The sequence below is a fragment of the Mytilus galloprovincialis genome, chromosome 3 (assembly GCF_965363235.1).
Source record: "Mytilus galloprovincialis chromosome 3, xbMytGall1.hap1.1, whole genome shotgun sequence".
Classification (NCBI taxonomy): Eukaryota; Metazoa; Mollusca; class Bivalvia; order Mytilida; family Mytilidae; genus Mytilus; species Mytilus galloprovincialis.
In genome coordinates, this window is record NC_134840.1 from 85,190,343 (window position 1) to 85,320,707 (window position 130,365).

Here is a 130,365-nt window from a genome sequence, read left to right on the forward strand (position 1 = left end):
TGCTCAACCGATCCTTTTACTTTATGTTCGATACTCATTTGTTCCTTCTTTGATTTTTATACGTTCTACCTTTTAACTGCTTTATTTCCGTATGTTTGAAGATGGAACTTTGTTCGAAGCGATGAAATCACCGTGTTAGCGCTTGTATAAAAAAAGAAGATGTGGTATGATTGCCAATGAGACAACACCCCACAATAAACCAAAATGACACAGAAATTATCAACTATAGGTCACTGTACGGCTTTCAACAATGAGCATAGCCCAAACCGTGTAGTCACCTATAAAAGGTCCAGACATGACAATCTCAAACAATTCAAACAACAAAACTAACGGCCGTATTTCATATACAAAAAAATAAACGGAAAACAAATATGTAACACAAAAACAAACGATAACTACTTAATTTCAGGCTCTTGTCTAGGGACAGGCACATACTAACATAATGTGGTGGGGTTAAACATGTTAGCAGGGTGTACATCGTTTCGGAGCATGCTATTACCTTGTTTAATTCGTTCCATCACTCGCTTATAATTCGCTTATAATACGTGTATCATACGTTGCACCTTTTAAAACATGATTTTCAATTGTTTTGTTGTCTCTGGTGGTAGATTTGGGTTCTTAGAGGTGATATAACTCTATTATCGCGTATGTACCCCTTCCAGCGCTCGGATAATACCCTGTTACTTATTCGTTCCTTATTCGATTTTAATGCGCGGGGTATACGTTGCACCTTGAAATAAATCGTTTTTTAATTGTGTTCATGTCTCTGGTGGTAACAATGTGTTCTTAGAGATGAAATGACCCTTTAAGCGCGCATGTACCCGTTCCAGCGCTCGGTTAATACCCTGTTACCTATTCGTTACCTATTCACTTATCATACGTTTGTTGTATGTTGCACCTTTTAGAAAAGGATTTTCAATTGTGTCCATGTCTCTGGTGGTAACAATGTGTTCTTAGAGATGAAATGACCCTATTAGAGCGCATGTACCCGTTCCAGCGCTCGGTTAATACCCTGTTACCTATTCGTTACCTATTCACTTATCATACGTTTGTTGTACGTTGCACCTTTTAGAAAAGGATTTTCGATTGTGTCCATGTCTCTGGTGGTAACAATGTGTTCTTAGAGATGAAATGACCCTATTAGAGCGCATGTAACCGTTCCAGCGCTCGGTTAATACCCTGTTACCTATTCGTTACCTATTCGTTACCTATTCACTTATCATACGTTTGTTGTACGTTGCACCTTTTAGAAAAGGATTTTCGATTGTGTCCATGTCTCTGGTGGTAACAATGTGTTCTTAGAGATGAAATGACCCTATTAGAGCGCATGTAACCGTTCCAGCGCTCGGTTAATACCCTGTTACCTATTCGTTACCTATTCACTTATCAGACGTTTGTTGTACGTTGCACCTTTTAGAAAAGGATTTTCAATTGTGTCCATGTCTCTGGTGGTAACAATGTGTTCTTAGAGATGAAATGACCCTATTAGAGCGTATGTACCCGTTCCAGCGCTCGGTTAATACCCTGTTACCTATTCGTTACCTATTCACTTATCATACGTTTGTTGTACGTTGCACCTTTTAGAAAAAGATTTTCAATTGTGTCAATGTCTCTGGTGGTAATAATGTGTTCTTAGAGATGAAATAACCCTATTAGCGCGCACGTACCCGTTCCAGCGCTCGGTTAATACCCTGTTACCTATTCGTTACATATTCACTTATCATACGTTTATTGTATGTTGCACCTTTTAGAAAAGGATTTTCAATTGTGTCCATGTCTCTGGTGGTAACAATGTGTTCTTAGAGATGAAATGAACCTATAAGCGCATGTACCCGTTCCAGCGCTCGGTTAATACCCTGTTACCTATTCGTTACCTATTCACTTATAATACGTTTGTTGTACGTTGCACCTTTTAGAAAGGTATTTTCAATTGTGTCCATGTCTCTGGTGGTAACACTGTGTTCTTAGAAATGAAATGACCTTATTAGCGTGCATGTACCCGTTCCAGCGCTCGGTTAATACCCTGTTACCTATTCGTTACCTATTCACTTATAATACGTTTGTTGTACGTTGCACTTTTTAGAAAAGGATTTTCCATTGTGCCCATGTCTCTGGTGGTAACAATGTGTTCTAAGAGATGAATTGACCCTATAAGCGCGCAGGTACCCGTTCCTGCGCTCGGTTAATACCCTGTTACTTATTCGTTACCTATTCGTTACTTATTCCCTTTTAATACGTTTGTTGTACGTTGCACCTTTTAGAAAAGGATTTTCACTTAAGTGCATATCTCTGGTGGTTATAATGTGTTCTTATAGATGAAATACCACTGTTAGCGCGTATGTACCCGTTCCAGTGCTCGGATAATACCCGGTTACTTATTCGTTCCTTATTCGCTTTTAATGCGCAGGGTGTACGTTGCACCTTGAAATAAATTGTTTTTTAATTGTGTTCATGTCTCTGGTGGTAACAATGTGTTCTTAGAGATGAAATGACCCTTTAAGCGCGTAGGTACCCGTTCCAGCGTTCGGTTAATACCCTGTTACCTATTCGTTACCTATTCGTTACCTATTCACTTATAATACGTTTGTTGTACGTTGCACCTTTTTGAAAAAGGATTTTCAATTGTGTTCATGTCTCTTGTGGTAACAATGTGTTCTTAGAGATGAAATGACCCTATTAGCGCGTATGTACCCGTTCCAGCGCACGGATAATACCCTGTTACTTATTCGTTCCTTATTCGCTTTTAATGCGCGGGGTATACGTTGCACCTTAAAATAAATCGTTTTTTAATTCTGTGCATGTCTCTGGTGGTAACAATGTGTTCTTAGAGATGAATAACCCTATTAGCGTGTATGTACCCGTTCCAGCGCTCGGCTAATACCTTGCTTGTTACTTATTCTTATTTCAAGGTGCAACGCATAACACGCGTATTTAAAGCGAATAAGGAACGAATAAGTAACAGGGTATCAGTCGAGCGCTGAAACGGGTACATATGTTCGATTAGGGTTATTTCACCTCTAAGAACCGACAGTTATCACCAGAAACACAAACATATTTCTTTTTTTAAAGTGCAACGCATAACACACGTTTTATAAGCGAATAAGAAACGAATAAGTAACAAGGTATCAGTGTTGCGCTGAAACGAGTACATATACGCTAATAGGGTTTATTCACTTCAGAGAACACATTATTACCGCCAGAGACATGAAAGCAATAGATAATCGATTTATTCCAAGGTGCAGCGTATACCACGCGTATTAAAAGTGAATAAGGAACGAATAAGTAACAGGGTATCAGTCGAGTGCTGAAACGGGTACATATGTTCTATTAGGGTTATTTCAACTAAAAAAACCGACAGTTACCACCAGAGACACAAAAATATTTCTTTTTTAAAGTGCAACGCATAACACACGTCTTAAAAGCGAATAAGGAACGAATAAGTAACAGGGTATCACTGAGTCGAGCGCTGAAACGGAAAGATATGTTCTATTTGGGTTATTTCACCTCTAAGAACCGATAGTTACCACCAGAGACACAAACATATTTCTTTTTTTAAAGTGCAACGCATAACACACGTTTTATAAGCGAATAAGTAACGAATAAGTAACAGGGTATCAGTGTTGCGCTGAAACGGGTACATATGCGCTAATAGGGTTTTTTCACTTCAGAGAACACACAATTACCGCCAGAGACATGAAAGCAATAGATAATCGATTTAGTCCAAGGTGCAACGTATACCACGCGTATTAAAAGCGAATAAGGAACGAATAAGTAACAGGGTATCAGTCGAGCGCTGAAACGGGTACATATATTCTATTAGGGTAATTTCACCTCTAAGAACCGACAGTTACCACCAGAGACACAAAAATATTTCTTTTTTAAAGTGCAACGCATAACACACGTTTTATAAGCGAATAAGAAACGAATAAGTAACAGGGTATCAATGTTGCGCTGAAACGAGTATATATGCGCTAATAGGGTTTTTTCACTTCAGAGAACACATAATTACCACCAGAGACATGAAAGGAATAGATAATCGATTTATTCCAAGGTGCAACGTATGCCACGCGTATTTAAAGCGAATAAGGAACGAATAAGTAACAGGGTATCAGTCGGGCGCTGAAACGGGTACATATATTCTATTAGGGTTATTTCACCTCTAAGAACCGACAGTTACCACCAGAGACACAAAAATATTTCTTTCTTAAAGTGCAACGCATAACACACGTTTTAAAAGCGAATAAGGAACGAATAAGTAACAGGGTATCACTGAGTCGAGCGCTGAAACGGGAAGATATGTTCTATTAGGGTTATTTCACCTCTAAGAACCGACAGTTACCACCAGAGACACACACATATTTCTTTTTTTAAAGTGCAACGCATAACACACGTTTTATAAGCGAATAAAAAACTAATAAGTAACAGGGTATCAGTGTTGAGCTGAAACGGGTACATATGCGCTAATAGGGGTTTTTCACTTCAGAGAACACACAATTACCGCCAGAGACATGAAAGCAATAGATAATCGATTTAGTCCAAGGTGCAACGTATACCACGCGTATTAAAAGCGAATAAGGAACGAATAAGTAACAGGGTATCAGTCGGGCGCTGAAACGGGTTACATATGTTTTATTAGAGTTATTTCACCTCTAAGAACCGAGAGTTACCACCAGAGACACAAAAATATTTCTTTTTTAAAGTGCAACGCATAACACACGTCTTAAAAGCGAATAAGGAACGAATAAGTAACAGGGTATCAGTGTAGCGCTGGAACGGGTACATGCGCGCTAATAGGGTCATTTCATCTCTAAGAACACATTGCTACCACCAGAGATATGAACACAATTGAAAATCCTTTTCTAAAAGGTGCAACGTACAACAAACGTATGATAAGTGAATAGGTAACGAATAGATAACGAATAGGTAACGAATAGGTAACGAATAGGTAACAGGGTATTAACCGAGCGCTGGAACGGGTACATGCGCTCTAATAGGGTCATTTCTTCTCTAAGAACACATTGTTACCACCAGAGACATGGACACAATTGAAAATCCTTTTTTAAAAGGTGCAACGTACTACAACAAACGTATGATAAGTGAATAGGTAACGAATAGGTAACGAATAGGTAACAGGGTATTAACCGAGCGCTGGAACGGGTACTTGCGCTCTAATAGGGTCATTTCTTCTCTAAGAACACATTGTTACCACCAGAGACATGGACACAATTGAAAATCCTTTTTTAAAAGGTGCAACGTACTACAACAAACGTATGATAAGTGAATAGATAACGAATAGGTAACGAATAGGTAACAGGGTATTAACCGAGCGCTGGAACGGGTACTTGCGCTCTAATAGGGTCATTTCATCTCTAAGAACACATTGTTACCACCAGAGACATGGACACAATTGAAAATCCTTTTCTAAAAGTTGCAACATACAACAAACGTATGATAAGTGAATAGGTAACGAACAGGTAACGAATAGGTAACAGGGTATTAACCGAGCGCTGGAACGGATACATGCGCGCTAATAGGGTCATTTCATCTCTAAGAACACATTGTTACCACCAGAGACATGAACACAATTAAAAAACGATTTATTTCAAGGTGCAACGTATACCCCGCACATTAAAATCGAATAAGGAACGAATAAGTAACAGGGTATTATCTGAGCGCTGGAACGGGTACATACGCGATAATAGAGTTATATCACCTCTAAGAACCCAAATCTACCACCAGAGACAACAAAACAATTGAAAATCATGTTTTAAAAGGTGCAACGTATGATACACGTATTATAAGCGAATTATAAGCGAGTGATGGAACGAATTAAACAAGGTAATAGCATGCTCCGAAACGATGTACACCCTGCTAACATGTTTAACCCCACCACATTATGTTAGTATGTGCCTGTCCCTAGACAAGAGCCTGAAATTAAGTAGTTATCGTTTGTTTTTGTGTTACATATTTGTTTTCCGTTTATTTTTTTGTATATGAAATACGGCCGTTAGTTTTGTTGTTTGAATTGTTTGAGATTGTCATGTCTGGACCTTTTATAGGTGACTACACGGTTTGGGCTATGCTCATTGTTGAAAGCCGTACAGTGACCTATTGTTGATAATTTCTGTGTCATTTTGGTCTATTGTGGGGTGTTGTCTCATTGGCAATCATACCACATCTTCTTTTTTTATACAAGCGCTAACACGGTGATTTCATCGCTTCGAACCAAGATACATCTTCAAACATACGGACATAAAGCAGTTAAAAGGTAGAACGTATAAAAATCAAAGAAGGAACAAATGAGTATCGAACATAAAGTAAAAGGATCGGTTGAGCACAAACACATATAAATAGGTCATAAAAAGATCATTTTACCTCAACAAATTTAGAACTATTACCAGATATAAGAGTATAAACAATTAAAAAGGGGGAAGGATATTAAAAATCGAATAAGGAATAGGGAATAAGTAACGAATAGGTAACGATAGGGAATAGGGAATAAGTAACGAATAGGTAACGAATAGGGAATAGGGAATAGGTAACAAATAGGGAATAGGGAATAGGTAACGAATAGGTAACGAATAGGGAATAGGGAATAGGTAACGAATAGGGAATAGGGAATAGGTAACGAATAGGGAATAGGGAATAGGTAACGAATAGGGAATAGGGAATAAGTAACCAACTTGACGTCCATATCATTAAACTACTTGCATTAAATTGAAAGTAAAAAAAAACAAAACAATTTTATGTTACATTGGTTATGATAACAATCCTGTTTTTATTTCCTCTTTCATGTCACTATCAAAATGCAAACCATTGCTTAATTTTAAGCTCACCTGGCCCGAAGGTCCAAGTGATCTTTTCTCATCACTATGTGTCCGTCATCCGTCGTTGTTAACTTTTACAAAAATCTTCTCCTCTGAAACTACTGGGCCAAATTAAACCAAACTTGGCCACAATCATCATTGGGGTATCTAGTTTAAAAATTGTGTGGCGTGACCCGGCCAACCAACCAAGATGGCCGCCATGACTAAAAATAGAACATAGAGGTAAAATGTAGATTTTGACGTATAACTCTGAAACCAAAGCATTTAGAGCAAATTTCACTGGGTAAAATTGTTTATCAAGTGAAAATCTATTTGCCCTGAAATTTTCAAATGAATCAGACAACTGGTTGTTGGGTTGCTGCCCCTGAATTGGTAATTTTAAGAAAATTTTGCTGTTTTTGGTTATTACATTGAATATTATTATAGAGATGCTGCCCCTGAATACGTAATTTTGAGGAAATTTTGCTGTTTTTGGTTATTACCTTGAATATTATTATAGATAGAGATAAACTGTAAACAGCAATAAGTTTCAGCAAAGTAAGATCTACAAATAAGTCAACATGACCAAAATGGTCAGTTGACCCCTGAAGGAGTTATTGCCCTTTATAGTCATTTTTTACCAATTTTTCGTAAATTTTTGTTATCTTTTACAAAAATCTTCTCTGAAACTACTGGGCCAAACTTAACCAAACTTAGCCACAATCATTATTAGGGTATCTAGTTTAAAAAATGTGTCCGGTGACCTGGGCAGCCATGGATATAAATAGAACATCCAGGTAAAATGTAGATTTTGGCTTATAACTTTGAAACCAAAGCATTTAGAGCAAATCTGACACGGTGTTAAATTGTTTATCAAGTCAATATCTATCTGCCCTGAAATTTTCAGATGAATTTGTCAACTGGTTGTTGTGTTGCTGCACCCCAATTGGTAATTTTAAGGAAATTTTGCCGTTTTTGGTTATTATCTTGAATACTTTTATAGATAGAGATAAACTGTAAACTGCAATAATGTTCAGCAAAGTAAGATCTACAAATAAGTCAACATGACCAAAATGGTCAGTTGACCTCTTAAGGGGTTATTGCCCTATATAGTAAATTTTTAACAATTTTCATTAGTTTTTACAAAATATTTTCCTCTGGAACTAAAGGGCCAAGTTCATTATAGATAGACAAAATTGTAAATAGCAAGAATGTTCAGTAAAGCAATATCTCCAAACACACAATTTTGTCATGAATCCATCTGATGATCTGTTTTCTTTGTTTGATATGCATATAGACCAAGGTGAGCAACACAGGCTCTTAAGAGCCCCTAGTTTCTTGGCATAAGTAGCATAACAGGTTCTATTAGAAGATCATGAACTTATTACCTTTCAAGACAACTGAGTCAAACTCCTTGTTCTGCTGGGGTTTCAAGTATATCAATCTTAAGTTTCTGTCATTTGTTCCTGGATTTGATAATCTTTCTGTTATTTTTTGGTTGTGTCTTGAGGTTTTCAGTCTTTCCTGTGATTTCCTTTTTCTCTTTTTAAACATCTACCATCAGTTTTAACGTACAGTAAAAAATTGAATAATAAATAGTCTCTAAATATAACCCCCTTGTTCCTGTACATCTCCAAAAGTAGTGGTAGCCTAGGGGAATTATATTTTTCAGACCGTATGTCCCTCAGTCAGTTTATACATACCATCACAAGTTAAAGTTTAGATATAAGGTAGCTTACAAATGATATTATGATCAAATAAATTTGTAACTAGCCCTCATTTTCATTATGATGGAATTTTTTGTTCCTAAATATGCCAAATAAGGGTTTGCACTCAGATTTTGGGGTTCACAGATATTGATTATATAAATAGTATCTTTGATGATTTTTTTCTCTCTGAAAATCAAAATGTGATGGTGCAAATTTGGCATTGTGTCCAATGGAGTATGAACACATGTTCCTTCTATGCATATATTTTTTGTATAAAAGAGTGGGAATTTCAATAGGAAAAGATCTGCACAGCAACCTAAGATCACTCCCAGTTTTTGGTTGTTTAGTTCTTAGTATTCTATGTTGTGTTGTTTGTACTGTTGTTTGTACTGTTGTGTGTACTGTTGTGTGTATTGTTGTGTGTACTGTTGTTTGTACTGTTGTGTGTACTGTTGAGTGTACTTTTGTTTTTCTGTTGGTCTTTTTTTCTTTTTTAGCAATGACATAGTCAGTTTATTTTTGACTTATGGGTTTAAATGTCACTTTGGTATCTTTTGGCTCTCAGAACTATTTCTTTTTTTTCAATTTTACTTTCATCATGGACTGGGGGCTACTCTAATGTTGTCCATTGTTCACACTTATGGGAAACAAGTATTTTATAATGAGTAACTTAAATACAATAAATAACTCAACAAAAAATAAGATATTCTACTTTTTATCATCATCATCATCATCTTCATAAATAATTTGTATCAAAGACATAAAATTTGTTCATTTGCTTAGTGTTGTGTATTTGTTGGTTAAATGGCACCATATTAATTTCTGCATTTATATTGAAATACACACAACAATATATAACAACCATTATCAACATTCTTAACAAGATTTGTAATAATAAAATTTTGTAAGTTGGTATTAGAAACATTACATGATTAGGTTAGGTATATTGTTAACATTTCAGATATTGTCTTCCTATCTGTCATTCTTACAATTCACAAACAAGCCTTGGTTCATTGATATTTTGAAAGTATGAGACTTAACTACAACATCAGTATATTGGATTTCACAATAGCCAAATGAATATACAATCATAAGCTTAGCTTTACAGATATTTGCTTAGTAAATTCATTTATCTTAAATCGTTTTCTTTAAAGTAAGCTTGTATGAAAAACGTACTTTAGTAGTTTTTATAGTTGTCTACGGAAACAGATTAAAAAAACCATCATACAGACTTTCAAACATTACTCACTTATCTCTTATCAAACTTTTCTTTAAGTTACTCTCCAAAGTTCCATAAGATTCATTTGTAAAAATAAAAATTTAAATAATGAATTAAAAATCATATTGGCACTGCCTTAACCATTTTATAGTAAAAAAAATACAACATACAATAGAGAAATCATATCACAGAAGTTTTGGGTCATCCATCAAATATAAGTTACTTCCCTTTTATTGGATTCCTCTTTTTCAAAAAAATGAGTACAACACATTCCCATCACGAAATCTTAATCTTAAGATATTCAATTTTAATATTTTCAATCAAATTTTACAATGATGTGTTTTTCTTAAATTTGTTGTAATTCTATAAAATAGAATTTCATTTTCATTGTTAGAAAAGAGGAAGTACGAAAACAACTTAGTTCTTAAAAAAGTTTATAACATATCAATTTACCAGTTCAGAATTTAATGCATCTATGGGTTATATTTTCAAGAGCATAAACCTAAAAGGTTGTGATTTGCTAATAACATCCTAAATAATGAAATTTCAACCAATGGTGGGATAGTTTTGCATTCCCTGTTAGAACAATGTATGACACATAACTCTTTAGATTCTGAAATGGCAATTTATATTGTTATACTTTGAAATAAAAAAGGAAAACCTTGAATCGATGGATGACCCTCATAAAAATAATATCATTCATCTTTTATCACAAATAATCTTTTGAACACTCTTAACAACAGATAAAAGGTTTTCTATTGAAAAACTTGGTTTTTACAGTATGTGTTTTAATGCATTAGAATTTTTCAGAAGGGACAAATAATTGAGTTCTCTTTCAGCATAGTTTTTTCAAGATTCCTGATCATTTTTGGGGACATGTAGCACTATTAAGTATTTGCATTTTCAAATCCTTAAAAAAAAAGACAACATCTTTAGTCTTCAAAGATAAATTTACAAATTAAGAAAACATTTTCCTTTCAATTTGAAATAAACAGAGTACCTCTGGTATTTGGATTAAAATAAATATAATATAATTCATTTTATAAAATAGCTATTTTGAAATGATATAAATTTCCTGCTTTTTAAGAAATATTACAACAAAATTTGACTTTTTAAAAAGTTTTTATCCAATCTAAATTGAAAATTTTTGGAATATAACTTCAAACCATTAAAACATGGTCAGTAAATTCCAGTTAGATTGACTACTTGTGACCTTTAAAAGGAATCCATTAATAACCTTTGACCTTGAAATGTTACCTCTGACAACACAGAGCATTAGACAACACTTTTAATAAGTCTGGGACTTCAGCAGATATATTTGGCAGCATTAAAAGCACTGTTGGAATTCTACAACAATTTCTAATATCACAAAGCGCTTGTAAATATAATTAACAAAAAATCAGAAGAATTCCTCTGCACCACCGAGTTCTTCACAATCAGATTCAACAGATTCATCATCATGTCTTAATTTCCATGTGTCTTCTTTATTTGCTATAGGTTGGAATCCCGCTAATTCACTCCGTATTCTTTCTATTTCCTGTAAATATTCTTGTTTTTCTCTCCCTGACATTGCAGAATCTGATGGACTCACTTCTCCCGGGAATAAAACTCTATTTAAACCTGAAATTAGAAATATGACTTTTTCTTACTTGATTTTCATGTAACCCTGTAAATTCTAAAGATTAAATGTAAATTTCAAATGTTAATCTCACATTTAAGGATTATATTGCACAAATGCTTCCTATACTTTTTTACATTCACAATATAATCAGAGATCTCAAATATCAGCTTTCTTTACTGCAATACACAATTTCTCTTTTGATACTGTATAATATAGGAGCATAATTCTAGGGTAACAGTATACTACCACTTTATTAATGTGGGAGTATAAAAATGGTCTTAGGTCTGATATCTTTCATTGAATGGTTGATTTTATAAATCCTTATTTGAAATCTTACATCGTAAATGGTGTTCAATTTTCCGTAAATTACTAAGAATTCCTGCCAGTTCTTGATTTGCTGATTTCCAAGCTGGCATTTCACTGTTCATGGATTGATCTATGATGTCATCTATCGGTGAAGGAGAATTAACCAATAATCTATCTTCATCTCTGCAACAAAAAACAAATCATTAAAATTTTTATGGATATGTTTTCATAAAAACATCTAGTTTCAATTATTGTTATTAATTTGTTGACCTATTGATGTATACATTGTTTCATCTATCATCTTTTATTCATATTTATCATTGAGTCACATATGGTATATAAATGCATAATACATTATCCATATTTGCAATATATGTAGTCTCGATCATCCAGCCGCTTTATTTTTCAAAGTAGAGCGTCTGGATGACAAGTGATATAAAAATGGTAATTTATGACATTCGGAATAGTATCGGCTTTTTTAGCTTGTTTTTAAAGATAATGTCCAAGACGAATAACCAAGAAGTTGGTTATTGACTTCGGAAGAAATTATATTACGATAATACTATTGAAAAGCCCGAGTGTACCGATTGTTGTTTAAAGCTATTTATATTTTGTTTGTGACGACATACAAGTCGTGGAAAACACCAGACAGCATGGCTTCCATGACCGCGAAGGAAAATAACAGCACATCAAACCTTGGTAAGATGATATAACAACACAAACTATTACATAAATTAATTTTAATGCAAACTGAAACAGCGAGTAGTTATATATTCTTTCATGCATGTCCGTGCTACGTAAGCAAGTTACTAATTATACAATAGATGGCAATTTTTGTACTGATTGACTGGGACCACTCGAACAGTCGTGTGTACGCTATAAATACATTTTGGGGTTGTTAACTTTAAAAATACTTGATGGAAAAGTGATATGACGCCGAAATATGAACTTCATCCAAGATAAGTTTGTTGTATTTATATGTAGTGTATAAAGGAGTTTGCATTTTGATATGTGTAAAAAAAAGGGGGGGAGGAGAGATGCGCAATGTTGTACACATTTGAAGGAGGGAACGCAATTCAAAAACATAAGCAGACGAAAAACAAACAAAGTATATCTAGAAGATGCCACTGATTTTGTACATACACCAAACGGTCAAAATGATTTATGCTCGATTTGTTTAAAAACAAATGCATTTAGCTTATACAAACATATAAGAAGTGCGACACGTTGTTATGAAAAGTAATTTAAATATACTGTTAGTAAACAAAGTCTGGACTGGTCAACTTAAAAAAGAAAAATACTTTTTAGCACTTTTAAGAGGCATTTTTTTCACACTTAAAAAAGTCCATAAAAGAATACAAATGTTGTCAGTGAATATATACCAATTGGCTATGTAAACCTTGAAACAAAACCATGGCATGAGGAATACACTGTAAATTTGTTTTTATGCAAAACAAGACAGTAAAACAATAGATGCAGCATCAATGAAATGAGGTGTCAATGAGGCAGCAACCGGTGAACCCAATGACACATTACCAAAAGTAGACATCAACATGATTAAGAGGACATCTTGTTGACTTAAACAAAAATTGAGAATAAAAGTACCAAAAGGTCAACATTATACAAGTAAGAACATGCGTTATGAATACCAATGAGACAACTATCCACCCCAAGTTCAAAGGAGGTGGATGAGAGCAAGTATAGGCAACTGTATGGCCTTTAACAATGATAAAAATTCATGCATGATTTTGATAGAGAATACAGACAGGGAATGTGTCAAAGAGACATCAACCCAACAAAAGAGCAGGAAACAACCCAATGCCACCAATGGGTCGTGTCATCACCACAACGAGATAATCTCGCATCCCGTAGCGGAATTCAGCTTGCACCAAGACATTTCTAAATGTATATTTCTATATGATGTTTTTTTCCAAACATTTTGTTTTTCATATATGCTATGCTGGTGACCAAAAATTAATATGATTTTAACATTTACTTTATTTTGTAGACAAACCAATGATGATTTCGGGACACAGATGTTATGTGTAAAATGTGAAGAATTAAAAAAAATCTATATAAATATTCGAATTTTCATTGTATCATAAACAGCTTCAATTTTATAAGAAAAAAGATTCAAAGATTTTTTTTTAATTACTGAAGCAGCAATCATTATAAATAAATCACAGTATAAAAAATGTTGGGTTAACATTATTTTGACAGCAACCACAAAGCGAAAAAAGGTACACAGACATATATTAAGTAAATGAAACAAACATCAAGAAACAAGAATTGTTGTCAGATATGTCGGAGAATTTTAAAGATTTTTATTAACAAATTAAAAATCATATAAACAATTTAACAGTTTTCATGTTTGCGTTGTATCTCATTTACATGTCTGGCCCTTCTCAGTTTACTATATGGTATGGAGTTTTCTCATTATTGTAGGCCGAGCAGTGATTATATTTGCGAATATCCATGTCATTTGAACTCTGCTGGGTTGTTGCCTCATTAGCAATCATACCAATCTCCTTATTTTATATAAAGGTTCACATGTACAGGAGAATTCGAAGTTGTTGTTTTTGTGAAGCTGCTCTTTTATACAAAAGTCATGATGGATATTATAATAGTTTGTAGTAGGAGAATACACTTTTCAGTTATTTTTTGTATAAGTTAGCATGCAGTATGGGATAAATCCCATTCCATCTTTTCCATGTGATTGATTCAAACATGCATTCAAAGAGTATTGGGTTTCATGAATGACTGGTTATATATATAACTTCTGTATTTCTTCATAGACACGGAGACTGGCAAAGTGGTATTGTGTGAAGGTTGGTCCCCAAATGTTTTCTTCTCAAAAGGATTAGACGATATAGTTTATTGGTGAAACATTCAGACTATGCTGTCGTTAGCAATTTTTAGATCAGTTAATTTTATAAATAAAAATTGAGTTGACTCATTGTGTGATCTCACTGATCTGCCAGTGATAAATTGTTAAGCAGGGTTTTTTACATTGTAATCTTAGAGTTGTTTTTCTTTCCATAACGTAACTTGATGTGTGCTTTTCGAGTAAGGTAAGTGCGTCAGATATCTGAAAGATTATTATAAAAAGGAAAGCATAAGAATTTACAGAAATAAGAATGAGACAAAACTAAGAAAAATGGATAAAAATTAAAAATAAGGAATACAGACTAACGTGGCTACAATATACCGACTGTTGGTTGCTTAACGTCAAGTGGCAAATATTTCATGCATGTTCAGGACGATGTGATAATATAAAGAATAGAGAATATATATAGTGGTGTGCTATAATATGAAAATAGAGAAAAATGGTAGTTTATAGTATGAAGATAAGAGAATATTAAACGTGGTGTGTTAAAATATAAAAATAGATATTTTGGGTAGCTTGGTTATCGCCTTGTGGTAAATAATGGTAATGTTCAGGACGGAAAAAAATAACAATATAATCATAAAGATGAGGTCCTAAATTATAGCCCGTTGGGGATACATGTTCGAGAAATTATAACTCACCAGAAAATGAAGGTATATTGGATTGCTTTATGTACAACGGTCCACCTACGGATCCCTCTCTTAGCGCACAGAGAGCGTGGTATCCTCTATAAACGACCAGTGGCGGATCCAGAACTTGTTATAAGGAGTGCACTATACAGTAATGCTACAGTGTTTCCTTATATGATATAATCAACCAAATTTTTCCCACGAAAAAAAATCATGTCTTTAATTTTTTTTTTACATGTGACTAAAAATTCAGAAAAAAAGATCGCCGCTAATTACAGTTTTTATCGTTCTTTTAAAATTGCCCATCTGCAAGTTGGGCAACATAGGATCAGCTACAAGAATGTCAGTTTTAATAGTCACATATACATGTAACGTTACACTGTTTACTGTTGTTACTATTTTTTTTAAAAATATAATGGGGATAACGGAAGTGCTATTTATAGATATGTTCTATATTTAATTATTTGTTACGCCCCCTATAAATATCTGACCAGTCCGGTTAATCACCCCAGACGCTATATTTAAATATGCGTCTGGGTTATCGAGACTACAATATATGGTGATGGGTGTTAATAGTTATCTCCCTTGGTCAAGAGCAATTTTGTTAATGATTATTTCCCTTTGGTCAAGAGCAATTTTGTTAATGATTATTTCCCTTTAATCAAGATCAATCTTTTATAATTGCAGTGATGCATTTATCTTATATGTGCCTACATGTGTGTCAGACTTTTTTCTCATTAATTAATATACAATATGCCTTCTTTTCCATTTACAGCTAAACAACTCCAATGTGTTTTTCAAGCATAACATTTAACTTCACTAGTTGGATATAGGTGAACCATGATTATTTTAGCTATTGTAATTGAAGAGAAACAACAGGTTTCCAGTCACCCTTTTATTTACATTCCCATGATTTGGTTACTTAGTTAATAGTATTGTTACTCTTTCAGTATGTTGTAGACAAACATAATTTTAATTTCATGGTCTACCTAGCAAACAAGGAAACTCTATTTCTATAATGTTTTCCAGATTTTGTTTTTCTTCGTTTGAATTGTTTTACATTTTGTCTTGTCAAGACCTTTCATAGATTATTATACACAATGTGTTTTGCTCTTTGTTGATGGCCATTCGGTGACCTTTTTGTTGGTTGCATCAATGTCATTTGGCCTCTGGTGGATAGTTTCTCATTTGCAATAATACCACATCTTCTTTTTTTCCATATTACACTTACATCATTGTTATTTGAACAAACTCAAGTACTTTTGCTCTAAAGAAACTTTATACACATAATATCAAGGTTACTTTGATAATTGTTACATTCGTTTGAAAGGAGAAGTATTCATTATATAGCAGCCGAGTGTTAGTGTTTTCAGGCCACTCTTAAGTGCCATTTTAGGGCTTTTTTATTGGTAGAGGAAGCCAGAGTGCCCAGAGCAAACCACTGACCATCGATAGGAAAACTATAAATCCTAGTCAATTAAGATAGGAGTCCAGTGCACCTACGCAAGCAGGGTCTGAAGTCACAACCTCAGTGTTGACTCGCTAGTGATTACAGTAGTAGAATTGGCCACCGAGGCCCCCAGCTTTAGATGATTGTTGTGTCTACTAACCTTAATCTATGGACTACATGATTGGTCTTTGACTTGAGTTTATGTGACAGCTGGTATATAGAGGATACCAAAATGTTGTCATATGACTGAAATAGATAAACATGACAAATGAATTCTATGTCAACAGATACAATAGCTGTCGGTCAATTTGAATGACAAAGAATGTAGGTACATGGTATTGTAAGTGCACATTTTATAAACAGTGTTTGAAAGTGCATGCAACTTTGCATTATTTTTACACAATCTACTGTGCCTTATATCAACTATGTGCATTTCTAAAAGATCGTAACAAAACTTTATATATTTTGAAAATGTAAGCTGCATAATAGATTGAAACAAAGCAAATAACAATCAATGCAGTAACCTACAAATCTGATCATTTGAAAATGTAAAATTTGACGCCAAGAATTTTTTTTTTTATTAAACATAGGACATAAGTTTATAACAAACTGCATTTTTTGGGGTTGCCGTCACACTGATGTATACCTCCTATCTGCTATTTCTAATATGATTTAATGCATTCTCTTAACATCCATACAACTTTCACATATTTGATTTGTTGTTGGTCCTAAGGAACCACAAAATATGTTGACTTATCGGGCCTTTTATAGCTGACTATGCGGTATGGGCTTTGCTCATTGTTGAAGGCCATACCGTGACCTATAGTTGTTAATGTCTGTGTCATTTTGGTCTTTTGTGGATAGTTGTCTCATTGGCAATCATACCACATCTTCTTTTTTATATTGTTAACATTATTTATATTACTGGTAAACTAATTTCCTGTCCTTTTGCTTGTACCACACCAACCTTTGGCAAAAACTAATTAATTGAGGAAGTTTTTTCTAGTTTTTTGTGTTGTTGACTTAATGACATTCACAACATGTATGATACCCCAAAATTCATTAATTTATGTTTCAAAAATGAATCTATATTTTTTACAATTGCAAAGGAGAAGCATCAGTCTTATTTTTTTCTGTCAAAGTACATTGATAACCAAAATAGAAGGAAAAGTTGTAATAATGCCAATGACCTATATCATTAACGAAATAGTAATTGAACTTCTACAAGTTCTTTCCTCGAAGGTCAACCTTCGTTACACAGGACAATAACCTCAAAACATATTTTGTAAAAAGTTATACATGCATCAATTATGTACACCATCCATTCTTATTAATGTTATGTAAATATTATAATCGTCACTTTCAGGTATAAATATAAGTAATGTAAGTATTAATACATGTATAACTTCAAGGTATAAATTTGTTAGATTTACCAGATAATTTTCCAGAATTTTAATATTAACATAGGTCAATACATTAAAGCATGCAGGCCTCCTATCACCTTCTCTGGATATAGTATATATCTATTATATATAATAAGATAATAAAGATGTACATCTTGCCCCAGGCACTGTGTTTTATATATAATAATTGGCAATCATCAATGATCTTTGATGTTAAAATGATAAATGGAAATAGGAAGGTTTATATTAAATAGAAATTTTGCCTAGAAATTTTGAGTCGTTCCATTAAAAGGAATTTAATTCAAGAATATTTCAGTTTTATATATATATATACTTTGATCATTTCTGATTTCTATATAAAAAACATAGCAAATGTATACCAATGAAATAAAAGTGCTTCCTTTTTCAAATCTTTTAAAAGTTTTATTTCTTCTTAATCGGTTTAAAAATGTCCTCCTGATTAATTGAAAATGTAATAAATGTTACAAAATCTGATTGCTACAAAAAAACGAAACAATAACAGACAAAACATTTAGCATTTAGACAAATCTTAGCTGCAGTTATTCCCACCTTATCTAAATTTTCTTGTAATCATTCTAATGTTATTGAATTCAATAAAGGCTTTTTTCCAAAAAAATTCCGAAGTTCTTAAAATTGGTGGTGCAAAGGATTTGAACACCAAAATTTTTGTTAAAGACCAACAAAATTTGGCTATTTTGCTATTGAAAAAAATGTTGAGGACCAAAAAAACAACCACATTTTTAAGAACTCTGGAATACCGGTAGAAATGAAAACAGACCTTTGAGAATAAACTTCTAGATTTTTATCAGCAATTTCGAAGATAGCATCTATCTTTTCTAAAACTGCTTATATTGAAATGCAAATACATCTGAGAAATACAAGAATATATTGTAAGGATGGAGAATTCCTGTTCTAACCATGTCATTAAAATATATGTTGTTAAAAACATTAAGAGCTAAATTCCTTTCAGTTAACTTTTATGCACAAGTAAATTTTTTAAATGCTTTTCTTAACCCATCAATTAGAAAAGAACATGGCTTTATTTCCTTTAAAATAAAATTGTAACATATTTTTTAGTCAGCTTATAAAAGATTACTTATTTACAAAGTTAATTATATGTAAATTAAGATACATGACATGGTTATTTTTAGCAATTAAACATTATTCGTGTAGCCATCAGCAATTATATAGCCGAGCATGCAGTTACTCCCACCACAATGATATCAGCGACACGGAAGCACAAACCTGTGATAACACGTTATTATGATATTGTCTGATGATATCGGAAAACTCTGTCGTGTCTCCCGTGACAGAATGGCGTTTGTTGTAAAGAGAACGAGGTCGTGGTAAAGGAGAAGCAAGTTTAGGAGGTGGTGGTGTGAATGCTGACAAATGTGGTTTACTACCAAGTAAACACCGACTTAAATCCTAAAAATAAGAATTCAGTGGTGCAGAAAATAATACAATGAAACATAAATACATGAAAAAGAAATCTGCAACAAAAAATGTACACCTTTAGCACAAAATAAAACCACAAAGAAGTTTTACTCAACTGAAACAAAATGAAAAGTGAAGTGCAAGAAAGCTATTATACATTGAGGACCTTGTACTTGTACTTAATTTTTGTTAAGGCCACATGACATCTAAATTCTTCTTTGAACCATGATCAAGCTTACTTCAGAAAATAGCCCCCCCTTTTTTTTTTACATACTTGCCATGTATTTATTGTATGTTAAAACAATCATGATAGTTCTATTCATAATTACATACATGTAGAAAGAAAGCTGTAAAAATTTAAAAAGTTTGCTTGACCTAAACTACAAATTTAACTTTTAAAATTTAAACCCCATGTTTTTCCTAGCAATATACTAATGTTTCAAAATATTAGAAAACAACATAGATTCAAGAGTTATAAGTCTGTAGCTACCAGTTAATCATGTCAACAGATTGTGTTACCCATTGACTATTTAATCAATCCAAAAAATTAAAAGGACCAAATTATGTAAAAATAAAATACGAATAAACTTATAAAACTTGAGAAAACAAAACAAAACTTGACCCTAATTTCATCTAAAATTTCATGCAATTTTCACTGTATGTTTCATATTTGTCATGCATTATAAGAATCACAATATGCACAAGAATGTTATATATCATGCATACCTCAGAACATGATGCATCCTGGGACTAAAAAATTATAAGATAAATTATGTAACTTATTATTCTACTTGTCTTGTCTCAAAAGTCTGAGTCATTGACTAAAGTTCTAACATGTCTGGTATAAACTGTGTTACAGCTAAAAGGATCTGACTTTTGACACCAATCAATTTCCAATTTGCCTAATACTTATCAAATTAGCCATAATTATTGTAATTTCTTGTAATGGCTTATAAATTATCTTCCTTGCTTAACTCAAACTTCACTAAACAGATAATATGTGAAACAAAAATTTTAACCAATTACCTGTTTGTGTTTTGTATATTTTACTGGTATGATTTTATTTTCATGTGCAAGAATGGAAGCAAAAAAGACAAATGAGATTCTTTCATCACACAGTACATAAAAAACATACTAACGATTATCAAATAAAAAATACTAACCTGACCCGATTTTGCTACGAGACTTAACTCGTCATCTTCTGACGAGGTTTTATAGAGGTGACTAGACTGAGATCTTCCTGAATAAGGAATAAATCCTCTATGAGAGGAGGCTATACTACTGTCATCAAACGTGTCAGTTCCTTCCGCACTAGAAAGAGAGTCATTTTTGTCTTTACGATTTCGTCCAAGTTCGGAAGAGTTTGTGAAGGATGATGACCGAGTCATCCTTTTCATAGAAGTTAATGAAGATGATGTATTAGTACTTGTTTTTTCCTTAGATTTAGTTTTAGCTTCAGCAACTGCTCTACGAGGATCATATTCCTTTCTTCTTTTCCACGCTGCTTCTTCGGCAGACCTTGTTGCACTCGCACTTTGTGTTTGAGATTGACTTTTATTTCCTACTCCAGAAACACTTAATCCATATGACTGAGTTGTTTTTAATCTATTTTTGAATGATTTTAAATCTGATTTCCTAACATCTGAAGAAGAATTGTCTAAAGTACTAAGGGATTTATTAAGTTTCAAACTATGTCTACCAGTTTCTGTCCGTGCTAAATTTGAAGTACGAGCATTGTCTTCACCCTTACGTTGAATTTGAGCACCTAAACTAGCATCACTACGATCAGATACTTTCCCTGAACGTCCCTTTGAAACACCAGTTACAGTCAGATCTGTCCTTGACGATGATCCATGCCAGCTTTGACGAGACCCCACAGATTTTGAAAAGCTTAGTGAAGAGTAACTTGATACACCTGTAGGAGTCCTTGAGCCTAAGCCCCTCATACTAGTAGGGGTTTTAGAAGTCCTGGAAGAAGTTGTTGTAGGGGTTCTTGCATTTCTAGATGGTGGTTTTGATACACTTGTGAATGAGCTATCAGAAATATCAGAACCTGGAGTAGTTGGCACATCACCGTCTGCTCTCTGACGGCGTAATTGGAATGCGCGATTTGGCCTGGTCATAGAAATAGTTCCTTTACCTTTGGAACCTTTCCTATTTATCTCGGTATTGTTTTCTTCAAAAGTAGAAAGATCCAATGATAAATCGGCAGTAGAAGTGTCACTTTCACTTAAAACATCCGAAACAGCAGACTGATCGCCAGTGCTCATAGTCCGTTTTAAATTAGTCTCCTTGAACTTTTGAAGTCTTTGGGCAGAACTAGTTGAGTACACTCTAGTTAGTGGTTTCTTATTAGGGGTAGTTTTTGTTTTTGTACTTTTTGCCAAGTTTTCCCTTGGACTTCCGTAATCAGACGGCTTATCAAATTCGTCATCACCATTTATATAAGCTACCATGCTTTCAGAATCATGATAATCCCCATTCATGTGACTTTTGCCATTTGTAAGACTTTTGCCATTCATGTAAGAAAAATCATGTCCATTTTGTAAGGATTTAGAGGAAGGTTTCATGGATTTCTTATTTCCTACTGCAGCTACGACATCTGCCGTGTCCTGCAATAAAATATCTGTATCGATACTAGCCCCTGATGACCTTGAACTTTGTGGAGTTTTTTCAATATCAGATTCTATCCTTGTAAAGTTACTTTCAGAATCTGTCTCAAATTTAGTTTTTGATACCGTTTCTGTATCTGTGTCATCATATCTATTTATAACCTTGTCAGAAATTGTCACTTTCATTTTGGACTCATTAGGAGTTGACGGACATCGTGGACTATTTGTACATTCACTTAGTTTTGAGCTACGTTCACTCATCCTGGAGCTAGTTTCACTTCCTGATGGACTTCCTTTATCATTTGGAAGTCTTGGTAATTTTCTGCCAGTTCCTGGCCTCTTTTTAGATCCAGATGGTGGTTTTCTGGTGCCTTGCATTTCATCTGAAATTAAATAAGTTTAAATAGAAACATTAGGAGGTAGAAGAAAATGTTTTGCCTATATATTTTGTTTTGTCTGACATCTATGCCATTGATTTAATGAAACATCTGCTTGCACAAGTGTACACGTGTAAAAAAGTACATTAATGTATTCATGTATTGACTCAACCTTTCATAGAATACATTCGTAGACTTTGGAACTATGATTTTTTTTGTACGGACACATACATGACATATACATGAATATCTATTAGATGTTACAACAAGCAACATTCATTCAAGAAAATTTTATTTTTTGGGGTGTGTTTGAGTTTTTTTTAAATATCTACACACCTTTAAATTGGTATTGAAAATAACCAGTTTGTTTTATAGGAAAAATTGTAGACCTGTTTGATAAGTTATACATGCAATGTCAACTGGTACATGTCAATTGTATAATGCAACCTGAACTGTTTCTTTTTCTAACAAGCCAAAACATTTTCTGTTTTTGAATTTATATCCTTTAACCTAAATTGTTATTACATGTACTTAAAAACTTTAATATCATCTAATGATCAAACCAAAAACTGTGCCAGGTTTCAAAATCTCCTTAAAATATGCAAGTCAGCATAATAAAACTATAAATTTACCTAATTATTTATTTAAACCTTTTCAGATTTTTTAAATATAATTATCTTTAAATATAGCTTGTCAAAAACATGGACAGGTTCTTGTTACTGTTGGGCATATTACCCATTTCTGTGAAGCAAAACAAAACATTTACTGTATTAACCACACAGGAATGTTTGATGTTTATAAGACAAATGTAAGATATGTTATAAAGATATTATATTTGTGTTATGCTAAAAAAAAATCTTTCTGAACTGTAGATGGAAGGGTTATATAAATTTTGTACCAGATTTCAGCCAAATTTTCTGTTATGATATGTTTTGAGGTATTTTTGTTTGTTATTTAATCAGTATAATTTGATAAAGAAATGTGACTTTTGGTAAAATGATTATAAGACAATATAAACTACCCACACTTAGGCCAAAATTAGATAAATTCTTGTAGTTCAATTTTCCTGTTACAGCAACTTATAGATTGTTTTCAGACGGACAAGCAATTAAGGGGCTGATCCAGCCTTATATATCCACATTCAAAAGCATTGATCGTAAAAAAGGGGGGATTCCAACCATATGTCATCATTTTAAAAGCATTGATCTTCAATAAGGTGGGGCCCAATTTTCAATCACTGGAACCCCCACCCACTGGATTTGCCTTGACTTAAATAACTAATTTGCAAAAATGAAACTTTATTTAGTGCCAAGATTTACTTGTTCATAAGTTTGAATTAAAACTTGAGGAGCTCCAATACAGTTTGCTTATTTAAGATTTCCAGAAAACCAGGGGTTATTTAAAGAAATAGTTGCCGTCTAAACCAGTTGTGTTTACAAGACTCAAAACATTGGTTGGAAATTGGCATGTAGAAAGGTGATAGATGTACAATTCAGGATATGTACCTGTTTTCTACGAAATTAAACTTTAGGGAAATAAAGCTGTGAAAGTTGAAAATTTTGGTTGAATAGATATGGATTTTGAATTGATGGTCTGACACCGTCAACCCATTTTTCATGTCAACCCCTTTAGTGTACAACCTTGCACACTGTGTTTAACAAATATGAACACATAAAGAAAGAGATATGGGGTAAAAGTTAATGATATGACCTACAACCAACAAACAAGAGATGTAAAGAAAACATTTATGGCAATATTATGTACTATCAAGTAACATATTTACAATTCTTATCTTTATAGCAAGAATAAATTAAAACTTAAACAGAAGATGAAAGATTGAAAAAAGTGTTTCACAATGGTAGTCTTTTTCATAACCTGAGACACAGATCGAATTTTAAATTAAAATGTTGACAGACTGAATAAGAGTTATCATGCAAGACAATCAGTTTTCTCAAAATTTAAATTAGAAAATCCGTTTTTTTAGTAAATGGAAAATAGGATAGTTTGAAATATAAAAACAACATTTAAAAAATTATCTATGTTTTTAACCTATAATGGTTAACTTTTATAAATTGTTATTTGGATGGAGAGTTATCTCATTGGCACTCATACCACATCTTCCTATATCTATCTTCAGTATTTAGTTGCATGATGGAAAAATTATAAACCTAACATACAGCTACATCTTTAAGGTCTATGTTTTCATTTGATATATGGTCTTTAGATGAACCACTGTAGGACATTAAACACATGTCTTATGTACTTTTGACTGTAAATGCTGAATCATTAACAAGAGAAGACAATTGGCCCCATACTTTTTGACTCACTTTCCAATATCATTTTTAAAATGCCACTAACCCTTCACTATATAATGACATTATATGAAGAAAAAAGCTCTTGAGTTGAAGTTAACGATTTAAAAATCCAATGAGACAAAAGCAAAAGCAACCAGACTGTGTTTTTATGATGGATTTGTAGCTTATCCTTTGAATTAAGACTAAGGTATTTAATCTGACTTTTCTGCTAAACTGTTTTGCCAACTATCATCAAAATAACTACAACTGTTTTTGTTTTTCTTTAGAATTTTCATGTATAATTACATGAATAATTATGATCACTGTTTGCATTTAAGATTTGTATTTCATTCTTTTTAAGAGAGATTTTCATTAGATCTTACCAGGATTAGATCTTGGACTAGCCAAATCATTTGATGGTGACTTAGATTTACTGGTCAATGCTTCCAACTGAGACATCCATTTTGAATGCTCCCGGGATTTCATGTCATCCTGAAAAACAAGTAAAAAATGTTATCATCAGTACTCACTTTTAGGATGTGTTTATATGTTTATAAATAATCTTATACCTGTATCAATATACTGTGGATTCATTATTATTTGTTGGATACCAATTTTCATTGTTTTTGTGGTTACAGGTGACTCACAAATTCAATGTTCAACAAATTATAAATTTCAAAATACTTTATCTGCAAAAATTACGGTAACTAGACCACGAAATAAAATATCCACGAAAAATGCAAGTGTTTTTCAATCCATGAAAATTGGTACATGTACTCATGAAAATAAAGGAATCCTTAATAGACATAGAAACTATATACTTTGATTTAGCATCTTCAGGCCCGTAGCCAGGAATTTCCAAAAGGGGGGGGGGGGGGGTATTTGGACCCACAAACTTGACTTTAACAGTCACAAATAAAACAGAACGTTGACTTTAACCCCTCGAACCCCCCCTGGCTACGGGTATGATCTTAAAAGATTGAGAAACTTCTCACCTACCATGTCTCTAATTAAGTCTTAGAAAAATTTAAATCCATACACCAGTAGAAAAATGTACCTTTACATTGAACAAACTAAAAATAACAGCTGTATGACAACTAATAATAACTGTCAACAGAATATCCCATGTTGTTGATATTAGCTTTGGATACCTGTGAAAAGGATCTATCACACAACAGAATTATTGGTATTTCACAAAAATTTAAAACCGTTAACAATGAAACTTATGGATTTATAATGCTTGACTTAATTCTCCTTACATCAATTTCAAATAGAACACTTGAAATTGTAAAGTGTATTTACAATGTGGATTTGTCATAGTCTATAAAAAATGTCAAATAAATATGTCACACTACTTAACAAAAATATAGGACAGTATTTGTGAACATGACATTTTTTCTTTTGGTATAAAAATCATAACTTTGATAACAACATCTTTATCATTAAACAGTTGTACAGTATCTAGCGAAAAATTTATTACTTTACCTTTGGTCAGAACTCACAAATAGTATTAATGCTGAAAAACATCTACTTGTACCACTCACAACTGTTTTATACACTCCTAATTACTAAATGAATCATTTTTTATAATCCTACCAATTCAAGGAAGTAAAAATAATGTCCTTATGTTTAAAATAATCATCAATTTTGGACGGTGTGTAGCATCTCCAACTAAAATTTACCACACTTAGAACTTGAGCTATTTCCAGCAGTGTAAGGTTCAAAATGTCACATCTCTTCAAAACTTGTCTACATAACATTAAATTTTCCTTTCGTTAAACTGAGTTACATGAATTAGATCAAACTTGACGAAATTAAAGCGTAAATGGACATGATTTTATCGTCCATATATATTATCCCTCTAATGGTATTTTCCTTGCCACTTAATCTTGCCTCAGAACAAGTTTTAATTCATCACATGTCATTCAACCTTTCTATCCCAGCTGATACTTATTATAAAGATTTATATAACACAGTACAAAAGGTCTTACCATGTGATACATATGAAATATATTCCCTCGTACATTCTAATGTAGAAATGTTGATTTCGAATCATAACACAGCTGATAGGAATTCATTACAAAGTACAAGAAGAAAGAAACATATCAGTTTTATTCCTACATCTCTACTGAGGTTTATACATCACAGGTTATCAAAGTGACAATGCTTTGGCTCTATTATTTATTCACAAATTGCTGGTGTTTATATCAAGCCTAATCAAAGAATGAGTCAGTAACAACCAAATTCCTCCTTCCTGAGACTGATCAAAATCAATGATGATCCTTGAAAGTTGAAACAGATATTCTTTTTCTCAAACCTCACTAAACTGGGGTCACAAGAAGTTTAAATTGACCAACAGCTACACCAACCAGAACAACAATTCTCAAACACCATCTGAATATCTTATTTTACATGCAATTTTCGGTTCCCTTCGTCCATGATCACTTTACAGACAGCTTCAACGATTACAACCATAACCATGCACATTTTAACCCATTTTCTCCTAACATTACTGTAGTTCAATTCTTTTAATGTTTTTGAGGTTACTATAGATAAAGGGTGTTAAAAGTAAAACTTATCTTGTAAAAAGTAAGGTTGATTTCAAATGAAGTCATTTATATCAAGCTTTGCAACAACTTTAGTAGATCAAACACCCAACAATAATTAAAATAAGAAATAAAAACTTGAAAATCAGAAAAGAAACTAAATTTTGTAAGGTCAGTCGATACATGGGTAGGTTAAGCTGTATTGATTTGGTTTAAATCCCTAACAATTTCTCTTTAATCATAACATTTTTTTAAAAAGCTCTTGTTCAATAAATACAGAATTTACAATTCACAAAATAATTGGTTAGCACATGACTGATTTATGCCATAATAAACCCAAAGAAAAATACAATCATTAATTCATCATTCAAGGCACTAGGAAAAAGAAATTATTCATAGAGATGTTATGCAACAGCTATTTTATTTCCCTCCACCTATCACCTTTTTTCAACTGATGAGTCACAATCTAAACAAGACCTATCAACTTATCATCCTGAAATTTTTTAATGAGCCATTCACTTTCTATCTATTAATAATGGTTGCTTGTTTATGATCATGTTTTGGCTAAACTCCCAAGGTAGTATCATTAATAGGTGAAAAATATGTAATCGACAATTAATGAGTACCATAACAAATGTATGTTTTTGAATCAAAAGAAGAAATAACTAGAGGCTCTAAAGAGCCTGTGTCGCTCACCTTGGTCTATGTGAATATTAAACAAAGGAAGCAGATGGATTCATGACAAAATTGTGTTTTGGTGATGGTGATGTGTTTGTACGTCTTACTTTACTGAACATTCTTGCTGCTTACAGTTATCTCTATCTATAATGAACTTGGCCCAGTAGTTTCAGTGGAAAATGTTAGTAAAAATTTATAAATTTTATAAAAATTGTTAAAAATTGACTATAAAGGACAATAACTCCTTAGGACGTCAATTGACCATTTCAGTCATGTTCACTTATTTGTAAATCTTACTTTGCTGTACATTATTGCTGTTTAAAGTTTATCTCTATCTATAATAATATTCAAGATAATAACCCAAAACAGTAAAATTTCCTTAAAATTACCAATTTAGGGGCAGCTACCCAACAACGGGTTGTCCGATTCATCTGAAAATTTCAGGGCAGATAGATTTTAACCTGATAAACAAATTTATCCATGTCAGATTTGCTCTAAATGCTTTGGTTTTTGAGTTATAAGCCAAAAACTGCATTTTACCCCTATGTTCTACTTTTAGCCATGGCGGCCATCTTGGTTGGTTGGCCGGGTCACGCCACACATTTTTTAAACTAGATACCCCAATGATGATTGTGGCCAAGTTTAGTTTAATTTGGCCCAGTAGTTTCAGAGGAGAAGATTTTTGTAAAAGTAAACGACGACGGACGACGGATGACGGACGCCAAATGATGAGAAAAGCTTAAAAAAGCTTAACATATTTCTAGATTTATAAAAGTACATCGTATATATACTATAAGAAGATGTGGTATGAAGGTCAATGAGACAACTCTCCAACACAGACCCAATGCCATAGAGGTTAACAACCAGGTCTTTATACCACCTTCAACAATGAGCAAATCCCATACAGCATTACATAGAATAATATTCGACCCTTTTCAAATCAAAGTATATCAGGAACTACCATCTGTCGATATACTGAGTGCCACCTTGAGGTGTGACCCTGAAACCTTAACCCTGAAAGCACATTATGTTTTAGAATCCTATTTAAAAGAATTTTTACAAATCTTCATAGGGGGCTTGTATGTGATTTGTTGCTAAAAAATCCATTTTTCAAGTGACAGTGCTCTGCTCATATCCAAATTTAATTGTGATAGAACTACGCAAACTTTTCTAGTTTTAAAGATGCATACATAATGTACCTCTTAAAATTGAACAGATCAACTTGTATTATTGGGTTGCTGTCACAAGGATGTTTACTTCATTTAATCAACATTTACACATTAACAAAATGAACATTGCTATATAACATTCATTATTAAGGACCTTAACCAAACTGTTAAGTGTGTCCAGTAATTTGTAATTTTGCTCCAAAACACAGATTAAAAGATATTAACCACAATATAAATTTCTTTTTTCAACTCTTTTTACATTTGTGGATTATTATTTTTAAAGACTATATGTCTCCATGACTATAAGCGATAACCCAAGGCAAAAAAATATTATATTTCTATAGTGTGTAATACAAGTGTACATTTTAATTTAAATACACCAGTGAAATTATAGGCCGAGAACAGATCAATACATGCACGGACCTCACCACTATCCATAAAAAACATCAATATTGCAACAAAACTCACCTGAAAATTTCTACCTCCACGGAAAAAAGATTCCAGCACTATATTATTATCCATAGTTTAGGCACAAAATAATATTCCCTCTCTCAAGAACTGAACATGTTAAAGGTTTACAGTATGTTTGGTATGTCAATATGGGTTTAAAAGATCACTACTCGTAGTCACGACATGTATAAACTGTTGTCTGTCAAAACTAATCACTCAACCATGATATTAATTAGCGAAATTTACCTGTCAGGTAGATCATATAATTATACATCTATTTATCTAATAATAAAAAACACATTCAGGTGCGCCAAAAATGTGGATAATACAAATAAATCAGTATTATTTATTTTGCCAGTTTGTTTTCAGTTAGATTAGGATCCTTAGTGGTTGAAAAATGTAAAACTATCAAAGTTTTATATCCAGGTATTTAATGTTCCCTGCATACCCAAACCTACAGGTAAACAATTGATTAATACCTTGATAAATATTAATTATAATCTCATCTGTCAAATTCAAATAAAAAGGTGATTACTTAATTTATAGTAATATTTCATTTGATGGGTTTAGAACTTTTGAAGAGCTTAATAAAGAAAACAGTTATAGATTTATTAGATTAATCTTTTGGACCAAATATTGAATAATTACATTAGTACATGTAAGAAAGCATATTCAGCATAAACTAACAAATTAAAATTTAACTTTTACCAATAGTACTACATTTATTATTTAGGTTATGTGTGACCTACATTGTTTAACATGAACAGGTATTAATCAATGAGACAGCAATCCAATAACAGAAAGAAATTAGAAAAGACTAAGTCCATATCAATGTTCGGATCATATCATTGGACAGATATGACACTTACCCAAATACTTATACAAAAATACTCTTAGCAAGAGTATGTGTCCACCAGCCAATATTCTGTGAACTGTGAGATTAAGGTCAAAACCCTAATTTGGCAACAGTTCACGCCATGATGCAGATGTGTTCAAGGTTTCAAGTTGATGCACCCACAAGCATCTTTATCCAAAATTTTAATATAAAAAAGAAAATGTGGTATGATTGCCAATGAGACAACTATCCACAAAAGACCAAAATGACACAGACATTAACAACTATAGGTCACTATACGGCCTTCAACAATGAGCAAAGCCCATATTTAAGCTGATATGGTATAAAGGACTGACATATGTACATACCCACAAACAGGAAAACATAATGACTATCACAGGTTAGGCAATGGTATTCGTATAGAAATCAATTCGGTTATCTGTGTTTTCTTCTTTACATACAAAGAAAGGTTAAGGTGTACTGAAATGTTTACTACTTAAATGCATTTTAAAACAGATTAAACTTAAAACAGATTATACTTTTGGCCAAGGGGACTACAGTTATAGACTAATCTGAAGTTGTTTTTTACGAATGAGTTACAGTTGTTGACCGTAGGTCAATTGACATAAATGACATAGGAAATTGGACAAATTTTAAAGTCTTCTATCATATACCTTTCCCAAAATTCCAAAACAAACCTATTTTTGAATCATTACCTAAGAAAAAAACGCCAATGTGAACAAAAATATGACACCAGAAAACATTAATACCTACATGTCTTCAGGTCCCTGTGAAGACTGTAAAATCATCTAAAGTCACAATATTATAAAGGTCAAAGTAAATGTTAAAGTCGCAATATTTTACAGGTCAAAGTATATAAAGATTAATGTCACAATATTTTAAAGTTACGACTGATCACAATAATTTACAGGTCAAGGTTTAAAGACTATAAAATCAAATTTTTTGCAGGTCAAGGTAAAGACTAAAGCAGCAATATTTTATAGGTCAAAGTAAAGACTAATCAAGTCAAAATATTTTATAGGTCAAGGTGTAATGACTATAAAATCATATTTTTTACAGGTCAAGGTAAAGATTAAATTCACAAGATTTTACAGGTCAAGGTTTAATGACTATAAAGTCAAATTTTTTACAGGTCAAGGTAAAGACTAAAGTCATAATATTTTATAGGTCAAGGTGTAACGACTATAAATCATTTAAGGGTCAAGGTTAATGACTAAAGTCACAATATTTTTCAGGTCAAAGTAAAGATTAAAGTCACAATATTTTATAGGTCAAAGTAAAAACTATATCATTACAATATTTTACAGGTCAGACTCAAAGTTAAGACTAAAGTCAATATAGGTTAAAGGTTATTAATACAAAGTCTATTTCCCTGTCTGCAGTCCTAATATTACAACAATTACCTAGTAATGACAGAGTGATAATAATGAATTAACACTTAAGAGATGACTAATGTCCCCCTGTCATGTAGGTATGTTTTATAGCAATCAATCATTAGTTTGTAGGTCATCCATCACACATGTATACATGTATGTAAAAACAAATTCTGACACCAAATACACATAATAAGTAAATTCCAAATCTGTCCCAGGATAAAATATACAGATTTTGTGTTTACACTTTGTTATGTCTGCATCTGAAGTTTTTGCAGGCAAACATCTGGCATGAAATATTCAATTCGGTAACATCTGTCATTTATGTTTTTCTATAATTCCACATGCATGCACCGTTACTCATAATATTTTATAACAAATAAGTAATCCATATATAAATTTTTTTTCTAAATTAAATTTTCAACATTGAAGAAAACGCCTCTAAAACGTCAATAGAACTGTGGCTTAACTTTGCATTGAATCAATATCTATAAATTACAATTTAAATCAATTTCATTTCTGAAAGGGTTATGTAATACTCAATTTCTGAATATTTTCATTATCAAAATTAAAACTTTTACCTTATAAACCGTTGCTGATGCCTTTCCTAACATCGTATTATACTCCCCGAGGAATAATGTTGTTATTCACAGGTGACCTATCTTTACATTAAAAGTTGTTGTTACTGTACTTCCTATAACAAAGTTATTCAAGTGTTTTTCTCATCAAACTCGTTCACAAAAGCATCGAGATAAAATTACAATTGCAAGATATTAACCACTGTATCAAATCCACATGGTGTGCTACTTCTTTGTTATGGAAATACCAAGGTAGATTATAAAATATATATCTAAAACATATCCACGGTAAATCTGGTAAATCGAGTTAGCTGAGGTATAACTAATATGTCTGACTGTCTCTAAATATCTCAACGGTTCCCACACTTAATTCACATTTTGTCCTTGTGTCTCTTACACAAAAGAAATAAAGAAAATTTCAAACAAATTGAAAATCCAAAGTCTTTAATCTCAAATAATCTTCCTTAGTTCAATATAATGATTTAAAAACAATTAAATTTCACAACCAAGAGTTATCTTTCTTTCTTTATATATAAAATCTAATAAATTCTAATGTATCTTGCTTGATACATTATATACAATTGTTTATCTATTTAATCATCATTTATTAAAAAAAGAAAGTTTGCCAATAATTCGATACAAACATGTCAAACCTGAGAGAAAAATATGGTGATAATAAAAAATATCAAATATTCCTACAACAGCTGATATTGATCCTGTGCAACTCAGGAATGTATATACTATATAGACCAGATATATCTAGTAATGACCAATTTAGTACTACAACTTCCTTCCTCTTCAATTAGGCTGCACAGACTCTCTGTCCTCATAAAATACACTATAAAAATGTGCAATTGGTAAAGAAGAGACATTGTGTATTAACTTATAGCATAAAATTAGTACAAGCAATAGACACACCAACTCAAGAGCAAAGGAATGGAACGGCCCTTTTATGGCTATTCTTCATATTAAGTCACAATGAGTCCAGTATTCTTGATTATTTTTTTTTTTTTTTAAACATATACAGTAGTATTAAATTAAGCATTTTGGGAAGCAAAATTGTACATGACAAAGTAGAAAATTCGTAAGGGTTCCACGGAACCCAGTGTCTCGCCTACTTTTGCTGTTAATCGCAGACTCAACAAAAATGAGGAAAAACATCAATAAAAATTTCCCTCTCGATACTGTCTTTTGATTGAAAGAAGCTTCCAAGTTTGGTAAAAAAATCCAGGATAGTTTATGAATCTAATAAATGTTTTATAAACTTTAACTGCAGACTGTATGTAATAATAACTGGAAGAAAAACTAAGTCTATTTATCAGTAAAATACGGAAAAAGTGAATTAGTCCATTTATAAGTAAAATATGGAAAAGTGGAAATTTATATTTTTGCAAAATTTTCTTCTTGATACATGTACTATCTTATGATCTTATGATCATAAACAAGCTTCTGTTTAAGTTTGGTTCAAATCAAGGATATTTATGAAAGTTATTAAAATTTTAAAAACTTTAACCACAGAGTGAATGTAATGTTTCCTCGCAGAAAAACTAAGTCCATTTATAAGTAAAATACGGAAAAGTGGAAATTTATTTTTACAAAATTTTCTTCTTGATACTATCTAATGATCATAAACAAGCTTCTGTCCAAGTTTGGTACAAATCAAGGATAGTTTATGAAAGTTATTAAAATTTTAAAAACTTAAACCACAGAGTGAATGTAATGTTTCGTCACAGACAAACTAAGTCCATTTATAAGTAAAATACGGAAAAAACGGAATTTTTTTTTACAAATTTTACTTCTGGATACTTTCTTATGATCATAAACAAGCTTCTGTCCAAGTTTGGTAGAAATTCAGTATAGTTTAAGAAAGTTATTAAAATTTCAAAAACTTTAACCACAGAGTTTTGTGGACGCTGCCGACGACGACGGAATGTAGGATCGCTTAGTCTCGCTTTTTCGACTAAAGTCGAAGGCTCGACAAAAACCACACTTTTTGACATCAGCAGGAAAAGAAACAGTTAAATTTTCGTAAATGGCTCCTGACTGTAAAATCAAAGGTTTAAATCCCCAGTAAATATGTACCCATAAACATCAGTTTAAGCTGAATACACATCTTTTATATCACCCATATTGTTATAAACTCTTGTGTAGAATTTTATAGACTATAACCATACACCTGTAAATTGTACCATAATTGTCAGATATTTAAATATAAAAGATGACAAAAGAACAGGACTACACTTTAATGGCTACATAATAACAGTCCAGAGGGGGAATTGAGTGTGATAACAGGATATGATACGTGTTAAGATCCTATGATAATGTCATCAGGTTCCTTGGTTTTCAACACAGAAGTCTGCAAAGGCAACATCTGTCATGTGCAAAGAAATGTTATTTCAGTGACTAAGCTCATGAGCAAATCAAAAACAAAAGTTCTAATAATATGATCCCCCTTTACAACTGAAATTATGCATGTGTCAACCCATTACTTTGAAAAAAGCTCAATTTTATTATAAATGTACATTGAATTTTATCCAGTAATTGGCTATAAAAATATAAGGATGTAAACTAAAAAGAAAATTGCCTGGGTGAAAATTGGATAAATATATGGGTAAAACCTCATGAATGCCAACTATTTCATAAAAAACACAGTGATTTTATTACCTAACAACTACTTAAATAGCTCTTGATTCAATTCAAATTGACGTGAAAAATAACAAGAAAATAGGTTAACCCATGTAGGGTTTCAATTGACGTTATATGATTTTAAAACCTGTATTTAAGTAAATATTCACCATCTCATCCTTTTGATCTTTGGCAGATATTTGTCTTATTATATATAATATGTTTACATGGTATATATATTGTATAAGACTATTCAAACATACTTGACCTAAACTTTTAATGAACTAGCTAATAGTAGTTATAACAACCTACATCACAGGTCAAGTAGAGTTTGCTTTATTCATCTTTCACAGTAGGCACACAGTCAACCCTGATATCCACTCACATGCTTATTCTTTTATTAAAAGTATTGAACATAAAAGCTTATCTAAATACATGTAAGGATTGTTTTCTACAATTTTAATAGCCACATGTTTTCCTCCAAAGGGGAGACAAATTAAACAAGTTACATATTTTCTCTACACTATAACCACTTCCACAATGGAAAGGTTCGAAAAGCAAAGTCTACATGATCTGTGGTGAACTTATAAATGTTGTATATGGAGGCATAATGATTGTAGCCAGTGGAAGCTATCTAAGATTACTGAATATATATCAAATGTAGATACAATGTATATGGGGTACCAGTTAAATTGGTAGCTTATCAAAACTTGTGGTTTACCCCTGAATAGTTTAATAAACAATGTAACCTGCAAGCTATGGCAGTATAGAAGAAGGTAGTTTATTAAAGGGGTTAAATTTTATTCTTCAAGATTGCTTTGGTTTCTTAAGAAAAATTTAAAATCGTATCCTTTTTCTCATCAACGTAGTTATCATCTGAAAACATTAGATTTGAAGCTTCAACTAAAGACACTAGATTTTTGTTCTGAAAGGTGAATATGAACTTTTCTGGAATTTCATATCATTTTGGCATCAAGATGTGCAGTATTAGTTAATGAGACAGCAACCAAACACACCAACAGCAAACACCTACAGAGGTCAACATACAGTCAAGTGTCTATACCAAATGTCAAGTCTTATTCCATTTAGATTCAAACTCAAGGTGAAAAAGACTAAACATTTTCAAACATTCAAAACACCTATCTAAAATTTTAAAGCTACTAATTAAGTTGTTTAGTCTACAAATTTTCTATTGAAGAAAAAGTAATTTTTTTTATTTGGTTTCACACAAGGAACTACTTATGTAGGTACAAATCTACGAGTTTAATAAATCTTACTTTACAAATAAGTAAGAATTTTATCAAGTTTTATTGATAGTATTGATCAAGGCTGTACAATGAGACCAGTGATACTACAGATTTAAAGGTCTTTAAACATAGGGTTGCTAAGTACCTTTACTTAACCTGACGATACACATATTGATAGACTTCTAGGTCAAATATCACATTTTTTTTCTCTCACTTTAATATAAGTATAAGTTGACAACAAGGTGTATTTGAAAAGTAAAGTTCTGCTTTCTGCAGTAGGTGACAATTTTTTTTGGTCAGGTAAATGCTACTGGTCTTGGCAATAGGTGCTTCAGTCATTTCAAAGAATAACATTTTCTTAAGACAATGACTAAGGATTATTTTTTTCCTGCAAGTCTGTCACATTTATCTTCTACTGTGCTTCCAATTATCTCTTAAAGGTCCTAAAACAGGACTTTACTGTGCTTATATTTTCTTGTCATTGCCAATATATCTGTTTTCATAAATGGCAAATATTCTCTAGACTAACAACTAAGCTAACTAGACATTTTTTTACGCTGAGTGAGCTTAAGACTCTTTTTCTAATCTAAATTAAATTCATCAACTTAAAACCATAAATGTCATTCACAAAACAATTTGATTGACTACATGTACATGTAAATGTAATACACTTTACCCATATTTTTTATATATATATCAGATACTGATGGCTTGTATACATTAGTCTGACCTTATGTGACCTTTGATTAGTGTAAACATAAATCACTATCAAATATATAAAAAAATAAATCTTCACCAGAATAAAATGAACTAAAAATCCTTGGAAACCCTTTCCAAAAATTATATTTGGATGTAAAAACCTGTCCAAAACTAAATAAAACATGAAGGGATATTAAAATTTCTAAAAATAACAGAATAAGAAAGGAAAGAATCTAAAGAAATATATATAATACCTTCCATGATGTTGGCCTTTTGGCTCGCCTACGAATTCGGATCTTAAATATCAAAAACTTATTTTTAAGAAAATAATGATATCTATTTAAAGATGTGATAAAGTTACTAAATATACACATTGAGACCATTTGAGTTGAAGTTACGGGAGAGATTGTCTGAAATAACACTTTGATCTAGACAAATGACATACTTCTGTTTACTTAATGCATAAGGATATCTTCATTTTAAACTTAAAATGCCAGCTTCATGTAAAGTCCTTGTTGGATTTAAATAAAGACTTAAATGAACTTTTAACCAGATGCTCCGCAGGGCGTAGCTTTATACGACCGCAGAGGTTGAACCCTGAACGGTTGGGGCAAGTATGGACACAACATTCAAGCTGGATTCAGCTCTAAATTTGGATTGTAATTAAATAGTTGACACAGCATAGGTTTCTGACACAGAATGAATGTGTTCTAATGAACTTAAAATTTTTGTTTTCTCTTAGAGCAATCCACTATGCTGTTGAATATTAATCCTCTCAAAAAAATGTTTGAAGAAATTTTCTTTTTATTTATGAAATTTCAAATGAGAAAAATTGAACCCAATTTTTTAATCACATCCCCCTTTCCCTTATTCAAAAACTAATCTCAATTAAAATATTCTAATGGAGTTTGCAACAATAACTACTCATTTAAATACATCATATAATATTAAGATGTAAAAAAACTGCTTGTTATCACTGAATGGTAAAGATTATTTAAATTTATCAGTTGGTAGTAAAAAGTGAATATACAATAGATTGTGTATAACCAAGATTTAAGTTGATTCTGGACAAAGAAAGATAACTCCAATTAAAAAAAAATTCTTGCAATAAGATATTTCTTGCTTACTGTTCTGGACAAAGAAAGATAACTCTAATTAAAAAAAAAATTTGCTATTTCACAATATTCTGAAATTAGATATTTCTTGCCATTGCACAATACTGTGCAATTGAAAAGACTTGCTATTGCACAATACTTAATATAATAATTTTAGATCCTGATTTAAACCAACTTGAAAACTGGGCCCATAATCAAAAATCTAAGTACATGTTTAGATTCAGCATATCAAAGAGGCCCAAGAATTTAATTTTTGTTAAAATCAAACTTAGTTTAATTTGGACCCTTTGGACCTTAATGTAGGCCAATTTGAAAACGGGACCAAAAATGAAGAATCTACATATACAGTTAGATTTGGCATATCAAAGAACCCCATTTATTCAATTTTTGATGAAATCAAATAAAGTTTAATTTTGGACCCAGATTTGGACCAACTTGAAAACTGGGCCAATAATCAAGAATCTAAGTACATTTTTAGATTCAACATATCAAAGAACCCAACCGATTCATTTTTTGTCAAAATCAAACTAAGATTAATTTTGGACCCTTTGGACCTTAATGTAGACCAATTTGAAAACATGACCAAAAGTTAAGAATCTACATACACAGTTAGATTCGGCATATCAAAGAACCCCAATTATTCAATTTTGATGAAATCAAACAAAGTTTAATTTTGGACCCTTTGGGCCCCTAATTCCTAAACTGTTCGGACCAAAACTCCCAAAATCAATACCAACCTTCCTTTTATGGTCATAAACCTTGTGTTTAAATTTCATAGATATCTATTTACTTATACTAACGTTATGGTGCGAAAACCAAGAAAAATGATTATTTGGGTCCCTTTTTGGCCCCTAATTCCTAAACTGTTGGGACCTAAACTCCCAAAATCAATACAAATCTTCCTTTTGTGGTCATAAACATTGTGTTTAAATTTCATTGATTTCTATTAACTTAAACTAAAGTTATTGTGCAAAAACCAAGAATAATGCTTATTTGGGCCCTTTTTTGGCCCCTAATTCCTAAACTGTTGAAACCAAAACTCCCAAAATCAATCCCAACCTTTCTTTTGTGGTCATAAACCTTGTGTAAAAATTTCATAGATTTCTATTAACTTAAACTAAAGTTATAGTGCGAAAACCAAGAAAATGCTTATTTGGGCCCTTTTTGGCCCCTAATTCCTAAAATGTTGGGACCAAAACTCCCAAAATCAATACCAACCTTCCTTTTATGGTCATAAACCTTGTGTTAAAATTTCATAGATTTCTATTCACTTTTACTAAAGTTAGAGTGCGAAAACTAAAAGTATTCGGACGACGACGACGACGACGACGACGCCAACGTGATAGCAATATACGACGAAATTTTTTTCAAAATTTGCGGTCGTATAAAAATGCAGTGCAAAATTTGCCCTTATTTGTTTGTGAAGGATATTACAAACCTTTGACCTTTATAAAGGTAATTTGTTGTAGAAGCTTGATAGTGCAAATATGTTTACTTTGTGCAGTTATTTAAGGATTAAGCCACACAAATTTGAATTCTAGATATTCGTTCTTGTATAGAGGAAGGAGGATTTAATCCATCTTTTGTAGATTTTCACTTTAACTGAAAGTTTTATGAAATATTCAAAATTATTAAATTAAATTTGAAAATAGAGAAAAATATCCTTGTATAGAGCAGGTGAGATGAGAAAAATGGAGTGTGAATTAAATCCATTGTCAAATTATACTAACCCCATCTTCAACGATTTTGAGTTCTGTCAAAATATCACTGCCAACTTCAACATCAAGGCTTTCAGCCACTGGTCCACATGTCCTAACCTTCTCTAACTCATCAATCTGGTCTTCAATATCTTCTAATTTAACATCACCATTTTCTACAGTATCCTGATTTTTTATACCAGATTCATTACTGGTCTGAGACAGATAATTATCCGTAATACCGAATGCTTTGTCAATATCTTCCCTAGCCTTTTCCTCCTCTTCCTTTGGTTTAGCGTCAGCCTCAATAGTATATGTCCCTGATTCACTAACATTGTCTTCTTCAGGTTTTTTAGGGGCTTCAACAGGGATAATTTTAGCAGGAACAGGCTCCTCTTTTTCTGTCGGTATCTTTTTAAGAAGGGGCTGACGTGTGATTTTTTTAGGAGTACTGGTATCCTTGGCATTGTCTTTACCAAATTCATACAGTTTAGCTTCTCTATACAGAGCATGCTCGGTGAATCTATCACTTTTAGGCGATTTCAATGGTGATTTGGTTGTACCAGAAGAAAACATTTTATCTATTAAATATGAAGCACTTTCATTCACCTCAGGTTCAAGTTTAACTTCACTTTCTTTGGTTTTTAATGATTTTCCCCTTGTTAATCCTCCTGATGAAAGCTTTCTTTTCTGATTATCTGAAAAAAGAATACAGTTATAGTCAGTCCAAATGATATCAAGCATGGCTGAAGATCTAATAAAAAGTTTTTAAATATAATTTTACATGAAATACTAAAACATGAACTAGTTGCTACATTGTCAAACTGCTTTACCTTCATAAGTATGACCAGCATCTTTTAACATTTAGTCATAGCAATATTAAAGGACATCATCTAAAGGGCTCATGTCGTAAATATCTTTGTATTTCTAAACAAAATAATGGTTTTATTTTCTTAATGTTTTACACCTCCTTTTTGCTATGACCCAAAAGTCTAGAAAAATTTGCATGCATGTTTCCAATTTTAGTTATGTAAAATGTCCTTCAATTCTTTTATTCTGGTCTGAAAAGTAGATATTTGATAGTATCAGTTGAAATTTTTTCAAGTTCTCTTTATTGAGAACCATATCAAGCTTAACAAATAAAATAGGCAGCTACCTATTGTTGAAGACTATAGATTGATTTCTTGATGACTTTTTAGTTATGTAGTTGTGTAAGGTTGCTGTCAAATTAACATAAATCTCAAATTTTCCATTATCATCAAAAATATTAAATGACTAAACAGAATTTATATCTGTTAAAAGTAAACAAAATTTACTAGTAAATTTGAATGAAAATATCACCTTTTATTGTATGACTAGTTTTAGATTCCTCCCTATAATCACTAGCACCACTGGAATTCCGACGCATAGGTTTTCTGGCCTTGTCTGAAGACTCCCACAATTCATCTATCTTTTTCTGTCGAGCAGGCGATGATCCTCTTGATGAGCTCTTCCTTGTTGGTGAAGATCCTCTTGATGAACTTTTCTGTGAATAAAATTATATTTTCACAATCAAAGGGAAATAACTGTAAGTAATATTTTGAATATAATTTTGAATTCAAGTTTATTTTATGTTTATCCATGTTATCTATGTACCTTTGTTGGATGGTATTTAACATTCAATTTCTTAAAACTTTTTAACATTTTATAAAGTTGCAGGAATAAAAGTGCCATGTTAAACCATTGACCTTTAGCAAGTTAATGACAACTCCAATTACACAGATAGAGTATACTTGCCACTTTTGCAATAATATTATACTCGTAATATTTGTTAGAGCCTAACAATAATTTTTTTTTTTTTTTTTTTTTTTTTTTAAATAAACCCATTAAGACCAGTCTTCTGACAGAGCCATAAAAAACAGATGTTGTTCAATGTCCTTTGTTGATGAGGTTCATAAATGTTTCTTTGATTTTTATATATGATAGAGTTTTGGTTTTTTATGTTGTTTTACACAAGTCATTTTGTGGCCCTTTATAGCTTGCTGTTCAGTGTGAGCGAACACTTTGTGTTTCAATTCATTTGAAAATGTATAAATACGCTTCGTGATTTTTTTCACTAGTTTTATAGATCTACTAAAATACATACCTCTTCTTTAAAAGAGTCCTCTGATGATTTAGAAGCTCTCTTATCAGTACGACCTCTGAAACTTCTTCGTACTTTGGATGGCATGAAATCTTCTAGTTTTCCACTGATATTCATTTTAGGTGATTCTTCGTCAAATTCAACGGTAAAGGCCATACTAATGCTGCCATCTGCAGGTTTGGGTGCACAAGTTGAGACAGAATTTTTTTCGGGAGACTCAGGTGTGTCCATTTCACTGGTTTTTTGAGATATTAAACTGTCTTTTGATAAAATTGATGCTTTGCTATTGTCAATTTCACTAGGAGGACTACTTTCACTTATTCCTACATTGTTCTGAAGACTTAAATTGGATGGTTTTTCTGAATTAGAATCTGGAAATAAACCAAAGATAAAATGAATTACTTCATAAATTGTTATCAAATATATTGTGCTACAACAAGTCAAAATAAATTTCATTGCATAGTATTCATATTTTTTAAATATACTTTATGTTTCTAAATGAAAAGTCTTTTTTATCAGACAACAAGATGTAAAACAGTCTGTGGAAACTTGTTTTAAAAAGTTAGATAAACCAGTAATTATACTAGATGTTTTTTGCTTTAGTGTAATTCAGCCTTGAAAAGTTGCTCTCTGTCATATAAATTCAACCAGCATTCAATTTCCGGGAGAATATAATCCATATGTTATAACTGAAAACCAGAAAACATGGTTAACCTTCAATCATACAGACAAAACCTTGTTTACTTGTAATTGGCTGTTTGAAAATGACTGATTTAACTTGTCTCCCTACTTTCCCCAATAATCAGAAAAGACTTAATCAATAAGCAAAATTACTTTATTTGCTATATAATGGTCTACATCTTTTTTAGAAACATATTAACATTATTCTTTCACAAAAATTTGACTAGAAAAGCAGATAATCAGTTGTTCAAATAGACCACTTTCGAGTTATGTCCTTCACCAGAAAACTTCGTCAATTTTGTGCCCCTTTGTGATGTCATTTAGAGTCCCTGCTCTATTAAAGTTCATCAAGTGTCTTTGTGATCCACATTATGCAGGATAAACAAGAAATAATATTTGTTCGGTGAGAACTCAATCACAATTCTCTAATGACAGCAGTGCTAAATATCAAGTTTAAGAATTTAATTTGTTGAATCATAAGTGCAATTTAGGAAATCATAGTTTTTCAACCACTGGCTCAACATAGATATGGAAGTGAGGGTGCCTCTAGATGCACGAATGATGTTCAGTAAAATCAAAGTTTTTAACAGAAATGCAACAAACTTGAAAGTTGATGTTTTCTTTTATCTTCACTATTGAAGTCATATGATACTTCAAATAAAAAAAAAAATGAATATGTTTTGAATGCTTGAATGGCTACGTTTTACTATGGACTTTCTTGAAAAAGAAAATCCTTTATCTTATCAAAATTTTCAAAATGTACCTATATTGAATTACTGTCTACTCTTCCTACAATTTACTGATATCTTTCCTCAAACAGGGACCCTTAACTACGAGATCCTCGTTACAACTTTGGTCACTGCACAGCAAAAGTGTGATGAAATATGTCAACCTGATACTGGATGGACAAAAAAACAGACTAATGGACAAGCTAACTAACAGATGCATGAGCAAGAAGGAAAACATATAGCTTCCCTACATGCAGAATTGCTCATTTGGGTAGTATTTTCATGGCTTTTTTCAACACTTTTGTTTAGGTCACAATGTTGTCTATGTTTCTATGAGTAATGTCTTTTATTGCCCTTTTTTTTGGCTCAGATTTTAATACTTACTCCTGTCATAAGTCTCCTCCTCTCCCCACCAGTCTGGCTGTCCATACAGAGGAGTACACTTCTTAACAGTCTCTAATTCTGTAAAAGACAAAAAAAATTACCATAAGTTTGCCAGTACTTCATACAAGAAATAGACTTCAAAACATAAACAATATGTAAGTAATAAGTATATAACAAGTCTAGCATTCCATGAAGAAGAATACAATTCTTACTATTACATCTGTACTTCTAAAAGAAAACAGTAATTCATAATTGATTATTACATGTAATCCATCATTTTGGCTGTGTAAAGACTGCGCTAATCCAAATAGCAATCTGTATTTCTAAAAAAAATGAAAGTATCATTAAACATGTATACATATATCTATGAAAAATCTGAAACACTTTCCTGTATAATTTCCCCATATAACAAATTGAAATATTTGTTTACAGGAAACTAAAGAGCTAGTACTCAACAGTCATATACAGGAATTTTCACATTTTTATGTGAACTATGAACATTGGCAAAATTATTGACCTACTGGAGTCGTTCTGTTTTACATTCAAAACAAATACAAAACAAGGTATGCTAATTGAAAACAGGTTTTTCTTACCCAATTTCATATTCAGACCAGTATCTGAAATTCATTTCCATATATCTGTTTTAAAATTGAAATAATATCTGCCAGTGTTTATTTTTAAATCCTAAACAACCGTGTTTATTTTGAAATAATAGAGTATAAATGAATCCTATTATTCAAGTTTAAACTTCTAAAATTATCCCATATTATATATAATCTAACAGTTAGTAAGACTTGCTCCAATAACTTTCAACAGTAGTGAAAGGCTGTGAATGATTTTGAACAATAAAATTTGATCTTCATTTCGTCTTTTGTTGTTGTAATCAACACTTCAAAGCAATGAAATATACATCAAAAATACTAATTTAGTATATTCAAACAATTAATTAAGTGCTTGAAAACTACTTACAAAATATCAAATTTCATTTATAACACATTAAGTTTTTCAGTATATTTATAAGGTGAAAAATTTAATTAAGTTATTGAAAATTACATAAATATATACAAGCTTTTTTAATTTACTTATGGAGAAAAGTTTTAGACAATATGGCAATGTTACAGCAACCTAACAAAAGGAACAAAAGATATTTAAAAGGTCAACTTACATTATTTTACAAAATGTTAAGCTTTAAATATCCTCAAGTTAAAAAATGTTATGAATAAATTATCAGAAACTTTATAAGAACTAACATTTAAACTAAATTCCAGAAGAGACATAAAAATATAAAATATGATATGACAAATGAAAACTGTTGATAAGGTTCCCATTTTTATGACATGGCAATGTAGCAGGGTTAAGATAGTTGTTTTTAGATCTCAAAAACACATTGTGAATGTATTACTTCACTGATTTTCATGAAATATATACTATCTCCAAGAGAAGTTAGTTGAATCTTATGATAATTTCATAATTTTTTTTTACATCTTGGTTTTTTGAGAGATGTTCACTTATTTTCTTCAATTTCCTAGAAATTCCATTTTAGAATCTAAATATTCAAACATTTAATCGAACAAAAATTAAGACACCATGCACCACTTGCAATATTTATATGTGTTTTAATCAGTCTCTTGTAACTCTTTTTAGAGTGGCTTATGTTTATACATTTATATGTTTTAGATGTATGTACATAAGGTGAGACTTTTTAAATAAAGTATTTGTCTTGTTTTGTCTTGCAATATCACATATTCATGTTTGATGAGCAGCAACAACTGGGTCAAAGAGGTAATTTGGATTTTATTCTAAAAGTTCAATTCAAAATGGAGAAGTATATAGCTGCCTATAATTGCTTACATCCACTTCATTTGATCTCTGGTGGATACTTGTCTAATAAGCAATCATACGACATCTCCTTATTTTTATATCAAGTAAGTTTCACGTTGATGTGACTCATAGTACATTAAACCGAACTTTAACTTGAAAACATACTAAGACACAGATCAGAAAAAAAGCCCCTTTACTATTGTAGGTAGAGCCAAAGTGGCCAGATTGGTATTTGAGCTACTGTATCACTAGCATGTCAAAGCTGAGGTTGTGCATTCAACCCAAATCTTATTTGATTAGGAATGGCAGTTTTTTCTACCATAGGTCAGTGCTTCTCTCTGGCACTCTAGCTTCCTCCATAGAGAATACTGACCACAACAACATAGCGCAATAGTGATGGTAGTTGTGTTAAGCACCAACCAATCCTTCAATCAACTATTGAAGGCAGGGCATAAAAATATCAGTTGTTGAACTCAATTTCGATCAACATCTGATTAAACTGTATTGAATCTGAAGGGAAACCACCTAAAAGAAGATTTTTGACAACAACAACTTTTACTTTAATGCCTATTGATTCTTCAATAAATCAAATTGTACTGATCAGTTGATAGGAAAAATGTGCTACACATGTATGATTTAGGTTGTAGCAAAAATGTATTTATTCATGCTTGTTATCTTTTGATTTGGTTCTGTTTAACAGTACTTATCCGTTTCTAGTATTTTCTAATCCTTTCTTTACTATTTTTGTTGAAATAGATTGGAGATTCAGACTTTAACACTGCATATTCAAGAGTGCATGTCTTTTCTCTTTATGGTGAATCATCATTCATAATTTTCTCCCCAAACCTGTTTATTTACATACACTATTGATTTTTAAGATCACCTTTGAATGATAAAACTAAATATGAATAATATAGGCTATACCATTAGAATTTTGATATTATTGCTGTAACTGTGATTTACTTTCATGTATTATTTCCCCAATGTATTTATTGATTTTTACCGGAAATTGTATTTTACAACAATTTACAAAACTGTGCATGTTTACATTAAATATGTTGAAAGTGTCTATTCAATGTAATCCCTTTTGAATGATGACATACGTCTTACCGAAAATTTAGAAAATTATTCTCTGATTCAACCATTATCCAGGACACAAAGTTATCTTCCCGTATGTTTACCATGCCCTTGTCAATAACACTTTTTCCCACAAATGACATTTCCGATATATTATCTAAAACCACCATAACTTACCCTAATGAGTTAAAAATGGGCCATAATAATGCCTAATAGTAGTCCATTTTCTGTCAATAATTGCCCTCCTTATCACACATAATCCATTGTTATATATTTCTGTCCTTGATCAAAAATTATAGCAAATGTACAAGTAGTAGACTTACAATCAAGGTTGAGACCGTATGGAAGACCGCCAACTTGTCATAGGAAATACACAATAAGTATAAATAATAAGTCTAGGTCGAAATCTATTATAGATAGCGATTCTATTTAAATATCAATAATTCTTGTCAGATTTTAAAGTTCAAATGGCTTTTTATTGTTTATGCATGATCGGTCAGTTGTCTAGGTTTTAAGAAGGTTACAAATCAAAGTTTATATTCCCATAATCTTAAATGTATATTTCTCATCTTTCATATATATACAAATCAATTACAAAACTTAATGTGATTCATTGATAAAACTTATTGAAATTTTCTTCAAACGTAAAATATGAATGAAGTTTTACGTATATGTAAGTTTTATGATTGATTGAAACATAATAGACCCACAATTAACAAATCACATCAAATATAATTATCAAACATAAAATATAGTATTTAATTTCTTTTACTAACATGTTATGAATGATGTGATATTGTCGTAGGTTATTTGACCGTTCTATAGAGTGGTTACATTACACATTAGCAGGAGGCCCCCTTTTGTCAAGTGTTCAAGGAGCTATGATTAATAGACAAGAGCGATCCTGATCCTAAATTAAGTAGGTAACTAAAATATTTATCAATAGGCAGTTAATATATTATCAGGTGACTACTCAAATATCACATTCAATGTGTGTTCATTTCAGAATGAACGGTACCAATAATGGGACGTGATCGATTACGAAATTCAAACCTTTGACCCTGAAATTTTATCCTTTTAGATTAAGTACATATATAGTTGCCAGGTAGGTCTTCTGATTGACTATGAAGATGTTTGTTTACATGTATGGTAAATACAAACAATCAAAATTACATCACAAAGTTCAATAAAACTTTAAAAGTCTGAAAATGTTACGAACTTTCTAGAATTATATGATTAAGTAGTTCTTTAGAGGGATATTTATTGAGAAAGTATTACTTAAGTATCCAAATATTGAACAAAAACTCAAGATTATTATGTGTCAACATAAAAAGGCAGCAACAGTCGATTACATAATTTCCATCTCCTTAGTTTTTATATACAAAACTGCCATCATTTTTTATCCTCAGAAAACATACTGTAGAGTGACTTTAATGTATGAGATAACAATTTTGTAGAAATCACTAAAGACTATTTTCTCATGAAAAAATTATTACTATGCTTTTCATTAACATAAATTGAAGGTTGTTTATCTCACCTACCCCCATGAAAACATTCTACCAAAAAACTTCTTTAATCACTAATTAACACCTCCTCAAAGTCAACTTCCTAAGAATACAACAACAAATGATGAAAAAACCTACCCCGAAAGACGAAATTTCCCTTAAAATCCAAGTAATCAACAAAATGTCCTATGGCATCAACATAAGAAGACAATCTATAGTTGGCCGTATCGTTATAGCACAGCGTTTTATTATATACCATTTATTTCCTATTGATGGGCTATATTGATTCTTCCTTAACATACTACAGAGGATTATATCTACCAAAATCCATATAACTTGACCAAATTTGTCATTTCTTCAATAAAATTTTTATGAGGATATAAAAAATTATGACAGATAAAAATGGCTTATGTACACCATCTGTGTTATTGGGACTTTACTTATCATCAAAGAAATATCTACAGTAGGTCAAGGTCAAACCTGTTCCTAGGTTGGAATGGGAGGTTTGAATATACCCCTTTAAATAACAATCACTTTTTAAAAGGAATATTTAAGAGTACTTTTAGAGAACAGTCTTGGAGTTAATCTTGTGATCTTTGATAACAGTTCCTCTCTGCAATGAAAATAAGACACAACAAAATACTTTTTTCAATGAATCAATATTATTAAAGTAAAATATGAAACCATAATTATAAAAATCAATCTGATCAATAAATTTTCCTTACACCATAAGAATTGTAAAGAACTCTTATGGTAAATAAGGGACACAACTCTAAACCCTATCCAAGGTAAATTATAGGTTTTTTCCACTGTATGTAAAAATTGCCAAAAAAAAAATTATACAGTACTTTTGTGATTTTAAAATAGAAATCTTGACATACATGTGTATCAGGATATATATTTTGAGGCCTTTAGAAAACAAAACGCTGGTTTGTAAAATATAAAACTACATCTTTTCATAAGGGGAGGTAAACAACGGTAAACTAAATTTAAATTGACCAATTTTGGTACAAAAAAGTAGATGTGGTATGATTGCCAGTAAGTCAACTATACCCCAGAGTTCAAATGACAAAGAACTAAGGAAACATAGCTTAAGAGTATCTAAAGACACTTTATAAATATGAAATGAGACATAAATTTTGGATGAACAGCTTTTTAAATTTTAGTTTCTTGTGTATTTTTTGGAGTTTAGTATGATGTCCATTTTCACTGAACTAGACACAACTAGTATATATTTTTGTTTAAGAGCCAGCTGAAGCACGTCTCTAGGTTTGGAGGTTTCTCGCTGTATTAAAGACCAATTGGTGACCTTCTGCTGTTGTCTGTTCTGTGGTCGGGTTGTTGTCTCTTTGACACATTCCCCATTTCCATTCTCAATTTTATTAAAGATTGTATTTGTGTATTGAAATTCAACTTCCATACTAACAAATCTGCAAAATTGCAGTCAAGGTCTTCTCCTTGATCTTATTCACTTTTTATCCAGAGATAAAAATACACATGTCTAGATATTGCTTAGTTTTAAGAAAATGCCTTGTAATGCATTCAAAATATTACAAAATGCATGTTGTGCAAACATTCTATTTGGCATACATGCAAATTACAGAGAGATAAAATTGGCAAAATGATGATTTTTAGGAATGTAAAGTGATATAAAATTAGATGTACCATTTCTTAAACTGATAAAAGCTTAAATCTGTCAAAGTACAAAAAATTAAATGATAATGTTCTGTAATAAATGACATAGTGCTATAGAAATAAATTTTAATATCTGTCTACATATTATTTGACGAAAGACATCTGAAATCAAACCCCATTTTCACTGTGGTTTGGGTTGCTCAGTGTTTATTTTTCTTTGAAGAGTTTTGAAGACTGATTATTCATGTTGTTTGCCTTTTCATAGTTTTTAGTTTTTGCCAAATATTTATTGCCCCTTTGGTAATGTCTGCCTCTTTTTTCTACTGCGCTATCTATACCATTTATTTGTGAGTAAGATACATCAATCATGCAGAAACCCAGAGACATAAATAACCAAAAGACACACAGGCATTTAGACTGGCTCGTAATGTATTTTCCTGCAAGTTGTCAATTATACAAATTTTTTATCAAGAGTTATCTGCAAAATTTAGGGAGTATGACTAGAGTGGATCTAAGATATTTTTCTCTATTCAACAGTCATTCATAATCTTGTAAATTTGGCTAGATCAATAGTACTATTATTTTCCTAACAACAAAAGAAAGTAGTAAAAATATTCATTTCAATAGAATAAATGTTGAGATACCGGTACTTGTATCTACAATGTATTATCTATTTAATCAAGGTTTTTTTTTTTATAAAAATGGCTGAATTTTGTTCCCATTAAAATATGCTGACTTCAGCTAATCATGGTAAAAAGACTTTCAAAGCATAGACCCAGAAATAATTAAATAGTAAGAGGATGAGCTAGAAAAACACATCTGGCATAGAAAGATTATTTTCAATATATAGTATACAGAACAAAGATTTTGCTATATAAGTCTTTGGTTAAAGCTCATACATTGACCTCTAAAAATCTACAGTCTTCACGCTGAGTGGCAGCCTTGGCAGCCCAGGCTTGTAAAATTGCTCTCAGGCCTGTAAAAATTATATCTACAGGCCAACAGAATCTAACTAAAAATTTTCAAAAATTGAGCTCCGGGCCTGTAGATTTAAAAGTTCATCGTGAAGACTGAATCTATAATGTAACTTGTGTAGTAAAATTGTTCTTTTTCTGGTCCCCTTTCATTCAGTTTTGATAGGTTTAGCTTTTATATGTCTTGTTCCCCTTTTATAGTTAAATTTAAACAATGTAAACATTTTAACATGTGGCAAAATCAACAAAGGGAGATGATTAAGCATATGAACAAATGTTTTTTTATGGATATAAAACAGAGAAAAGAATAGGTTATCAGCTTTTCTACACATTGATATCATTAAATATCAGCAGTGAGCCGCAATGTAAGAGAGTGCAGCAAAAGATCTAAAAGGAATCTCATTGTGTCAAGTTGTTGATATTCTAAGATATCTCTACACAGACAGTAATATATTCTGTTTATCATACTATTTCTAGCCTTTGCCACCATCCTTAAAGACTTTTAAGCTAATAACTTCTCCTGAGACATTGCCACTGATGATTTCTGCTCACATCCAAATGCTATGAAGCTTGAGATACAAGATTATAGAGCAACTGAGCAGGGTGATATATATAATGAGAAGGGCAATAATAATCAATATCTAACCTGGAGGAAGATTTTCTGGTATGCTGCCTTCACCCCTTAATATTCTGTGACCAGTTTCAGAATCATCAAAACTACTATTATCAGGGAAGAATGTGGCAATGTTTTGAGTATTTCTGACCCTCTTTCGAGGCCATGTATTGGAATCTTTTGTTTTGTCTCTGTGATGACTTGTGTGAATGTGGACCTCATCCTCAGCTTCTTCTTCCTCTAGATAAACATCTTTTCTTTCTCCTCCACATGTGTGGCATAATTTCTGTTCTGCTATACAGCCCTGAAAGAAAAAAATTAAATGAAACAATTGAATTCAATATTGTCAATAACGAAAGTGACACATTTACAATGTCCAACTAAATATTTTGGTACTCAGTTTATGAAAAAACAAGATGCGTGCAAATTTGCCAGTCAGCAAATATTGCATTTGCCAGTTGCCAAAATGACCTTTGGTAAACCATTCTTAAAAATTGGTTAAATTTTTTAATGTGTAATATAAGAGCGGAAATTTTTGAGTGTTTAAATGTACTCAAACTACTGTAAAACTGTATTCTACTTCTTATAAATTTAAGAAAATGTTTCGCATGGCAGAAGGAAATAGATTATAAGGAAAATTAAGCAACCATCACCATAGCCTATGACAATGCGCAACCTCTTGTTGCAGGTTACCTTGAAAGATGAGAATTAGATATTACAGTCTGTAATATTTCAATTGAATTCTACATTTTGAGAACATCACATACAAATCACTAGTCATCAAATTAAAGTGAAAGTTAAATCTTCTTTCTAGACATTTGGCTCTGAATGTTTTGTATGATTTTTCCTCATGCTGATTTTCTAGTTTTTCATAATTAAAAAGTCATCAGTCATTTGATCAACTGATGAATTTTGATCAGTTCCCAGACAAATATTCAAGCTTATATCATTTCTATTTTTTCATTATCATATGATTGGTAAACCACATAAGCACTTTTTGCTTTTTTGGAATGCAAAATACTGGGGTGCAATAAATAAGAATTGTAAATTGTGTAATATACCTACCATAATAGGTTGTATAGGAATATATACTCCTTCAAAAGCAGGCTTGTAATAAAAGGAATCATAATTAGAAAAGCAAGCTTACAAAACATGCTTTTAAAATAAGAAATGAAAATTGCATTACACCAGCAGATTTGGAAGGGTAGGCATAACATTTCATACAATAGCAGCATGCTTGTAACGTATAGAATGTATAATGGCACATAAGGAGGTTTGTAATAGGAATAATTTCACATATGCAGACTTGTTATGTACTGATTTTTTTTTATATATATATCAAAGCATGTAAACAGACATATATATATATAAAAAAAGAAGAATAAATGTAATATGAATACTATGATTGAATACTGCAATATATGATTGATTGTTGGTGTTTAACACCACTTTCAGCAGTCTATGCTATAACATGATGGCCATTTTGTATTTGTGTAGGAAGTTGGAAATACCAGAGAAAACCAAAAACCTTCATCAGGAAAAGTAGCAGTTCTAGTAAATCAAGATCAGAATCAAACACACCTGTGAGTTTAAAATTCACAACCCAGGCAGGCTAGTAATTTTATAGATGAACTACTAAGACCACTCAACCACTGAGGCTATATTGGAAGGTTTGTAATATAAGAAAGGAATAGTGACCTTTCATACAAACTTTCTCCTATACATACAATATCAAGTATTTCTTTTCAGGGGCTCAAAATTGTGTACCTATTTAACACCTTAGTACTTTTCTAACACTATTTTTAATATTTCTCTGTCTTAAAATGGTACTTTACTTAATAAAATAAAAGAACACAATGATTGTGTTGACAGTTCTCCCTTTTGAAACAGTATCTTGTATGAAAGACAAATTACATTATAAGCATCTTGAAAATTCTTCTTTATACATTACATGTATCCCTCTTTATAGAATATACACCTTCAGTGGTGGATCTAGAAGGGGGTCAGGCTGCCCTAAGAGGGTGTCTGCTCCAGTTATGCTTCAGTGATTCAGTGATAATCAAGAAAATTTAACCCACACAAGGGGTAACAGGCCTCCTCATTCAAGGGCTCCTGGATCTGCCTATACCATTTCAAAAGTACACTTCACCTACTTTTTCAGATGATAATATTCATTATCTAATTGTTATAGTAAGTAATAAGAAAGCTTGCCAAGTTTACATATTTAAAATCTCAAGAATTTAAAATTTAATATTCTTAAAATTTAATGCTCAGAAGGCAATTATTCTACATTGATAAATCCTAAAATGATCTACAAATAAAATTGTTTGTTGATACAATGGTTGTCTTTAATAAGTTCAATACATAGGTATTAGTTTAACAGATAAGCAATATCCTTTTAAAGTTGTTTGACAATGGTTTAGTTTGCCTACATATAACTTCCACCTTGAACTTTCTATGTAAATTTATTCATCTATACAAGAATGTAAAGTTGTCAAATAATCAACTCAATCTAGTAAATGTATACTTGTTAAATAAATTCATAGATGGTTACCGATTAATTTTTCCCCTTTTGTACACAATTTTGAGACTTTGTCCCATCAACCATCCATAAAAAAGAACTTATGGTACAAGTATTTTATGCTAGACTTTACAATAAATTGGCCATATTATACACTAAAATGCTGCAACTTTGTTTTTGTATTCTATTATTTCACAAATGAAAGTCACATTTCATTTTACCCACCAGGGGGATGAGTTGGAGACCCTGATTTGTCTTCTAATTGAAATTAGTATTTATGATGCAGTTGATGGCCTAGAGTATAAAAATATATGGGGTAGATGTTCATGAGATAAATAATAAAAACAAATAACTGAGCTTGAGGTCAGACAAGTCTGACACCATCCAGTCAAGGTCATGTAATTTAATTCATACTGACCACCTATATGTTTTTACCTATCAGCAATTAATTTAAAAAAAATCTTACAAGAAAAATTATTTATAAGTCATGAACATTGCAGTTTAACTTTAATATGATCAATTTTAGACTATGATTTTTAATGAAAAGAGCTACAGTTTACCATGGGTTTTTGTTTAATTTCCTCTTTTTGTTGTTGTTGGACATATTTAAACTTCTGCATTTTAATCATCTTCTGCTATCTTCAATCTTTTTAAAACTTCTTAAGGGGATGGTCAAAGCATCTTTTGAATAATAATCTTTACAAAATTTCTAAACCATAATTTTAACCCCAAATATTATCAAGGTCATGTGTACTTAGTAATGCCATCTTCTCACAGTATTTGTTTTTCTATGTGTCCCGATTATAAAGAATACTATAAACTGATAAAATATTGACAAAGCTCTATTCATCCCAAAAGATTTTAGATAATTCACAATAGAATAGAAGGAAGAATAGAATGAAGAATCTATTTAAAGTACAAAAAACAGCACCTCTTTCATCCACGTCATTCTTACTCTCATGCAGAACTATAGTTCGGCCTCAGAAAAATTTACACCTGAATACCTTTAATCAAAAGGCAGGTAAATAATCCTTGATCAATAATACATCAGACAGGTAAAACCTATGTCTACATTACTATGTGGTTATATACTTCTATAAATTAAACATGTGGTTGATTATTCTGTGTTCTACTTATACCAGTCAGAGACAAACCAGTATTCCCTAACTCAAAAGTTTTTGAAATCTGTTCATCATAATTTTATACATATATTAATTAGATTCTATTTTGCCCTGTATATGTGTTCATCACAAGCATCAAATGCCAGAAAATTAGCAATATATGAAGGAAGTTCACCCAATTTTTTATGGGATTTGCGTTGCTCAGTTTTCTATGGTGTGTTTTCTGTACTGTTGTTTGTCTTTGGGTTAAAGAAAATCTGTTAATATCTGTAAAAGTGAATGTTGGGCCAAATATCTAGGATACAGCAATCCCCCCCCCCCCAAAAAAAAAAAGAGACTGGCCAAAAATCCTGCCAAAAAAAAAACAACCCCAAAAAACAAAAAACTGACAAGATCAAGCATATGAACATGTGACAGGCTGAACCGTATCCTCCCCTTCCCCTTACCCTATAATTATTTTGATCTGTCAATAAAAAAATGGTACTACAGGGGAAAAGACAGTGAGAGTCAATACAGAAAAAGCTTCATATTAAAAAGAATAATACTGTATAAAATTGCATCAAAGAATGCTCCTAGTTAATGAAAGCGAGCTGAAAGTACTTAATCCTCTCTCAAAGAATACTTAATCTTCTCTTAGTTATAAAGGTATTTCACAAGAAGTTATATAATATCTTTATACTTTAACCTCTTGCCAAATATATCTTACGATTCTAATGTATTCAATCTTGCAATGTTGCATGCCTATTAAACTTCCTCGTTCAGATGTCAATATAAATAACTATATTTCATACAAATTGTCTTGATAAGATCAAAAGATAAGATAGGGCGAATCTTCTTTATGTTTGATCTATGTCATTCTGTTATTAGTTCCGATATTCTTCTGAGAGAGGAGAATTTACACCTGTTTTTGTAAATCAGCCCATACCTCCCTAGTATTACTCATTTCAACATGTAATTCTGATCTGTCGTCAACAATTACTCAAATATTTCCCAACTTTGAGTTTAGTTAGGTATGACTGCTGCTGATAATAATGAAGAAGATCCCCAAGGATTGATAACTTGATTGATTGATTGACAGATTTTTTAATGTCATGAGACAATTACAAAATATTTCATCAATTAATAATTGATCGTTCAATGTACCAGATCTCTTGCTGTTTCAACAGCACCACAATATTATGAAGTCAACAGATACAGAATTTTTGTACTAGTTGTACAAGCTCTTAACCACAAATTTTAGATAAATCAGGAACCCATCAACTGATACTGTGGTTCATTTATTTTCCTGGGTACAAATTTTTCGTGGTTAGAGGAAAACTTGCATATGTGTGGATATTCAATTTGGTGGTTTTGGCAAAGTCTTCGTTGAATATTTAAATTTGTGGTTCCCTTGTACCTATGAAATCCATAAAAATTGGTACCTAACGATATTAACGAATACACAGTAACAGTAATTCATGAAAACTGGGATCCACAAATAGAAGTAATATTACAGTGATATATACTCTACACAAAAGAACAAAAAAGTCATTCTTGGGCAGATCAAGAATTTCAGTTATGGAGAAGGGGAAACACTCTTGAATATCTTTGTCCTCATTAGTTTCAAAATGTATTAAGTGAGGAACAGGGTTCTGGATAGCTGCAACAACACAATATATCTACGCCTGGTACCTTATAAAATTTAAACATTCTATAGTAACCCAGTTATGTAGCTATCTTATATAAAACTTACATTTGTATTTCCTAATACATGTATAGTGAAACTTGTATTACGTAAGAATAGGAAACAAGTAAATTATCTAAAACCCAGGTGTTTAATACCAATAGCTGAAGGGTAAAATTTAACAATGGGTTCAATATACAAAATTTACATTTGATTAAACCAGTAAGTTAATTTAAAAACAAGTTTAATGAGGTATGTAGTTAAGCCCTGGCTGAAATGTCATGTAAAATTTGGTCATGACCTTCACCCTCAGTTACAAAGATAAATTACCTCACATTCGGCTAAGGATGCTAATTCTCTTGTCGCCCAGGCCGGCATTGTAGGTGGGGGAGGAATGTTGATGTCATCATCCAAATTTATCGCTGATTTCTCTTCGATCTGTTCCATGTAGTAAACCATAGAATGTAGATTAGTGTTAAGGAGAAAAATATCCATTTTTTTACCGAAATTTATACGAAACACATGGATACAAACTAAATATGAAGAATTAGTCACTTTTATTTCTTTCTAAGTTTTACAACAATCAGTTTGATAACTTTAACTTGGTAACATCTGTTTTTTATGACAAATGAAATGACATCATAGCTGGGAATTTAATTTTTCCAGCTGACATCATTTATCGTGGTCATTATAATATTGTAAGCTGCAAATGATTTTCAATTTAGTGCCATAAAATGACAATAGATACAGGAAAAACGCCTCAAATACTTGCTTCATTACTTCTTAGGTCAAAGTAGTATCATAATGACCTGCAAGGATGTCAGGAAGAAAAAAATCATCTCTGAGAGACTAAGGTGATCTAATCACGGTTCATTTGAAAAACATCAATATTTGTATGGTGAATCTTATTCAGAACTCATATTTTTCGTTAAATACATCATTAGAACACAATATGATATCATGTTAAAATTCAAATCAACTATTATGTTTTCACATAGGCTTAATGAGGTCCTAATCACAATATAAAGAGACAAAGGATATACTTTAAAGTGTTTTATGAATCCCTAGAAGTAGATGCTTAGTGTCATAAATTTTTTTCTTCATCTTTTCTGTTTGAATGTTTTACATGTTGAATGTACATATTAAAATAATTTAATGTAAATTTTTTAATATTTATCTTTCAGCTAAACAAATCATGAACTAGTAAGCATCTATTTCTGATTCATGTGTATGCTAGAAAATTTATCCTAAAACTTTCTATAGGCAATCTACCTTGTCTAATTACTCCAATATATTATTTTATCAATATAAATCCATCTATCTGGGAATCAATTTCTAAATTCTCAGAATATTTTTAATTTCTCTATCCATTTACAATAAATAAATGATCTCTATGAAAATCTCTTGTCCTATATTTACCATGATTTAGCCTTAAGTCCCAACTGTTTTAAGCAAAGTTTGCTATTCACCTGTATACTTCAATATAAAATCCCATGATTCATTGTTTTCTAATGTCATGGAAACGATGACATATGTTTTATAAAAAGGATATCAGTTCCAAGTCTGACAGAGTCCATATGTTTTAAGGTGACATATTCTTGGTCTTGAATCCTTATGTTATTCACATAGGTCTACAAAAAATAAACACTGTATTTTGAAAACATAAACATTTTAATAAATTGCATATTCATTTAAATTTGACAATGAGAAACTTGTTTATAGTTGTATGTAAGTAGTTTATTTAAATCTTACATCAAATATTAACTGCACAAAAAACCTACTTGAGGTGAAAATTTTGGTTCATAATTTCATATCTTCATGGTTCATTAAAAATCTTTACACATGAAACTGCAAAAAACTTATTTTATGTAAAAACCTATTGAGTTTCATTCTTCCAACAAATTCATAACTGTTTTGAATTGTACACCTTAATATTTAATGTATTGAAAAAAAATGAAATTTGAAAAAACATAAATCTATATGCTTTCTGTTAAACAAAAGCATCTGTTTCTGTTAGATACATAAAACACTTTGTTGCCATGAATATTTATACATTAAGATTTACAATTAACATTGAAATTTTCAAGGATATGTACATTAAAATGTCATGCTTTAGTGCTTGTGTATTTAAAGTGCTGCTGTCTGAAATCAGGTTTTTCCATTTTGCTTATTCATCTCTGAAAGCACTTCCTAGTGTGCTAAAATCAAACTATTGTGGCAGATCCAGAAATTTTCATAAGAGGGGGCCTCTCCAGTCATGCTTCAATGATCCCCCAATTTATCAACCATGTTTTTCTCATAAAGTGGGTTGGGGGCGGCCTCCTGGCCCCCTCAAAATCCACACCTGACTTATATATACATGATAAAGTCTAAAAGTTGCAGCCTGTCACAAAAGTCTTTTACCATAATTATCAAAATAGAAGGTAGAATTTATTCTGGATTGAAAAATTTCACACTCCCCATCAGTAAAAGATCAACATCCCCCTAAAACTATGCATACAACTGATTTCATGTACTGGTTTGTAGGTTGATGAAATAGAATTTAGTGTTATGGACAGGTCTCTTTTTAAATTGTTCACATTTTGTCAAGACTAGGGACAATAAGCTATAGGTTTCTTTAATATGGTACAGACTGTCTATCGTTGAAGATGATAAAAACTTATGAATTTGAGAAGTAAACCCGAAAGTTTTAAAGTGTATAAACAAAATACATTTATATTTCTTGACAATCTCTAATACTAGAAAATACTAATTAAACATTCATATGCCAAACTAAGACTTATCTATCATCACTATTTAAACAAAAAGTATTTACTGAATAAAAATCTTACCCCGTTAACTGTACTAAGATCCTTAATCTTAAACCTGTTCAGGTAATGGTCGAACGTTATCACAGCATGTCTTTTGTCCACGGATTGTGACTGAAAAGAAAAATGTCACAATTACTGGTCTACAATTTTAATCCACCCATTCATCGTGACATCAGGTACTAAAACTATACACTATATCCATCCCTGGCAGACACAAGACAAGATATATATATAGAAAATAAGAAATTATGTTTTTCATTTTACATAAATATGGCTCCTTAATATACCTGAAAGCTTCGATAAATTAATAGTCAATCTTATAAATCTAACACAATTTCTTCGAATATCGCACATCAAAGTATGGCACTGATCATGTTACTAGCTACGTCTACCTCATCCAACCACTGCACTGCAATTATTTACGTTGTGATTATAAATGTGATTAAACATGTATTCTCTCTATTATATAGATCACCTGTAGTGAGAGTTAAATGTTTGAAGAATAATCAGATAAAATTCAACAGCTCTACCAAAGTCTGATGAAGGAATTTCATGTTTACTGTTTCATACCTAATCAACCACCTTTAGTTTTTAAGTGAAGAAGTATGTGTTGAAAGAATGTCACTTCCTCACTCATGGCAAGTTCAAGAACAAGGGCAACAACTCTTGAATGGGGTTGTAGGTGGCCTGATGAAGTGCCCTGATTTTCTAGTCAATATAATCTGTCCATCCAACTTCCATACCAGTTGATACATTGTTAAATTGTTCCTGTACAGAATTTTAAATACTTGCTGCTGGACATTTTGAAAACAACCAAAAGTCAATAATTGGTATCATTCTATCTTATCTGTCATTTGAGTCATTTGATTTTTGTCTTATTATCATTACTAATGTAATTTGATGTAATGTCCCAGTGAGATTTTTAGTTAAAAGTCAAAACCCAAAGACTTAATATAAAGTAAAAGGAACCTACAAAAATTTGGACTTTATATAATAACTAAATATAACACATTGGAAGATGCTATACTGAGTATGCCAATGTTACAGTAATATAAAAGTGATGTTAGTTACAAGTAAAATTATATAATGACAGTGACCTATATACATGTATGCAAGCCTTGTATAATACATACAGTGAAGAATTAAAAAATCATTGAAAATGTAACTTTGTATATGCATGTGACAATTGTAACAATATATTCTTTCTACCAAATGACACATGATGGATTCAGACTGTTGGATATATTGTGCAATCTCTTTTCTTGAATCCCAAAGATCACTATCTTTACATCACAAATAATAAATGTGTCAACAAATTTTCTTGTAATTTGTGAAATCTGTCTTCATTCTTACAAATCTATGCCTTCATTCTATTGTAACAAATCAAATGTAGACTTTCAAAAATTTATGTATAGTTCTTGATAAATTAACCTGAACCCACCAATCAATGCAATTGCAAAACAATTTGTTAGGTTAAGGTGGTATGGGTGTCTTCCTCCATCTTGGATTGTAAAAAACAGAGAATCAAAAGTCCAGATTTTCCATCAAGTTGTCAAAATTTGATGCAGGAATGCAGATGTTTAATGTACATTTTCATTTAAAAGTACCAATTTATAAGAATATAACTCCTAAATATTGATATTTTTGCAAATGTTAATTATTTTTGGTTGTTTTTATCTTTTTTTAAAATTGGCATTTTAAGGGGAGGTAACTCTAAAAAAGTGCATTTTCTGAAGGATTCCTTATTTCGAACTTTTCATCAAAATATATTATAACTTCATGGCCCCAATTAAGTTGTTCTTGTGTAAAATTTACAATGTTCAATACTTGCTTGATGTCTTTTTCATTGTACCCTTTTTTGTATTAAATGATGCTCCCCATTTACATCATGTACATATCTTAGAAAAGTGAAGAAATTCTTGGCACTTGTTTCTGTTCATTTTCAAAAAGTAAAAATGTTTTGACAAAGACTGTATTGTATATTCTTCAATATGCAGTTAAAAAAAGTGAAAACTGAATCAGACATTTAAAAAAACAAAGTCTTATCTCATCAAGATAAGGTTCAAGAAGGTACTGCCAAATTTCACAAAAATAAAAAAAAAAATCATGCCAGAAAGAAAATGGAATAACTATGTCATGCAATAATAATTAGATAGTAAACAAGTAATAAACATGTAGTATGTATATCATAGTTGTTAGGTCAGAAGTCAGTGCTCGACTGATAATTAATATTGTATACAAGTGTATATGTGAACCACCTTACTGCAGCATAGGAATTTTCTCTCTGTATTTTAGGCAAATTCACAAGTTTAAGTAGTTTTGATCTAAATCCAAAAATTCTCCCTGCAACAACAAAACATTATGTAATATGAACATGTTTATTAGTGGTAGAGTTCCGTGAGGACACAATTTATACATATGTTTTGTAGCAAGGGGTTTAGCTAAGCTTAGACACATTTCAGATTTCCAGAGATGATTATGAAATGGATATGATACTAAATGAAGAGACATATAGTTCTCTTTTTAGAAAATAAATGTGAAAGCTGAAAAACATTGATAAATACCAATTCTAAAGAGGCACATCGATTTCCTAGTTTTATATATGGAGTGATCTCCAAAGTCCCACAACCTCAACAAATCCAAAAAGACAATTCGATAGCCAAAGAATTTCAGATTAATGCCAGTAGTTGTTTTCTTATTACACACTATTTAGTTTTCTGTTTCAAGCCAAGTTTGTTGGTCAATATTGCAATACACCTAATTGCTATTCCTGGCTGACCCAAGAATCTGTCCCACAGTTGATGTGTGTCCTATATTGTAAGTATTCATACACCAATAAATAAGTTGTAAAAAAAGCTAAAAATCTGGGCTAAAATAAAGAATTAAGAAATACCAATTTTGAGAACTTTGTAAAATCATATCAATGAAGTCAGCCATATGTCTAAACTATTTTTTTAATTTCTAGATTCTGAAAATGAACTCAACTCTGACCTCAAAACAAACATTTAAAGTGAACTAATGACAATTGATGATTTCCTTTTCACTTTTTTGCAAACTTTTTTAGAACTTTAATGTATTTTTAAAATATAACTGTCAGAACAGACAGGATTTAACCAAAAAAAACAAGAATCTTTAACACCTGTAGTTAATTTGGTAGTTTATCTTAATGTCAGGACTGTCATAGATCTGAAGTTTGTAGGTTTCCACAAATAAATGTACGAAATTAATTTCTATGGATAAGAGCTGAAAAACGTGTTGAATTTTAGAGAAAATAAAGTGAATTCTATTGTAATATTGATTTAAATTTATTATACAAGAAGCTGACAAAGAGTAATTCATCTTCTTAATGTCAATATCTGACAATGGTAAATAAGATTTTAGTAGTAATATTTTCTTAAAGTTTCAGCATCAATTTATTTTTTTGATAATTTACTTGTCCTACCAGTGCATTACTATTAAAACTCAATTTGCAACTACCAATAGTTTTTGATTGACATTGGCAATATGCATCATTCTATCTACCAATTTATTCCAAATGTCTGTCAGTAAAACGAAAATAACACTTTGTTAATTTAGAGTGTCTGGAGTGTGATTCTCAGGATATTACTTTCATTGGGAATGTCGAAACCCAAATATGTTTTTTGATGTAAAAAAAACTTGAATAATTAAAAAGACCAAAAGAGACATTAAAGAATATCCAAATTAGCAATTTGGGTGGAAAATGGAACCATACATGTAGCTTCTTTATTTCTAATGTTGTAAATCATTTGGTCGTTTTTTACCAGGAGAAGCCATATGACTGTAACAATTTTATTTACACATCTTTTGAAAATTCAATTAAAGAGGAGGGTCTAGTATTCCGTACATCTATTTCAAGCTAGGGTCAGTAGGGACATTTTAAAAAGTGTTTCAATATTTCCTAATATTCACAATATCACAGCTCCAACTTCAAGTTCTTACAATTCTACATCAGATGTCTACACAAATGACCACATAGCAGCTGGAAAGGGACAAATGAAATCCAAGTCTCCTTCTGAAAGCACCAAACTTCATACTGCAAGTGCTAAATTTGTTAGTACCTTGTAATCTAATTATTTGCTTATAATCCATTAAGGACTTGTGAAGATGTACAAGACGAAAAAGTGCTAAGAAGACAAGAATGGGGATAAAACTCAGAACCAGACAAACTAATGGAGAGACAGACAATTAGAAAACTTGACGTCCTTAATAGAAGACAAGGTAATCCAGTTAAATAACTGATCAAATAAAATCAACAGTATGATTGATTGTTGTTTGGGTAACCTCCAGTGGCAAATATCTCATGCATATTCATATAAATACTTTTGGTATAACTTAGTAGGACTGGGAATATAGCATTTCAAAATAAATGGAAAAGAAAATGACCAAAGAAATATAAAATTAAGAGTATGATTCATTGTCATTTGCCTAAGCTTCCAGTGACAAATTTCATGCTTATGAATGTACTTATAGCGTTAGACAATATGACAGAAATAATCTAATAAAAGAAAACTTTTTCAAAATAAATGAAAAATAAAATGATCAATGAAATAGATCAGGAGTATGATTGCTATGAGTTTGATTAACCTCCATTGGCAAATATTTCATACATATCGATATATTATAGTTCTAGACAATATGACAAAAAAAAAGTGTTTTCTAGTTCAAAATAAATGGGATAACATTGATATGGTTTATTCATTTAAGACAAAAAAAATCAATACATGCACCAACAAACCCCAAGGCAAAAGAAAAGATCTTTTATTATACTGCTCTATATTTGCATATATAGTTCATCTACTAAAATCAAATGTTAATACTCTGAACAGTTCCTCAAGGTATCTTTCTATTTAATCATCCTGACACCATTAACTACTTGGCACAAAGAAACCATAATGGAAATTTAAAGCTGGCTTAAATGGAATACATTTATTTTAACCTATCCTTTGTGTGTTGTATGCTTATTTAATTTGAATAATAAAAAACTTTCCTTGATAAATAAATTGACAATAATTTAAATGGTCTTAAAGATAAATATATACATATACATAACGTGAAAACCATGTATGTTTATCCAACAAGTTTGACTTAGGAAATAAATTCTTTCAATACATGGTCTTATGCAAACAGTAGTAATGGGTGGGGTAGACGGTAACAGAATCATAATACACGTTTCTATACATGTACTTCAAAGATATGAATGGAACACTCTTGAATATGTGTGAAAAAAGAAGTATCTGTAAATAGTAATTCATTCGTTTTAATTGTTCTGTCCAAACATTGTGGGCGACTAGTCTTGAAACATGGCTTCATACAGTCTTTTCTTAACAGGATGGGTTTGGGTTCATGTAGAACTCCAAGAAGTTTTATTCAGAATATTTGGCTTGAACAAATAGCTCTCCCAAAGCACCTGATATCATTCAACCTTTTCATGAATGCTCGTACTGTTACTGCAATTAATAGAGTAGATAATGATGATAAATTTTGAGACAACACATCTAGCTTTTTTAAGAGTAGTTTTGAGACTTGTAGAAAACATTTTATTTGTGAATTATAAAGGAAATATGGGGATCACAGTGTTGCATATACCATATAATCAGCAAACCAACAAACCAACAACACAAGAAACCAAAAGACATCTGGTGCTTAAGAGTCTTTGGTAATAGACAGAGGTCTATTCAATATTTCAAGCCCTAAATCATTCAATGTCTAGACAGAAAGTTAATAAATTTAACAGAGATTATCAAAGATCTTCATTCAACACTGAATTCCTCAAAAGGAAAAACTAATGAGGCTCCTAACTCGAATCTGAGACACAGTAACATGTTATGCTTACAATAAATCATCATATCAGATACCCCATTTCCACCCTCATATATATATAATATGGACTTGTACCAAAGTCTATTTTTCCTGTTTAATTTTAACCATTTAACTTACTAAACAACCACAAATTTATTTAAGTTTCCAATCTCCCGACTTTAAAAGTACCTTGCAATCTAAATAAAATAGGAATTTTGATCCCATAACTGATACGATCTCTATCCATTTATGAATGGAATAATTTATTTGATACAAGTTACTACTTGAAAATGATTTGTGTCCAAATGAATTCTGATATCAGAACACAAAAAAGTGTATACCTTACTCAAATAACTGTATTTAGTTTGTACAAATATATCCATTGTGTATCTCTTAAAATCTCAGGACAGAACATAAAGCTCATTTTCCAACTTGTAGATTGAAAGATCTTTTTTAAAAGACAAAATCTATGTAGAACATATACTAATCTGATTCTTTCTATGATAAAGTTTACACAAAGTAACTTAATATTTTTTCACAGTAGGATATTACTTATGTCATTAAACTTTACATCTAATTTAAATTTTTCTACCATAAATATACGTAGGTAAAACAGTTTTTCAATGATAAAAAATGTCAAATATCATAACAATATTGTCACTTGACCTCAAGCAATAAGAATATCATTTCTACTTCCACATGTTACAGAAGTAAATGCAAAAATAAACATGTTTTATTTAAAACCAATATCTCAGGTCTCTGACTCTATGATTAAATCCTGGAACTATAGAAGAAGAAAATCAATATAATGAATTCCTTAGCGTACTTACATTTAATTTTTGACTTTTTTATCCTTTTGAACAGATATTTAGCTAATTTAACCTCCCAATATTTTTTTTAACAATATTAACGGTTTAAATAGCACATGTGGTCGAACAGGTTTCCATCACAAACATAACATTACATTCACAAAAACAGTCAGGTCATATGATCATTTAAAGGGGAATAACTCTAATTTAACTTCACTTTAACTGAAAGAAAGTGTAAATATTGGCAATCATTTGGAGGCATGTCAAATGAACATTCCATCATTGTGTTCACGGTGGGTATGGTTGTCCTGCGAGAGAATGTTCTGTGCTGGTGATTCGGTCCTGACGGGTGCTGGTGATCAATGAAAAAATGTAAACAAAGACGAAAATGATGATTTTTGACGTTTTCACTCATAAAAAATTGAAAAAAACAGTTGAGATTTTTCAATTTTGTTTCTTATGGGTTCATATGTAAAGCATTAAAAAGTTGACCCTCTAAACTGTTTCAGTAAGCGTAACACAAAAATGCTCATTTTCAGAAAATCTCGAACTGAAAAAATAAAACAAAAATGCTCATAGAGTCCGCTTTCTATACCGCAATCCACACGACAAAACTATTTTGTGAAAAAACATTGCAATTTATTAAAATTTAGCATTTTTTCAATTTATTCATGTCCTGATACTGTGCTGGTGGGTCCTGTCATTGTGCTGGTGGGTCCTGATACGGTGCTGGTGATTTTGGATAAGAAGTTGCTCATATTTGAAACAAATGTTACAAAATCAATAAAATTAGGCAGATAATTATTGTCAATAGGATCTATGACTCCTATTTTAGCTCTTGTGCATCCATTTGGCTGTTTAATATGTGTTTTCAAATGATCGTTACTTATATTACACAATTACATAACAGGGCAACCTCTTTCGTCCAATATCAGATAACAATATATACTATCTGAAATAAAAATAGTTTTATTAAGATATTAAATGCCCCTTACATTGATGCTTCAACAATGATCAAATCCCATGCTGCATAGACATGTTTGTTAGCGCTCCGCATACCCCTCCCCACTTACTCACACCCCCCCCCCCCCATTTCCTCCTTCATTGTTACAGTGGTGTAGCAACACAACAATTTAACACAAAGACACACATTATTGAACAACAAATGCTCACAGGTACTAAAAGCTAGTTCAAAGCCGCATTTTCAACTAATAGATAAAGCATGTTCTCATATGCAAAAATCCCAATCGTGTCGATTAAAAAAGTCTCAAAACTTAAGTTCACATTTTAATGTTTGATTAAGCAGAACTTTAATTAAAAGTGTGCAGTGAATCTTGTGCTCACAAAAGTTATTGTCATAATTATGTTTACATAAGACTTATAAAGGAATTAAGAAGGTACCAAGAAATATTTTACAGTTCAATTTAATGATCATGAATGGAAGGAAATGGTACGGAAGTTTACATAGGACAAAAAGAAATTGATAGTATTTTTTGGCGAAAGACTTAAACGCTTCTTTGCATTATATAGTAAAACTCTTCTTTAAAAGCATGCAAAAAATAACTTTGATTGACTTGCTTGCTATGTTTGCTCCAAGGATATTTTCAAACAATAGGTAGGCGGAGTTTCAATACATACTGGGATTTGATTGGACAAATACAAACTGACAGGAATTGAAGTTAATGTTTATTGTCCAAACAAATTCTAGTATATAGTAAACATACTACTTACCTGTCGTTTACAACCATCCAAAACAATCATAGCAAGCAATTTAAACCGTTGAAGCTTTGCTTTGCATGTATTTATAGAAGAGCTGTAAATTCTAAAAAAACAAATCTTGTTGTCGTAGATGGTTAAATCCTCAACAAAATATCATTAACTTTGTTGGAACGAATAAAGGTTTTAAATCAAATTTTCGTGGACTTTTTAGCTTCCACCCTGACGAGGCATGTTAGCTGTTCGTATGCTGTTGCACCTGACGCACCGAAACTTTCACATTTCCATCTTCTTTTCTGAAATATTTTACCCAGCTCATACTTGACAGGATTGTTATTCTAGTAAAAGGTGTAACCAATGAATTGAACACAAGTTAAAAATTCCACAATACTATATAATTCATTTTATGTGTCAATTTGTTCGAAAAAAATCGAAAAGAAGAGAGTTTTTTAATGTCATGGTTATCTGTCGCTATCTAGATATATGCTTAGCATTTATTTCAGATGACATGGACTCCTCACCCAGGTGACCCTGCTGCCTTTCATATCTTTATCCGTATACAATTATTTTAAAATAGATAACCAAAGGCTGCAACTCGTATTTTTGTATTTAAATGATTCGTTGTAACGAGAATATTTGTGGTGAATGGAAACTGTGAGGGTCAAAATCTTAAATTGCTTATAAATGTTGCTGGACCCAGTTTCGTTATCTGATCTGAATTTTCTAAAATGTGCAAGGTAGATAGACATTTTGATATTTTTTTTACTTGGTAAGTTTGCCCCTATCGCTTGAACTTTTGCAATATTACAGCCAATTTCAATGAGTGTGTAGACAAAGGGATTACTTTGGTTATCTTGCTTGCTGAACAGAAAAGTCATTGTAAGTTATGTAAACTACCCTACTTTAAGAGTAGACTAGTCCGACAAATGACACATCTTTCTGTCTGTAGGACCAGGCTACTTCGAAAGGATTGTACTTTAACTTACCTAAAAATGACCTCATAGTGTGTGTACTAGGTTTTCGAAAAAAAAATACCTGATAACCCTTCAGACAAAAAAGAAATGTTGAAAATATCTTACAGATACAGCAAGTGATTCTTAATAGCTATAAGATACATTTTTCTTTTAAATACAACTTTTAAATCTTACGGGAAACTATTCCAAGCTTAAAACTTTCACTGTAACCTCGCTTTAACTTATCCCCCATCCCCCCTCCCCCCCGAAAAAAAACCCCAAAACAAGCAAACCCGCAATACTATTGTCTTTCTTATAGTCAGCACTCAATTGTTCACAAACAAATGTGTTTAAAGCTGCTAAAGACATATGATTCAAACGCTCAGTAAGTCCTTTGTTCTATATTTTTGCTCTCCATTTTTATGCAAAACCTTTTACATTTTTTTTTTATCGGTTATTGTTGAAGGTCGTACGATGACGTATGGTTGTTAACACATACTTTCTTTGGTTTCTTACGGAAATTTTTCCATTGACAACAAACATACCACATCATCTGCATTATATAAGTATTGTATAAATTACAACGTATTTTGGTAATCTTGCAAAATGATCGTAATCCCGAGAATCGTTAACATATTTTCTTATCTTAAAAGGGACAAGAAGGGTTCCATCAACAGGCCAATAAATAAAATTACAGTTAATTTAAAAAAAAAATAAAAAAAAATAGGTGTATTTTTTCTCTCATAATAACAGTAAACAGATTCACAACAATGTCAATTTCAAGAAAGCAGACAACAGTTAATTAGTCAATAACTATGCAGCATCAATGATCTTGAATATATGCTTCTTTTAACTAAAATATAAAGGCACAGAACCAGGACATTGGAGCACAGTACCAGGACCGTTTTTCTTATCACCAGCACAGCGTCAGGACAATTCCGTTTAACGAACTTGTACGACTTTTGCAATATAATATTGTTGTAATATACTTTGCATAGTACTTATGACGCATCAGAGAAAAATTAAGCAACAAAACAGTCGTTTTATTGCCGTTCTGATACAATGTAAACAAACCCACCAGCACAGAATCAGGACCCACCAGCACCTGACAGGACCAAATCACCAGCACAGTACGTTCTCTCGCAGGACAACCATACCCACCGTGGTGTTGATCCTTATGACAAACCCTATTTGCTCATAAAATCTGTGGAATTTATTGTCATTTTATTGAAACATAACGTTTTAATTCCTAAGCACTGCAACTTACTCTAACCAAATTTAGTATCATCATCTGAAATTAGATCTATGAAATTTCTGTGTTGATTTGATTTTTAGTTTTTTTAGACTAGAAATGTACAAGTATTTCAAAATACAGTGTAAATTGCCTTATCCAACACACTGGGGGGCCAGAAAATAAAAGTCAGATTAAGAAGGGTGTGTAAATACTCAGGGTTTTTTTCTGCAACAATAGATATATTTTGGGACCATAAAAATGTGTCTGTTAAAGCAGGATGTTTTGTTTTTTTAGTTTTTGAGAACAGAGTTCAAAATATTTTTTGGATGAACTGAGTGATGAAGAAATGAAATGACATATTGATTGCAAAATAGCCCCATAAGAGGGAGAAAATATGCTAAAGTGGATGTCAGAAAGGTAGGATAATTAAGGTAACCAGAATAAAGATACTACCAATCCACCATAACATAATGTGATTTCAATATCTAGCAATGAAACCACTGTGAAACCACCAGTGGCAAGAACTTATATATTTATGATATGGGGTGTAAGTTATATATATTGATTCATTTTTTTTACAATTTTTTAATTGTTTTTTCTTATTGCAATACCATCTGTATTATATTGTATAGGATATACTTGTCAATCTTACCTGGACAACTATATCACACTCCTCCCTCCCCATAAACAGCATGGTCTTGGGTAGGAGGTACCTCTGACCACATTCATCCACCAGACCCCAGTCATCTGTACTTGTTTCTGGGTCCTGTAAAAACACAAAAGGTAAATCTAGGAACTAAAAGTAGAAGCTTGAATACTATCAAATAAAACAACCAGGTATGTTATAGTGTCCACACTTATTGTATCAAAACTTTGAATGTTTGTTTTAAGATATTTTTAAATAAATTTAATTTAAATAAACTGGTACAAACAAAAACATTCAACAAGATACTTGTCATAAATTGTATATAAGCTTAAGATATTTGGCTCTGAATTTTGCCAAGGTGACTTACATGTAGTCTAAGCTAAATACCCATCTTTCTAAATATTCACATGAAAATTTTCAAGGATTACTTATAAATTTAATTATACATCAGACTCCCGTTTGAGATTTGTCAAGGTGACTGGGTCTAAGCGAATTACCAATCTTTCAAAATATTCACACTTAAACATTCGGAGGATTACTTATAAATTTAATTATATATCTGACTCCCATTTGAGATGGATTGTCCTCCCCCTTCAAGAGTAACCTATATTTATATACCTATATGTGAACAGCTTAACCACATATCAAGTAAACTTAACAATATTTTTAACACCATACAAATCCAATTATGCATAATTTGATGGCATGAAAATGTTTGGTTTCATTATGATCATATATAAATGTACAGGATAAGCCTGCTTTTGGTGGTATGCTTAAATATTATTATTAATAACTGAGGCATGTAATGTACTTTGAATATTTACATGAAAACCTTTTAAAAAGAGATTGCACCAGAGACTAGACACAAGTATTTCCTGTCTAGAATTTTAATTTTTAATTTTCCATCTTACTGTATCCCCGAATTTATAAGACTGTCGTGACCTTACAAGGTCATGAATGAAAAGAATTCATCAGAAACTGACAAAAACTATCTATTTTTATGTCACCGTTCAATGAACACCTTTGATCTACAGTCCTCTAATATTATGTCACAGTAATTTACCTACCAGTAATAATATTTATATTTGGAAGATTTCAAGGATACCCTTATCTTGTCATCAAATAATTGCTCCTCCCAAACATAAAATTAATACACAGTTATGAATAATAAACATGCAAATTTCATATCTGTCTGAAACTTACAAATTTTGGCTGTGAGGTTAATTGGAGCATTTATTTCAATCTGGGTATATGTCAATGAGACAGCAACCCATTTCAAATGACACAAACAAAATCATTCTCTTTATTTTCAATATATATCCAAATAGTTTTAATGCAATATTTGAAAATATGTTTTAATAGGATAAGTTACTGACAAAGAGTTATACCAAAATTGATGTTTTCATAATTGTTATTTTGAAGACATAAATAATTAAGTAATACAGAGTTATTCCAACAATATATTTTCATTGACCATTGGTTAAAGTGACAATTCTGAACTCTACTCTTCCATAGCTTTATTAGAAACTAATAGAATATTGATTGGAAACTGGAATTTTCAGGATCATAACTATTTATTGCCAGGGAGTGGTTATAATTTTATGCATAGCTGCATTTCTAGAATGGAACTATCCTAACGGTCTACCATAGTATGGTACTAAATGATATTATCATTGATAATAAGTACCATGAATCATTTTACTCTTCATAAGTTCATATTAGTATGCCACTGGTATTTATGTAACAATTAACTTCCCTTCTTTAGCAGAATGGAATCAATAAGTTGTTTTAATGCAAGTAAATTGAGAGTTCTTAAAAAAATATCAATTAAAAATTACATATTGATTTTTTAAGATACACTTGTTACATTTGCTATCTAAAGGCTTTAAATGACATCTAAAATGGTTCAGTACATTATCTAGTTTTTCTGATTTGACTGTAAAAGGCACAGCTGCCACAGCAAATACCAGGACAATTAAGCTTGTAGGATAGAATTCAAATCAAACTTTGGGAAGGTTTAGTCCTTAAACCTAGTACTAGCCCGCCACATGTTGGTGTGTTGGTAGCTGTGTTTTGCTATACTTTAGTGTGTCTTATAAGAATTTGTGGTTGATGACAAATGTTTGGTAGTCTGTTAAATTTATTGACACCTTGTTTGGATTCTAGACTTTTTAAAGCTTTATGTAAGGTTAAGACAATGGGCCATTCTTGAAACAATATTTTGTTGACTTGTTGCATTTACTTTCAGGGTTGCTGTCTAATATACTTTATACCCATCTAATCATTTTTGCTTAACCTTGGGTCATCAGTTTAGAGTATGTCGTTTTTACTGAATTAAAATCTTTTGTAACTGATCCAGGGTATAGTGTTACAATGTATAATGCATGTGCTTTAAATTTCACTGAAAACTAAAACTGTTTTTAAATATATGCCACTATTAGCTGAGTCAGCATAAAACTAAAAATATTTCTGTGGAAATTGTTAGTTTTTAAAGAAAATTCCAGTAGGCTTAAATGAAAATAAATAAATGGGGAATGTGTCCATGGGACACAGATGATCCCCCCTTTTTGCATATCATAAAAAGTTATAAAGGTACATAACTAAAGAACGGTAAAAGTGAAGCTACCCAAATTAGTACTTGATCTAAGTTTTGTGGTAATAAGTAATATGTATAAGTTTCATAACATTTGGTTGAGGCAAACATAATTTTGAAGAATGGAAATCATTTTTGGACGTACCCGGTATGTACATTATGGTGGGGGCATAAAAATAATTTAAGGTCCCTCAATCAGTTTGAGCAGATCTTTTATATCAGTATTACAAAAATTAGATTTGCCATTCTATAAATGTTAAATGCAATGCAATCAAATGTGCCACTGCAGCCACATTATTTGATAAACAAACAGGATCTGAAGTGCCACTGCTGCCACCATGTTTTATAAACCAACAGGAACTGAAGTGCCACAGCAGCCATCATGTTTTTTATAAACCAACAGGAACTAGGGTGCCACTGCTTACACCATGTTTCATAAACCAACAGGAACTCAAGTGCCACTGCTGACACCATGTTTCATAAACCAACAGGAACTGAAGTGCCACTGCTGACACCATGTTTTATAAACCAACAGGAACTAAAGTGCCACTGCATCCCACATGTTTGATGAACCAACAGGAACTAAAGTGCCACTGCATCCCACATGTTTGATGAACCAACAGGAACTAAAGTGCCACTGCATCCCATATGTTTGATAAAATTTCACCATCAGGAACTAAAGTGCCACCATGTTTTATAAACCAACAGGAACTGAAGTGCCACGGCTGCCACCATGTTTGATAAACCAAACAACAGGAATTATAGTGCCACAGCAGCCAACATGTTTTATAAACCATCAGGAACTAAAGTGCCACCATGTTTTATAAACCAACAGGAACTGAAGTGCCCCTGCTGCCACCACGTTTGATAAACCAACATGAACTGAAGGTGCCACTTCAGCCACCATGTTTTATAAACCAGATAATACAAGCAATCTTTAAGTTTCTATTCCAGACAAGACTTCCCCCATCCCCTTGTCAATATGTTGTGATTTTAGCAAGTAGTCCTTTGTTCTAGTTTAAATTTGTATTGTATGGCATGTCAATATGGACTAACCTTACACTATTTCTAATAAAGATGAAATTCACATAAAAAAATCAAAAATATTGAGACAACTGATTTTATTTTATATACTCTTATTACATGAAACATGTGACGTACTTCTGACAACTTGCACATGTTTCTTCAAATCAATAAAATAAATCAAAAAACAAAGAAAATTTTTATCCTCACCTCTGAAGAAAATTCTGAATCTCCGCCAAAATAAATCCTGGTCAACAGTTTGAATTGTAAATGACCATGTATGGCAAAAATATTGGAATGGCTATTTGTATGTTTAAAATTCATTGTTTTTCATCATTATTTTTTCCAAATATGACAAACTGTCCTATAAATCATGTCATTATGGTATATTTAGTATATAATAAAAGTCTTTTTCAGTATCTTTCCAAACTGACCACATATTTGTTGACAAGATGATCTATATCGATATTATCCTGAGAATTCATTGAGGGATGTATCGTTGAACGGACAGGTAGAAACTGCCATATACCTGAAGCCAATAACTAACTAGAGATTACCTGTACAGCTGTTTGTTAGATGTAAACAGCTTGCACCAATGACTCAGTATTGATGTAAATGTTGTCGTTTTTTTACCTTTATTTTTAATTATGTAACGAATTTTAATAAAGGTACAATTGTTAAAACACCAATCCTCACGTTCCCCTAACAGCTTAATATTACAAATGTACCGGTGAACTTCTTTTTCGCATCTCCCGTGGCAATTTATAGACCGGCCCCCTAGATCTGTTAATGATTTATAACAAACTACTGATTTAATAAAAACAATAGTCCCTTGGCACATTATCACAGAAAAGTGGACCAAACTGTATCAATACACACAATCTGAATAATCCATTTAACTCTAGAACAAACTGCCCCTCCTATTAATAGTAATTCCTATAAACCTGCTATATCTTATTTATTTAACTTCACATTTTCTCACAGAAATATTCAAAAGCATGAATTGTAGCCAATGGCCTTCATATATTTTTGTGAAAAACTGCTTTAAAAACTATTTCAATTCTAGAACTTGATAGCTAGTTACAGTTATTGTAACATTGTAATATATTTCTCTGGTCCAGTTTTTAACCCTTTATTCAATAGTGGGGCCTCTTTGTCTTGTGAATTTTTACAAGGTTGTCTATTACCATATGAATTACTTTTACAAATCATTTATTTTGCAAATCTCTTTTATAGATTTTTTAAAAGTGTTTTTAAAATCTAATTTTTTAAATTGACTTTTCTTTATCCAATGATTATCAACATTATTATATTAGATGTTGGCTGGTAGCATAAATTTACATGTATCAAAACCTTTTAAGATCTTATGCAATTTAAAATTTTGATCTTTAATACTGGTTCTCTGTAACTATTTTAACTCTGATATAGGGAGTGTGGCACACATGGTCATGGATTTTCTTCAAACTTCACACACTTACTAAACTTAATGAAAAAAACAAAAAAGACTGCAGCATTATGTTTCTATTATAAAATATGCCATAACATTCCATAAGCTTTTTCAATTGAATATATAATGATGTTAACCTACAGCAATACTAGAAAGTATTAGACAAAAAAAATCCGCCAGCAATTAGCAAGTATTTTTCTTAAATTTCAATTACTGTAAATTCAGTAATTATTGTGTGCATTTATTATTGCGCTTTTTTTCATTTTGGACTAAAATGCGATTTTAATTTTTGCAATATGGAGTAATATCCTGTTTAATTCATATAAAAAATTTCACAATGTGAGTTTTAATTATTGTGATTATAACCCTTTTGCGTTTTTTTGCATTATGAAAAAACATCACAGTAATATCTGAATTTACAGTACTTTAAACCCTTACAGCAGATCATTCATGTAATTTCTCACTGCATGTAACAACAGTTATCACATACAAATGTAAAAATATTTGTAATCGGTTTCTACCAGATGCTCAAATTGTGTAATAAAAGCATTTCACATCACATTCAATAAATATTACTGCCAGGCATCTGCATGTACCACAAAAAAAATACTTCAAGGGACATAACTCTAATCTAAATGAATTATACCAATATAATCATTCATAAAAAACTTTTTTCCCAGGTGTCTTTTGGTTTCAAGTACCAAATGAAGGTAATAACCACACATTTTCAATCTTGCAAACCACATCAAATCTTAACCATCAAAAATTGTGTGCACATTGTCATTTTTAATGACATAAATCTTCAGTAGGTACATGATGTACATGTATTAACATACATGTACTTAAGGTCATAAGAGAAGTTATTGAAATTTGTTTTAAAGGCATACCTTTTCCTCACTGATGAGTTCTGTAGATAAATCTGAAGACAAATAATTCCCTGATTTGTACTTGAATCCATATTTTTTCTGAAGTTTGGAAATGAGCATATGAGCTTTAGATAATGCTTTATCCATATTATAAATCCCACACATTTCTTCACATTAATTCAGATTAATGTACATTAGTTAGGTGTTAATGGATTAGATCCACTGAATAAACTATCAGATGTCTTTATAATTTGTACAGAAGCTTTATACTAACACCGAAACTTGATAAGTCAAATGAATATATATATAAGTATATACATTAGAGGACACTGATTATCATATCACATATACAAGACGAAATTCTAAACGAAAATTGTCTGTATATTCATATACATTGTATATACAAAAGTCCTTGATTTTGCAAATAGTTTTTGAAATTTGATTATTTTTAATCTACGAAGAAAGAATAACTGCCAAATTGCCAATTAATTAAATTCACATAAACAATAGAAAAGAAACTTCTCACAGGTGGCTGTTTAAAAAATGCACGATTTATATTCCATGAAATAATCCTTTTGGTTTTTTTCTTCAAATCCAGTATATTAAATCCTGCTGCTGCATACATGTAAGATAATCAACTTCACTGTCCAAAACTAACAGTGGGATAATAGTAATCTGATGAACACCTTAATTAATCAAAACACTGTTGTTATTGTCATGGTCCGAGGGCGGGCTCTTCACCCCGTGGCAAAATCACTGATAGTATTATCATTCGACTTGTATAAAATTTCACTTTGTATTGTAATACTCTACCAGATTTAAGGTAAGTAGTATACAATCCTTTACGATTGGCACCGATTTTAAATTTATGGAATTTCAATTAAAGAGATAAAGGTCATCATTTAAATTTGTATTATGATAATGAGTTTGAAATGAAACGTACAATCACTTTCAGTCATCTAACAACTCTTAGATACAACAAAAAAGTAAACTTAGGCATACGTAAAATTAAATTATATCATAATTCGCTTTTCATTTCTATTCTTGTCTGGACACAAACAGACTTTCTGACATGAAGTATTTGAACAAAATAATTAAGTAAATATAAGGTCATTATTTAATTAAAAATGAAGTGGGGGCCACTTCTATATCTTTTTCCTGAAGAATAATAACTTCCATTAAACATATATTTACACAAATTTACAGACCACAGAATGATATATTAATTTTTTTGTCCAAATCACAATATTAGCACAATGAGCTGAATTACATTAAAATTGTAAAAAAAGTGCCCCTCCCTTAAACTGACAAGTATACATGTACACTTTTTCCTTCAGTATTTGCCTAAGGTGAGTGTGTTTTCTTTTTTGCTTTCAATTAAATTGCAGATTCATTTCCTCAAATTGTCTGCAAATAGGTAATTATTCAAAATTTTATAATTGTTTTAAATAATAAAACAAAATAGTAGAAAATTTCAAACTCACAACAATTTCTAATTTGTAATGTAACAGACTGCATCATGGGTCCATAACAAGAGTAATGCTACATATTAGAAAAAGACATTCCAAATAACAATGTTTTTAAAGATTTTCCAAAAAAGGCTCCAATCAGTTTGATTATCTCCCTTGACATCCTGGTATTTCTGCTACTTAAATTTAATTCTCTAAAATTTTTATTTACAACTCACAAATGTAACAGCTCAACTAGGATTTTTAAAAAGTCTTACTATATACAATATAAGTTATCATATATGTATAAGTAGTTTGATTCATCTAAAAAAACTTTAAAGCAACTTTTTAAAACATATCAATTACATTTTTCATCCTACACATCCATGTCTGTTCCCTTGAAAGGATTTGTAATGAAGACATGACACTTTAAAAGGTTGTAATACGATTATACCTGTTAAGTAAATTTATGGATATACTATATATGCCCTGGGTCATGATATACCGTGCATGTCATGCAGTTTTTATGTACTTTCAATTGATTTAAGAACAGATTAGCAAAAAGATGTAATTCATACCAAATAATGAAGTCTTGCCATTTTTTTTTTTTATTTTTTTTTTTTAAACTTTTTAACACCTTACTTAGAACTTTTCTAGTGAAGTAAATTGCTGTTATAATGTACCTTGCTTGTAACCCTGAGTAAATCAAGATGTTCTTATTAATCTATTCTTAAGTTTTGCGGATTGCAATTTTATGTCGATTTCAAGGAAATTAGTGGAAACATGATTTCACAGAGTTCTACATACGTAGCCTTATGTCATCTTATATTTTGTTGAACACTTAAAAAACATATTCAATTATTGGCCAAAAATTCCACAAAATTTGAACATCATTAACGATATACATGAAATTATACAAAATCATCATTTTTTCCTAAATTCAGTCAATACATTTTGTATTCAGAAATATAATATCATATACCCTTTTAATCACTATGTTTGCACTGTTGACCCCAATTATCTTGAGAGTTATGAAAAGTATATTTTAAGTATGTGACTTAATTTTCGTTTGTAAAAATGTCAGAATCGCAAATCTTCAAAATATTAAAGCAACAGCTTGTACTTATGTTGTAAAGGTATTCTAAATATGTGCTGACATTACTTGATAACGAAATATCAAGTTGATGAAAAGTACAGGAGTCAGTTTTATTTCATTAAAGTGGATGAATATTTATAACTGAAAGATTTGTAACAGTAAAAATGTGTACTCCTGTTTTCGCAACATTACAGAAATTTTGTATTTCAGAAAAAAAGAATAACTTTTCAGTGTCAGATTGTTGAACACGAAACAAGCCAAGATAACCAGTTTATCAAACTTTAGACAATACTTTATTGTTCAGGTTTAATGAAATCAAGAATAATCTCTCAATAGCCTTTAATAATCATTCTTATTTCGTAATTTAATGGTTGTACATGAGAACTCAAAAATCCATCTTTCATGATAATTCACTCTTTAACTCTAGAGGTCAAGTTTTTAACTATAGATTTATATATACCGGTACATGAAACAAAAATTGCATGGAATATTAACCAGATTTTATTGCTGTTGTCCATGTTAACATTGAATAGTCTAGAAACTGATATGTTATATCGATTAGATTAAGCATTTAAGCATGAATTCTAATTTAAAATGGTCTAAATATTTTGCCGTATATTCCATGTTTTATCTATGATGACACAACCAATGAAGTTTGGAAGTTCAGACATTATAGAAACCTGAGACAAGAAATACAAATTTGACAATGTATGTGAAATCTGTAACATTTGAATACGTAGATATATAAACCGAATTAATGACAATGAAACCATGACATAAAATCATTACAAACCAATGCAAAACCAAAGCAAAGGGAAACAAATCTTTTGTTGCTGTTCTTCAACTCAGTCACAGATGCCTTGAACATGTATAAAAAGCTAAATCTAAGCTTTGACCAAATAACATGTACTTAATAAGTTCCAGATCTATGATTACACTGTCAACTCAACACAATAAATACAGGTGTAACTTTAAAATATCATGACTCAATTCCATAATCATATAAGCTGGAGGACCTATGGTGTTGGGGGAGAGACATCATTAATTTCAATGTCAACATGTACAGTACATGATGTAATTGTATACCCTTCACTTCAATGTTAATTTTAACACCCCAACTTTGATGACAAAAGATACGTAATTGCTCAGTATCCAATTGAAATCATAAAAACATTTTTTTTTAAATTAAACTGCCTGTATTATACATGTATACATTTTGTACATGTATACATGTATTTGAACTACATTATTTTTTTTTTCATACCAGGGTTTTCACTAAGAATCTTTTTTGAAGGGAGACCAGAGACTTGTCTTTTTCAACCATGCTGAGTCCAACAGTTAAGAGAAGAAATTTTTATTGCTATATAATTTATTATTTCCCTACCCGTAGCCAGGGGGTTCAGGGGTTCGGGGTCCGAACCCCCCCTTGAAAACAAATAAGCACTGTTAAAGTCAACGTTTTGTTTGAATTGTGACTGTTAAAGTCGAGTTTGTGAGTCCAAATACCCCCCCTCCCCCTTGGAAATTCCTGGCTACGGGCCTGATTTCAGTCTTAATGAGAAAATAGAACAAGGACCCATGAACTGACCTTAGTGAGAAACCTACATACAATATTGTTCTAGAAACAGGACTTATTATTTTTTTTACATATATATCATATATATAGGTATATTCAACTCATTAATTCCGCCTTTTCAACACCAACAAAAAGTCTGGCCTTTTGACACAGAAATACTCAACCATTCGTTAATCTTTATATTTGTCAAGATTATCAGATTTTAAACAAGTATACTATCAACAGTTTGTTCCTTTTCTTATCGGCAATTACCGTTCCACTTCACTAAACATTTAGATCTTCCAATACAAAACACACAATGCATATAGACAAAAGAGATTATTACCATGATGTAATCATATCTACGTTTAATATATGAGGTTGTTGATATTCACATGAAAAGAATATTTCATCTAAATCATATCTAAAATTCGCCAGCATTGATATAGGTAATTTCAGATGTCAGTCCCCAAGGAAATGTTTTTTTACATTATATTACAAGACCATATGATCAGGAATAAATACATATGTATGATGAATAAAATTATGTAGTGCATTATGACATAGTTTCGATAACATAGTTTTTCAATTAATAAGATTAAAGTATACTATAATTTCTTTGATAATTTGACATGTAATTATAAAATGACAGCCATCATACATGTTGTGAACATATAGGAACATATGTTCATTCCACGATAGAAATTCTATTGCTTGGACACCCATAATGAGACCAAAGCAATGTATTCTCTATCTATACATTTGTATATATGATATTTAAGCACCCAAATATACCCAAATCGTTTGACTTTGTTTGACTTATCAGAAAATCTAAAGGGACTAAAATGTAACTTTAAAAAGTAACAATATAAAAATAAAGAGAGCAGGTTTGATTGCCAATCAGACAACTATCTGCAAAATTTCAAGTGACATGAATGTAAGCGTTATAGGTACTGGTACCAGTCTTGTATTACAACTCCAGTTTCCGGTGCATGTCAAAACATGGAGGGAAACAAAATAGTCCATTTTTTTCTGGACTCATTTTTTTCTGTTTGATTATAGGTTTATGCCGTATTGAAACATATATATAACAGGCTATTATTTGAACTTGGAATTATTTTTAATTATGGAATTTGCATAATTTCTTGTGTTTAAAATTTTTAATAAATTCCATGTTAATGTGGTATTAAAATCTTTTGAGCGGTTAATAAAACTTTCCATACAATGTATTTTGGTTAGATAGTGTTGTGCGCGGCACAGTACATTCTATTGAAAATATAGTATTTTCTTTGTAATAGAAAGTGTTGTGCGCAGCACAGAGCATTTCAGTACAGAATAAACATGGAATTTATAAAAAAATTCAATAACAAGATATCAAGCAAATTCCATAATTAAAAATAATTCCAAGTTCAAATAATAGCCTGTTATATAGATTTTTAAAAAATCTTGCATCTTTTTGGGAACATCAATCCAGGAAAGTGGAAGGATATCATGTTTACTAGAAGTGGTGCGGCCTAGTAAAAACAGCAAACAGTAAGTAGAAAAAAAATGTTTTGACTTCAGGATTACGTAACTTTTTATTCTTCGTGGCATGACCCACCTTTTTTCCGATTAACTCACAATTTCATATAAGAACATACATGATATGAACATGAAATTTTTTTTCTATGTAGCATTTTTTATTTTTTTATTTTCAAAGATCAGCTGTTTAACATGTAAGCCTATGGAGCAGTCAATTACATAAATGTACAAGACTGCAACCTACTGCACTATACTAGTTACTGTATTAATGTTCACAAAGTTATTCCCTTTTTTAATAATTTTTAAAAAGTGGAGACATACATTGTAACGTGTAGTCAGGGATTTTTTAGTTAATGGGCTTTTTGTTATAGGTGTTAAAGAAATTGAAGTACTACTGTATAATTATTAAAAATAGTCACTACCATAAGTAACAAACATGTCTGCAAATTCCATTCTACAAGATTGCCTATAATACATGTATGTTTCTGTTTTCGTGAAAGATATCAGATTCTTCCATGTGTGACTTACACAATGACTTAGTTCATGAAAAGTTTCAGGAATGATTTGGAATAAAAATCAAACACACAAAATATTATCCATCAACAAAAATCTGTTTGACTTGCAATATTCAAAGGTCCAATATTTATTATATAGAATTTAATTCAAACCCTTACGATATACATGTACATTTGTATTCAGATATCGCAGATCAAATTTATTCATTCATTGTTTAATCATACGTTTTTTGATTGAGTTAAGTCTGCCAATTGATATTTTATCGTATGTTTTTCTTTGTTGTGATGTTATGCTATTGTTTCAGAAAAAGGGAGAAGGTTTGGATCCATTAAAACGTTTAATCCCGCTGCAAATGTTTGCACCTGTCCTAAGTCAGGAATCTGATGTACAGTAGTTGTCGTTTGTTTATGTAATATATACGTGTTTCTCGTTTCTCGTTTTGTTTATATAGATTAGACCGTTGGTTTTCCCGTTTGAATGGTTTTACACTAGTAATTTTGGGGCCCTTTATAGCTTGTTGTTCGGTGTGAGCTAAGGCTCCGTGTTGAAGGCCGTACTTTAACCTATAATGGTTTACTTTTTAAATTGTTATTTGTATGGAGAGTTGTCTCATTGGCACTCAAACCACATCTTCCTATATCTACTATAATATATGCATAAAATTGTGCAATATAGAAAATTTATTTGATTTTTCATATCAGTTTGAATTATTTATCCCTACAGGATAATTTTGTTCCTCTTTCACTTACAAAGAAAATTCATTCATTTACTGATTTAAAGATAAAATATTATGTAATATCACAGAACATAAAAGTACACAATACAGTCAAATGACAGTGTACATAAGTTAATTCCATTAAAATCACTTTTGTGGTGGTTTCTCACAGTAAATGCAGGTGATTTAGGGTTATTTATTCTGAAATATTTATTTATGTGTATTCAAAAGACATTAAGGTCGTAATTCAGAGTGTTGTCACCTCCAATCACATTTAAATTTCAATGCAATTCATGATCAACACCACCAGTAAGAGTTTACCTCGAGTGAACTCTTTAGTTTATTTCAAATACTCAGACAAATTGTGAATGATGTCCAAATTAGAAATAAGATTTCGTCCTTTATCATGGTAATATTTTTTTCTGACATCATCAATGGATTAAATTAAAACTTTGATTTTTATCAAAGTAATGTTGTAAAAGAGTAAATGAAAACAGTGTCTAAAAATACATAAAAGTTTTCTTCCACTTTTTTTTTAACACTTTGAAAAGGACAAATCTTTGCATTGCCATTGGGAAGCACATACTAGTTTCCATTGCCCCTTTTTCTCTCAAGATAACCAATAAGACTGCCTCATGTAGGTTTTCAAAATACTTGTTATATAACACAGTTGTTTGGGATTGAGAACTGAGATATTTCTACACTTCTGGTGTGATCCTGTATGACAGAAATGACATGCTTTTATTTGTAAGCAATGTACAATCACAGAACATCAAGTACAAAGAAATTTTCTAGTCATTGTCTTTTCCCAGTAGACAGCCAATAACCTTATAACTGTGTCAGAGAAGCTGGATATTTTCCAATGTTATGTAAGAAATTTTTGTTAATATATTTGAAGTTGTATTTATAGTACCATACATGAAGCTGAGTTTCCAGTATCTTTTATTTTATTTCAGGGATCCTTACAAACCTTAATGAGTCCTGACCAAATGTTGACCTTGTATTCAATGTGTTAATTGTAATAGTTTCATTTGACACTCACAAAAATCTACTACAATGTAAGTTATGATCTCAATATTGGGCAAAATTATTTTTTTACTAAGGGTAATAGCTTACTGGACTGAAACAGTTAAAACACTACGAGTACATGTATTCTGTAAACCTATACTTGTCCAAAAGAATAATGGTTTCACAAGGTACTAGTACAAATGTATTGTTTCAAGATTATCTCTACTAGCCTTAGACTAGTCATGCTAGTAGTAGTCTTAAACACAATATTTGATCCAATATTATGCACATACATGTAATAAAATGACTATATATTTCTCAAGACATTAAATGTATTATGTACAAATGAACCAAGGAAGGATGAATCTCTGTAATGGAACAAATGCAAAAATTCTGTCACATGCATGACTTTTGACTATGTAAGGGGTTGGACTGGGTTTTACAGTGCCTATATGTGTAAACCTAATAAAAAGTACAAGGAAGCATATTCAAAATTTCAAAAGATTCAATGATTGTTGGTGCAAATGCCTATTTATATACCAATCTGCACCTACGTGTGGATGCAGGGGTAGATCCATCCATTTGAAAAAAAAGGGGGGGGGGGGTCCAAATACATGTCCCCATTCAAATACATTGAACATCCAGACCCCTGGGATCCGCCACTGGCATGCTGTATGCCTAGGCTAGTTAAAGCTGCCCTAGTCAATAATTTCACAGGACTGAGGAGTTCAAAATAATTACCAATGTATCATGTTAATAAAATTACCTCGAAGATGTTATTTTCTAAACATGTGTAATTATAGATCTATACAGCGAACCATAAGCAAACATCTTCTTTTTAAAGATTCTTACTTATAGTGCCTAACAAGATTTTGTGAGGTAGACGAAATTGACTTTAAAACGATCGTATTGACTTTTGATGTGCAGAAATAGGCAGATCGGACATATTTTGACTTTAGTTACTTACTTCTTAAGTTTGGGATTAATTGTAATCAACATATTCCAATGAGACTGAAAAATGCTTTTTTTTATTATGATAAATAATAATTTTACCTGCTGTAGTCGTGCGTAAAATATATTTCGGTATTTCTCTTACGAAAATGACTTGTTTAATGGAACAACACGTATTATTTGTAAACTTTCTCTTTACTCTTCACAATAGGCTTTTAAAAAATAACCTTTCCAACTGTATATTCCGAAAATTTTGTGAAAATCGAATAAGTGGCAATTCTTACCTTTCATACCTTAACTTTCATTGATAAAACATAATATTGACTCGTCCAGTGTCCAGTTTGAAGGTCATTTTAGTTACCGGTCACATTCATGCACGTTCTAATTAATCAATAGTCATGTATGAAAAGCATAAACAAGTTTGAAGGTAAACTAATAACAACTTAATCCAATCAAATTGCCCACGATTCAATAACAATGACCAGTCCACATCATAAAAATGTATAGGGGTAAACTGGGTAGGGAGAAAATGTCAGATATATTAAGTTCATTATTTTGCAATAACGAGTAAAAATTTGTTAACCAATAGATTTGTTATAATTTCATAATCATGTCGTTATGTATTGGTATAGTTTTTGGATCTTTCATTAGCGTATTTAAGGCTGTAGAAAGTTTGGCCTTCAAAAGTCAACATAATCATTGACTTTATAAAGAAAATTCGCCTTTTTAAAACATTGAATGTTTCACAAATAATACGCGACAACAAAGCAAAATCATTTCTTAAAACACTGCAAAAAAAATAATTCTGATTGATGCAGTGGTATTGTCATAAATTGCACTGGAGTGAACAGTGGTACATCAAACGTCGAATTCCCTCACACAATGTTATCACACACTATAGATGACAAGTTTTTTTCAGTGCATGTTTACATACAGTGTTTTCCAAGCCAAAGCTCCTTTTTCAGCTAGTTGGATAATTCAGCACAAACAAATTGCAGTATTGATAGGTATATGAATATTTAATGTGTACAATTGTACATAATATGATATATAGATTATGTTATGTATTAATTAGTGTTTATTCTGTGTAATATTCTTACCATTAGTTTGTGTTTACATTTTTTTACCAGTAGACATTGTTGGGTAGCTATCCCTTTGATAATTACACAAATTACACAACATGTTTACATATTCATTTGTTTACATTGTAATTGATATTTTGATAAGAACTACTATGAAGCAAAGAGGTAAACAAAACCGATTTAATTTCAAGCTACAGAAATTTTTATTGACAGGAGAGTCAAAACTGACTCAAATGTATGTAAATTTCAATGCCAATAGAACAATTTCATATATAATTGGTTTGTCATTACCGAATTGACAAAAAATTGACTGCAGACCAAATGACTCATTTAAACATGTAAAATTATAGCAGACGAAGTTGAACTTCAGCAACATTGTTGATGTTTTTACTGTCAATACTAATTTCTTACCGATGTCATTTTATCTCACTTTGCTGAGGAAAATATTCCTGCTACATATTTTCAAGAAATGATAACTGCATTGCTCACTATGCAGAAAATATGACAGTGACTTATCATTTCTTCACGCTTCAATAGATCATTGAATACACAGGAAATGCATTTATGTATTGCCAATTGTAACGGGGTCGTTGATTGGATGATTTATTTCAGGCCGACAACTTCCGGTAAAAAGAAAACAAACGAAAAACCACTCATGTCATATTTGTGAAAATGTATGCATATACAGATGAAGATGCTGTAGAAAATTACCACAGATCAGTGAGAGGTGCAAATGCAATAGTTTTGTATGCCCAAGGCTTTAAAATATCGTTTATTTAGTAAATTTAGGCCCCCTCTGCCAGACTACTGTATCGTTTATCTTCTCTTGGAAACAAAAAATTAGAACCCTCAATAATAACATTACTGTGTTGTCCTTATTTTGGGAGCATTTCATTATCAATGTACTGTTTATAATTGCACAACTTCATGCAGAAAGTAACAAAAATTAGCAAATTTATAACTTTAAAAAAAAATCTGACATGTATGAACATGTTTCATATTTAGGAAACTACACTCTTACATTTTTTGTAGCAAAGCTATGCATAGAAGAAAATCTTGCAATTCATATAAAAATTTAGTCTACACAAAATTGATCCTGCTGCTTTCAATTTCTTATTATACAGAATATTGCAAGCAACCAATTTATGAACCCATTTTTTACGGTCAATAATGACGATAAATTTCATCTTGGATTAATTTATTTCTTAATTAATATAACAAATACATTTATGTAACGTGACAGTACCCAAATTGCACCTATTTTGACAGTTTTTTCATCTACGTTTTTTTATGATGAAAACAAAAATGTCCATTCTGTGTTTAATTTGTAGCCATATCCTTCTTTATTATTAAGCTACACCAATTTGATTTTTATTTCATATGGAATCATAGAAAAATTGGTCTAAACTGACCTCCAAACCATCAATGATTCTGAAATTAGGAGTACCCAAATTGCTTCCATGCTTAAATTCACATAGTCAAAAGTCTAATAACAGAGCTTTTATTTACTTTCTTTAAATATTTTGAACACTATTGTATATTAGTCCATGCTTACTCTTCATTATTTTTTAAATGGATACTTGTAACATATTGTATTTGCTCATTTTAAAAAGATGACGTTTTGATGACGTCGCATGGCGACGTTTCAGTACATTTTGCTTTTTCAGTAAATACTTCATCTGTTGATAGATACTGTGAACGTTTTGTGCATATCTAAATAGTTTTACCTATGTTGAAAGATGTGCTTAGTATCAAATCATAAAAAAACAAATTGTTTAGTCTCTAGAAAATCTTGTAAGATTTTCGCTGCTAGTTTTGCTAAATAGGTGCAATTTGGGTACTCGGTGCAATTTGGGTACCGTTACGTTAGGTAACATAACAAAAAATATGGTATACACTGTACAAAAATTAGACAAACTATGTTGAACAGTATTTATAAATAAGTTATAAAATTTGGAAAAATTCTTCCAGCTGGTACAAATTTATGTGCCAGAAAGTATGTATTTGTTGATGGTTTTCTGTAACTGAAGAAGAAGAAAAAGAATTTTAAAAACATATATCAAAGATTTCATGATATTATATTAATAATTTGACAACATACTCATAGATATATTTTGCTGCTGAACTCAACAAAATGTAGCACTGTAATTAATTTATTAAAGACTATTCTGAAACATTCATTTTAATAACAACAATAAAAGAAGGGTTTATTTATAAATGTTTTATATTTATATTATACAGTAGAATCGAAAAGTATATACTCTATTCATAAATAAAGGACCCACAAGGGGCAACATGAAAATATACCATTACGCATATTAAACAACTAAAAAATAACAATACTGAGGGAAAAAATACTTGATTGATAGCATTTAATGACACTCACAAAAAAAAGAGAAATACATATTATTAAAATATAAATTAAAAGATGTGGTATGAGTGCTAATGAAACAACTCTCCATCAAAGTCACTTTGCCAACCATTATTGGCCAAAGTACGTCATTCATTACTTAACAGGGAGCCTTGGCTCACACGGAACATGTCTTGTATATAGCAAGTCTTATGACTTTATGAATTTGTTATAATTTAATTTAAAAAAAAAATCTACTCCTTTAAAACATTTCTAACATACAATGTATATCCTGAATCAAAGGCAGAAAATTGTAATATTCCCCATTTGTTGTCCCTTATTCTGATTTATGCTAAAAATGAAGTAAGGGATCCAGAAATTTTTGTCTTAATATTCATGAGATTAGAGAAAATAAATCGTTGCAAATATTTCCCAGTTTAATGTATCAGTTTTAAGACAATCATGTATCTGTAAAAGTTATTTTGAAATAGCTTTTAGTATTTAGTCACACATATAATAAATTATGTAAATTATTTGTCTTTGGTTTTAGACAGAGCAAATGTAAGTCTGCATGAACTAGAGGATATTTTGCAAGGAACTTCACATCATACAACACTGCAATCTCAAGCTAAGCACCAGCTAGAATCTGTGTTACATCCTCGAACTTTAAAATGGTATGAAGAAAATAATCGCCCCACAAAGTATAAAGATGCAGCAAGTCAACTCAACCAAATCTTGGGTCATGAACCACAGGTAAGTTAGTTCAAGTTCAAAGACATAAACTAGACTGTTTAACTTTTTGTTAAACTACTGTAGGAAGGCAAGTTATATGGTCACAAAAAGAAATATTGAAACATTAATTTATAATTATACTCCATGTATACCGGTAATAGTTCTACTTGTACATGTAACTGTTAAACTTGTATTTTGAATAAAGATTAAAATCTGGTTTAATTGCACCAAAAAAAAATATAAGACTTTAAACTTTTCAAACCAAGACTAAAAAGGTACTGGTAGTTTATTTGATATAGACTATTAAAGATCTACCACTCATGAATATATAAAGTTGACCAGTACCTGTATGACTTGAATTTCAAATCTAACATTTTTAATTTATGTGACTGTTAAGATCTCCACATCTTCTTTTATTCATACACCTTTTTATATATTTATACAAGTAAAGTTTGATAACATTCTCTAATTTGTAGAGGTTGCCACCATCAGGGAATCCAGGTCAGAGGGCAGGGTTGCCATCATCAGAGGAGTTGGCAGTTATTGTACAGACACAGACAGACTATATGTATCAACTAGAATCAGAAAATAGATACTGCAAGGTGAAATTATAATATTTACTAATTAAGGGGGCCAGCTGAAGCATGCCTCCGGGTGCAGGATTTTCTCGCTGTACTAAAGACCCATTTGTGGCCTTTGGATGTTTCCTACTCTTTGGTCAGGTTGTTGTATCTTTGACACATTCCCAATTCTATTCTCAATTTCAATAAATGATGATACTAAATGCCACGTACAAACTATGAATCAAATTGCGTCAAAAACTTCATGTAGAAAAAAAGTATTTGTAAACATTACAATAATTTCTGGACCAATGGCCGGTCTAGCCCTGAAAATACGGATTGTCAAACAGAAAACAGCCAATAAAACATGTAAAATATAATCTTCATGCTCTCATAAACCATCTTTGAAGGCTAAATTAGCACTCAGCTGTCTAAAACTGAATTTTATTACACAATAACTTTCCTATTTGAAAAATCCACCGGGGCCAAAATGCGAAACTAAACTCCTAACTGTGTATTGCTACCTTTAATACTGAAGATTAGAATTTAAGAAACATTCACAAAATTTCTGTGGTGTTTTAAAAGCAAAACCTCAAAAACGAAATGGAGAAATTGTCCTGGCATACCGAAATAAAAAATGCAAAAATTTAAAGGAATGTAATTGTTGTCCTGTCTATCTGAGGTTGCATCAGTGACCAGCTATTTATGAGAGAACTAGCTAATGAATTCAATTTTCAGAAGTAAAAAAAAAACGTTTTTGTGAAAATCAATATTAAACTCAATGACTCAAAAGAAACTTAGAAATATCTTGTCGAGTTTATACTGATAAATATATAATTTGTAAATTTTGTTTTCTTTCAGGATGAGCTGTTTGCAATGAGAGCGAGGTTAAGTGAGCTGATTGAGGAAAATAAACGTCTTCATGAAGAACTGAAGTCAAGTGTTTTACAAGAAATCATGGGAGACGATAAAGAAATACACAAGGTATTATACAAAATAGAGGAAATAATGTCTGATCAGTTTGACATAGGTGTCAATGGTATTTTATTATAAATAATCAGTTACATTAATGTTCTTTCAACATATTTTTATGGGTTACATTGTCATTGTTCAAGATTATTTCATATTACTGTCGTGTCAGTCTTCAATGATCAGATGTTATGTTATCTACCTCTAGCAAAGAATCTACTCAGTTGATTCAAGGCAATATTTTGAATTTGAAGAAAGGTATGAGTTTATTGTTTGTGATGGAGGCATCACTGTAGACTTTGAGATGATAAACAGCAACATGTTCCTTTGACTACATGTCATAAATTAGTACATTGCAGCTCTTCTTTTCTGTTTCAAATGAATTTGTATTCTAAATAAATTTTGTACTTTTTTTAAGAAATTTATACTTTTAAAGCTTACCCTTGAGCTAGATTGGTTTAAAGAAAAACTTGAAATCAATGAATATATTAACAAATAACAAGTAAAAAATATCAAACCAACTGAAACAAAACAATTATCCAAAAAATGAGGTCAAATTCAGAGATATGAATAAAAGAGATAGAGATATACACTTGACCCTTGAGACAGAATTCAATTGCACAAAAATAAACCAAAACAAAAAAATCTGTCTTTTAACTAATTTGAATATTAACTTTCTTTTAATTTTATAGTTGGATGATTTATTCATGGAAGAAACTGGAGGAAGAATCTTTCAGAAGAGAGAATTAAAAAACATACAAGTTGAGATGGTAAGATATGATAAAAAAAAATAATCTATCAGTTGTGTACTTTCTGTTGTTTATCATTCATGGCAGATATACAAAAATTAATAATTCAGACATAAGAAAATTGGAAAGTGTTATTTTGGACACATTTATAGAACACCACCTGTCCAAGTAAGTTTATACAGGAAAAAAAATTAAGTCCTAACTGTTAAGGGGAGATAATCAAACTGATAACTTTTATGTGTGGGTATACTCTCTCATGCTTAACGCCAACAAAACTGCAGCACAGATATTGAGGAAACATTACAAAGTTTGAGAACTCAACTGGTGCAAAAAGGAACATAATTTCAGTTCAACATGCATAAGGGGAGATACTCAAATTTGTGGGTCTTCTTTTATGCATTCAATCACAGTTAAAAAAATAAAAATTATGAAAATGATTTTAGTTAAAAAAAAAAAAAAAAATACTGATATCCAATGTATATTTGTGTTCCTTTTAACCTATATTAGCAAAGATCCATAATTTTACAAATAAAGGGATCCTCTATTGAAGTTCCATTAACCAAAGAGAAAGAAAATGATTGAAATATTTCTGTTCATGTGTTACTCTATTCAAAATGATTTATGTTATAGGAAAGATTGAATTCTCTACATGCAGCTAAATGTAACAGATTGGAAGCACAGTTAGAACATTCAAGGTAGGTTTCTTTAAAATATATTTCATTATCTCCCCTTATACATGTTAAATTTTAACCAATCATGAATATGAAAAAAGCTATCTAGTCTAAACAGCAATGGATTATGAGTACGAGAAAACTAACGGCCTTATTTATATAAAAAATTAACGAAAAAACAAATATGAAACACAATAAACAAACGACAACCACTGAATTACAGGCTTTTGTAACTGAAATGTTTTTGTTCCATGATATCTTTTTTTTTCTCTTATAGATCAGAAATACAGAAATATGAACAGATGATAGAAGATTACAAATCACAACTCCGTGTTCATGACTCCATACCAACAAGAGATAATGGATTCTTACCATATGCTGATGGTCACAACTCTTTCCATGTACATACTATAAACTCTTTAACAAGGTATTTATTTTATTTTGATTATTGGATAAGATACCGAGAAAACCAATAAAACATTTATAAAGCACATTTATGATTTAAATAATCAATTCTGAAAATTGGCACACATAGTGTATTAATGTACGTTTTTTGATTGAGTTAATCCTGCCAATTGATATTTTACCGTGTGTTTTTCTATGTTGTAATGTTTTGCTATTGTTTCAGAAAAAGGGAGAAGGTTTGGATCCATTAAAACGTTTAATCCCGCTGCAAATGTTTGCACCTGTCCTAAGTCACGAATCTGATGTACAGTAGTTGTCTGTTGATTATGTAATTCATACGTGTTTCTCGTTTCTCGTTTTTTTATTTTATATAGATTAGACCGTTGGTTTTCCCGTTTGAATGGTTTTACACTAGTAAATTTGAGGCCCTTTATACCTTGTTGTTTGGTGTGAGCCAAGGCTCCGTGTTGAAGGCCGTATATTGACCTATAATGGTTTACTTTTTTTTTAAATTGTTATTTGGATGGAGAGTTGTCTCATTGGCACATCTTCCTATATCTATACACAAACAACACTACCCTATAAAATTATAAAATTAAGTTAGCATATCAAAATTACAGATTCCAATGAAACAAACATGTAATGTTATTCTTATAGCATAACAAATTTTGGTTTGCAAAGACAACTTGTCTTAATATTGGTATTTCATTGATTGATTGGGGATGGCTTTATGACACATCAGCACAAAAAGGCTATATGGCGGCAATGGCATTTCAAAATGGTGATTCCATAATTAATTTCATGCAGCTGTAGTCACCTTTTCAGTCAGATTGTTGTCTCTTTGACCTATTCCGCATTTTCATTTTCAATTTTATTGAATGACATCTCTTCCAATGACATGGTGCAGATTATTGAATTTTTTAAATGTCCAAGATATATCACATTTTCTTTTGTAAATATTGAATAGGGAAAGAGATGAATTAATGGACCAGGTTACCAGTTTGAAGACCCGTGTACATGAGATGAACCATAGAGAGGATGAAGCTTATGGGCAAATGAAGAAAGGCATAGAACTGGTAGAACAAGCTCAACTTGAACAAACACAGGTAATGTTTGTATTACTGTAGATACATAGGGTAGGGAAACAAACATATTTACAGGGACATGTACCAGACTTGACTGATATAAATTTCAAATGACTAAAATGAAATCCCCAATTAATCATTCTTATGAAAAAAAAGGATTTATGACAACAATGTAACTTTCCTAATCCGTCACACTGGGGGACCAAATAAAAAATGTCTGATAAAGCAGGGTGTAGGAATACTCAGCTTTTTTTTATACGACTGTAAATATTGGTATCACGTCATCATCAGCGTTGTCCGAAGACGAATGGTTTAAGTATAAGTAAATAGAAATCATTAAAATATTTTAACACAATGTTTATATTAAACCACAAACGGAAGGTTGGGATTGATTTTGGGGGTTATGGTCCCATCGGTTCAGGAATAAGGGACGACTGATATGGAATTGACAGTTTAGAAAATTTAACCCAACTATCAGAAAAAGACAGATATCAAGTGGAATATTTCCTGACCCTTTGTAGATGGTGTATGAGGGTTGCTAGATATTGTATTTTCTATTGTACTTTCACAGAATGATGAATGGAGACAACAAAATACTTGAATTAGAAGATGTAGGGCACACTTCAAATAGACAGCAAACCAGTAACATAAAAATCATTAAAAAGATTGAATATATAATTTCTACTTGCCCTTTGCCATACATGTGCTGTTAATTCGGAAACATAATTCTGATTGAAAATTGAATATAAATGGTTTTAGATTAAATTCAAAAGAAACTGATTAGATGCAAGTCATTAACGATCATGTGTATCATTGATACAATAAGCATTATTAATATTAAATTTTTGTTATATTATATTTTAGGCATTAGTACAAAAGGAACAGTTAGCAGAAGAATTAAACAATATGAAAGAGAGATTTGACAGAAGCATTCTTGATACTCAGGCTAGACTTCATGAAGAGAGAGAATCTGTCCGTAGAGAAAATAAACTTCTGGTTGATGAACTGAATGCTAAGGTATTGATTATTTATTTATGAAAACTTTGAAATCATGTACGAAATCTTGAATTTATTTATCTTTGTGATTTGTTTTAATTTTATTTTCAAGCAAAATAACAAAAAGAGCATTCTAATTAAGTTTGTAAAGGGCAAAATAATGATTTAAAGAAATGACTTTTTAAAAATCCTAAAATTACTATGAAAAAGTTTGAATAAAACTATGATGAAATTAAGAGCAAGGTGTAAAGCATACTTTCATGAATTGCACATGATATAATTATGATTTTCTCTAAAATAACAGCCTTAAAAAACCTTTTGACAGCTGATATCCTTATTTAAAAAAAATATTGAAAGAAATCAAAATGGTAGTATAAGTTCTTACTTTGACCTGTATTGGTTTACTTTTACAAATTAGATGAAGAGTTATATCATTTGTACTCATGCCACATCTTATAGCTATTAAAGTTTTCTTATTTTACAGCTGAGGGAGACTTTAGAAAAGAATGCAGCATGGTCTGCAGAGTTAGAGAAGCTGTCTCGGGACAAAGTGGCACTGATTGGAGAATTAGATGAAACAAAATTACAACTTAAAAGATTTGACAAAGAATCATCTATTGTAAGTTATGAAAAATACAGAATCTGGTACAAAAATTCATGCATCTCACCTAGAAAAGAGTAGAAATTGCTATAATTATCACTTATGTTTGCACATAAAGTCGATAAAAAATTGTTTGGACATTTGTTTTCTTATTTTATTTCATTTTGGGTTTTTTATGTGAATGATTTACATATTTTTAAGGAAATCTTGCACATGTGATGCTATCTTTTATTGCTGAAACCGAAACTCAAATTACCATATATTTCATGAAATTTTGTCAGCTAAATGTCTCTTAAAAGAAAGACAACTTTGACTAAGGGATATTCAATTCATATCAAAAGAGTATAGAAATCTCTTATACATCTTTTCTGTGTGTAAAAGACTGTTTTAAAGTATGAATGATTTGTATTTTCAAAGGCTCATGACACATTCAGACAAGAATCAACACATGCTAGTATCCAAAAGAGTCATGCTGTACTAGAACTTAGCAAAACAAAGAAAGCATTTGAAGAACATGCAGTAGAGACAAAACAGGTTAGTGAAAAAAACATTAAACAAAAGGCTAGTAGGGTAGTGCTTTGTGAACTTATATTTATTTTCAAATGATAAATTATACTATATTTTTGGACTCAGCTTCATGACTGTTAGCAGCCATTTCGAAATTGGCGGCCATTGTGGATTTTTTTTTTATGGCTCCATATCCAAAAATGTTTATAAGCATCATAACTAACACTGTGCAAAGTTTCATGCTTTTACCATAAAGTGGTCAATTGTCCCAAAATATTGTACTTAGCTGCTTGACTATTATTATAAAGTCTTGTATTCTTGTATATAAACTAACATAAACAATTTAAACAGAGTTCATTTAAAAAAAGTAGTATTATTACGTAAATTGAGGTTGAGACATGACTTTGATGTACAATAATTCTGAGATGGTCCATGTTTCCTGATCTGATCTCACCTTTTCACACACTTGTCACATGATTATGCCAAAAAGTTACCATAGTAAATATTTGCATACAGACAGGTAAAAGTTTTTTATACATCAGTAACTTAGTTAAACCTTCATTTTTTTTTCTTAGATATAGGAAGATGTGGTGTGAGTGCCAATTTTCCTTGCACATTTTCCTCATAATGCTGAGCATCCTAGCTCATTTTGGAAAGACTAGGTTTTAGTAATAGTTAGAAATACTAGAGGTTTAACAAAATATATCCTTAGAATGCAAATGCAATGCTTTGTCTGTTGTGGAATTTATTATTAGAATTATTTGTGACATACAAGTTTACTTATGTTCTTAGGAAAAGAGCAGAATGTCAATGGAAATAGAAGATTTAAGGAGAAGATTGAAAAAAGCAGAAAGAGATTTAGTCAACAGTAAAGAAGAATGCATTCATTTAACCTCAAATACACAGGCATTAGAAAGAGAGGTAAATATATTACTCTGATGCTGATACAACAGTATATGTGAGACATATTTTGTGTTTTCAAAAGATCTGAACTTAAGGGAAGCTTTTCATTTGGACAGATACCAAATGATCCTCACTGAAGAACTATTTAGCTTAAGCTCACTACTTACATCTATATCTAAAAATCAACTTAATTAAATAGTAAATATGTTTCTTGTGTTTAAAAAATAGTAAAATAAGAAAAATAACTAACAATGCATAGTTTATAACTAAAGTTAAGGGTCGGTAAGTATTCAAAATCTAAAAAGGAATATTACTCTTAGAAACCCAAGGCATGTCATGTCATTCAAATTTGAGGTCTTATTGAAATTTAAATTACCTTGATTATTTATAATTTAGTATAACGATATAATTTGGTATGAAGTTGCTTTGAGATATGCTTAGAAATAACAGTTTACAAATTAAATGAATCACAGAAAAATAGATAGTTATATGTAACCAAAAGAAATATTAGTTTATATATTATGAAAAAAATCATACTGCAGTATTGTTTATTTAATTCTTGCATAATAAGACATTATAATTGGACTGAGTTTAAATTATATCAACTCTTATTCTATTACATATATTAAATTACTTTGATATTTAATTTTAGCTGCATCTGGCCAAGTTGGCTAGAGACAGTATAGAAAGGGGCCGAAATGAAGATATGAAAGCTGTTTCTATCCGTGCAAAACAGAGAGAAGAGCAATTGGGCAGTTTTATAGAAGATGTTGAGGAAAAAAATGGTATGTCACTCCTTTAATCTGATAAAAATGATGATTCCTCTATTTTGAAAATGTGATTTTAAGAGATTAATGCCTTTCAAAATACAAAGTATGATTTTAATGGCATCATATGTGTTGTCATATCTTTCGAATAACATAGAAAGTTTTAAATGGTACATTTACTTAGATCGTAAAACATGCCTTTGTAACCCTAAAATTTTCCTCTCAATTAATTTTTCCTATATTTTCACCATTGAAAAAGTAGGGGTCCATGCATTATCTGCCAAAGTCTTTAAGAAATTCAACAATGCATTTTATGTTTAGGGTATATTTAATATCACCAGAAGTAGATGTTGAGTGTATATCAATGTGACATTAAAACTAATCAACACAATTAAATCATCTAGGGGTCAAGAAAGAATTTGCAATAACACAGTGTAGATACTATTCTGTACGCCATCTGGAAGTCGCGATTTTCGAAGCGAGAACTTTTTGGATCACATTTTAAATTTGATGGGTATACTGAATTAAACGATAAGTTGATCATCTGTACATTGCTTAATGATTAATTCAGCCGACATCGATATTCTCAAATGGTTTAGAATTAAATTCCGCACATTCATTATTCGTATCTTTGCCTTAATCAAGAGATTTTCAAGTGCATCACTAAGAAAAATCAGTCGGCGAACCTAAAAACAATCTTTTTACCCTTAGTGTACAAATTAACGTAAAAACCTGACTTAATTAACTAAATGAAGTATATTTCAAGTGGTGGTAAAAGTTTCAACCAGATCTTTGAAGCCAGAAATAAGAAAATTACACTTGTTTGAATTTCTCACTGTACGATCAGTCTCGCTTGTATATTTTAAAACTGTACGATCAGTCTTTATGTCACTGTATTCTAGTGGTGATTTCAAAGTTATTTACGATACAGTAGAAGGTGGCATTTTTCTAAAAAACACAAATATATTTCAATACATTCACATCCTGAAAACTTATGAAACATGTTTTAGCTTGATAGGGTGTACTCGACTTGCTACATTAAGTATAAGGATGTTTAAATGTTGCTAACATAAGAGGAAGGTTTGATGTATACTAGTATAAAGTTTCAGAAATGTCCTCCGTTATTCTTAAAATTGTACAAAAACACAGATTTAGTTGTTATATAAAAATGCATGTATTTACACACATTCGATGCCGTACTGTATATATCACAGTTCCTTCACTTTGTTTAAGATGTAGAACTGTCTCTTTGACACTCAATTGTACACCACTTTGTCAAGCGAGGGGTTATAGTGATAAAGAAGTCTGTCTTTCCGTTCGTCCGTTGGACCGGTACAATATGTTTCGCCGGTTTTGCAAGCGCATCTTCTCATAAACCAGTTAATTTACAATGGGGGTTCCGGCCATTTTTAAATGGAGAGGGGGTCCAATCCAGGAGAAAAGGGGATTCCAAACATAATTTATGTTCCCATACAAATGCATTGATAGTTAAAAAAGGCTTTCAAACTGCCGGATCCCCTTTTTTTGAATCCGTCACTGATATAACTATAAATTAATCTTATTCGGTTTCCTTATCCATATCCTGTATTGTGCACCGTCTATTTCGAATTTTAGTAAAAACCTTTTATGGGGTTACTTTATATAAGACTAGAACACACCCGTGATATCGCGGGTCCGTGACTGAATTAAAGTATATAACTATTCGAAAGCCTTATTTTAGTATTATTTTTTATCTGATAAAGTCATGCCGATAATAAGATACACAGTTTTCTCTGTTTTCAAATCTTTCTGTTTGAACCCGTCGAACTGGAACTTATCAATTATTGGTAATATTATTTATATGGATAACAAACGGTCCTGGAATGGAGTAATTTTTAATCAACAGCATTGTCCTATGTTAGTTATAAATAAAGTTGAATTATTTGATTCACTGTTTTATGTCATGCCCGTTAACAAATTGAAACCGGTTCCTATATACTGTATATACACCTTATTTTTAGTCCAGATTTTTAGTATTCGTATTGTTATCTTAGAAAGTCTTACTGATTAAAATACTACAATAGGTAACAATTTGACAATGATTGAATTTAGTAGTGCCAACCCTGTGATTATGATCCGTGTATATAGCATAATCCTAAATACACCTTTTGGTGGTGCACCTGTTAGATGCGGAACGTACAGATAAGGTAATAGGTAACAGGTGAATATACTATTGGTATCGGTATCGGACTCGACCCGGAACTTCTTAATTATTGGCAATATTAATTACGTGGAGAACAAAAGGGCCTGGAGTGGTGTAATTTTTAATCTACACCTTTGTACTATATTAGTTATATATAAGGCTGAATTCTTTGATTCGTCGTTTTTACGTGATGACGGCTGACAAATTGGACCTCGTAATTTTAGTATTATAGATACGGACTTGAACATTGCATTATATGGGGGCACCCATCAGGTATTTCCAACACCTCCTAAACCAATCATTAAAGTTTTTTGAAATTGTTCCATTTTTACTCGACTAATGCATTATGGACCTTCTATTTCTGTAAACTTATCAAAATTATATCACATGAATTATCGCCCTGCGCAAAGCTGTCTTTATCCATTTTTTGTTATTTTAAAAGAGACAAGCTTGATTTATGTTATCATCAATTGTTCAACGGCGGACGGTGTAAATAATCTTTAAATAGAGGCTCTAAAGAGCCTGTGTCGCTCACCTTGGTCTATGTGCATATTAAACAAAGGACACAAATGGATTCATGACAAAATTGTATTTTGGTGATGGTGATGTGTTTGAAGTTCTTACTTTACTGAACGTTCTTGCGTCTTACAATTACATCTATAATGAACTTTGCCCATTAGTAACAGAGAAAAATATTTGGTAAAAATTTACATAAATTTACCAAATTAATGAAAATTGTTAAAAATTGACTATAAAGGGCAATAACTCCTTAAGGGGGCAATTGACCATTTAGGTCATTTTGACTTAATTGTAGATATTACTTTGATGAACATTATCGTTGTTTACAGTTTATCGCTATCTATAATAGTATTCAAGATAATAACCAAAAACAGCAAAAACTTTTTAAAAATTACCAATTGGAGGGCAGCAACCCAACAACCTGTTGTCCAATTCATTTGAATATTTCAGGGCAGATATATATTGACTTGATTAACAATTTAACTCCTTGTCAGATTTCCTCTAAATGATTTGGTTTCAGAGTTATAAGCCAAAAACTACATTTTACCCCTGTTCTATTTTTAGCTGTGGTGGCCATCTTGGTTGGATGGCCAGGTCATCGGACACATTTTTCAAACAAGATACCTCAAAGATGATTGTGGCCAAGTTTGAATTAATTTGGCCCAGTAGTTTCAGAGGAAAAGATTTTTGTAAAAGATAACTAAGATTTACGAAAAATGGTTAAAATTTGACTATAAAGGGCAATAACTCCTAAAGGAGTCAACTGACTATATCGGTCATGTTGACTTATTTGTAAATCTAACTTTGCTGAACATTATAGCTGTTTTCAGTTTATCTCTATCTATAATAATATTCAAGATAATAACCAAAAACGGCAAAATTTCCTCAAAATTACCAATTCAGGGGCAGCAACCCAACAACGGGTTGACCGATTCATCTGAAAATTTCAGGGCAGATAGATTTTGACCTGATAAACATTTTTACCCCTGTCAGATTTGCTCTAAATGCTTTGGTTTTTGAGTTATAAGCCAAAAACTGCATTTTACCCCTATGTTCTATCTTTAGACGTGGCGGCCATCTTGGTTGGTTGACCGGGTCACGCCACAAATTTTTTAAACTAGATACCACAAAGATGATTGTGGCCAAGTTTGGATTAATTTGGCCCAGTAGTTTCAGAGGAGAAGATTTTTGTAAAAGTTAACAACGACGACGGACGACGGACGCAAAGTGATGGGAAAAGCTCACTTGGCCCTTCGGTCCAGGTGAGCTAAAAATGTAATAGCTGAACAGTTAACTGTAACAATACACTATTACAAAGTCCACAAGCGAATCATGCATTACTTTTTAGGCATTTTATTTTAAATTAGACTGATGGAACAAAAATACAATTATTTTGCCGTCTAAAAAATTCATCAGAAATATATTTGTATTGTCTGATGAAAGTAATTACATGTTATAATTCCCTGGATAGTTCATAATATCCCATATACCTTCAAATTGCCTTCAAAATGCTGTTTTTTTCCCCTTCAAAATCACGACTGGTCATACAGTGAAAAAATCTGAAATCGCTTCTAGAATATAGTCAGTTTTAGACTGATCGTACAGTAATTTATTTTGGGATCCTCAAGGAAAACATATTTTTTATGGGAAATACAAATATTCTACTTAAATACGAAAAGAATATTGAAACAGTATATATTTAACTGTAAACTGATACAAATATTTGCAATAAAAGATTATTTGCTTTGTACTACGAGAGCAAAATTGTCCATCAATTTCACTTTTTTCTACCAAGTTGATGTGATGCACACGTATATCTTATATTCTAATGCATGTTTTTGTTACAGTTACTCATATTTATGATGCTATATATACCTAGAAGATGTTCAAAGTACTTTGTAGATATAGGAGTAAACAAATGATGAGAAAAGTTACCGTAGGCAAAACCGTCCTGTTAGCCAGTTGGAAATCATCGCTTCGAAAATCGCGACTTCCGGATAGCGTACAGAATAGTATCTACACTGTGAATAATGTGTAAGTGTTAAACCCGATATTACCCAAAGTATAGAAAAGCTGTGAAAACAATTTAAAAGAAACTACAAAAGCTCTGCTTTTACTTTTATCATCAAAAGTAAATGACGTGTAACAATTTTTCTTCTTATTGTAGCCAGAACAACACATGACATGGATGTTATGTTAAAGAAACAAAATCGGCTGATTGGAAAGTTGAGGGAGGAATGTAAACGACAGACAGCACAAGTAGAAAAACTAGTCAAGAAAAATAGGTATGTTTGTACATTTGTGTAATGATAAAAAAATAGAAGTGGTATGTTTCCCAACGAGACAACTATTCACAAAAGAGCAAAGGACACAGATGTAAACATCAACTACAGTACATAATACAGCTTTCAAAAGTGGAAAAAGTCTGTACTCTTTAGTAAGCTATAATAGGTACTTCGAAATAACAGCATGTAAAACAATTTCAAGAAAGAAAACTAAAAGATTAAAACTTATAAAAAATTTAATGCATTTTTCTATAGATTTGTGCATTTCAAAGGATGATATGGGCAGTATCATTAACATTTTTTTCATGTTGCTCTTTGTAGAATTGAGCATTTAAAAACAATTATAACCTGGATTTAAGGGCATACGATACAGTTTTTATCCCGTATTTACATTTTGATAAAAATTTCCGTATAGACTATTTTTTACCTGATTAAATCAAATATGTAATAAAAAATATACCTGTATGTGTTACTGTTTGAGTAAAATGAGGTCAAAATTTTGTAAATTTGCTAAAAATTCAGATTTGTGGCCATTTTTTCCTTTTCGAAAGAAAGACATAGCTTTTTTGTTTTAAAAGATAAACACAAATTGTTTTTTGTTAAATAATTTGTAATTTCTGTATTTTATAAGTATCCAAAAAATTTATACATTTTTTAGTCAGAAATAACTCATATTTATCAAATGTTCATGAATGTAGAAAAAAAACATCTTTTATTGCTGTATATTTATCAAATTAAGAAAAAATTGCACTATTTACGGTTTCATGAAAATTGGCACACATAATCTTGACGCTTAATCAAACCAAATGGCATTTTAAAAAAGAGGGGTCCATGAACTCGTTTTCAAGTTAAATTAGTTTGAATGATAAAAATCAGTCGAAAACTGAATGTTTTCCCGATAAGTCATATTTTTGACATCACGAAAATAACAATTTACGTTAGCAACGTCATTACCTCCCCTGTAACTGTATCGTATGCCCTTAACACAAAGAATACATTGATATAAGTTGTATATGTTTGAAGGCATAAATTTTTAATGTATTTACTTTACAGGAGTGAGTGTGGTAATTTACGAACACAAAATGATGAGTTACGACATCGATTAGAAAGAGCTGTAACACATATGACCACCTTAGAAGAGCAGAGTGAACAACATGACAGAGTACACAAGAAAATGACAGAGAGGTTAAAAATGTTGGATGACCATGGTCAAAATCAGTCACAACAGGTATGTTTGCTGCTAGATGTCAGGTTTTACTTTTTCAAAGTATGATGATTTACCAAATTCTCTTATTTCTAATCTAAGAAAATTACAACCAAAGAGTTACAATTTATATACATTTGTAAGTTACAAGTAGATGTTGTGTTTTTTGGACAAAACAATTGCTTATTTAAATTTCAGGAAATTTGAATTGTCTCCCCTGTTTTATCCAAAAAGAGCTATACAGCAATGTTTGAATAAAGAAAAGATATAAAAACCTTTGAAATTCTATGAGTATAACCTTGTAGAACCAAAAAATACGGATGGAGCTATATGTAAATATTCATTGTCAGTTTCATGGCATTCGTAATCATTCCATTCCAAATCCCCCAGATATAATTGGTTATTGTGAAACTTTTTTTAGGTAAAAATACTTCTGATAGAGAAATAGATATACCTGGATATATTTTACAAAGGAAAGATAGACAATCCGATGGTGGGGGTGGCTGGGCTGTCTATTTAACAGAAACCACCTCCTTTTCTAGAAAACATGATTTTGAAATAAGTAATATTGAAACTATGTGGTTTGAAGTCAAACCCAGCTATAAGAAATCTTTTTTATTGTGCTTTGTTTATAGGCCACCCAAGTCACTAATTGGTTGGATAGATAAGTTTGAGGATGAGATTAAGATTGCAATGAAATATAATTCAGATGTAATACTTATGGGAGATTTTAACATAAATTGTTTACAACCCAATAAAATTCCACAAAGATGGTTAACTGCTCTAGAAACTTATAACTTTCAACAGGTAATTAAGGAACCAACTAGAGTAACAAATGAATCAAAAACTTTGATTGACCATATATATGTCACTAGTTTAAGCATGGTTAAAGAGGCTCATGTTTCTAAATATTCTATTAGTGATCACTATCCAATATGTATGACAAGACAAGAGAAATTGTATGATAAAAAACATTCTCATTCAACAATCACTTATAGAAATTTTAAGACTTTTAATGAGCAAAATTATTTAAAAGATTTAAAAAGTGCACCTTTTCAACATATTGAATTTGAAAATGACCCGTCTGTTTGTATTGAAATGTGGTACAACATTTTTAATAACATTTTAAATAAACATGCCCCTATTGTGAAAAAGAGGGTAAAAAAAGACAGACAGCCTGAATGGTACAATAAAGAAATCTCATATGCAAGAAAAATGAGAGATAAATATCACTCTCTGGGAATGTGGGCTGAATATAGATTCTGGAGAAACAGAACAAAACATATTATTGATAAATCTAAACAGAAATATTATAATGATATGATAAAAGACTCAAAAGATTCTAAAACACTATGGAAATGTATTCACAGTCTAAATCCATCTAATCCATCAAAACCACATGAACTTATTACAACTGGAGACCATAAAACAACCGATCATAAAGAAATTGCTAATACGTTCAATAATTATTTCACCTCATGTGTTGAAAAATTAAGGCATAGTAGGGCACCAATCAACTCAAATTTTAATACTCTGACAAACTATGTACAAATGAAATTCTTGAAAAAAAGGCATAATAAATTCATCATTCCTCCAGTAAAAGTTTCAGAACTATTTGCTGAAATAACTAAACTAGATGTTAAGACATCTTCTGGTACTGACAATATAGGTCCTAAGATTTTAAAACTTAGTGGTCCTTTCATAGCATCTTCCTTAACATACATTTTTAATCGAATGATTGATACTGGTATTTATCCATCTGTTTTAAAAAATGCCAAAGTAGCTCCAATTTTCAAATCTGGTGAAAAAAATGTAGCTAGCAATTACAGACCAATATCTGTTTTGCCAACATTATCAAAATTAATTGAGAGACATGTATCAAAACATCTGTATAAATATTTGACAAAGTTTGATATTTTACACCCTTCCCAGTCTGGTTTTAGACCCAACCATTCATGTCAAACTGCCCTCATTAATATTATTGATAAATGGCTACACGAAATGAATAATGGATATATCAATTTGGCAGTCCTCTTGGATTTTAAGAAAGCTTTTGATGTTGTTGATCATGAAATTCTATGTAAAAAACTTCTAATTTATGGCTTCCATGAAGATACTGTTGATTTTTTAAAATCATATTTGAGTGAAAGAACACAGCAAGTCCATATAAATAATCAGTTTTCTAATAAAAAGTTTATAAATTTTGGTGTTCCTCAGGGCTCAATACTTGGTCCCATTTTGTTTGTTTTGTTCATAAATGACCTTCCATTACACATCAAAAACTGCCATACAGATTTGTATGCTGATGACACAACTATGCATACATCAGGAAAGACTATTGGTGACATGCAATTAAAAGTACAAGATGATCTCCAATGTGTTGAAAAATGGTGTCATGAAAATAGCATGTTCATAAATTCAGATAAGACGAAATGTATGGTTATAGGTACAAGACAAAGGCTGCGTTTAAATCAAGCAGATCCAGTTCTAACTATTGAGAATAATATTCTTCAAAAATCATCAATTGAAAAACTTTTAGGTGTTAGAATTGACTCTAATCTGTCCTGGACAGGCCATATTAATTACTTATGTTCATCAATTTCATCAAGAATTTTTTTACTCTCTAAAATCAAGAAATTTCTAAGTATTGATCTAAGAAAATTATTTTATAATGGTTATATTCTCCCACTGATAGATTATTGTTGTATTATTTGGAGTGGTTGTGCTAAAAATGAGCTAGTCAGAATAATAAAATTGCAAAAAAGGGCTGCAAGACTTATTTTAGATGCTGATCCACTTTCATCATCAGCTCCACTGTTTAAACAGCTTGGATGGATGACAGTAGAGAACAGAATATCATACCACAAATCAGTTTTGATGCATAAATGCCTTAAGAATGAAGCCCCTGTATATCTCACTGAAAAGTTTAAAGAAATGCCAGAAATAAACCAATATTGTTTGAGAAATGCCTCTTGCAAAAATTTACAAGTTCCAAAAGCCAAAACAGAGCTTTATAAGAAATCTTTTATATATTCAGGATCTATTTTATGGAATAACTTACCAATATCCCTGAAAAAATCAACCTCAAGTACAAGCTCATTCAACAAAGATTTAAAAAATTACTTGATGGAACATTAAGAAGCTGTGCGTTTTTTATATGCATAATAATTTTCACACACTTACTCAAACTTATGATATTGTTGATGCCAATACTATACATGTCATATATGAATTTGTAACTTTTACCTGTTTTGAAAATTGTATATTTCATAACAATTTTTTATTTCATTATTCATGTATGTGTGTCTGTTTGATATTTTGTAATTGTTTGTTATATATCATTGTATTATATGAGGGCCTCAGGGAAGATTAGCTTTACAGCTAACTGTGTAACCCTCTTTAAATAAAGAATTATTATTATATTATTATTATTATTCCATTAAGGGGAGATAACTTAAACAAAATAAATATTTTCAGATATCATCTTTTTTTTAGAGATTGCTGGCTGATCTTTTTTCATGTAGCCAGAAAAACATAAATTTTCTGATGCAATTTTTAGTCTTTAAGAGTAATCTCCCCTTGCCATTTGTAGCACTTATTTTTTTGTTCAAGGATTAAATATATATACTTCAGATTCTCAATAAATTACTCCCCATTGTTGCTTATAGCTTACATGTCGATGTACACAAAGGGGTTCATAGTTTTACAGGAACTGAAAATAGATTTTCAATAACTTTTATAAATGTGTAATGTAATTGATGCAACCTTTAACATTATTTTGATCTCAATGTCATATCTTTCTTTATACATTTTTCTATAGCACACAGTTGGTATAAGTTAGCATTTGTTTCTGATTTACATTTTGTTACAAAGTTTATGTTTTTAAATTGTTTGAACAATTTTTAGTTACAAGATTCTTTCAAATGTTTAAGTTCTTGTTTGTCATTATTTTAACTAATTTTGTTTATACTGTATATCTGTACACGACAATGTTCTACTCAAAAGCTACAAAAAACAAATGGAATTGGATTTGTCATACCATAAAATAAAACAATGACAGCATAGGTATTCTTCCGTTGTCAAAAATAAACACTAGACATATTTATACTTTTTGCTTCTGAATGGTATACATGTTGACAAAAAGAAAGTTTCAGGCACAAACCCGGAAAGGTAAGCAGATCCTGCTCCACATGTGGCACCTGTCGTGTTGCTTATGTAATAACAAATCTGGTAAATAGTCTAATTCGGTAGGTCACATTCATGAAAGGGAAGGAGATTGTAGTTACAACATAAGGAACATATCCGATATCATTTGTGAAACGGTTATTCTTAGTTATGGACTGGTATAAAGTGCAATCTAACCCTGTAAAATATTTGTCAACATCCAATGAAAACTATCATTTTAAACGAATTGCAGTAGAATTTCTAATCTCTCATCATTGTTTATCAATCCTTTTTGCAGATTTTAGAGCTTATAGCGTGTCAAAGTCGTCTGATGAAAGACAGACAGTTACTTGTTAGAGAAGTGGAATTTTTACGCAAGGAAATCGCCAAATCAAATGAAGAAGATCTTAACAAGTTTTTATCATCGAACAAACCTTTAGTAGATGAAATTATATCAACGGTAAATTCAGAGGAAAAGGAAGCATATTTCTCAGGTCCGAAGGAACGTGTACATTTCGATGAATCTACAAAAACATGACACCCTAAGGGAACAAAAACATGATAGTTTTTAAGAATATGACTTATGATAAAGTGCATTTAGGCTTTAAAGAGAAGCGATTCTGCCCTGAATTCTAAAAAGAGTTTTGAGTTCTGGCATGTTCATCTCAGGCAGAAATTCTGGTTTACATACATTTTGTAATTTTGAATACTAAATACAACTTTTCATGTAAGAAGGTTAGTATAGAATTAGAGCTTAAAAGATGGCTAATTTCTTTGGAATATTTTCATCAGAATAGTCTAGGTTAAATTTTATTTTGTGTTTTTAATTTGAAATGTTAATGAAATACAAATCAATTTTCCACTTTATAAAAAAAGAAAATCCTTAAATTTATGATTTTGCAACAAAAGAAAAACTATTATAATACATGTAAATGTATGCTTCAAATGACGAAACGATTATAAGTATAAAAGCAGTTATGATATTTTAAAAGTCAAGTTAAACATGAATGTGTCCAATGTACTGTTAGGTTGTAGTTAGACATGAATATTCTGTGATATTTTACTGATATTTTTACAATGTGCTATTTACTTGTATATTATATTATAAATAAAAAATATGTGATATATCTTGTGTAGAGACTTTCTTGATGTTATCATCTTTTGCAAAGTGCAAAAACCTTCTTATAATCTTTTGATTTCAGATATGATTGGGCTCGTGTTTCCAACCATGGAACTGACTTTGTTTTTTTTTCTTCACAGGGTCTTTAGTGATCTTTAATCCAGATTCATGAAACTTCACACAGAGATTGCACACATATTGAAATTTGGCATCTTATATTACTGATTTTTTTTAGGAACTTTTTCTGTTTTTTAAAGACTAGGATTCATTGTTTGTAAAAAGCTATATCAATTTTATGTTATACTTTCCTTCAGCTGTTAACCAAGTCCTTTGAAAGCTTACAGAACAATTGCACACATATTGAAGTTATACACTTGTTATTATGGAATTGTTTTTTTTTTGTGGTAAAATCGACACATAACCTTCCTGAATTCCATTGTCAGTGTTGTTGTCATCAATATTTAAGTTTAGCCTGTAAATACAATTTCTTTGGACATGATGTGTCATTAATAGCTTGTCAAATTTTGTATTGAAATCAAGAAAAGGACAGTTATTACCATTCATATTTTGGGTAAATTTCGGCATCATATTTAGAAAGTTCTTGATGATTTAGCAAAAAATATAATCAATACATGTACAATTTTGAAAGTATTGTTTACAAATACATCAGCAATTGAATGTCAGCATTCAAATTCGGTGAAGGGCTAACTGAATATCACACGGCAAACCATATATATGATCCATATACATGCCCCTATTGCAGAGTACTAGACTTAACAGTACCATATGAAGATAGACCATACCAATAAGAGACTCTACCAAAACAAATTGTGAACTGCCCCCTTTTCCCAAAACCAACGTTAACAAATAAAACAACCTTGAAGGAGATCATTTAAATTATTAAAATTATTATTTTCCGTACATATGTGATGAAAAAAGTCATTTCTTAAAGTTTTATTATACTCACAATAGAGTAAAAAATGTTTCTCATCCTCTAGTATTTTACATTTATGGCAAAGTCGTTCCTCTCTTGGGATTTTAAAATATCTCCCCTTTTCAATCAAGAGGGAGTGATCACTTATTCTGAATTTAGTGATTAATCTCTTTATCTGAAAATTAGATGTATTTAGATAAGATTCTAGTATGTAATCTTTTTTTTTATCATCAATGTTTTGAAATTTAGTTTGAATTAAATCTTCATATCTATTTTTCATTTTTAACTTTATATCTTTTTTTATTTTATTTACATCTTTTATGTCCTTACAAGTAGAAAGAATATTAAGGTCAACATTAGTCTCTTTAACAATATTTTTTACATATTTATACCATGAGTAAGTTCCTGTCAAATCTAGAGACTGCTAGAGAAAAAGCTTCCTTTATCGAATGATTAATATTATTATTGTATAGTCTAGCTAAATATAGAAGGGTTTGTGTTTTAATAAAACATTCTATAGGCAATCTCCCTAATTCAACTCTTGCTCCTAAATTGGATGCATTTTTTCTTATTCCTAGAGTAGATTTACAAAATTTAAGATGCATATTTTCAGTAGGGGTTTTGTCTATAAAATCATGTTGGTTAATTTCTTTTCCTGAAGATAAGGCTCTGTTTTTGGCTCGATGAAAAGAAATATATGTATCCAAATATGTTACTTCTGAATTATAAGTCATAATTGGTTTTACTAAAGAATCGAATTGATTATTTGCTACTTTTATAGGTAGATTATGCAATGATTTAGTATAGGATTGTATTGCAAAAAATTTTTTTTGCCTTTTTTGTCAGCTCTAAAGTACCTAGTGATAAATTTCCATTACATTTTATCAACATTCCCAAAAATGAATATTCTGTTACACTCTCTATGGCTTTATTCTCATAGTAAATATGTGATGTTTTGACGGACTAAAAATCATGGATTTAGTTTTGTTTGTATTCAAAGAGAGTTGCCATTTGTTACAGTATAATTTAACATTATTTATAATAACAAAAGCTACCGTACACCAACAGAAATTGAGTCTGCTATTCGGAAAATTTAATTCAGGAGAAGCTTCTGATAAGAACGGCATCGTATCCGAACACTACAGACATGCCATTGATGTAGTTACAGATAAAAGAACTGACAATATAAACAAATATTTTTTTAGCTACATTCATGTACAGGAATCTGCCCGTACTCTGCAAAATCTAGAAAAATATGTAGTCCTAAGATATATCTATGGTCTGGAAGTACAGATTTGTATAAAGTTAACATATATTAGCTAGAAAAAACTACAAATAAAAATATTTAGACAATTCCAAAGTCTATCTGAAAGGGCTGCTTCATTTGCCCTCTATTTTCTTTTTGTAGCGGAACCAGTTAATTAAAACATTCTTAAGCAGACACATGCTTTCTTTGTTTCTTACATTTTCTCGGATTGAAAATGCAATAGAAAAGAAAATTCTACAATGCGAACTAGAAATTGGAAAGGAATTCAAAGAATCATTTATAAACATAGTAGGAAAAATCTTAAATAAATATAGTTTGCCAGATCCAAAAGATATTAAAGAAAACCCACCATCAAAATACAAATGGAAACAAATGGTGAAAAAAGCCAAAGATACTGGTAAAATATTTGGAAAGAGGAATGTTTTAAAAATACAATAATTAAATACTTGTACATGTCAATCCAAGAAGACCCTACACTATCTGGAAATCGGTCAGAAACAATCAGAGAGACATTCATAAAGCAAAGGTCAAAAGTTTTCTTATAACGGGAATCTACATACGTCAATCATCTAAAGCAAAATTTAGTAAAAATCAAACATCTGGAATAAGTGAGCTCTGTACCAAAGCGGAAGAGGATGTTACGCATTATTTGCTGTAATGTAAGTCTTTGGAGAGTCTTAGGCAAAAACAGATGAACAAACTTATATTGTTAACCGTGTTAAACACGGAGAGGTGGTAACGATAATTATAAAAAGTTATCAAAGGTAACATGATTATAATTTAATACGCCAGGCGCGCGTTTCGTCTACGTAGGACTTATCTGTGACGCTCATATCAAAATAGCTAATAATCTAAACAAGTACAAAGGGGAAGAACATTGAGGACCCAAAATTCCTAAAAGTTGTGTCAAATGCGGCTAAGGTAATCTATGCCTGGGATAAGACAATCCTTAGGTTTTGTAAACAGGAAATTTATGAAAACAGGAACATATATGTAGGACTATAAAGTGCGATGGGGACGCTAAAACGCGATGGTCAAGCTAAAGTGCAATGGCCGACGCTAAAGTGCTAATAAGCACAAAGTTGAAGAGCATTGAGAACCCAAAATTCCAAAACGTTGTGCCAAATACGGCTAAGGTAATCTTTTCCTGGGATAAAAAAAATCCGTAGTTTTCAAAGTTTTGTAAACAGGACATTTATAAAAATGACCATATAATTGATATTCAGGTCAACACCAAAGTGCTGACTACTGGGCTGGTGATACCCTCAGGACGAAACGTCCACCAGCAGTGGCATAAACAAGAGGATGTGCTACAAAATATAAATAATGGACTGTTAAAAAAACTACTATAAATTCCATAAAAAAAACCCAGATGACCTGAAACAAATAGAAAAAGATTCTCCAAACATCCAAATATTTTACTTCGGGACCATCAACAACGTGAATTACATTAGAACAAAGTCAATACTGTATCGGACTATTCATACTAATTTAATACAATGCATATACAAAACATGATCGAAGGATAAAGCAGTCTGCATAAAATGTCAAACTAACGACCCCATCTATTACCAAAGTAGCTGCTTGCATTTAAATATTTGCTGAAACCTTGACAGGGGGCACCATATTTCCAAATTTTACGACACATAATAAAGTTATAGTTACTGATATATTCTATTTTTTGCTATCTCGTGTAAAGCTGATACTATACTGACTTAATTTACTCCCTTTCTTTTCCACTATGCTTTTTATATTTTAATTTTAAATTTATTTTTTTGAATTTTCAAACATTATGGTATAAATTTCCCTCTTTCCCATTAAAAGATATTCAAATATTTTCTTTATTCTAAACTGTAACCTAGGAAGAACTATAAATAGCACACAATTTTAAATACAGGCTGTTAAACCCCACAGTTCTCACCTGTATATAAAACTTTTAAACTTTAGCACCTGATCACTCTACGGCAATATCTTTGTAAATAGCTGTTAAGTTTTTAATTGGTTATCAAAGGTACCAGGATTATAATTTAATACGCCAGACGCGCGTTTCGTCTACATAAGACTCATCTGTGACGCTCAGATAAAAAAAGAACAAAGTTGAAGAGCATTTTCACTATATCCCAAGTGGGAGTGCTCCGATGTATAACAGAGGAAAATACCTGTGCAGAACAAAACACAACGGTGGATCCCGGAATCAAACAAATGTTGTGAAATAAAGTATCAAATTTCAAGCAATGTACAGGCATATAGGTGGGCATATAAGAAGAAGATGATTTTGAACGTGGTTATGTATTAAAGGAAGCTTGTACTGAGTTTAGTTTATAGGTGGTTTTATATACAACCAAATGCAGAACGTGGTGTGTTCAGGCTGTATGTCAGGTTACGATGTTCGTTTCAAGTGTACAACATGTAAACCTAAAAGTATGTTTTGTCCAAAATGTCGCAATCTAAGACATTATGATCACAAAATAGAATTTAGCGAGAACGAGATTGCCCGGCGTGAAGCAGCAGATAATTCAAGAAACCCAGAACAAAATACAAATGTAAACACATTGAAAATATACGACTTATCTTCAGTACTAGCTGAGAAGGAAATAATCCATGAAGATGGAAAAAACGTAAGACTCGAAACTATTTGTGCTATTGATGAACATGCTTTATGGGCATTAGGTGATGCAACTGTCTTTTATATTACTTTGGGAGAGGATTTTAAAATAAAACGTGTCTATAATGCTGACAGAATTTTTGAAATTTCTTATTCTAAAGCTGGATTTCTTTATCTCACTCAAAATGGCGTAATAGGACGAATTAATTTAAAAGGAAAATATGAAAAGTTTGCCGACGAGTCTCCTCTTGGGTGTTGTGGAATTTATGCATATGATTCAGGCGACATTGTGGTTGGGGTAATAGAAAATGAGACTGATGCAGAACCATTCCATAAGATTGTTATGTACAACAAAAATGGGGAATTGACGAATTCTTTCCAATATAATATTGAGGGCCCTCATGGGGTTTTTGATTATGTGATTACTTGGCCGTTTTTTTAATGATTATTTGATTATTAAGCCAAATATTTCATGATTATTTGATTACCTAGGACTGTATTTTTAGTTTATGATTATTTGATTACTAAAGATAAGCAAATATTTAATGATTATGTGATTATATTGGCAAAAAAATGGTGATTATGTGATTACTAGGACCCCCGCATGAGGGGCCTCAATATTGTCGATACGCCTGACTTTATTGATGCATTGCCTCAACAAATTACTGTTAATCCATTGAATGGAGATATTATAATAATAGACTATAATTGTGAAGTTTCAACTCGAGTTGTTGGCTTATCTAAATCAGGGAACATTCATTGGATGTTTCATGGACCATTCGATGAAGTCTTAGATTACATGATTTTTTTATTAGTTGTTATTGGCTTTGCACTAACTTTCAGTTAGTACAAGTACTCTCATATCTGTACGTTGCGCCTTAAGTGGGTTTGTTGTTTGTAAGTTTTGTAAGTTTTAGGGTAAAAAATGTAATCAAAACCCTATGGTACAGTACTAACTTGATATATATACCTTCCAAGGTTTATCACTACTTTTGATTAAACAAAATAGGACAGCGAAGTGATCATTACTTGCATCCAGTCAATGTCATGCAACTTATTGATTTATATGCTCTTCTATACATTGTACAATATGATGTGTATATTATTTTCAGTTACCATACTTGTAAAGAAAAGGTTTCTTTTTTTAAAATTACATGCATTTATAAGTAATACATGATGTATAAATCTGTAATAATTAGTTATCAAAGGTACCAGGATTATAATTTAGTACGCCAGACGCGCGTTTCGTCTACATAAGACTCATCAGTGACGCTAATAAAAGTAGGTTCAACTACAAATATACAATCATAAATACAAATGTTTAATTTGCCTTGCAAAATACAATTCAATGATTAAAAAAATCTCAAAATTGCAAAATGAAAGCAATCTTTACTCTTCATCTCTCACTAGCACTTTGATTTGTGCTCAGTTGTATCGTTCTGTTGAGTTAAGTTCTAGGACTAGTAAACCATTGGTTGGGCTGTAACTAGATTGCAATTGTGGTACAAGTATCATAAAGGCATTATCATCAATGGACTATGGAAGTGAGATCAAGGTTATATGAATTCTGCCAGAACTGAAAGGCTCCCATGTGAGACTTATAATGAGGTCATAGTCAGAGGAACCCTCTCAGACCGACATATACATCTTAAATACTTTCTTTATACCAAGAATAGTTGATCTATAAGTTATATTATCTAAATCTATTAATCATAAAAACTAAAAACAGTCGATGAACCATTAACATGTTATCAAGATCAGATGAACACTTTCAAACTGATATTTACAACTCGGAATCATTCCTAAAATTAAATAAAACTTACCTTTTACTCATAGTGCAAATGAATGTGAGAAACTGACCAACTCACGAAAACTTAGCGCTAACCATTTGTCCATGAAAAGAGGTAAATGTCAAATGTATATCGTTAAACATGTGACTACAGCTACCAATGAAAATTTCTGCAGACTCACATTTTATTACTGAATGTGACTGCGAAAATTACCAAAATCACAAACTCCGAGTGCATTAGCATTCAAAATCACGTAACTTTAGTTGCGTATGATTTGTTTTACAGAATACATAATAATGAACACCTAGAACTTGAACCAATAACCAAAGTCATTATTTCGGCAAATGGGACAGAGCTAGGTTTAGCTGTTAAGGGAACCTTCTGTATAGAAATTTGAAAAAAGAAGTTTATAGTTGAAGCTTTGGATGCTAATCTGTCTATCGACGGAATACTTGGTTTAGATTTTATGAAAACTAATGATTGCAAAATAAATTTACAACATGAAACCTTCTGTTGTGAAGTCTGCTTACTAGATGGACAGTAAAGCGCGCCGCTCGATTGTAACGTCACTATAGTTGACGTACTGCCTTTGGCTTTCATTACATTATCCTGGTCACGGCACCAATATTGCGTATAGTGGGTAATATTGCGTATAGTGGGTAAGATTTCGTACAATGGCATGAAGTAAAATAACAGACGTCTAGCTTGTTTGATAATGTAATAAAAGCAGACATTGGTAGCCATGCGTGAAGAACTTGACACACATATTTAAATAATTTAGCACACGCGTCATCAAGCCGAAAGAAGGGATTCAAAAGAAGGATAGATATACTCGTTTCTGTGTAGATTATCGTTGTATCAATGAATTTACGGTAAAAGATGCGTATCCATTCCCTCGAAGACGATTCATTGGAACAGCTTACTTGCAACAAGTTGTTCTCAACTTTAGACCTTAGCTCAGGTCTTGGGGAGGGATAAATCATACTTTGTAAAGAATCACTCTGATTCAAACAAAAAATTCTCTGAAACCGATATTATAAAGATGCTTGATTTCTTGATTGACAACATATTTGTAACGTTCGGAGGACATGTTTTTCAAAAGATTGTCGGCATCCCAATGGGAATAAATTGTGCCCCTCTACTTGCCGACTTGTTTCTTTATTATTATGAGGCTCACTTCATGCAGGAACTTCTTAGGAAGAAAGATAAGAAGTTAGCAATATCCTTTAACTCTACTTTCCGCTATATAGATGACGTTCTTTCACTAAACAATTCAAAATTTGGTGACTATGTGGAACGCATCTATCCCATCGAATTGGAGATAATGGATACTACAGATACAGTTAAGTCGGCTTCATATCTTGACTTACATCTAGAAATTGACAATGAGGGTCGGTTGAAAACAAAACTTTACGACAAAAGAGATGATTTCAGCTTTCCAATTGTGAACTTTCCATTTCTAAGTAGCAACATTCCAGCAGCACCTGCATACGGGGTATATATCTCCCAATTGATACGATATTCCCGTGCTTGCATTTCCTATCATAATTTTCTTGATAGAGGGTTACTGCTCACAAGGAAGCTATTAAACCAAGAGTTCCAAATGGTGAAGTTGAAATCATCCCTTCGTAAATTTTACGGACGCCATCACGAGTTGGTTGACCGTTATGGAATAACCGTTTCACAAATGATATCGGATATGTTCCTTACGTCGTAACTACAATCCCCTTCCCTTTCATGAATGTGACCTACCGAATTAGACTATTTACCGGATTTGTAGTCACATAAGCAACACGACGGGTGCCACATGTGGAGCAGGATCTGCTTACCCTTCCGGAGCACCTGAGATCACCCCTAGTTTTTGGTGGGGTTCGTGTTGTTTATTCTTTAGTTTTCTATGTTGTGTCATGTGTACTATTGTTTTTCTTTTTGTCTTTTTCATTTTTAGCCATGGCGTTGTCAGTTTGTTTTAGATTTATGAGTTTGATGTCCCTTTCAAGTTTGGTATCTTTCGTCCATCTTTTTTTGGCAGGTAGAGGTAGAAGAGAGTTGCAGCACTAAAACTGCGTTTGCGACACTACGTTGCCTCTTCCAATTAAAAAAATGCCGTTTGGGCTTGCCTGTACTCTATTTGGCCTTTTAAATATTTTTTTATTCGAGCGTCACTGATGGTTCTTGTGAAAACAAAACGCGCGTCTGGCGAGATATAAAATTTAAACCTGGTATCTATGATGAGTTAATTTTAACGTTTGAACGGATGATGGAAAACAGTTATGGCTTGACTACAGTTAAACATTTTCTTGGTGTATTTGGATGACATAATTGTAGTCGGCAGCAATTTCGAAGAGATGTTAACCAAGGTGTAACCGTGTTGTTTAACTATTTATTAACGCCGGGTTAAAGTTAAAACCCCAAAAGAGCTCGTTGTTCGCTAAATTAGTGTCCTTCCTTAGATATGCAATAAGTTACGATGTTGTGGCGACGAATCCACAAAATATGACAGTCATGGACAGAATCGAAAGATCTAAGCGAGTTTTTTCGCGGGCTGTGTGGATATTACAGAAGATACATTTGCAATTTTGCAGGCATTGCAAAATGTCTACAAAACTTATCAGAAAAGGGTCGCAAATACCGGGAGAGTGTCAACATGCAGTTAAGACATTGAAATTCAAGATCATTGGGGCGCCAAAACTCTCACATCCAAATATTGCTATACCTTTCATACTCGATATGGATGTAAGTCAGTCTGCAATTGGAGCAAGACTGTAACGAAATGTCGGTTGCTTGAAATGGAACTTGTTTCCCCTAAAATTATGTGATGACTTTGATTTAATTGTACCGATAATTAACCCTTCTTATTATATATTTCTTTTATAACTATGCTCAAACATTGATAACTCTAAAACTTTTTGTTATTCTTAACTATGTTTTTACGTTCGAAAAACCTCTGAATTGTTAAGTTCAAATGACGTACAATGTAGTCAGTTCCGTTTTTTGTGATTTTAAAGTACTTTCCTAAATGGTAAATGGTAAACCAAAATGGTAAATTGTAAACCAAATCGGTAAATTCGGTATTTTTGGTATTTTACATCATGGTATAAGGTAAAACAAAATGGTAAATGGTAAACCAAATATTCTCTCAAACATCGAGAGTTACCATACAAAAAGTTTGAAAAACTTTACTCTAGATTGCAGACTCGGCGTACCAACAATTATCTATTCTAATTAGGGAAGACAGTTTGAGAGTGAGCTATTATCTGAAATGTGTAATCTTCTCTCAATCACCAAAACACGTACAAAACCATATCATCCACAATCCAATAAAGATTTAATAAAAATGACGAAGTGTTTTTTTTTTCTTTCTTGTACGTAAGTTTGGGAAATTCCCTAAGTTTACAATTTAAAGCAATACTCGGATGTAACATATCTACTTAACGGCGACAAAAAGGCTAACAGCAGGATCAACTTTAATTAGGTCTATTAGGTGAACCATTACAATGTATCCGAAATGGACGACCAAGCCCGAGATATTTCCAAAGTTCCTCCATTGGATTTAATTTTGTTAAAAGAGATGAGACCAATGAACAAGACGAACAAATTTATTGTTCAAAAAGTAAAATAACAAGAATATTGAACTCCAAGGAAAATTCAAAACGGATCCTCCGTATTCAAATGGCAAAATCAAAAGTTCAAACACATCAAACGAATGGATGACTGAGAAGGACTTTGAGGACCACGTTATAGAATGTTCTAGCATGTGTTAAGAAAAGGTCTGCTGATAAAAAATACCTTTTTGACATTTGTCTATATGCTATCAGCTGAAAAAGTGATTTTATGAGGTATCAAAGACGGAGGCATCCGAAATTGTTGTTAGCCATAGAGGACAAGCACCGAGTGGTTAAGCAAAAATCGACGACGATGTAAGATCCGAAAATCCTCGAGAGACAAGACAAGTAAAATAACAGACTCTGTGATGACATCTAATTAGCTTATCAAAGGAAGAGGGTTCAGGAAGACAACTTTTCCCATACCATTCCTCAAGAAAGAGGCTACTAGACACGTTGAAGAGTTCTTTGGGACCCCAGAAGATAACACCAAAGATATTCACGTTTTTTAGATTGCCAGCAAACACGATGCCAGTAAACACTGCAACTATTGTGGCACCGGCTTAGGCCAGCTCGTTCTTGGTTCCAATGATGGTTGTTACAGACTCAGATGAATCTTTCATGTCACAACCTAAACCGTAGTTGATTTCCTCCTCTCCCATGGATGAAGAGTGTATTACAACAACTACAGCAGGAACCATTTCAATACCAGTACAGGTTGCTAAACCATAGATGTGGTATGAGTGTCAATGACACAATTCTTCATCCAAGTCACAATTTGTAAACGTAAACCATTATAGGTCAAAGTACGGTCTTCAACACGGAGCCTTGGCTCACACCGAACAGCAAGCTATAAAGAGCCCGAGCAATGACTAGTGTAAAACTATTCAAACAGGAAAACCAACGGTCCAATACATATAAACAAAACTAGAAACACTTATGAACCACATCAACAAACAACAATCAATGAACATCAGGTTCCTGACTTAGGACAGTCTTATATCAATTAAGGCGTCATTACAATTATCATCTTTGGCACCTATCGTCTAATACAATTCGTGACAATATGGATAAGTACAATGAGATAAAAGATGGTTAAGAATTATTGCGGTTTCTAAAACAAGTACGAAGACACTTTTAATTTCGAAATAGAAATCACACGTTTTAAACTCTTATGTTGAAGCTATCCCTTCCCAACCACTCCCTTCAATTATTTATATTTTTAAACGTTCGTTTGTTACCCCCATACAATTATATACACAGACCACCATTGAATTAAATTTTATTTAGTCGTGTTTTCATTCGAATTTACTACACCTGATTTATCAATAGTTATACAGACATTCAAGTCTTAATTTATAAATTGACAGTTTACTGAAGACATGATGCATGTCAGATGAATATAAAATTTAATGATGATTATAATGACATCACATTTAATATATAGAAAAGTAAATGTGATCATTTAGTGTGAATTACCTATTATGTCTAAGTAAAGTATTCATTAACTCATCGGAAATCGACGCAAATAGTATGTACTAGGCAATAAAAAAGCAATTAAAATTTCTAATAAATTATTATATTTTGTAGTCACGCCATACACATGCATTTTGTGTGACCTTGAGTAGAGTGTTAATATGTTTTCATCAACATAATAAAATTAAAATCAACATTCAGTTTAGGTTTATGACCCCTTCTATTAAAATTGAGAATGCAAATGGGGAATGTGTCAAAGATACAACAACCTGACCATAGAAAAAATAACAGCAGAAGGTCACCAACAGGTCTTCGATGTAGCGAGAAATTCCCGCACAAAGCCATGTGAATTAAAAAAATTTCAAACTGCAATAGTATCAAAACAGCAAAGATTATGAATAATAGAGATGGGCCATTGTGTGCATATAGCAAGGAGAAACTTCGTGCAAAGCATTATAATTTTTTTTATTGTTTCATTGCATTTAACAGAAAAGGGGGATTTTGTTGCAAATAAATAAAATTGAGAATGGAAACTAAAATTCGCTACAGCTAGTAAATACGACGATCAAACGTACGTAGAATGAAATTCAAAACAGTGTGGCTGTGGCCATTGATTGACACATTAAATTCATCCATTGACTGGGACAATTTAGGTGAACGTTTGTATGTAACGACATCTTCTCACTATGTACTTTTTAAAGACACTTAAACTATGGGGTCACCAAAGGTTCTCAACACCTTAATAAAGTAATTCGAAAAATTAATCAGAAATAACACGATGTTTTGATTTATATCAATTATGTAAATCAAAACATAAAGGCTATTCCTGATTAATTTTTTGAATTATTTTATAATTAAAGGCGTTAAGAAACCTTTGGCGACCCCACATTTAAATGTATATCGTAGGTACGTCGTGAACAGTGGTCGTTACAGACAAACGTTCATGTAAATTGTCCCAGTCAATGGATGAATTTAATGTGTCAATCAATGGCCACAGCCACACTGTTTTGAATTTCATTCTATGACTACCCCGATACTTTTATTAATGTCTAAATACATTGATATCAGTTGGGTTTACGGTTCGCAAGAAGTTCTTCTGTCTCACTCCTTTTCTGTGTAATTTAAGATTTCAACTTGTGCAAATAGGGTTATAGTTTAAACAGAAACTATATAACCTGGGCACTTAAGGATCTATTGAATAACAAACGTAATAATTAGACCTCACAGACAACGCATCATTAATAAAGTTGGTGAAAGTGTGAGGTTACCACCAGAATTGGAAAGTAATATATCGTCTCTCATAGTAGCACACGTCTACGCACAAACACATTAAATCAGACAAGACCACATACTTATACAGGCAGTTATGGTAAGTAAATAAGGTTCCAACTGCCTCAAACAAAGTTTTACATTAAATTAATTTGTTATTCTTTTAGGTCCCTGTTGATCTCAAAGCTCCTCAAGTATACACGAAACTATATAGCGTTGGGTTTTTTTTTTTTAGATATGAGAAGATATGGTATTAGTGCCAATGAGACAACTCTCCATCATAGTCACAATTTGTATAAGTTAACAACTATAGGTCAAAGCACGGCCTTCTACACGGAGCCTTGATTCACACTAAACAGCAAGCTATAAAGGTCCCCAAAATGACTAGTGTAAAACCATTCAAACAGGACAACTAACGGTCTAGTTAGTCTAAACGAGAAACACTTATGAACCACATCAACAAACGACAACCACTGAATATCAGGTTGCATAAAATTGAGAATGGAAATGGGGAATGTGTCAAAGAGACAACATCCAGACCATAGAGCAGACAACAGCAGAAGGTCACCAACAGGTCTTCAATGCAACGAGAAATTCTCGCACCCGGAGGCGTCCTTCAGCTGGCCCCTAAACAAATATATACTGGTTCAGTGATAATGAACACCATACTACTTCCAAATTGTACACAAGAAACTAAAAGTTGAAATAATACATTTCTAACAAAGGCCAGAGGCTCCTGACTTGGGACAAGCGCAAAAATGCGGCGAGGTTAAACATGTTTGTGAGATCTCAACCCTCCCCCTATACCTCTAGCCAATGCAGAAAAGTAAACGCATAACAATACGCACATTAAAATTCAGTTCAAGAGAAGTCCGAGTCTGATGTCAGAAGATGTAACCAAAGAAAATAAACATAATGACAATAATACGTAAATAACATCAGACTACTAGCAGTTAACTGACATGCCAGCTCCGGACCTCAATTTAAAACTGATTAAAAAATTATTTCTTCCTCATATGAATATCAGGCACAATCCTCCCCGTGAGGGGTTTAGTATCATACCATCATAACATATATGAGAAGAACATAACCCGTGTCATGCCAAAACCAAGGTCCTTGCAGAGAATTCTTTACACATAGATAAGTCACTTGTTTTTTCTATGATGTGCTAGCGTTTAATGTTTACAAAAATTCCTAAGCATCCAAGAAAGCTTGTACTGAGTCACTTAAGTCGAGCGCACCTTAGAAGGTTTACTTGATTTGTTTTAAAACCAATATCTAAATTTATAAACTTGTTTTAAGGAAATCATCGCCAGCACTGCATGCCATTATCCATTATCTATCAATTACCGAATTTTCAAATATGAGAGTACAAGGAGAAAAGCAGTGGATTTTCTATCAAATTTCTATATGTTTAGCATTGAATCAACACATGGGTACATCCTTAAGGATTATGTACCCTTGTGTTGCTTGTGTTGATTAAATGTTGAAAAGATGTTTATTTTTTATAATTCTATAATACATTGTATATAGAAGAAAGTTCCCACCATTTGGATAGAGTCACGATATCTAGATCACAGATACACGGTCTATTGTTAAACTCACTTTCGTGGCGGTCTATTTTTGTTTGTTGGAGAAGCTGGAGATATTCACTGACGACCGACAGGCAATTACTAAGGTGGCAGGTACCAGTTTTGGTGTACCAGAACATGTGTACCACGCAGAAATTTTGTTATAGTTAAGCATTGAGGTATATAATTGCATCATGTGGACTAAAAAAATAAATGAATGAAAATTCTAGGCTAGTGTACTACACAAGTAAGTAGACAGGTTAGGGATTTCCTTAACACATCATGCATGGGTCCAATCAGATGTCAAAATTGTGGTCTCCTCACTTGACGGTATCCAATAAAAGTGGGGAAAATATTCATTTTTTTTGTAAACAAAAATAGCTTGAGATTTTGATGGTAAGGATATGTTCGGACAAGGCTCTAATTCACTAAATATCCTTTATCTCTTGAATTTTGCCTAAAATTCTTGTCGGCTTTTAGCAGGATTCTGCAGGTGAGCATTAGATTGGTACCAAAGCATCACATTTTTTACCTTATTTACAATGCATTTATAAATTTTAAAATCTCCATGTTGGACAGACACCAACATTTAAAGGTTTTCTATATATTTACATAAGCACGCACACATCTTAGTTCCTTGAAACCATATATTTTATTTGTATATAAGCTTGAATGAATTTTCAAGAAAATAAAATCATAAATCCATGAAATTCTAAAGATTTATTGTAAAATAACTGGTTTCTGCCACCTAAGATTTAAGTCAAACGCACCTGATACATGCGGGGGTTGAGGTAATGATATAGTAGTTGAACTACTTAGACCATTACCTCTTTATTATAATATATATTGAGTATAAAATTATAAACTACTAAAGCCGTTATTTGTATCAACATATACATGCAGAAACTATATAATGCATTGGCGGATCCAGGGGGGGGGGGGGGGGGGGTTGGAACCCCCCTTTTTTGGCCGATCAATGCATTTGATAGGGGACATATAGTTGGAACCCCCCCCCCCTTTTTAAAATGGCTGGATCCGCCACTGTAATGTCACGAATATTACACTGTGTAATCTGCCAAATATGAACATGTCCGAAAGTTTTATTGGTAATCTACGTTGTATTAGCTGATTTCAAAACACTTTGATGGGAATTACTTTTCTGCTGGACTTTCAACTTGGAGAAACAGTTAGCCCATTTCTACTTATTATCATATTTTTCTTCTAGAAATTTACCTAGAAAAAAGTTACAAACCCATATCCTTTATAATACATCCGCCATGGAGATGAATAGTCATAATTTACAATCTTACTTCAACAAGTAATATATGTATATATAGTGCAGATAATTATTCAATGGTCTATAAATCAGATTTAAAGTTCACTTAGCAAATATCTAATGAGTATTGCCCTATAAATCTATATGATAAAAAGTTTATTTAGTATAACGTTACACAGTACTGTTGTTCGCAAATAGACGAAAAGTATGAACAAAAGAAAGAAAGTAATTCTATGGATTGTTCTAGCCATTGTATTCTGGCATCCAATACCTTATTAACACCTGGATACATTGCTGTCCATGGTTTCTCAGCTTCCACAACAACTGAAATACGATATCAATTAAATTAAAGATTATTCACGATAAGAGTCACTCTAAGCTTTCAAAAAATTACAACGTGTTTAAAAATACCATTTAAACGGTTTATTGTCTCACTATATTCTGTATATTTGTAGGTTACAATTTTTCTTGGATTTATGAAAATTTATATTTTGTTGATTCTTGATTTCGTAGTTTTGACACGTCAGTAGAAAACTTGATATATTTTATTATAAAAAAAATGACGATTGGTCATTGCCAATAAAGTCCACAAAAATAAGTACCTAAGAAATTATGACGAATTTAAAGATAAGTTTATATTATCATTTTATTGGATCATTGATTCAAATAGGATTAGACATAATTTCACAAATTTATTTATAGTGTCTTCTCATCTATAGAGATAACAGGCATTGAACATTTTGCCACACTTTCACACATGTATTCAAAATCTTGAAAACGTTCTCTTTGTTTGTAATTGTTTTTATACTACAATTGTCAAATTGTGGGTTTACAAAATGAGGCCCGTCTTATCCTTCAATTTCCGTTGAGCTGGAAATAATGTTAAACGGTTATGGTGATACATAAACCAGACAAAGAACTTTCAATGATATCTTTAAACCGAGTGTAATAATTCTCTATTGAATCGTGGTTTCAATACTATAGATTTCTATTGTTTCGTTGTCCTCAATCAATAGTATTCCCCTTTAACATACAATTTTATTAGAAAACTCTTATTGATTTTTCTCTTTCTGCATCAAATTTTCAATATTTAAATTTTAGTATTGAATGTGTATACATTGTTTACCATTTAGGACCAAATTCTGCTGTAATGTTTTATGCAAACAGGGTTTATATAGATTATGTCAATACATATATTCAAAAAAATGTCCATAACTAAACAATATTATCCATCAAATGTTTAATTTACAAAGTTTCCATTTTATATTAATTTATTAGCTTTATAAATTCCCTTGAAGTGATAGATTAATAGCATAAAGCCCAAGTTCATTTACATTTGTATAGAGAATGCAGATATAAATTTCTCAATGTTTTCACACTTGGCAGTTGCGTTTATATATACTATATAAATTGTATAATGTTTGCTTACGTATTGTGGCTCCTATCGACAGTTGATAGACTATTGTAAAAGAAACTAAGCACAAGTAGAGAGTGATTAGCGAATTTAAACTTTCATTAGTATTTGCTTGGATGCATCAAGCAAAATTATACTTTCACTCTTAAAAAATGCTTTGAACTCGGAGCTAGACTTTAAAAAGGTTAAAATATTGCAATATGTTACATGTGCAAATAGCTTTGAAGTTTGGTCGAGAATTTGAATAAATTAAAGGATATTATCGCATTCGAAATAAAAATGAAACAGAAGAACAGAGTTTTGAATATCAGTCCCGAGCTGAAATTCAGAAAGATTCGAAGAGTTTGTGAAAATCAGATGGAACACCATTTACATTCGATTGACAAGAAATGCAATATTCAAAAGGATAAGATGGAAAACTCTATCAAATTAGTGAAGAAACAATTGGAAAATTTGGAATTTGAAAATAGCAGAGCAGGCGTAGCTCTTCCTAGGATAACTTCAAGTTCAATGTACGGTAGATTATCAGTGACCCCAGATTCACGTCAGAGTATACGAAGGAGTGTTTCTTGTGTTTATGGAGTCCTTAGAGACCGACAGTGTCCACATTTCCCCTGCACAGCTCCAGATTCTTATCATACGATAGGATTTAGACTCGAACCCGAAGATACAACGTGGGTGTCTTGGAAAAAGAAGAAAAAAGATCTAAGTGACGTAGTACGGTTGTCTATGGAAAATTCCACGTTGCTAAATGCTGGAACTTCTCGTCTTCGTTCTGAGAGACGAGAGGAAATTCTAAAACAGGAAATGAAAAGGCGTCGAATGGAACAACTGAAACAGAAACCGCCTCTATGGGAAACAAACTATGGAAAACCTACGCCTATAAGACGTATAAAATATCCTGTTCGATTATTACCATTGGACGAAAGTTTATGATGGAATATTTCTTAGTTCATATAATAAATCGGTAAATACGTGTTCTTTTTTTTTTTATCATATTGTCATCATTATATTCGACTTTCGTAATATAATGATTGTTGGTTGCTTAACGTCCAATTTCAAGACTTTCGTAATTTGTTTTCACAGTTTACAACATTTATGTATACATTTTATTGGTTTCTTTTATTTCTTTACGAATGTGATTTAAAATACCAGACTCGGTAATTGAAAAAGAAAAGTATTATTGTCAATTTTATCACAACTATTAAGACTATTATGTCAATAGGGATTGTTTATAACTTCCCAACGTATGTGTACAATTAGTTTTTTCTGAAGTTCTGTTATAAGGAATATGACCATTGTTTACCATTCTTGTTTGAAAAATACTAGCGCCTGAGATTGTCAGTTTTTTTTTACCTGCTCCTTTTTAAATTTTCCTTGGAGTTCGGTATTTTTGTTAATACTTTTTTACATCATTGTGCCAGGTGTGGGAGAGTGAACGTGCAAAATCATGTTAAAAGAGCCATCACTATACAATAATCAGCAAAGTCAATATTGGATCTATTAGAAAAATGACACAATATTAAAAGATCCTCAAAGTTCTTGCACACGACTTCATCCAAGGTTTACTTTAAAAAAAAAATCAAATAGATACGAAAGGTCGTGGAAACTGTACATACTGGTTGGATAAGTAGAAAAAAACTTAATCCTTTCACATATATTATTGCATAAAAATTGAGAAATCAGTATTTGAGAAAAAATGAATAGTGTAAGACTATTCGAACAGGAAAACCAACGGTCTTATTTATATAAATATAACCGAGAAATTAACGTTTGTTTTCTCTTATATTTTAGTGTGAATTCACATTACACTAAGACGTGTCACGGTACTTTTTTTTATCCCAGATTCATGTATTTAGTTTTGATGTTATATTTGTTATTCTCATCGGATTTTGTCTAATGCTTAGTCCGTTTCTGTGTGTGCTACATTTTAATGTTGTGTCGTTGTTCTCCTCTTATATTTAATGCGTTTCCCTCAGTTTTGGTTTGTTACCCCGATTTTGTCTTTTGTCCATAGATTTACGAGTTTTGAACAACGGCATACTACTGTTGCCTTTATTTAATACCGGTATGATCATATATAGATAAAATTTAACTCAATTATACTTAACTTTAAAACATGACCAATGTACGAGACTTATCATGAATTACAGCTTCTCAGAAACTTGCCTTTTAAGCGTTATTCAAACATTTATATTGTGCAGAGTTTTGTGGACTGCTTTTTTGTGTTCTTTCGTTTATCTCTTACTCTGACATTGCATTATGTAATCTTAATTTTTTTTGTCTCGATGTATTACATTGATTGACCCCTTTGTTTAATACTCCTTTTATCGATATCTTTACTAAAGATTATTAAAATAAAAATTATCTAGTACATTGTAACCCCATGTGGAACGAGGATGGATTATCGTCCTTGTCGATACAAATAATTGTTATCAAATTGAGTTATCTCCCTTAAACCGGACAGATTCTTGGCAATGAAATGCAAATTGTTTCTTTTGTTCCGATATTTGATTGCGTTAGATTTCAGTTTTCAGTTTTTATGGGCTCCTGTTTTATAAATTTGCCTCGGAGTTCGGTAATTTTGTTATTCTTTTTTCCTAGGATTCCATTTTACTTCAATTCATAATCTACAACAGATGGTCCGAGACCACCATTGTCGTCCCTTGATTTTCGTTGTTCACAAATATAGTCCCTAGTGTTGACAGTGGGTTACTTGCCATTAATTTTTATACCCCTTCCAAATTTATTTCTCCATGTTCACTGCCTCAAATTGCAAGAACGGGGTTGAAATTACACTGTAAAAAAATTTGGGTCCAGAATTTTAAAGGAAAGTAGTGATTTGGTCCAGCTGAAAAAGGTTGAAAATGAGCACTTCGGAAGCTGTCAAAAGATTTCAAGACGCCCTAAACATAAAATTGGCCATATTTTGAGTTAGAGGCGATGAAGTTTTCTATAAATTTGATATAATTTGTCCCAAAAGTAGTACAACACACTGTAAAAGTTTCTTTGAGAAAGCGCAGGTGGGATTTTTTTTATTTTCATTTATGTTCTAAAAGAAATGCACTACGAATTAATTGTGTTCTCGGACCTAAGAGGTGAAATCTGTAAATATAGAATTTGTACTCTGGCAACTTCCCTAAATGATTTGATGGTGTCAACTTGTCAAATAGCATGAAACTAAAGGATTTAAACTTTTATTTTACAGAATTTCTGCCAAAACGACCAATTTTGACATTTTATGGTCAAAATAGGCATTTTATAACTTTTTCAATATTGATGCATAAATGGCATCCTGACTTTCTATCTGACAGGTTTTTATGTGTCAATATTTGTGTTTCTATGCCTTTACCTGCTTCTTTTACTTATTTATGAACTCTGAATCTACAGAAAAGAAGTTTATCTCAGATAAAATGTGCAAAATGTGTTGTATGAATGACCCTTGTCTAACGCCTTGTTTGGATGAAGGCAATAGTGGGGAGCTTGGTATATAAAATTTGATGTCCATATTAGAGACTTCACTAAATTTGTATCAAATGCACTTTACAATGTCTATTGTACCTGTTCCATTTCACATACTATATTTCTTTTCTTCTGTAGGATAGCAAGTGGTTTAAATATAAGCCTGTTGAGAATAAATTGCATGAAAGTTTTTCCCTAAAAAGGCAAAAATCTTTGTTTCAGCCCATACTGCTTGTAAGAAAAGTTATTTGCAAGAGTCTTTTTGTGCTCAGATTTGTTGTATCATGTCACATGAGTATAGAAATGATAAAAAAGACACACATTTTTATTTTTTATAGCCTCAATATGCATTTTTAAATGTAAATATGTGGCACGGCCTTAATTGACCCTAAATTTTTTCCAGTCTTACTTGGCCTAAGACCCTTTTAAACTAATATGATATGTTATTTGTAACTTTTCTTTCCATTTA

General features: G+C 31.6%; 3 protein-coding genes across 12 annotated transcripts; 2 read left to right on the top strand and 1 right to left on the bottom strand.

The window, feature by feature from the left end:
* Positions 1–9,214: 9,214 nt before the first annotated feature.
* On the bottom strand, positions 9,215–87,015 carry LOC143069207 (uncharacterized). 10 transcript variants are annotated; one of them, XM_076243728.1, is made up of 19 exons: positions 86,870–87,015; positions 70,644–70,757; positions 59,481–59,570; positions 58,200–58,280; positions 56,980–57,111; positions 52,410–52,451; positions 51,378–51,648; positions 43,720–43,797; positions 41,930–42,297; positions 41,146–41,329; positions 39,838–40,502; positions 37,247–37,288; positions 25,155–25,263; positions 20,652–22,483; positions 20,215–20,238; positions 19,297–19,479; positions 16,788–16,873; positions 11,693–11,844; positions 9,215–11,354 (listed from the first exon to the last, which is right to left on the bottom strand). In XM_076243728.1, the coding sequence occupies exons 1-19, from the start codon at positions 86,876–86,878 to the stop codon at positions 11,134–11,136; spliced, it is 4,683 nt and encodes a 1,560-aa protein (XP_076099843.1). In that variant the 5' UTR covers positions 86,879–87,015; the 3' UTR covers positions 9,215–11,133. The 10 variants fall into 10 exon arrangements, with proteins under 10 accessions (XP_076099843.1, XP_076099838.1, XP_076099840.1 ...); XM_076243723.1 differs by lacking the exon at positions 86,870–87,015 and adding an exon at positions 76,588–76,728; XM_076243725.1 differs by lacking the exon at positions 86,870–87,015 and adding an exon at positions 74,464–74,773.
* A 20-nt stretch (positions 87,016–87,035) lies between these two features.
* Positions 87,036–109,234, top strand: LOC143069209 (serologically defined colon cancer antigen 8 homolog). The gene is made up of 16 exons (XM_076243734.1): positions 87,036–87,185; positions 89,359–89,561; positions 90,017–90,142; positions 90,962–91,084; positions 91,762–91,839; positions 92,449–92,513; positions 92,767–92,916; positions 93,862–94,000; positions 94,844–94,996; positions 95,460–95,594; positions 95,994–96,110; positions 96,876–97,004; positions 97,639–97,771; positions 102,622–102,739; positions 103,793–103,967; positions 108,406–109,234. Exons 1-16 carry the CDS (start codon positions 87,131–87,133, stop codon positions 108,643–108,645), a joined length of 2,139 nt encoding a protein of 712 aa, XP_076099849.1. The 5' UTR covers positions 87,036–87,130; the 3' UTR covers positions 108,646–109,234.
* Positions 109,235–126,391: 17,157 nt separating this feature from the next.
* LOC143066609 (uncharacterized) lies at positions 126,392–127,411 on the top strand. Its single transcript, XM_076239476.1, has one exon. It carries the CDS (start codon positions 126,714–126,716, stop codon positions 127,368–127,370), a length of 657 nt encoding a protein of 218 aa, XP_076095591.1. The 5' UTR covers positions 126,392–126,713; the 3' UTR covers positions 127,371–127,411.
* The last annotated feature ends 2,954 nt before the right edge of the window (positions 127,412–130,365 follow it).

Bases quoted from the DNA above. Each gene is read 5' to 3' on its own strand.
- LOC143066609 (XM_076239476.1), top strand. From the start codon at position 126,714: ATGAAACAGAAGAACAGAGTTTTGAATATCAGTCCCGAGCTGAAATTC.
- LOC143069207 (XM_076243723.1), bottom strand. From the start codon at position 76,713: ATGGATAAAGCATTATCTAAAGCTCATATGCTCATTTCCAAACTTCAG. The intron at 20,239-20,651 runs GTTAGTATTTTT...ATAATTTTTTAG, and splicing joins TCGTAGCAAAATCGGGTCAG to TCCCAGGATGCATCATGTTC. The intron at 16,874-19,296 runs GTTTGTGCTTCC...TATCTATTTCAG, and splicing joins ATAATAACGTGTTATCACAG to TCATATGACAACATTTTGGT.
- LOC143069209 (XM_076243734.1), top strand. From the start codon at position 87,131: ATGTATGCATATACAGATGAAGATGCTGTAGAAAATTACCACAGATCA. The intron at 89,562-90,016 runs GTAAGTTAGTTC...TCTAATTTGTAG, and splicing joins TCTTGGGTCATGAACCACAG to AGGTTGCCACCATCAGGGAA. The intron at 91,840-92,448 runs GTAAGATATGAT...TTTATGTTATAG, and splicing joins AAAACATACAAGTTGAGATG to GAAAGATTGAATTCTCTACA.